General features: G+C 37.3%; 1 protein-coding gene across 1 annotated transcript; it reads right to left on the bottom strand.

The window, feature by feature from the left end:
* Positions 1–29,644: 29,644 nt before the first annotated feature.
* HCRTR2 (hypocretin receptor 2) lies at positions 29,645–121,829 on the bottom strand (the record flags this gene model as incomplete). Its single annotated transcript, XM_081094979.1, has 7 exons — positions 29,645–30,307; positions 32,353–32,474; positions 34,163–34,383; positions 44,647–44,762; positions 52,178–52,421; positions 58,907–59,085; positions 121,607–121,829. 7 exons carry the CDS (start codon positions 121,827–121,829, stop codon positions 30,078–30,080), a joined length of 1,335 nt encoding a protein of 444 aa, XP_080951105.1. The 3' UTR covers positions 29,645–30,077.
* Between the last annotated feature and the right edge of the window lie 17,039 nt (positions 121,830–138,868).

Here is a 138,868-nt window from a genome sequence, read left to right as displayed (position 1 = left end):
ACCCAAAAGAAGCAGGCCACTCCGGACTGGCAGGTGACAGGGTTACTATGCAAGGGAACTGACCTGTGATGTGGGTTGTCTTAGGTGATGGAAAGATTAGTAGATCTCTGCAGCCATCTGCCAGATTCTTCAAAGTTTATATAGAAGCCTTACTGGGTTCAGCCACATATTCAGCCCATATGGGCTCAACAATACATTATTCTCTCGTGGTTGTGTCCATGAAACAGCTTCCACTGTGGGAACAGTGAACAGGACAAACATTCCAAGGACAGGGGAGGGGGTGAGGACCCTCCAATTGCTGAGTCCAGCTTGAGGGTCAACAGGCAGTCACGTCCTCTTCTTGACCTCCTCCAATAGGCTCTGGAGCTGAAGAGTCTAGGTGTAGAATGGACTTCAGGCATGTTTTAAACCTTGTCTTTTGGGTCTGAGGGTTTTCCCTCTCCTGTCTCTGAGCAGCTTTATTCTTAGGCAGTTTCTTTTCTTCCTTTGGAAGGTAGTTGTCAAGCCCTGGGTCTGTGCCTTTCTCTCTTAGAAGCCAGAGTAAGAAATGTGACTTTTCCTATTAAAATTCCAGACTGTGTCCCATGCCCATCCATTGAAACTGATCCCAGTTGGTGCCCAGCATCACAGACATAGGTGGAGTTGAGCCTGCTCAATCCACAGGTGCCCATGGTGGGAGAAGAGTGCATCACCAAGGAAAATTATTGTATTCAAAGAAGCATGTGAATGGATCCTGGGAGGAGAAAAAAAAACATACTCAGTAAAGCATCTAAAAAAGGGTGTATTTATGTCGGGCTACCACCAGCAAAATAAGCTGATGAAACAAAAGAAAAGAATATTAAAACACAGTTTCCTGTTCAAGGAGGTGATATAGTTATGACTTTCTTGACTACAGTGATAGCAGAACCTGAACTTATGACACGGGGTGAAAGAGGCTAATCATTGCCAATAGGTAAGCTGCTGAGGTCTAGCACTGACAGGTGTAGAAAGTATCTGTGCTCTTACAGCTGCTTATCCCAAAACAATAATTATTAGCTGTGTCACCATCTAAATCAGGAAATTTTTAGCATTTCAGTGTGCCACCTGCACCCTTTCTCTCTATATATTTTTGCTAATATCCTTTTTATTTTATTCAAATTATCCATATACATATTCCAGAACATGTTTTTCCTTAAATTTCATTTTTGTTTTAACTTTTAATTTTTTTCTTTATTGCTGAAAGTGTTACATATGTCCCCTCTTTTACGCCATTGATTTTGTCCAGCCCACTTGCATATAAGTTCATTGGTTGATCTCTCTCCACCCACAAACCCTCCCCTTCTTTCCCACTGAGGTTCAACACTCTGTTTGTTGCTTCCATTGTCTCTGGATCTATTTTTGTTCATCAGTTTATTTTTTTCATTAGAGTCCACAAATGAGTGAGATCATGTGATACCTATCTTTCTCTAACTGGCCTACTTCTCTTAGCATAATGCTCTCTAAATCCTTTCTCTATATTTTTATGACTATTTTTAAGGTACAATTTTTAAGAGGATTATGAAAAAGATTAACCATATTAAAATATATTTATCAAATAAATTTCCAAGAAAGAAATATATATGGTAAGGAGTAAATATCAAGATCCAGGTGGGACTAAATAATACTGTAATTTCACTGGAGTGAGTGATGACCATAAATGCTAATTTGGGATAATTTCCACAAATTCAGTGTCATAAAAATATTTGTAATTTCTATTGGTGACAACAACAGCACAAGATGTACTGAATTTCAATTGGAGTTTAGTAAAAATAGAATACAATTTTGCTACAGGCAAATGTACAGAAACCCCAAATTAATAAACCTTATTCTAACATTAACAAAAAAAGTAATTTCAACTCAATTACCTACTTAAATGAAAATCAGCCATTGAAACAGAACATTTTTGAGGTGAGAGGAAGTGATAAAATCTTCAGTTCCAATAGTTTACAATGATCATCAGTGTGAGATTTTTAAAATATATCTGTGTTTTGAATAGCATGCTCCTAATTAATGAATAAAAGAGGAAAACAGAGTTGATTTGGCTGAAATCTATGTGAGAAGCCAATCCTCTGTTCATCTGCTTTGCCATCACCATCCTCAGCTACCACTGAGGCATCCACAGCTTCCAGAACTCCTATACAAAATTCACTGATCTCATTTGATCTAATTTTTTTTTTTACATAAAGAATCCATTCTCATAACAGATAAGTGAAATGCACAAGACCTTATACCTTGTCACTGGGCAAAAGACACTAGGGTTTTTATTCAACAAATATTTACTAAAAGCCTGCTATACCCAAACCTCTGTGCAAAAATGAGGAATGGTCCCTTGTTTCACAGATCAGATGAAACTATGCATAAGAAAGAGAAAAAAAAATTGTTGAAAAATGAAAGCAATAGTCAATCAGTGAAACACCTATTCATAGAAGACATTTTCTTTTGGAATGAACACAAGGAAACTACTTTGGTGACAATGACAGCAATTCCTTTCCAACTATCCCTGCATTGATACTATATTCTATATCCATCTACTTAAAATTCCATAAGGCACTCACTCATCTGGAGGAGAGAAATAAAATTTAATCAGCCTCAAATTTAGAGTCAACCTAAAATTGACAGCTCTAGGAAGAGAAGAAAAAAAAATTATATATATATTAGAGGGCCAGTGCGTAAAATTCGTGCGGGGGGGGGGGGGGGGGCGGGGGGCGAGGTGGGGGGAGGTCCCCTTAGCCCAGTCTACACTCTCTCCAATCCGGGACCCCTCAGGAGACTTTTGGCTGCCGGTTTAGGTCCAATCCTGGGGATCTGGCCTAAACCAGCAGTTGGCCATCCCTCTCACAATCTTGGACTACAGTTTCCTAATCGCTCACCTGCCTGCCTGCCTGGTTGCACATAACTTCCCCACCCCCCCACCCCGCCACCGGCCTGATCTCCCCTCACTGCCTCTGCGTGCTGGCCTGATCTCCCCTAACTGCCCCCTCCTTGCCAGCCTGGTTGCCCCTAACTGACCCCTTGCTGACCTGGTCGCCCCCACAAGCCTGGTCGCCCCACGCAGCCTGCTGTTCAGTCGTTTGGTCGTCCCTCACTAACCCCCCTGCCGGCCTGGTCATAGGCAGCCATTTTGTGAGGGTGTGAGGGTTAATTTGCATATTACCTCTTTATTATATAGGATATATATGTATTTATATTATATTATATAGGATATATATATATATGTATTTATGTACCTTAACTATAAGGTCTCCAAAGGTTCTAGGACAGTAATAAAGGAATACATGCAGTATTTTGGAGGGAAATAAGAGCTTCTCACTGTCTTTTACTAGAGGGCCTCACTAGAAAAGAAAAATTAGGTCAATGTGATGGTGTATGTAATCACCTCATCATGAACTGCTTACTGGTCTCCTCACTAACAAACTGATGGGAGATGGCTTTGAGTGAGGGGACAGGGCAGCCAGGATTGGAAGGAAACAAGAAACAGCATAGGGACATGACCCTGTGGCATGTTCTGGGGACTTCAGAAGGACTAATATCACTGAAACTCACGGTGGGTGGGAAAAAAGATAAATAACCACACTATGGGAAGCGTTTTATACCTCACCAAGGAGACTAGTGTTTATCCACAGAAAAAAAGGAGGATATTAGTGAGTTTTAAGATAAAATAATCAGATTGGTGTTTTGAGAAACTTCTTGAGCAATGCTATGGAAGATGGTTTGGAAACAAAGATAATTACCAGTTCTGAGTCTATTTCAGCAGTTGAGGAGAGACGTGGCAATGGCTGACCTAAGAAGTAGTGACAATGGAGAGGTTGGTAGATCCAAGATGTATACAGGATCTGGTGACCATTTGAGATACAGACAGGATGAGGAGAAGGAGGAGTTCAAAGATGCATCCTTACTTGTGGTTTGTGTAACGTGGTGTTGATTGCTGTTACTTATTGAGTCACTTGGCTCACAGTTCAATGCTCTATATACAATATAATATTATCCATTGAAGAACTTAAAAATTAGAATGAAACAGCAGTTTCTATGGTCTATCTGTCACTGGGGAAGACAGGTTGGCTATCTCCAAGAGGATCAAAACAGCTCCAGGAGATAGCACTGCTGTGGGTGATTATTGTTGTACAAGGACTGCTTGCTAGCTAATAGGATCAAGAATGGATTTGTCGCCCTAACCCTGTGGTCGGCAAACTGTGGCTCACAAGCCACATGCGGCTCTTTGGCCCCTTCAGTGTGGCTCTTCCACAAAATACCATGTGCGGGCGCGCACGTACAGTGTGATTGAAACTTTGTGGCCCATGCGCAGAAGTCGGTATTTTGTGAAAGAGCCAGTATTTTGTGGAAGAGCCACAGTGAAGGGGCCAAAGAGCCGCATGTGGCTCTCAAGCCGCGGTTTGCTGAGCTGCAGTTTGCCAACCATTGCCCTAACTGGTTTGGCTCAGTGGATAGAGTGTCGGCCTGTGGACTGAAGGGTTCCAGGTCCAATTCCGGTCAGGGGCGTGTGCCTTGGTTGCAGGCATGTCCCCAGTCGGAGGTGTGAGGGAGGCAGCTGATCAATGTTTCTCTCTGGTTGATGTTTCTGCCTCTCTATCCATCTCCCTTCATCTCTGTAAAAAATCAATAAAAGATATTTAAAAAGAAAAAAGAATGGATTTGTCCTTTAGGACCTCACTAACATTATGAAAGATCATAGAAATGGAAATATTAATGATATTGCCAATTTATTTATTCATAAGAAGAAATCTAATTCCTAGCTAGTATATTTACTGCATGTAAGCATGCCAACAGGGGAGATAGATGAAAGATTTACATTAAGGAGGATTAGTCCTGAATACTTTTTGGCTTCAGGTTAGAATAGTCCCCAGATATCACTCTTTATGACAATGGGGTATATGACACACTGTTGCTTTCTTTGGGTAAATTAATGTACTCAATCAGAGCAGCCCAAGACAATATTTCAGCTAAAATTGGACACCTCTCTATATATATTGTGGTTTATTTTGGTACATTTTCTTCCAAGCTCTTGAGAAATATTGCAACTCTAATGTGCTCATATCCTTTGCGTTGACACATAATTTAAATATTTATAGAGTAGAACATCATTTACAATTGGGCTAATTGTAAGAGTCAAATGTATGACAGAAAGTTTTGTCGATAAAATAGCTAATATTCATATCTGAAACAGCAATTCTGTATACTGGCTTGGACTTTCTCTGGAATTTCTATTAGTTGGGTCTAATTTTTAGGAATTCGTGACACCTCTAAAAACAGAATCAAAACCAACTTGTGAAAAATGTTTAATTCCTTTAAATTTTGTTTTCCTACTCTGCTGTGCTCTCTGCTTCCCATTTCATGTTAATGCTAGGGTCTACTGGACATTCTAATCATCATGGAAGGAAGATTTTATGTGTCTGCTGTTTTGTTAAGCTTATTACTAACTGGAGGCGGGACCACTTATTACCAGATAACCTCAAAGTACCATATATTTATTTTTAATTTTAACATATTTTCTTCCCTTTATTATAAGATATAGCAGCCTTTGAAATGAGGTCATCCATGCATGGTGCATTGTCCTCTAGAGAAATAAATGATTAGCTGTAGGGAAAGTTTGCTGCTGAATCACAGACTGAACTATTTTTATAAGATCAATTCTCCCAAGGGAGTATTGGAGAAAGGAGTTGTACATCCCATGGAAGAGATGTCTGACAATAACATACAGGAACATGCTATTATTTATATGTTGTCAAAGCTACTGGAAGCAGATTATACTGTTTAAATTACCTTCTTATTTTTTTCAAAGTAAATTTTGTTTCCATTGTAAAATATTTGGTACTTAAGTATAGCATTGGAAAAAACAACAAATGAAAATATGTACATCTAGTTTACTAAGAGATATCCAATATTTACTGTGGCGAAGCACAGGACTTGGTTGGAATGTCTAAAAGGTCAGGGGCCTCTGAGGGGACCTTGCTGAAGGCGGCAGGCCCTACCATGACTTTTCCAAACAAGTCCGACCCCCTGGGGTGTTTTACTAGAATCTCTATGTTTAGTCATTTAGACCAGACCTTGTAGAAGCATATACTTACTCAAGGATGCTTACCCTGCTGATGGTATCTAATAGTTAATTTTAGTTCAAGCTGTTATGACATTAAAAGCCAAAGGAGGCAGGCGAACAGGACTACTTGGCAGCGATAGCCAAGTAGTCCCTTAGCCCTCTCTTTCACAGAAACATGTTAAGAGTAACCATCCATCCGTTGCTCAGGGTCTGTTGGTCAGCCCTGGCAATTTACCTTTTGATTTATTTTCTTTAAATTGTTTTACTTAAATTTTTTTATTACTTTTAAAAGATCATTACCATATTCATATACACATTTGTTCATTAAAATGATAAAACCACCCAGCTGGCATGGCTCAGTCGTTGAGCATCAACCCAGGAACCAGAGGTCACGGTTCAATTCCCAGTCTGAGCACATGCCTGGGTTGTGGGCTCGATCCCCAGGGTGGGGCATACAAGAGGCAGCCCATCAATGATTCTCTCTCATCATTGATGTTTCTATCTCTCTCTTCTTCTCCCTTCCTCTCTGGAATCAATAAAAATATTTTTTTAAAAAATGATAAAACCATCTTTTCTTCTGATTATAAATGTGAAGGGAAAAAAATCACAATAATCCTATGACTTATGGGCAACTAATGTACATGTTTGTCTGTTTTTCTTCTAGTTCTTGTTACATATCTACACAGATATATACTCTATACACCATTTTTCAAAGCATAGATAGCACAGTATTACTCAAATTGTAGATTAAAATAATGTGAAAAAGGGTTGAAAGTTAGTATATATACTGACTTTTCAGATATTTCTATTAAAATTCTACATATAATTCTTGGATTTAAGATATTATTTTTTTAAACCAGGTTTTCTAAATCCTAAATGTTAAAATAGAAATACAAATTTCATAAAATAATATTTGTCCAGACAGTGTCTTTTTTCCCCTGATGTAAAAATTACTCATATTCATTTTGTAAATGTACAAGTAAACTTAGAATATTGTTAAAATTTTGGAAAATTCAGAAAATTATAAATCAGGAAATAAAGATACCATTTATTCAGGAAAAGACAGGGATGCCCACTTTTACCACTCCTGTTCAACATCATACTGGAAGTGCTAGCCATAGCAATCAGACAATAAGAACAAATAAAAGGCATCCAAATTGGAAAAGAAGAAGTAAAACTGTCATTATTTGTATATGACATGATATTGTACATAGAAAACCCTAAAGACTCCCAAAAATAACCTACTAGACTTAATAAATGAATTTGGCAATGTAACAGGATACGAAATTAACACCCAGAAATCTATTGCTTTTTTATACACCAATAATGAACTCACAGGAAGAGAAATAAAAAAAAAGTAATCCCATTTACCATTGCATCAAGAAAATTAAGATACCTAGGAATAAACTTAACTAAGGAGGTAAGGTACTCGGAAAACTATGGGACATTGAAAAAAGAGATAGAGGAAGACAAACAGATGGAGGAACATTCCGTGTTCATGGATTGGTAGGATCAACATCATTAAAATGTCCAAACTACCCAAAGCAATCTATAGATTCAATGCACTCCCCATTAAAATACCAATGGCATATTTCACAGACCTAGAACAAACTCTCCAAAAATTCATATGGAATATATATATATATATAAAAAAAAAGACCCTGAATAGCTGCAGAAATCCTGACAAAGAACAAAGTTGGAAGGACCATAATACCAGATATCAAGCTGTATTACAAAGCCACTGTTCTCAATGTACTGGCACAAGAACAGACATATAGACCAATGGAACAGAACAGAGAAGCCAGAAATCGACCCACGCCATTATGCTCGATTAATATTTGACAAAAGAGGCAAGAGCATACAATGGAGTCAAGGCAGTTTCTTCAATAAATGGTGTTGGGAAAATTGGACAGATACATGCAAAAATAAAACTAGACCACCAACTTACACCATACACAAAAATGAACTCAAGATGGATAAAGGACTTATATGTAAGACGGGAAAGCATAAAAATCTTAGAGGAATCCACAGGCAGCAAAATATCAGCCATATGTCATAGCAATATCTTTTTTTTTTTTAGAGATATATGCCATTTTATTGGAAATTTCCTTTTGTTCCTTCTGAAATATTACATTTGGGGTATTATTTCAGTGCTTTCGGAAGTACACATGTAGGCAGGTTATCAGTCCTGGCTCTCATTTAAGGATAATTAAGGAGGCATAACAAAGTATGCTATCAAAGGAAATGGGGATAATAAGTGAGAACCAAGGGTGTAAGGCATTAGTGAAAGGATGCTGAGTACAGCTGAGCCCTCCTTAAAGATCACAGAAGGAAACAGTTTTTCTATTCTGTGTGTTACCCTGGCCCCAGGACACACAGTTATATTTCTTCACTTAATAATTCACCTAAAATAATAATTAGCCAATGTATCTCAATAGCATTCTACTTTCTTTCAAGCATGCTTAAAAAAAAAAAAATCAGTCAATGATAACCCTTTACCTTTTCCCTGCAAGGAGAGATACTATAGATTACAAAACCTGAAGAGTAAGTTTGCACAAAAACAGAAGGTACGTAAACCAGAAGTCTCTGCTTTGCACCCAGAGAGACTCAGTCATATCACATGGAAATCGATTCAATGACCTCTTATACCCCAGCTGATAAGACATATTAGAAAACTGAAAAGAGTTTCAGATACAACTTCACAATACTGAATTGGATATTAGAAATCATGACACTCTCCATATGTCCCTAAGTTCTGCAAACTTAATATGTGCCTTTGAACAGATAAACAAAAAAGTTCATTGATTTGAGAAACAAGTGTGTGGCCATAATCAACACTATTGTGCCACCTTCTTTACCATTACTTGTTTAAATTCTGCATTTCTACCTTTAGAACAGGATGGTCAGTCTGAAGTATGACAATATCTTTTCACTACCCTTCGCAATTTAAAACAAGACATAAGAACGTGTAGAGGAGGTGGGTATATCGGTGCAGGTACAGCATTCAAAATGGCAGAAGGGCAGATGCTGAGATCTGGAGCTGTCTTCCAGCCTCTCCCGGGAGCTTGTGCTCCAAGGCAGGGGCAGAGTAGTATACAGGTAGCTGGAAAGGCTGAAGGGATTTACTGATAACAAAACCAAGGTCATGGGGCTCTCTTTGGCATATCTGCAGCCACAGCGATGCGGGGCCTTGCGGGGCTCCTTTGGGAGTCTGCAGTTCTCCGGGCAGCGAGCCCCTCCTTGCTGAAATGTTCCTGAGGAAGTGCGAACTCTGTAGCTGCTGGAGGCGCAGGCTCAGCTCCTGCCCACAGGCCTGTGGAACAGTTTCCGTTTTCTTTATGTCCCAGTGCAAAGCCACAGCCAGGGCCTTGGGGTCTTCCTTGGTGACCAACTGCGGCGAGGATAAGAGCCACTGAGAACCAGGATGTCTGCCTGCCTCTCCTGCTCCCACAGCTTCTTTAGGGGAGTGAAGTTAGGCGATTCGGGTTGGTTATGTCCCTGCAGAAATGCCAGGTCTCCTTCAAAGCAAACGGTCATGGGCCTTCTCTTGCCAGACAACACCCACAGGAAAGGCTCTTTGGGAAGAAATTTACTTGGAGCAACTACAAAGTCCTCCACTTAGAGGAAATTTAGCCAAGTGCAAGTCAATAGTTTCCTTCCCTCCTAGCTACAGTGAAGTTGTAGTTGGGACAGGGATGAAGGTGAAAGTTAAGAAGTAGCCCCCTGTGATGGGTTCTCTTCCTCAAGCTTCTAGTTCCCTGGTCTTAGAGCCAGCGCAGGGCGGCCCCTCGAGTGTGCCTTTCCCTGTGATCCTGTATGTGCCTCAACTGCCTGTGAACCTTCTCTAACCACGGACAGGCCCAGAAGCCCAGTCAGAAGCCCAGCCCCGCTGTTCCTCCCTATCAGGCTTTGTCACTTCATTACCCACTTTGTATCAGAAGATAATGTTTGCTGATCTGTGGGAGTGCATCCATTTTGTGTAAGCCATTCTGATGTAGATGTCATGTGATGTTTGCAAAGGCTCTTGCACATAATATGCAAATTTTATATGCAGGATGTGGAGAAAAAGGAGCCCTCATGCATTGCTGGTGAGAATGCAGACTGGTACAGCCACTGTGGAAAACAGTATGGATTTTCCTCAAAAAATTAAAAATGGAACTCCCATTTGACCCAGTAATCCCACTTCTAGGAATATATCCCCCCCCAAAAAAAAAACAGAAACACCAATCAGGAAGGACATATGCATCCCTATGTTCATAGCAGCACAAATTACAATAGCTAAGATTTGGAAACAGTCTAAGTGCCTGTTATCAGGTAAGTGGATTAAAAAATGGAATGGTGGTACATCTATTGCCCTAGCTGGTTTTCCTCAATGGATAGAGCATCAGCCTGTGGACTGAAGAGTCCCAGGTTTAATTCTGGCCAAGGGAACATGCCTGGGTTTTGGGCTCGATCCCCAGTGAGGGTGTGCAGGAGGTAGCTGATCAAGGATTCTCTCTCATCATTGATGTTTATCTCTCTCTCTCCTTCTTCCTTCCCCTCTTAATCAATAAAAATGTATTTTTAAAAAATGGTGGTACATCTACACAATGGAAACTGCTGTAACATAGAAAGAACTCTTACCATTCCCAACAGCATGAATGGACATGGAGAGCATTATGCTAAGCTAAATAAGCCAATCGAAGAAAGATAAATATCACATGATCTCACTAATTTGTGTAATAAAATGAACAACATAAACTGATGAACAAAATTGATCCAGAGACAGAAAAGTATTGAACAGATTGTCAAACTTCAGAGGGAAGGCAGGGGAGAGTAAGAGGTCAACCAAAGGACTTGTATGCATGCATAGAAGCATAACCAATGGATACAGACACTAGAGGGGGGTGAGGGCATGTGCTGGGGGTGGGGTGACCGGGGAGAGGTCAATGGGGGGGAAAGGAGACATATGTAATACTATATGTAATACTTTAAACAATAAAGAATCCAAAAAACAGTACTACGTTATTTTACTCCCTGAGATAAATGATGCTAAGATTCAATGCGCAACTTTCAAAATGTTTCTAGGCATATATATATCCTATGAAATAAAAGAGAAACATGTAAATTGACCATCCCTTTGCTACTCTCACCAGCCAATCAGGTTGAATATGCAAATTAACCTGACAAAGATGGTGGGTTAATTTGCATACACAGGCACTGGGAGGAGTGCAGAAGGGGGAAAGCCATCAGCTTGGAGGGACGTGGCTCCCTCAATTGCTACCTTGGTCACTCCCTTGGGGGGACTTGGCTCCCTTGGTAGCCAGGCAGAGAGCAGAGCAGGAGAGCCAAAGGCTTGAGGGGGTGAGGAGGTGGCCATGGTTCCCTTGGTAGCTCCGGGCATGGGGAGCACCAGGAATTCTGGGAATAGTAGTTCTGATGGCAGCCCCAGGACTGGAAGCAGAAGCCCAGAGCGCGGGGAGCACCAGGAATGCTGGGAATCGTAGTTCTGGTGGCAGACAGATCTTCTAGACCAGGGGTGGGCAAACTTTTTGACTCGGGGTCCACAATGGGTTCTTAAACTGGACCGGAGGGCCAGAACAAAAGCATGGATGGAGTGTTTCTGTGAACTAATATAAATTCAAAGTAAACATCATTACATAAAAGGGTACGGTCTTTTTTTTTTTTTTTTAGTTTTATTCATTTCAAATGGGCCCCGTAGTTTGCCCACGGCTGTTCTAGACACTAGAGCAAAGTGAGCCTGGAGCAAGTTACTGTTGTGGTGGGGGATGGAGGGAAAGCAAAGATGAGAGACATAAGTAAAATCAGAGTGTCTAGGAAAAATTAAAGGGAAGATATCCTAAAACTTCCAGGAAATCTCCACCAATGAAACAAAGAAAAAAAATGCCTCTATTATTCTGTGAGCAACAAACCAAACTGGGTTGGGGTCTCAGACAATTTGCTCATATGATTGCAAAGACAGACAGAAACTTCTGGATTTGAGAGGGCTCCCCTGAGGGCTCCCAGATTGGAGAGGGTACAGGTCGGGCTGAGGGAACGCCCCCTCCCCGTCCATGAATAATCGTGCAATGGGCCCCTATTTTATATATATATTTTTTAACATTATACTCCACATACTGTTTTATAATTTGATTTGTCCCCTTAACAATGTACCACAAACACCTTTCCATGTACATATGTCTATATCAAAATTATCATATTTATGTCTACCTTGTATTCTATTATGGGGATATTTTAAACATTATTAAGTATAATATTCATTTATTTATTCAAAATATATTTATTGAGCACCTACGATAGTCCAGGCACAGCTCTTGTTTTGGAGATAGGTAATAAAAGAGACATAGCTCTTGCTTTCATATATTCTACTTGGGATATACAGGCATAAACAAAATAAAAAATAAATACCATCTATACCAGATATCTGTAAGTCTAAGAAGAAAAATAAGGAAAGGTTAAAAAAAAGTGAAATGCCTGAGTTGTGGGCAAAAGAATTACTGTTTTATATAGGATAAGTGAAGAAACAAGACACTCAAGAGAACAAGTTAGGGAGAAATTCCAAGCAGGGAGGAGCAAGTATAAAACCTTGAGATAGGTAAGTTTTGGGTATGCTCCCAGATGAGCAAGTAGGCCCCTGTGGCTGGACTGACAGAGTGATAGGACATGGGGTCAAAGGGGTTCTGTGGCCAGACCATATGGGAATTTGTAGGTTTAGGATTTTTTTTTTTTTACTTAAATAACATTGCAGAGTAGTAATAGGATTGATTATAGTTTTTACAAATGGATCACAATCCTGCTGTGTGGAGAACAGAGTACAGGAGCTAAGGTGAAAGCAGGAAGCCTAGTTAAGTGCCATGGGAGGGGGCACCAAAATACGGGGTCAGGAAGGTGACAAGAAACTGGGAAGAAATGGCCAATGAAGTGAAAGTAGTCCATGAACACGAAGCATTCTAGAAGCCAAGTAGAAGTGTTTCAAGGAGAAGGTGGGTAACCAGGTACTAATAACTCAAATACAATGAGAACGGAGTATTAAGTTAGCAACGTGGAGGTCATTGGTGATAATAATAAAGCATTTGTGAAACCTGGGGTGCAAAAACCTAGATAGAGTAGATTGAGGATAAAATAGAAGCAGAAGAATTTCTGACAGTGGGGCGGATATGAGGTCAAGGGAGAGATATTCAATTATATTTGTTCTATACCTAACACACTTTTCCTGACTGCAGATATAATTGAAGTGAATTTTTGAGTCGCTTCTGTACTGCAACTGTGGCTCTTTCCTGCAGGCCCATGTCTCTCAGTTAGAAGCACCCACCTGAGATTAGTTTTCCTCACCCCCATTGTGGTGTCATTTCACATGTTTTTCTTTCCTCCATATTCTACATCTGTCTGCTGCTTTACGGAAACTATTAATACGTTATTAATATGTTATAGCATGTTAAGCAGGTCATCATATTTTCACTCCCCTGCAATCCCCTCCTGAAAAGGCCTTTGTCTCTTTAATGGAATTATCATAAAAACTTTTCCAACAGCTTTTGTTCTTCCCCTCCTATTATAGATTTCTAAACAAATTCAACATCTCTGTTGATGTAATGTTCATTTTCAAATCATATTTTCCTAACAGTTCAATTATTACAAATAGGGCCTGAGATTAATGGTACTTGAGCCATGTAATCTTGACTATTCATTAAGATTCTCAGAGCACACTTTTCCATTTGAAAGCCATTCCATTGCCTTTTTCTGCAGAGTGCTTTTATCTCCCCCCCATTTTCTCTTTATCTCCCCCCCCCATTTTCTCCTACTTTGCATGTTTTTCCATGTCTCCAATTTATTAGGTTTTTTTTTCTATTGCAATGTAAAAATTATGCCAAAGCGTAGTGTCTTGAAACAATAATAACAATTTACTATAGCTTACTCTTTCTGTGGGTCTGGAATTGGGAGTGGTTTGGTTGTGTGGTCTGGGTTAAATCTCTATATTGAAGAGTTATTTCAGAGGGATGATCTCAAAAGTCTCTTCACCATGTGTCTGGTGCCTGACTTGTGAAAACTGGAGTATCTGGTACTCCTTGGACATAGGTTTTGTCTCTATGTAGTTTCTCCACATGCTTCGCTCTGTACATGTCAGTTCAGGGCTCCCATGACACATGGCCCAAGAGAAAGCCAGGTGGAAGCCAGCGTTGCCTTTTGTGAGTTAACCTCTAAAACATTGCAACATCACTTCCACGGCATTATTTTGGTCCAGGGAATGACAAAAAGGTATTTATTTCAAGAGAAAGAGACACAGACCTCCACCTCCTAATGGAGGAATGTCACGGTAGCATTGTAAGAACAGCATATGGAACTGGGTATCTATTGGTGCAGCAATATTTGAAAGATTATAGTCTGCCACACCTCCCAAGCATACCAACCTCCTTCCTTTTCAAATCTTCTTTCTTCTTGTAATTATGTTCTTATACTTCCACCTATAGCTCCAGTTCTGCATGATTTTCTTATTCTCTCATTACTCTCCTAATTTCACTCCCTTGCTTCCCATCGTGAAGCCTATAGTAAGGAATTTCTTAACGTTCTTTAATATCCTAGGATGCCTTCTACTTGTGATCCCTAAATACACTAAATATGCAAATCCCCAAATCAAATGATCTCTGTTTCTGCACTGATGAATCATAATAAAGAAAATTTCATTACTGTTTGTTGGCATTATTATTTTGTTAATTTCTATCCTCAACCAGAGTATGTGACCCTACCAAGCAGTACTCTTTGTTAACTAGTTAAAAATATTCCCATTCTCTGCATTTTTATGCTCCAATAATGAACTATCAGAAAGAAAAACTAAGAAAACAATGTAATTTACAATTGCATAAAAAAATACCAAAGAATAAGTTTAACCAAGGAGATAAAAGATCTGTATTCAGAAAATTATATGACCTTGCAAAAAGAAATTGAAGAAGATAAAAATAAAATGGATGCATATACTGTGCCCATGTATATGAAGAATTAACATCATTAAAATACTGTCCATACTACCCAAAACAATCTATAGATTCAATGCAATTTATATCAAAATACCAATGGCATTTTCACAAAATTAGAACAAATAATCCAAAAATTCATATGAAACCTAAAATGTCCTGAATAGCCACAATAATCTTGAGAAAGATGAACATAGTTCATCTCAAGGCCATAGTAAAAAAATAAATAAAACAAAAGCACAGCATGGTACTGGCATAAAAATAGACAAATGGATAAATGGAACAGAATAGAGACCCCAGAAATAAATCCATGCCTTTGTGGTGAATTAATATCGAATAAAGAAGGCAACATACAATGGGGTAAAGTGTGTTTCAATAAATAGTGTTGAAAAATTAGACAGATACTTGCAAAAAAAAAAAATGAAAGTAGAGCAGCTTCTTACACCATACACAAGAATAAACTCAAAATGGATTATAGACTTAAATGTTAGACTTAAACCTATAAAATTCCTAAAAGAAAACACGTAGTAAACTCTCTGATATTTCTCATAGCAATGTATTTTTTTTTCTGATATTATCTCCTCAGGCAAGAAAAGCAAAAGAAAACATAAACAAATGGGACTATATTAAACTAAAATGTTTTTGCATAGCAAAGAAAATCATCAACAACACTAGAGGCCTGGTGCATGAAATTCATGCATGGTGGAGGGGTCCCCTCAGCCCAGCCTGCATCCTCTCCAATCCAGGACCCCTTGGGGGATGTCTGACTGCCAGTTTAGGCCCAATCCTGCAGATCAGGTCTAAACCGGCAGTCAGACATCCCTCTCACAATCCAGGACCGCTGGCTCCTAACTGCTCACCTGCCTGCCTGCCTGATCAGCCCTAACTGACCCCCGCTGACCTGGAGGCCCCAACTGCCCCACCCTGCCAGCCTGGTCACCCCCAACTGCTCTCCCGCCAGCCTGGTCGCCCCTTACTGCCCCCCCTGCCAGCATGTTCACCCCCAACTGCCCCCCTCTGCTGACCTGGTCACCCCACACAGCCTGCTGCTCAGTCATTTGGTCATCCCTCACTAACCCCCCTGCCAGCCTGGTTGCCCCACTCAGCCTGTTCAGTCCTCCATTCGGTTGTTTTGGTTGTGATGGCCCCTGGCTCTTTATATATATGGATGAAAGACAGCCTACGGAATGGGGGAGAATATGTGTTAATAATGCATCCCATAATGAGTTAATATCTAAAATTTACAAAGAACTTATGCACCTCAACACCAAAAAAATAAACAATCCAATTAAAAATGAAACTCCTATTTGACCCAGTAATCCCACTTCTAGGAATATATCCTAAGAAATCAGAAACACCAATCAGAAAGGATATATGCGCCCCTATGTTCATAGCAGTGGAATTTACAATAGCTAAGATTTAGAAACAGCCAGGTGCCCATCAGCAGATGAGTGGATAAAAAGTTGTGGTACATCTACACAATGGAATACTACACAGCTATAAAAAAGAAAGAGCTCTTACCCTTTGCAACAGCATGGATGGACTTGTAGAGTGTTAGGCTAAGCGAAATAAGCCAGTCAGAGAAAGATAAGCACCACATGATCTCATTCATATGTGGAATCTAATGAACAAAATAAATTGATGAATAAATAGAACCAGAGATATAGAAGCATGTAACAGACTGCCAAATTTCAGAAGAAAGGCAGGGGTAGGTGGGGAGACCAAATAATATAGGCATGCCCTTTATACAGCTTTGCAAAAAGTTGCATTTAACATTCTCCAAGTCTATTCCCCACTGATTAATGAGGGAAGGACCTAGACAAAGGCAGTAAGGTCTGAGTGATGATGTGGGAAAATGCTTGCCCATCAATCACACCTGGAAATAGGCAATTGGCCAGGATGGGCGTGACCACTGCAAGCACACTTGCACAATCTAAATACTTAAACTTCTAGACAAAGGAGCCACTCGCTCTTGGCTCCAGGACAACTGGCTCCTGGGACTTCTATGTCAGAGGCATGCTCCCCTGCGGCCACATGGCTCATGGCCATGTTGAACTCCACACGTAGACTAATGGACTTTAATCTGATCTGAATACTGAACTACACTCAACTACAGCATGGAAGGGAAAGTCTGGACACTGGCCCTGTTTCTGGCTTTGCTGAACTCCCTACTGCCCCTCTTTCAGGACTGGCTTGGGGAAAATGGGACATTGGAATCCAAGAAATGTAACTACGCCAAAAAAAATGCTTCCACCTCTAATCCTCCCCTGGGGCTTCTGAAAATGCTTCTTTCAGAGGTGCCCCAAAGACCCCATTTTTACTCCTGTCTGGGAAATCTGTCTCATTAATTTCTCCAGCATCACTGTGCAAAATAATGAGAACTGGGATGTCCATCAGGATTTGAAACCCATCTAAAATTGGGAAAGCATTTAAATGGAGTTGACATTTCAAGAAATCCTTTCTGGGAGATATTTTTTTTTAATAAAAATGATTCTAAAGTCCTCATGGTGTAGAGGATTACCAAATTCCACCTTGGGAGGCCTGAGATATATAAACCAGACAAGTTCACTCTTCAGTTGTGACATGGGCAGGATCAGCTTATCCAATCAGCTGTGGAATTTTGAGCCAGCACAATCTCTTCCACAGAAGCCGCAGTCAGGGAGACTGGGACTCAAAATCTGCATTTGTACCTTATTCATATATTTTATAAGTTCAAGTCCTCCCTCTCTGTTACAGATTATTAATTTTTTGTAAAGAAGTAGTTTGATAAAATATATGAAGTTATATGTAGCTTTATAGCTAATTTTAGGTTTGCTTAACATTAATATCTTACATTTTTCTAGGTATGTTTATCTTTTGTGTTCTCAGACACATTTATTTGTATTTATTTGTTTCAAAAATAATTTAAGGACAGTATAAAAATTAAAATGCCAGGGAATGGAGGCAAACAGGAAGGGAGGTAAACAAAGTGAAGCTACATGAGGATTAGTCCGTACAATGCTGGCCACACTTGTTCAGGTGTGAGTGGACACGGGGAAGATTTGTCTCTAATCCTTCTAGCAGGTAATTTGAAGGTTGTGCAATGACCTTAAGATGAAAGCAAGTATTCCTGGACTAAATATATATTTTTTTATATGCTCCTTGATAAGATACCTTGGAATGCCATGAACAATGTCCTCAACACTTTTAAGTAAACATAATGACACGTCGTTAGTGTTCTATCTTGCAATGCTTCTCAATGAAGGATGCTATCATCATATCAAAGTACAATAGGACATGAAATGGCTGTATTATTCTGTGTGTATCTGTTTACTGTACTATCCTATATAATAAAAGCCTAATATGCTAAGTGTCTGGTCATCTGGTTGGCCGTTCAACCAATCAAAGCGTAATATGCTAATGATACACTAAGGCTGCTAAACTGCTCCCTATGACGTGCACTGACCACCAGGGGGCAGAGAGTCAACTGGTTGACCAGTCGCTATGACATGCACTGACCACCACCAGGGGGAAGATGCTTCAATAGGTAGGTGAGCTTGCTGCTGGGGTCTGGCCCATCTGGACTGAGCGAGATGGGCAGGACACACCCTGGATCCCTCCTGTGGTCTCTCCCTGGCTGGCCAAACTCCTGCGTCCCATCTGGGCCCCGATCATGCAATGGTGGGGCCCTTGACCTGGCCTGTGCGGTCTTGCAATCTGGGACCCCTCAGGGGATGTTGGAGAGATGGTTTCGGCCTGATCTCACAGGCCAGTCACATAGAATTCGTGCACTGGGCCTGTAGTAAAAGGAATAAAAAGACTTGAGGATATGATGATGAATTTTAAAGTAACTGGAGGGGGAAAAGCCTGCATACCCTACAGAAATTCTCCAAAGGTATTGTTTCTTAGATTAGGTTTAGATATGCAAATAACAATAGTGTGTTCTATAAGTTCTAATTATCTCCAGTTAGTTTCTGAAAAGCCATTTGGAAGTCTATTTAAAGGTAAGTCCAAAGTGCTACTATTTGGTTGTGGTAAAGTTTTGCTTTGGCTTACAACTTCTTTGGTTATCAAATATTGTTAGTTGAAAATTTGTAACTGGGAGAATACCCATGAATCTTGACAAGAGCCTGGAATAAATACAGTTATATTAACCAGAAAAAAGCAGAGGCATATAATTTAGCTCTCATGAAACTGGTGTTCGGTTGAAATTTTCTGAAAATAAGAAACCAACAAGGACAATGTCTTAAATGAAATGCTGCTTATTCTGGTCAGAAGTGGACAGAAAGGCCCATAGACTATAAATATTCTTTAAAGGTATGATGGAGTTAGTTCTAAAATACAAAAGTGGGCAGTTGAAGCCCTGGAGTCCCAGGGAATATATCAGTAGTCAAGCCTAGACTGGCTAAATCAGAATCCTTGAATTTCACCCTAGACCAACTGAAGTGGGCATTGGAGGTGGTGTCCAGGGGGATCTGCATTTTTAACAAGAATCTCAAGGGGATTCTGAGACAGCAATGGGTTGGTAGTCCCTGCTATGAAAACCTGGCCACAATAATTTGAGTTTGGATATAGAGTATAATCAAACACTGTGGCCATTTTTTAAATGTTCTATTAAATCACTCACACAATGTCAGCTTTAAGCTTCACTATGCTGATATACCCTCCAAGTTCATCTAATTGAATATATATATATATATATATATATATATATATATATATAGAGAGAGAGAGAGAGAGAGAGAGAGAGAGAGAGTTAATATGCCAATTGGTCCTAATGTTTTCCCAGTCATGACCGGTCAACAGGCTGCACGTGCACAGGGGCTGGTGGGTAGGGACGGGGGCAGGGACTTCCGCCCCCAGTGGAGGCGCACACAGGTCTGCCCAGCGCTAACATCACGCTGCCTTGGAGGTGGAGACCCTCCTGACAGAGGCACGTGCAGGCAGGAGTTGGTGGGCTGGGACACAGACAGGGGGGTCCTGCCCGAGCGCAGTTTGAGCAGGCCTGGAGCGACACAGACATTTTTTTGTAGTGAAGGGACTGGAATCTGTGTTCATGAAAACACCTTGGTGGCTGTGGTGGCCGGCAGTGGCAGCAGCAGCGGGGTGATGGGGGTGGCTCCTTCCCCTCATCAGCCCGGTCGCCTCCCACAGAGGACACCACATGAGGGCTCCCGCACTGTGAGAGGGGTCAGGCTGGGCTGAGGGACACCCGCCCCCCTGCATGAATTTCGTGCACCAGGCCCCTAGTACAAACATAATTGGATAAGGTGTCTTATTTGGGTGACCATGATTTACACTAGAATTTTATGTCAAGAGCATCAAATTGTACAATTCTTGGTTGGTGGTGTTATTGGGGCATATATACAGTATACAAAATAATGTTTATTTCAAATATTTTATTTAAGGCTCTTTTATGGTAATAATTAGAAAGCTGTTTTAGTGGTCTATTTGGAATTCTTCTATCAGCAATGTGATTTTTGTCACATATATATAAAATATTGACTATCATTCTGTATTATGTAACAGAGAGAGGGATCATGTATCTGCGTAGTATTCCTTTGTACAAATATTTAAACATAAACAAATATTTAAACAAATATTTAAAAATTAAACCAAATTTTTCAAATATCTTAATGTGTAATCCTATTAGAAAACCTTGTAAATCTTGTCAGGGGGACATCTCAACAGCTCCTGCCTCTTGAGAAAATACTGTGCTTCAGAACCAGTATGAGCCTCTCTCTCAGGGCTAACCTGCACTCTTTGAAAAGGCGATAGGGGGATGGTTTTGGTTTCCTGAACAAGTTGCATTCAGGATTGGCTTTCACCTGCACGCAACTTGTTGATGAGTAATAAGCATGAAAGAATCTCCCACCACAAATATGTAGTGTGTTATCTACTTTTGAACCATGAATTTTGGCTAATGGAATAAGGGAAATATTTTTGTCTTTCTCAATCTTCTGAACTCCATAATCATACTCCATTCTAGTTATGTGCAAAATAAACCATTATAAGAGCACAATTTAGGGTCAAGAAGATAAAAAGAAGACCCCTTTTAACAACAGGAGTGTAAAAACCATGGAGAATCATTTAAAGTTAACTATTCAGCCCTAACTGGCTTGGCTCAGTGGATAGAGCATCAGCCTACAGACTCAAGGGTCCCAGGTTCGATTCCGGTCAAGGGCATGTACCTTAGTTGCGGGCACATCCCCAGTAGAGAGTGTGCCAGAAGCAGCTGATTGATGTTTCTCTCTCATTGATGTTTCTAACTCTCTATCCCTCTCCCTTCCTCTCTGTAAAAAATCAATAAAATATATTTAAAAAAATAAATAAAGTTAACTATTCAGATTCTATTGATGAAACAAAACAAATGAACAAAACATGGTTTATAAATGCTTCTTTATAATAATATATCCTTAAGGCCCATAGACTAGGTTTTCATGTTTGGAAAGTGGGCGTTTAGAATTGGTAGACTATAGATATAAGGAGGGATACATACTTTGTGAAGAGAAATATACAATTTTCTAATATTTTAATTAAGTCAATTATTAAAAGCCAAAATGTTTGTCAGAGCACATGGAGACTCCTCCTTTTAGAGTAGGGAAAATGCACTAGTATTAGCTTCATAATCAAATGAACGGAGCTCTGCCATCTTTTCATGATGGCAGAGGACAGGAAGGTCTATTACAACAGCTCTCAACAGAAGGAATTAAGGCCACAGGGTGTACAAAGTAAATGAGCCCCAGCTGCAGATGGATTTGAAATGGGTGCTTTACTATTTTAAAAAGATGAATACATCAGAAAATTATTTAAAAAACAAAGAAAAGAAAATTATTAATAGCTAGTCAAGAAAAAAATGAGATGACTTTCTTCTGCTCCCAAACACACACAGTTAAAAGCCAAGATTAGACAATAAGAAGAGCTGTAGCAGATTTGCAAAATCAAATTAGGCAAATGTATCTGGTTTTAAAGAGAAATGAAATTATTTTCAAACCAGCTTCTGACGTAGGAGAAAGAATAAGAAGGGCTGACAATAGCGGCGATATAGTAAAGGAAAGGCTGTAATTAAAGCCACAGCAGACTTTCCACCTAGAGATGAGTCTCTGGAGTGCAATCCCATATAAAAGGAGAGTGGCTGGCCTCGCATCTAACTCAGGAAGACCTTCACGGCTTGCTCAAAGCATTGATCTCCAACACTATAGGACAGCAGGCTCTTGGTTGTATAAGAACTGCCATGATCTCTTCATCAGGGCGAAAATAATTTTTTTAAAGTAAATAATGTATGGGAATGAGCGTAATACTACCCGATGGTCTTATTTTTCTCTGACTGGGGAAGAAGGCAAGCCCAGGATGGGACTAGTGAACTGGAATAAAATAAAATGGTTAACAGTGATTCTATCGGGGATGGGAACATAAGCATGATATTAAGGGATGGGGAAGTGACTGTTGGCTCACAATAGACTGAGAGTTTGCATGTCAGAAGAGGATCTGTTGTCATAAGAGATAAGGTATAGGGTGCGGCCTATGAGCTGCTTTATGTAAAACTGCCTTATGAGAGTGGTTTCATGAAGAACAGTGAGTCGAAGTCTTTCACATTCAGACCAAGGGAATGTAAGGCTGGATTCCAGGTGCATAATTCAGGCTGGAGAGTCCGCCTTCAAGCCAGGCGCTGGTGTGTGTGAGTGAAAGGAAGAGAGATCAAGAGGCTGGCAATGCCAGCAACAGAGAGAGGTCAGCAATGGTAAAGCCCCATGAAGAGGCCAACTTTCCCTTAGGAAGGGAAGAGTAGTCATCTGGGTTTAGGAGTGACGAAAAGGAGAACACTCATGCAATATCCCAGTTTGATGTTGTTGGAGAATGGGAATTAGTGTTCTCAACGTACAGCTTAATTTTGGTAAAGAAAAATGTATGAGTGTTATAGACTCTCAGAATATAGGATGTTTTTCTCTCAGTGGACAGGAAGTTACAGAGGGAACATGGGAAAAATTTGGAAAAAAAGTAACAAAAGAATGATTATTAATTCATTAATTCAAGAAATATGTATCAAGTGACTTCCATCTGCCAGGTACCATTCTAGAAACCAGTGATACAGCAGCAAACAACACACAGAAGGTCTGTGGCATCAGGCAGCTTAGACTCTTATTGACCACTTACATGAAATTTTGGAGGACATAGAGTTTATAGATTTCTCCTTTTCATTTGTTCCAGATTGTTATAACCATAGGATTGCTAAATAAATAAATAAATAAATAAATAAATAAATAAATAAATATAAAGGAAGGGAGAAAATTGTCTTAGAGAAAAGGCTGTCCAAAATAGCAGAAATATGGAACCTAGATATTTGTAAACATTGAGGAAAACTAGCCACCAAACTAAAATACATAATTTAAGAGGGGAGTAAAGTAGATGAGGAAGGGAAATCTTTAAAAGGTTGGGATATTAACTTAATTTATATTGTGGGATATTCTCAGACTAAGTAACTGAGTGATATCTATTTATCTATCTATCTATCTATCTATCTATCTATCTATCTATCTATCTATCTATCTATCATCTATCTATCTACCTACCTACAGCCATCACTCAGTTACCTATAACTCAGTTATACACACAAATGCATACACATGTATATGACTTGGTAATACTTTAAAATGATCATGTTTCCCATTCTTTAATGGGTTTTTCTGCATGATCTAGACACACCTTTATAAATAAGTTCTCTACTTCATTACCTGGAATATCTAAGTAGCGGTTCTCAACCTGTGGGTCGCGAACAATGAAAATACATCCTGCATATCAGATATTTACATTACGATTTATAACAGTAGCAAAATTACAGTTATGAAGTAGCAATGAAAATAATTTTATGGTTGGGGGTCACCACAACATGAGGAACTGTATTAAAGGGTCGCGGCATTAGGAAGGTTGAGAATCACTGAAAGAGCTTTTATATCTGTGCACCTATGGAAAGGAGCATCACTTCCTCTGGAGACACACTTGTTAATACATCTGCAATAAATTAAGCTTCATGTTGCCATGCAATGTTACGGAAACATTTCCCAGTCCCACAAGCATCATGTTTGCACCAGTCTCCCTTTGGGAATTATATTAACTCAAATGTTGTGAAATTAATTAGAAATTGCATAATAGCAACAGTTTGTGTATTTTACAAATTGAGTATTATCTTTCTGTTATTGCCTAGAGGCTGGGACTCTGGATGGGATAGATGTTTGTTTCCAAAAGCAGCACAACCAGTGCTTCTTTAGGAATATGTCCCTAGTGACCTGCTGTGACCTTGGCCTAAGAAACCCAAAATTCAGATCCCTTCCAAGTGGAGGCAACCAACTTAGCTGGAGCTCGGAAAGGGAGCTGACAGCTCCAGAGGCCACTGATAAACACAGATATTCTGGGAAGAAAATAAACTGCTTGTGTTTGGATGTACAATTGTAAACTTTTGAATTTTAAAATGTAAAGTTTTTTTCCTTGAACTCCGCTTCATTTGTTCTCAAATTAGCCACTTGCTGTCAGTTTACCACAGGAGATTAACAACAACCTGAGGCAATGAATGACTCATGCCTATTGTCTGGGATTGGGTCAAGGGAGGTCCAGGAACTGTAGGGCAAGGCGGGCTGTGGAGGGAGGTTAGACCATGCTTAGCCTAGGGGTAGGAATAGGGGTAACAACTGCAGCTGGAGGGGGAGAAACAGTGCCAACCAGGCCAAGGCCAGAGAGGGGCTTCAAGAAAGTTTTCTTCAATACCCTCCTTCCCATTCATGGCCACTGGTCTAGATGACAGTTAAGATGGCTGTCTCTTCAGGGCTGACTAGGAGGACCAGAGGCAACTATCTAACCAGTGGTTCTCAACCTTCTGGCCCTTTAAATACAGTTCCTCATGTTGTGACCCAACCATGAAATTATTTTCGTTGCTACTTCATAACTGTAATGTTGGTACTGTTATGACTCGTAATGTAAATATCTGATATGCAGGATGGTCTTAGGCGACCCCTGTGAAAGGGTCGTTCAACCGCCAAAGGGGTCGAGACCCACAGGTTGAGAACCGCTGAATCTGTGCTAATGGATTCTTCAAATCAAATATCCTCAACCAGCTGGTGTTGCTCAGTGGTTGAACATCGACCTATGAACCAAGAGGTCACCAGTTCCATTCCCAGTCAGGGCACATGACTGGGTTGCCAGCTTGATCCCCAGTAGGAGGCGTGCAGGAGGCAGCCTATAGATGATGTTTATCTCTCATGGATGTTTGGGTGTTTCTGTCTCTCTATCCCTCTCACTTCCTCTCTCTCTAAAGATCAATAAAAACATGTTAACAAAACAATATCCTCACCACTGAGATAGCTAGTCCTTCTTGGGATTTTACTGAGAGCTTCACTTTGTCTTTAGAAACCACCCCACCCTCAAATAATATTCCTTAGAAGGAGTCAAGTGTTTACCTTGCCCAGATATTTTAGTTCTATTTTTGATACCAGTTAAAATAAATACTGCGGAATAAACATGAATTTAAATCAAATTCCTTGGTAGTTGCGTCTGTCATGTCTCAGAAGCATTTAGGTAAATAAAAAGAAGAAAATACACATTTTCTTCTTTTAAAATTTATCATTAAACTTAAAATAATGCTAAAAGTTTTTTATATAATGACCAAGAAAAATAAATTACTTAATTATGTAAATGCTATACTTACTATTCTAATAATAAATTAAAAATCACAAGGTCATCATTTTCTCTAAGTCTCTTGACTCAGATAAAAGGTCCAAAATTTAATGATCTATATACATATGTGGATTTACATAATTTTTATGAAGTAATTCTATATTAATCTTAACCATCTTTATTACAGTTCCTGCTCTTAAAACAGCATTAAAAACCTTTTATATCATGATTATCCCTGGTTATATAACCTTATTGAGAAAAATATTTGGTTATTAAGTACTGTACCAGAGGGCTTAATTTAATCCTTAACTGCAAAGATTTGACACTAGTTATGAGTGAATATCCAACTTATCAAATCAACCACAAGATTTTTCATACAATACAGAGGACAGTGTGAATGTGATTATTGAATTCTCAATATGGTTTTTACTTAAAAATTACATAACAAGCATCCTTCACAGTAGTTGGTGTGCTATCACATTGGATTTAATAAAAAAAATTCTTCATGAAGACACAGGAAATCAGGCATAAAGAACTTTAAGTGTATAAGATAATTATTAAACAAGTGACGTTACACACATGGGATACAACAACTAGAGAAATACATTTCATGGAAAACTTAAAGACACTCTAACTCCAAAGCTTGTAAAGAAAATGTAAGATAATAGAAATACGTGGCTTTTTGCCCCCTCTTTAATTGCAATAGTCTCTAGAAAACAATCCCTTTGAATTTTGGGAGATGACAGTGTTTTTCATGCCATGGCAGTTTGTTTTCTGTGGTACATAAAGTAATAGAGGAGACTTTCTAGTATATTACTAGTATTTCCTTTGTTTACATACGGTCTTTTAAAAAAATCTATTATTTTGCTTCATGCCATTCGAAAACTAATTTTGTGCATGACCTAATTGAATGTACTCTTCTTTTGACTTGAAACTTATAGGAAGTAGAAAAGTCATCTGTTATAAAATTAACTAGAATTGAAAAGCTTTCTAAATTGTAATGACTATTCAGATTTTTTGAAATGCAAGTGATTACTGTTATGCTTTATATCAAGTGAAACATTCTATTATTACACTAGTATTAAAATAACAATAGCCCTCCTCATGAATTGTGACCAGTAAGTATCTTCGGATTTTGTCATTCTGATATTTCAGGTTTATGTATATCCAAATTATGTTTATAGGCATATTTACCTGTATCTTTATTAAAACAATGTACACTGAGAATGAAATTCAATATAATTGTGCGTAACACATTTGCAATTAACCCATCAATGATTTCTAACAGTTATTTAATATCCAAGAAATGCCCCAAGTCCTATTTTGCCAAGAATAAATTCACCTATTAAACTTTTCATGGGTTTGCAGGAATTCAGAAACAATAAAAATCAAATGGATTCATACTAGATAAAATTGTCTCATCCTATTGATAACAAATTTCAGTAACATTAATGACATTTTACATTAAACCTTTGAAATATAAAAAAGATACATATTTTATGTATAGCATAAAACAGTCACAACACATTCTTTTTATAAGACATCTTCTCATTTGTGTTATTAGCACATAATGAGGTAAGGAGTTGACCCTTTGTTCCATAAATTGGCAGGTTTGGGGAACACCTATTTCTTTAATTTGCTCCATTAAGGTAACCACTAAGATAAGAGGATTTAAATCCAGACCTCTTAGAAGGATTTGTATATGAATGTATTGAGAGCAATGTGCACAGTCTATTATTCTACTCCCTCAGTTTCTCATAAAAATTGATGTTTGATTGCTTTTCTTCCCAGGTAATATATATTCTTAGAAACTACTTCTAAAATGTAGCCTTAATAACTTAGTGTAAAAAAGTTGGAAATGGGAAGTGTTTTTATTAGAAACTCGCCATCCAGGTAGCCATAAAGCACACATGGGCTATAAAATCAGTCTTCTTTCACACTGCACTTGTAGCTCAGGGACAATTGTTTCATAAACCGTAATCTCTTGAACTGAGATGACATTGGGTGACATTCAACACTGGTACTCAGCCTCTTCTTTCAGACCTCCAGCAGGCTGACAGTGGTCCCTACTGTAGATAGCTGTGCAGTAAAACACTTTATATCACATGGGATGACAAATAGGTGCCAGGTAGTATTATTTGGAGCAGTGATTTGGTTCTCAGATTTTAGGATGCTTCAGAATCACCTGTAGGGCTTGTTAACACACAGATTTCTGATACCACCCTCAAAAGTTTATGATTCAGCAGATCTAGGATAGGGTGGAAATTTGCATGTCTAATAAAATCTCAGGTGATGCTGACGCTGATATTTCAGGAACCACACATGGAGAATCACTGATTTAGAGCAAAGGAATTCTGACTTCTGAGTCTGTCCTTGGCACACATCCACAGAACTATGATATCTCTCTCTCTCTCTCTCTCTCTCTCTCTCTCTCTCTCTCTCTCTCTCTCTCTCTCATTTCTCTCATTCTTAAATGATAAACAACAAAAAACTAGATATATTAGGGTCTAAAGATTTAGCTCTTACTCTGAGATTTTACGTAGCTATTAAGGCATGTTATCAATAGTATCTGAAGTTATCTTCAAACTATTTAAAGTGCTAACTTCTTTCACAATCTGAAAATTACAACTCCTCCTTTCATGCAGCATAAATAAGAAAAAGGTTCTCAAATGTACAAAGGGGGAGAAAGAAGAGTTACAATACTTTGATTTTATTGATAATGTTTTGCTAACTAGTAATATAATTTCAATAAACCTCACGTGAGAGTAGTTTTGCTTTAAGTAGTAAAAAGCCCAAGGTAGTCCCAGATTCTAAAATTTGAAAACGACTCGAGTATAATTTGGTTGTATTACTTCTTTCGAAAAGTGATGGGTTGGGTAAAAGCAAGAAAAGGAGAGGATAATTTCTATCTTGTATGGAAATCTTAAATATTATTGTCCATATTTTTGTTTCAACAAATAAGAACACCCGCTCTTATATGAGAAGAGCAAGTTTTTACGAAAAGGTTTTTTACTTTCCATTTAATTTTGAAGTGGATTTTGAATCAGAAACATTCTGCAGAAAAACAAATTTGAACTATTCAGTGCTTTGAACCCCAGAGCTCACATTTGTACAAAACATACTGCGCTCCTATCCACCTGTGTGTGGGTTAAGGGCAAGCCCCTCCTTTAGTCTAATCACCGGGCTTTCAGCCGCAGGCCTAGAGGCATTCACTGACATCAACAATGTCGCTGTAATTAAATAGAAACAAACACAGTGCCAACCTTGGTAGGAACAGCGTCCTGGGTGTCGCTGCTCTGTTGGTGTGGGGACCTGTCCTCCAGGACGCTTCGCTGCCCTGCGGACTGGACCAGCCTGCTCCCTCAGGAGACCTGAGCGCTTTTAAAGGCACATTTATACCCACCCCCACCTCATTCCCTAGCACACAGCGCAGCTGGTGCTTTCTGGTAGGTGTTTGATCAATGTTTACGGGATTTAAACAAAGGCAAATGTTTACCATCAATTCTTCATGGTATTAACCTGTGCGATAGGGAAGCCAGCTGGGATGTAGTGGTCCACAGCTTTTCTTTGCAAATTGCATTCCTTATGGAACCCACCAAGGCCGACTACATCATTTTCACTGGTTAGAACAGTACAATGATGTGGCTTTACCTTACCCTTCAATGCTGAAGTCTTAGAGATGGAAATTACTATGTATTCATCGTTACTCCAAAATCTTTATTCTTACACTGTGTCTTACTGGCCATTACGTTGAGATGAGAAATGTTAGCAATGGTAAAGTTACAAACCTGAGAAAATTGTTACTGAGTGATAGAATTCATGAAACATAAAGTTTAATACTATTACTTTTATGTAGTTTTGGAAGGTAGCTTTTGAGTTGTCTAATATAATATGCTATTCTGTAAATAAATATTCTCTCAGATGTCACATCAGAATGACAGTCCCTTGTGATTTTTTTTTTTTTGAAACAATGAAGTCAACTACCATGTCTTTAATTCAGTTAGTCATTGCTACTTCTTTTAGTTGCCGAAAGGAAATTACAGGAGAACTTTGGGTCATTTTTAGCAACCAGTTTGAATGTGAAATTGAAATAATACGGATTGGAAATACTTAAACATTTAATTCACACAAAGCATAATACAGGAAACTAAAAGTGAAATAGCCTGAAATTAATTCAGTTGAAAGTTCAACGTCTAACATATTTAAATCAATCGTTGAGAACTTGGTTTAAACTGGCCTTTATTTCCAAAGAGCAATAGGTTTTTCTTTTGCAAAAACATGGCTCCACAAAGTAATTTTAGCTTTAGATGGGTCAGATCATAAAATTTCCGTGAACAGAGATTTCAAAAAAAAAGGAATCATTTTACTCAGGCATCCTTGTAATGTAAATCAATATTCTACCAGTTTTGAAGCAGCCCGGCCCCATTGGCTGCTGGGAGTGTGCTTATGCTGGTGAGCACTACTTGCTCTGAGAGTTTTGATATGTTATCAAAGTTGCTGATCTGGGTGGTCAGAGACTTTCTGCTCTCTGTGCTGGTCCGCCCCCTGGCGAGCCGATCCTCCTGGCGATGGTGAACGCCCAGGCAACAGCATGAAAATGCAGCTTTAAATTCCTCTCGAAATTTTCCTGGCAAACGGGGGAGAATGAAAGGAAAAAGAATTGTGTGTAAATATGTCTTAACAAATCTTGAGTAGGGTACAACTGAGTGGCTCCCTTGAGCCAAACTAACAATGAGGTGCCACATTTTGCAAAGATGGGGAAAATAGGAAAAGGAAATTGCGTTATGGGAAGCTTGGTAGACTCTTGAAACAATGAGGTATTTTCATAAAATAATGAGACTGCTTTTCATGCTTGTATTTGGGGTCTGTCTCATTCCTTGTATATTTGTGAGTGTGTGTTATTTTTAAGTAGTTAACTATAATAAAAGTGATCATCAGTAGAAGAATGTCCAGAAATACTTAATAATTTCAAAAATGATAAAACTTATGCTGCACACAGCCGAAACTACACAGACTTACCCCTTTTACTCAGAAGAAACTGTTCTACTGAAACAATCAATTGAACAAAATATCTAGAAAAATATCTCAAAAGATCTATAAAGTCTAAAGTTTTATAATCTGCAGAGGCAGACAACACTTAAAAACACACACATGTCAACTTTAGAAGTTATTCCTTGTCTTTAAATTACTGACACAGAATTGGAGAGGTAGGAAAGTGAAACAATAACCTTTTTCAGGGTAAATGGCAGTGTTGGGAATTATACTTTATTTTTTCTGAGCCTCAATTACCAAATTGGGTTATTGAGTGATTAAATGTGAAGATGAAGGTTAAGGGATAATACAACAGCAGGAACATAAGTCCCCAGTGATTATCAGCTCACCCTTAACCACATAATGGCATTTTGACTTGTTCTGTGGCTTCTGTTTCAAACATTTCCCCTTACAACCTCCTAATAGGTTTTACCTGCTTAGTGCAAGGCTCAGCGCTTTAGGCATCCCTAACCCCTTGCCAACTGCTTCCTCACTGCTTTCTAAGGCACAGTTCCACTCTCCCCTTCTCCCTTCGGACAGCACGGAGCAGTCTTATCTGGCTGTCTCAGACCGAATGTAGTTTTTGTTTTGGAAACTGGGATTGGGTGTGGCAGGGAAGGCAAATGAAAAGGGGCACCTGGACACAAAACAAGCCTCCCACACATACCACCTGATTTTCTGAAAGCTGAACTAAAACAGATAATACATATATAGGGTATGTGCAATGTTTGAATAAAAAGTTATTTTTAAAGAATCTTATTGACTGCTTTTTTAAAATTTTTATAACCCAGAAGGCCAAATATGAAGTTACAAAATGCAAATACTTTATTAAGTGTGCAATAAAGTAAATTGCTTATCGCTCCATATATAATTATCAGATACTTGGAAGTAGAAATGAAAAAGAAATAGCCAACCAGTTATAGAATAAGACAATGTAAAGACGTAGCTAATTAGAACACAGTTCTAAAAGTCAGTCAGACAAAATGTTTCTAAATAAAACAATAATTAGCTAAATAATTTTAATCATTCTATGGATTCATAAACAGGTTAAATAAGTTACAGATATTTGTGTGTGTGTGTGTGTGTGTGTGTGTGTGTACACCACTTAGCTTAGGTGTTATTTGGGAGGAATATCATTTTTTGTGGTCAGTGAGGAATCTTGAGAAAACCCCAAGAGATGTTACACACAAGATTAATGTGAATAGAAAAGTTCCTAAAAGTGGAAGGGTTCCAATTCAGTCTCAATTAGGCTACAAATGTTGGGCAAGGAGATAATGTAACATGGCTATTCTATTTTCAGATAAACTTATTTTACATTTTTAGAAATTAACGTTTAATGTAGGACAAGCAATATTCTGTGGTGTTCAGTTCTCACGATTTTCACTTTCTTCCTATTTCAACATTTCTCCTAATTTTATGGAGGGGGGGATCCCTTAGATAATTTTTTTCTGTTCATCTAGGTAATGTGTTCCTGCTCATAAGGAGAAAACCTCAAGACAAATCACATCAGTAAAAAAACATTCTCACTGTATAGCACCTAAGCTCTTCATCTAGTTCAAGAGTGTTCACAACCTCCGGTCATTGGTCCCTCACCCTTGGTTAGAACTATGGCTTATATAGAAGAAACAGTTGAAAACTTACCACTGAGAAAATTATAAATAATTGGGTTCACAGCACTATTGGCATATACAAGCCAGTGTGAAAATGTAAACCAGGCATACACAGTCTCTCTGTCTTCTGCGTGGGTAAACATCCCAAATACTCTGTAAGCAAAGAAAGGACAACAGGAAATCTAGTGTGATTCTGGTGAGTATCTTTTCAATAATTACATTATGCAAGAGCAAACAGATACACATTTGAAGAAAATGTGTGTGGTAAAGAGAACAATGATTTTTGAGCTTATTTATTTATTTATTTATTTATTATGTGGAAGAGAGCAGAATGCTCAAAAATTGAAAATATTTTAAATTAAACATGGACTTTCTCCTTAGAAAGCAATTTCCTTTCCTTGAAAAGGAAGGTATTTAAGTTGGAAGAATAAGAGAAATATTGTGGACGTGTAGGTATTTGGAAGTAGCTTAAGGAAAGTACAAGCGCTGAGATGCAGGAAATCCAAATGAGCATTCCAGAGAGCAGTAAATCTAATTTTCATTGAATTTAGATGGACTAAAATAAAAGTACAAAAAAAAAAAAAAGAAAGCAAGCAAGAAAGAAAAAAGCAAGGAGAAAATTCATCCAGTTTCACAGCATATTCACAAAGTTCTTAGGGGCTGAAAACGTCATTTGGCAAAAGATCACAATAAATGTGTATAGGATTGCTGTGGGCAAGAAAAAATAAGAAGGAAAATGTGGAAAGATATGGAGAGTCAAGTTGCTCATTTATTTGTGAGCCAGTATATGTCTCAAGGACCCAGGCGGCTGAAATCTTTTACATTTAACACTGTGCCTGCAGTAAATAATGTTACTAAACAAAAGTGCATTTTCCACTTTTCTGCCATTGAAAAAGCCACAAAGCAATCAATAAAAGGGCCAAAGAGAATGAGAAATCTTTGCAGCTGATTCTACCACCTTTTGTCTGTGCGACTCCAGCCAAAGCTCTCTCCAGAGTCCCCAGCTGCGAGGAACATGATATTGACCCTGAATCAGGGAAAAGTGAGAGCAGCAAACCTAGTTGTAGTTCTAAGTCTATTATAAACAGAATTAGAATTACTTTGGGACCAGTCTACGTGCAACGGTTCTGATGATTCCCAATAAAGTTGGCTGGCCATGAAGTTCAAGTGTACCATTCATTGCTCCTGCATCGGCTGTGTTTGCGTTGATCAATTGTGTTAACTCAAATGCGTCTGCAGTGTAACACATGACAGACTTTCCCTGGCTGAAAAATTTTGAACTGATTTTTTAAAAATTAATATTCACCTTGAGCTTGATTCAATGACTTTAGGAAATGGATTTTCTTTCTTTCTGTTTAAACATTCAAACACAGTATGTGTCATAAGTTCATTTTTTTGCGCATGTGCTCACAAATATACTTTTAAGCATAACTAGAATGCTAACAAAACATTCTTATCTCTTTTTTAGCCTTGAGATGGAATTCTGTCACAATTCCCCATGTCTTTGAAAACTGGAAAATCCATTTGTTCTGATCAAAAGAGAACCCCCCGCTGTAAATGAGTTCTTTTGCATTAGAACTTTTTTTCTGCAATTAGATTGAAGAGATCAGGGAACATCTGCTTTGTGTCTGCCATTCAACAGAGAATTTGCATGGACAAGAGCATTTACAGTCTGAGCACTCCAAATGGACGTTTGCCTTACCTGCTGGTAACAACAATACAGTTATCAAGCCTGACAAGCTATCTAGGCAGAGGGCTTCAGTTTTTCTCTTTAAAAAAGAAATTCTTAAGAAGCAAGAAATGACAGGTCACTTTATTTTCAAATAATAGGTAAACTTTACCTCTTTAACATGTTGAGGATGCTAATTGGTAGATAGCAAATTGCAAATACCAAAAGCACCACCATCAGCATCCGGGCTGTTTTTCGTCTGGCTCGGATCTGCTTTATTTCAGCAGCCACGGCGCTAATCCTGGACTTGGTCTGCTGTCCTGACCCTCGAGGCTGTGAAACAGGCTGCAGGGGCTTCCATTTCCTCTGAACCACAGATGATGTGCCAGGGATCTGAAAGAAGCGGAGACCCTCTATTGCTATCTGACTTCGGAAAGTTCCACTTTGGAGAAGTAATTATACGACACAGTAAGGAGCGTGTCCCAGACACCCGTGGTCTGAGAGGTTCAAGAGCCTGTTTCCCTACAATGTTTGAATGGAGCATGTTCTTGAATAATGCGTCCAAGTGCCAAATAGGAGTTTGAATGGGGAAAAAAAATGTGGAAACACCACACATTTGTCAAGGTCTAAAGAGAGCTACAAATGGAAAAGCTATCTCTTTATTAAAAGAGAAGTCATATATCCAGACAATGGAATGTTATTCAGTGCTATAAAGAAATCAGCTATCGCCCTAGCTGGTTTGACTCAGTGGATAGAGCATCGGCTTGCAGACTGAAGGGTCCCAGGTTCGATTCGGGCCCGGGGGCACATGCTCGGGTTGCAGGCTTGAACCCCTCCCCCGCGCCCCCCCCCCCCCCCGTAGGGGGCGAGCAGAAGGCTGCCAATCAATGATTCTCTCTCATCATTGAGGTTTCTATCTCTCCCTCTCCCTTCCTCTCTGAAGTCAATACAAATATATTTTTAAAAAAGGAAATCAGCTATCAAGCTATAAAAAAGAGAAACGTTAAATGCATATTACTTAAAGAAACCAATCTAAAATTGCTACATATATGATTCAATTACAATACACCTTGGAAAAGATAAAACTATGAATACACTAAAAAAGTCAGTGATTGGCTAAAGGGGGAAGGGATGAATAGGCAAGTATAGAGGATTTTTAAGACAGTGAAAATACTCTGTATGATACCATAATAATGGATACATGTCATTATATATTATACAATGTATTTGGATACGGTGTCCAAACCTATAGAATGTACATCAAGAGTGATCCATAGGTAAACTATAGACTTTGGGTGGTTATGATGTGCCAGCGTAGGTTCATCAATTGTAACCACTCCTCTGAAGTGTTGATAATGTGGAAGCTGTGCCTGAGTGGAACTGGGACAAATAGGAATTCCCAGTATCTTCTACTCAACTTGGCTGTGAGCCAAAATGGCTCTAAATCAGCGGTTCTCAACCTATGGGTCGCGCCCCCTGAAAATTACATCCTGCATATCAGATATTTACATTACGATTCATAACAGTAGCAACATTACCGTTATGAAGTAGCAACGAAAATAATTTTATGGTTGGGAGTCACCACAACATGAGGAACTGTATTAAAGAGTCACGGCGTTAGGAAGGTTGAGAACCACTGCGACAAAATAAAAACAAACTCTTTAATTTTTTTTAAAAAAAGAGGGAAATGAAAACTGGCTAAAACTGTAAAGGGATGACAACCCCATTATCTTCTTAGGAATCCTGGTTCAGCTCAGATACCGAAGTTTAAAGAGAAGGAAAAACGCAGGTAACTGCAAGCCACCTGAATGGATTTTTCATGTATCACTACTGCCATCTGCTGCCAGCTGGAGAGATAGGACTTAGCTACCTTTTGCTTTTTATTAGGTTTTTTTGGCTTCTCAAGTTTGGCCCCTGCAAACCTTTGAATGAAGGGAGGAAAAAAAATTCTTTGTTGCTAACTATGTATTGTTATGAAATTGCTTGAAACCAGTTTTATGGTCTGGCACTTTAACACGCACACAAAAACACTGAGAATCCCCTGTGGTCTTACATGAACATTTCAGATACCTGGAATTTGTAAAGACAGTTATACAACTTGTACTTTTCCATTTCTTTTCAAAGTTACTTGATAAAAGCAGGGAGTCCCTCCAAGTATAATATTTTCTTAATTATAAGCTCATGGAGATTGATAGGGTTTAGTGAGCAAAACAATAAAATTCAGCATGTGTAATTTTTTTAGAAAGGAAAATGTGCCAGCAAGCACACCATACGGCCATCTTAGTTCTATTAAGATCATTCAGCTGTTGCTTTTATGTCTGTGCTGCAAACCCCGACAGATCAATGTGTCCCTGTGGCCTCTCCGAATGGATGTTGGATGGGTTTTGTTGCTTTATACATCACAAGATCCAAGTGTGTTAGATAATTTCTAATTTGAGAAGAGACTTTTACTTTGATGCTCACACAGATGAATGAACATGATGCTCCTTTTGGCCATAACTATTCTCTCTCAAAAAGAAGCAAAAGAAGTTAATAGAAACCTGCCCTCAATTAGAAAAACAAAATAGATAATGATTTATCTTCTGATTCTACCTATCCTGTCATGAAGACTAACCTTTTCATATAGGCCCCCTCAAAATTCTTACCATTGGTTGGCAGGAGGCAGGAGCTGAGAATCTTACCTATTTTGTGAGTCTCTTTTTAAATAGACATTTAAAAATATAATGGCAATGGAAAGTTCCAGAAGACCTTTAGTATGAATAACTCTATAAATGTCTGCTAAATGGCCTTGAACTGTTTTCTAAATGATCTCTGAGAGATCACTTGAACCTTAGCAGTTGTATTATTGAGTGTTCCCTTGAAGGAAAGATTCAACAGTCTGCATCTGATGACTTCTGCAACCATCAGAAACAGTCCCCGTGAAGTGGCTCTGTCCCAGGGAGTATGGCTGTGGTCCCTGTCACCAGGAAAAAATACAAAAAAGACGTGATGATATCTCCTCTTGTTTCTTGGCTAATTTAGTTAAAGGTTTGTCATTATCTCTGATCTTTTAAAAGAACTTTCCGTTTTATTGAACGTTTTGTTTTTATTTTTAATAAAGTCTGCTTAGTTATTTATTTAGGTGCAGTTGTTATACAATATTGTATCAGTCTCAGGTGCACAACATAGTGATTCAGCATTTATAGACCTTACCATGTGATCACCACAGTAAGTCTAGTAACCAGCTGTTACCGTGTAGCTATCACAGTATTGCTGACTATACTCGTATTCCCCTCCAGCTTTTTCACCCATCCCTCCTCCCCACTCCCCTCTGGCAACCATCGGTTTTATTTTTTAAAATGTTCATTTCCTTTCTATTGACTTTATTGCGGTGACATTGGTTAATAACATTAGGTAGGTTTCAGATGTACACTTCTATAATACATCATCTGTACATTGTATTGTATGCTCATCACCCCAAGTCAAGTCTCCTTCCATCACAATTTATCCCTATACCTTCCACCACCTCCATAATCACCACACTGTTGTCTGTGCCACTTTGAATGTTTCATTGTTTTATTATACTTTATTTGCACTCTAATCTTTATCATTTACTGCCTGCTATTGGCTTTCGTTTTTAATATTTTTTTCTATTTATAATCTCTGAAGGTAGAATTTGAGATTTGAGATTTTTTTTTTATTATTATTATAGCTGTAAATTTCCTTCCAAACACTTCTTTGGCTGCATTTCATAAATTTTGGTGTATTGTTTTTATTTTCATTCATTTCAAAGTATTTTCTAATTTCTCTTGTGATTTCTTCTTTTACTGATTGGTTATTTTAAAATGTAATGTTTAATTTCCATATATTTTTGAATTTCCTAATTTTATTTCTATGGTTTATTTTTTGTATAAATCCATGGTAATAGAATAATGTACTTTTTATTATTTCAATCATTTCATTAATGTACATTTTTATTATTTTAACCACTTTAAGTGACTGTAGGCTCACTTTATGGCCTATCATATGGTCTGACCTGGAGCGGATTCTATGTGCTCTTGGGATTCCATGCGCTATTGGGATGAATGTGTATTCTGATTTTTGAACAATTTTTTGCAGATATTTCTAGGTCCATTAGGTTGGTAGTTTTGTTTAAGTCTTCTGTTTCCTTATGGGATCTTCAGACTAGTGTTTCTACCTACTGCTGAAAAAGGGGGATTAACTTTTTTAACTATTACTGTTGAATTGTCAGTTTCTCCCTCCAGTTCTGTAGTGTTTGCTTCATGTGCTGTGGGTTTCAGTTGTTATGTGCAGAGAAGTTTAAAATTTTTATATTTTACTGATGGACTGACTTGTCATTATGAAATGTCCCTCTTTATCACAATTATTTTTGTTAAAGTCTCTTTTGTCTCATTAATATTATGGCTACTCCAGTTTTCTTTTTGGTTACAATATTTTACATGTAATCTATTTGTCTTTGAACATGAGCTGTGTCCCTTATAGATAGCATAGAGTTGGATCATGGTTTTTTGCTTGTTTCACATATCCTACCAATCTCTGGAGTGTTTTATTCATTTATATTTAATGTAATTACTAAGAAGGTATAATTTATATCTGTCATTTTGCTATTTGTTCTCTCTATATATTATGTCTATTTTGGTCCTCTATTTTCCCATTGCTGCTTTATTTGTGTTAGGTAGACATTTTCTAGTATAGCAATTTAATTATCTTACTGAGTCTGTTTAGATTAATGCCAACATTTTTTCATCTACTTTTCTTATTATTGCGGTTAAACCTATATAACAAAACTTAAAATTTTACCATTTTTAAAATAAGACTTAAAATATTATTCTTCAATTACAGTTGAAATACAACATTATTTAATTCTCAGGTGTATGATGTGTGATTTACGTTTACATATCTTTACCAAATGATCATTGCAATAAGTAGTTATTACAATATTATTGACTATATTTCCTGTGCTGTATGTCCTCATTTATATTTTTATAACGGACAATCTGTACTTCTTAATCGCTTTCACCATTTTCACTCATTCCCAAAACTGTCCTCCCATCTGGAGTCAATCAATTTGTTCTCTGTGTCTATGAGTTTACTTTTGTTTATTTATTTTGTTTTTTTAGATTTTAGTTAACATTGATCTTAGTAATATTGTGTTGGATATGTCTCCTAGGGCAAACTCAACAGTAGCAAAAATAAACAAATGGGACTACATCAAACTAAAAAGCTTTTGCAACAAAAAATAAACTATCAATAAAACAAAAAAGCAACCCACTAAATGGAAAAATATATTTGTAAATGATATAACTGATAAGTGATTAATACCCAAAATATATAAATAACTCGTACAGCTCAACATCAAAAATACAAGCAAACAAGTGATTTAAAAATGGACCGAAGACATGAATCGGCATATCTCCAAAGAGGACATACAGACAGCCAACAGACATCTGAAAAGATGCTCAACATCACTAATCATCAGAAAAATGCAAATCAAAACCACAGTGAGATATCACCTCACACCTGTCTGAATGGTTATCACTAATAATCAATAAACAAGTGTTAGGGAGGATAAGAATCCTAGTGCATTGTTTGTGAGATGGTAAATTGGTGCAGCCACTAAGGAAAACAGTACGGAGGTTCCTCAAAAAATTAAAAATGAAACTATCTTATGACCCAGAAATTCCACTTGGTTATTTATCTGAAGAAATCCAAAACACTAATTCAAAAAGATATATGCACCCCTATGTTCCTTGAAACATTATTTACAATAGCTAAGATATGGAAGCAATCTAGGTGTTCATCAATAGACACATGGATAAAGAAAACTGGGTACATATGGACAATAGAATATAATTTAGTCATAAAAAAAGAATGAAATCTTGCCATTTGCAACAACATGGATGGACCTAGAGTATATTATGCTAAATATACTCTACAGAGAAGGAGAAATACCACAGATTAATTCTAACTTACTTTCAATAATTTGCAAAAACTTTTCTCAAATATAGTTTCATTCTTTCTCTTCTTTGAATTACAACTTTTTAAAATACATTTTTATTGATTTCTGAGAGAAAGGGAGAGAGGGAGAAAGAGAGAGAGAGAGAGAGAGAGAGAGAGAGAGAGAGAGAGAGAGAGACATCAATGTGAGGGAGAATCATTGATTGGCTGTCTCCTGCATGCCCCGGGCATGTGCCCTCACCTGGAATTGAACCCTGACCTCCTCTAGGTCAAACCACTGAGCAACACCAGCTGGGCTGAATTACATCTTTATACACTGTAAGCTGAATCTTCAGAGTTTTATAATTATTGCTTCATGCTATTGTCTTTTAAAGTCAAATAGGAGAAAATAAATACAAAAAAATACATTTATACTCTCTTCTATATTTACATACATAGTTACCAGTACTGGTGCTCTTTTTTCTATGTGTGGACTTGAGTTAGTGTCTTTTCATTATGCCTCTGCAATTACAATTTTCTGTCTATTTCTTCATACTAGATTGCCTTGACATCACCTAATATTAATTAAGTTCTCTTAGAAGAGTGTTGAGGAATAAAGGGAAGTAGAAGAGACTGATAAAAGTTGAGCAGGGAAGGTCTTTCATAATTGGAAGGAACTTTGAATGTTCAAATTTAGTGTCAGACTCAAATATTTATCATATTTCATCTCCATTTCCATACAGAGTACCAGACACATATTAGGTGCTTTTTAAATATTTGCAGAATAAATGAACATGAGTCCACATGTTGATTAAGATCAAAGCATTATAATAGGTGAGGGCTAGAACTGGAAAGAATGCTTATATGCACACAGGGCCAAGTAAACTAAGACTTACACTTATTAATTCCAAAGTATGTAACAGAGTCCATGCATCTTTGTAATATGAGTAAATAGGACAGGCATTCATTAATGGTCCACTTGTTTAGCCTATGGCACTCCATGCCTTGCCACTCTGTTTATAAACATTAACAGTTGGACATTGAGAGCTGCTCAAGCAGAATTCCATATAGTCACTCACTTGGGGTTAATTTACTTTATTTTAGCTGCTAAAGTGAACTCAGCTGGACTTGCCATATTCTATTCCGATATATTTTGTAAATGTCTTTAGTTCCACAGCCCAGGAGTTTTACTGTGAACCTTCTGAATCATGTGGCTTGTACTAACCAGGACAATCCATCAAAAGAATGTAGATTATTTCTAAACTTGTAATCCAATTTTGAACTTATTTTAGAGCTTGAGAAATAGAGCACTATAAATTTAAACAACCAAGAAGTAAATTGGCTGGGTTTGGTAGTTATCTAATTATTCAACAGACATTTTTTGAATACGTTCTTTAGGCAAGGTACCATGTTAACTGTTGGGGTTGCAACTATGAACAAGATAGATTCAGGTATCCCCAAGTAGTTTTAAAGTTAGGTCAATCTGTAAATAAATGAATAAACCATAAGCACTTATTATGTGTAATGCACATTAACCAGTAAAAAGATAGAACTAGAAAATGCTCTTCACACTGAATATCTAAATCTCAGTCTAAATCTAAAATATGTTTATTCTTACATGCTCAATAAAATTTTTTCTTCTTCAAGAATATTTTCAAATTCTAATTTTCCTCTGAACTTTTTCTTTTAATGAATAACTAGGCAATGGATTCCCCTTGTTTTCCTGTATCTAACCATTTTCTTTTAGCATATATTCTTTTACTCACTTTTTTTCTCATAAACTATTTACTGAGCAACTGATATGTACTAATGGAAGGATATAAGATGAAGGTGAAAGTGCACTGTCTTCAACTTAGTAGAGTAAGGAAGATAGACAAATAAAAAAGTCATAATGTTAGTGAAAAGTGCTGTAAAAAGAAATCTAGTGAAGAAAGTAGTCATATAGTACATTAATTCAACCTATGCTTGTTATTTTAGAAATACACACAAAATTAGTTAAAAGTCTGCATAATAGCATATACTATTTAAGTATTTTATTTATTGAACACTTTCCATATAGTAGGCACTTGAATTAATTAATCTATTAAATATAACATCACTGTGATGTAGATGCTATATAACTGCACTTTAAAGATGATTAAAGAGAGGCACAGAAGTGGAAGTCTGTAGTTAACAAAAATCATCTATCGATTAAGTTGTAGAGTCAGGATTGAAACTCATATAGTCTGGGCCTTGAGTCTATGTTTATGACTTGTTGATCATTTCCAGTTATTCACTCCCCAGCTTCTGAGACGATCCCCATTGCCCTTTGTGAGTAAAGGGCACTCCCTTCTTCATGGTCAAGCTTAACCACATGACTTGTTTTGACTACTGAAAACTGGGGAGACATAACATATGCCAGTTCAAAGCAGAATTTTAAGAGACATTACATATTTCTTCCAGCTTTCTAGCCCTTTCCCTCAGTCCCAGAATGGCATGTTCCAGGAAGTGATGGTCCTTCAGATTGTGTGGACAAGTGGAGCATAGTTTCTGCCCATTCTCACCACTGGCGTGGAACATGAGTGAGACTAACTACTACTACAAGCCACATACTTGGAGTTGTTATTCTATAGCTGAATAACCTAGCAAAAACTGACTAATATGCCCCGGCTGGGCTGCTCACTTGGTTAGAACATCGTCTCATACGCCAAAAAGGTTTCGGGTTTGATTCCTGGTCAGGGCACGTAGCTAGGTTGTAGGTCCCATCCTGGTTGGGGGGCCTATGGGAGGCAATCAATTTATGTTTCTCTCTCATGTTGATGCTTCTTTCTCTCTCCCTCCTCCCACCCCTTCCTTTATCTCTAAAATCAATGAAAAAATATCCTTGGATGAGGATTAAAATAAAGAAAAGAATCCTTATACTTTGTGGTGATGGGTCTCTTAAAAAACAAATAAAAACTGACTAGTATAATAGCTATCAAGAAGTGGGGTATGCCCTAACCAGGGTCCTCAAACTTTTTAAACAGGGGGCCAGTTCACTGTCCCTCAGACCGCTGGAGGGCTGGGCTATAGTTTAAAAAAAACTATGAACAAATTCCTATGCACACTGCACATATCTTATTTTGAAGTAAAAAACCAAAACGGGAACAAATACAATATTTATATTTGCATGTGGCCCGCGGGCCGTAGTTTGAGGACCCCTGCAACCGGTTTGGCTCAGTGGATAGAGCGTCGGCCTGCGGACTGAAGGGTCCGGGGTTCATTCCGGTCAAGGGCATGTACCTTAGTTGCGGGCACATCCCCAGTGGGGGGCGTGCAGGAGGCAGCTGATCGATGTTTCTCTCTCATCGATGTTTCTAACTCTCTATCCCTCTCCCTTCCTCTCTGTAAAAAATCAATAAAATATTTTTTTTAAAAAAGAAGTGGGTATCACAGTAACAAACAGCCTAAAATATGTGGCACTGGCTTTGTGGTCAGCAGAGAGTGTTGGGGAAACCATCATTAGGATCTGGAAAATCGCCGCCTATGTTTTACAGTGGCATGCATTTGTTCCTTTAGTTAAAAAGGTCGGCGAACAGAATGCTAATACGTGTTGATACTGGTTGCATTTATGAGATCATAAAAGAAAGGACTTCTTTGCAAACATAGAGGAACAGAACATTCGGAATTATGAGACATACAGGGCTGACAAATGCAGCTGTTGCTCATATCCAACCACTAAAAGATGAACTTGAAAATTGCTTTGAATAACAGAGGATGAAGAAGATTCAAATTAAGACTTATCCTCAGACAAACACCAAATAAGAGGTTTGTGAAATTATTTTAATGAATTAAAGTGGCCCAACAAATTCTTTCAGTTGGGTAAAATGTGTCAGAGGAAACAGACTGAAGGAATGGCTTTTCACAAGCCAGGTAAGCTCAAAGTACTGGCAATTAATTTAGAGGCAGAGATATTGTAAGTAAAGTCACTTAAATATACAATTTACAAATAGAAGAGGCTGAGCTTTACCCTTTGTCTGTGCCTTGATAAACCACTACATGTGTTGTTTGGTGATATCCTACAAATCAAGGTGTAGCCTAAATGCTGCCTGCTTTGACGCAGAGTCCCCTCCACTAAGTCTTCCTCTGATTCCCTGCGCTTACATTTATTACGGTAATTTTCATTCTGTATCTGCCTGTCTCCCTTCTGTAGGCTAGGAATTCATCAATGACATAGACATTTAGCTTTTAATCAGATATGCATACAAAAAATACATTAAATGTTTGATGAATGATGATTTACTACATAAACTGGAAAAAGCAACATTACCTAACAAATTTTAGTATTCCCAAATCAGCACTACCAACAGTTTCTAAAACACTGAATTCTGCTTGAATCTTCTATTGTTCTAAAAAAAAAAATCTTTGAAGTTGGATATTTAACCCATATAATAAAAAATGCATCAGGAAAGTTTAATGGAATTTTAATTTGTTATTCCTCATCAAAAGTAAAATTTATAATATCAGTCCTAGACAAAAATCAAATCAATTAATCACAGAGGTTTAAATTTAAAGTCATTAAGGCAGTTCATAAAATACACTCCATAACTATCACTCTAAAAAATGCCTGGACACATTGCCAGGGCCAGCAAGCCTCAGTGTTTTAGGAAAATGCACAGTCCTTTGCTAAGCATCCTCTCTTAAATTTTGTTTTTAAGCACATCCTGAAGAAAACACAAGGACATTGTTTGAAATACATACCTGTCGGCACCAGAGTTTACGAAATATCTGCAGATAGGCCAACACCATGAGACACAGAGGTGCCATGTATGTCACCAGAAAGAAACAGATGTGATACATCTTGGGGTAAATTTCACCTGGAATGAAAGTCAAAATAATAAAATCTTACAATTCATAGATATTTTTAAAGGTAACTTTGTTATCGTTGCAATTTACCTTCTATATAGTTTCACTGGCACATCGATACACAAAGGGGAACAATAATTTACATTAACTACTCACATTCATTCAGTCTGTGTATGTACAAAATGTGAAGTCTTAATTTCATTTAATGACCCAGAGAGGAATAACAATTAGCTATTTCTTAATTTGTGCTGTCAGAGTCTATCCAGTCAAGTGTTCATTTATCGAAAGCCCTTATTTGTTTTGATTACATGGGGTTAATTAATAAAAATTACATTGGATTGTCCTACACTCACATTAATAAGAAGGGACATGACTCAATCAAAACCTAATTACCAATGCTTTTGTTAAAATAGCAAGAGAATATAAACTCAGTTGATTCCTCCTTATTAAAATATAAACTGTACCTTCAAATGTGGAAAAAATTGGAAAAATAAATACAGCAAACATTTGATAATTCTTTTTGTTAATTTACTAGAACATATACAAAATTAATTAAGTATGCTGTGTATATATGTATGTATGTATGTATGCATGTACTTTTAATAAAAATGAGATTTTTAAGGGATTTTTAAAGTTAGTATTTTTTATAAGTTTTTAAAAAATATATTTTATTGCTTTCAGACAGGAAGGGAGAGGGAGAGAGAGATAGAAACATCAATGATCAGAGAGAATCATCCATACGCTGCCTCCTGCATTACCCCCCCTCTCCCCCCCCAGGTACCTTGGCCTTAAATTGAACTGTGACCTCCTGGTTCATAGGTCAACACTCCACCCCTGAGCCATGCTGGCCAGGCCAAGTTAGTTTTTAAAACGACGTGAGTATTGTCTTTTTTACATCCATCTCACTTATTAGTCATAAGCATCTGTAGAAGTATAACTATTTCTTATTTATCATTAATTCTATGAACACAAGTAAATCTTATCACAAATTAGGCATTTATTAAACAAACAGTTAATAAATTAATGACTGTCATTATGGCTTAACATCATCATCATCATTATTATTATTATTATTATTATTATTATTGTTATTACTAGAGGCCCAGTGCACAAAATTCATGCATGGGTAGGGTCCCTAGTGGCTGCTGGCTGGGGCCTTCCTTTGTTTAACGCCGCCCCCTGGTGGTCAGTACACATCATAGTGAGTGATCGAACTCCTGTTTGGTCGAACTCCTGAGGGGACACTTTGCATATTAGGCTTTTATATAGAGAGATTATTTTGCTTTCCTAAAATAAATATATTACTGATTTTTTAAATGCTTTAAAGGATATTTTTCTTACAGTAGTATTTGAATATATTATAGTGATCCAGTCACTTTTACTTAAATTTAAAACAAAAAACCAGAAAAATATCCTGCATAGATTCCATAGATATTAAGTGCAAAAATTAGAAATAATTCTAACTAAAAGCTAACAAAACAAAGGTCTTTTTCTTTTTAATTCATTTCTAAAAATTACACAAGTCACTTTGTCTTTGATATTGACAATGGGGTTGGTTCCATACTATCATTGAGGGATAATTCTCTATCACCTCCGTGCATTTTTTAAAATTTTCATTACTTCAAAATGGGCATATTGTATAGAAGCATGAAGAATCAGGTACACCATCAAATGTGGTAAGGGCAATTTATAGTCAGGATCAACAAATAATAATTGTGATGATCACCATCCTAATGATAACATTTACTGAACAATCATTCAATTCTTACTGAATATATTTTAGACATATCTTTGAGTTGAATATCCTCCACTTGATTTCATAGCCTTATCTTCTAGAGTTGGTTGAGTTTAATATTCTCCTTATTCTTCCTTCTAAATCTCGGTCTTTTTTCTCTGATAGAAATATTTCCCTACCATAATCTTCAGAGGAGACAGCAGGGGGTGTGTGCGGTTAAGGAGTCTAAGAGTCCAATGAGTCATTTTTAGCTTCTCTGTGGCCCAAGTGGCTGACACCTAGCTCATCAGTTTCTAGTTCCCTTTCAAGCTTATCCTGTAAAACAGGCCAGTTCCATAAAAAGTGATAGAACCCAAGCAGCTGGACTGGAGGAATAACAAACAGCCATTCCCTTTGAAGCGCCACAGCCCCAGCAGCATTTGGTGAGCCAGTTTCAAAGAACAGTGACCTCAGCACTTTCCAGGCACCTAAGTGGCTTTGAACTTTTGTTTGTTTTAAAGACGGTGCCCCATGAGCTCCCCACATAAAGATATAGCTTTGAAGCTTGCATACCTGAGAGGCCTTGAGGTCTGCATCAGACTAAATGAATTGAGTAAGTGGAGGAAGGTAGATTTTAATAGGCTTTTTTTTTTTTTTTTTTTTTTTTTTTTTTTTACTATAGCTATGGTTCCCATCACTGTGATAACAGTCTGAAGTTTTAAACAGATGGGAGAGAAAGCTTATTCAGAGGTCGGTATATTTATATAAATACTCGGGAAAAGATGTAATTGGCTGGTAAATGCATATTATGCTAATGAACACCCACACAGAAAAGTTGATCAAGCAAAATTATACTTTCAGGCTGGGATAGTTTGTTTTAATAAAGATATTATTATACATAATTGGGGTAACATGATAATCTTAAATTCCTCATTTCATGCTTAGAGTCTAAGCTGATCGGAAACCCAGAAATACCATGGAAATGTTAAGTTGTCTGTGTTGAAATTGTCTTTGTAGTCTCTCTGCACTTGACGAGCAATGTCTTAAATATATTTTAAAACATTTATATATAACCTAGAATGTAGCTACATGGAACTTGTCCAACTAAAGAATAATCTAAGTTAGAAAACAGCATTTTGAAGATTGACAGCCATTAAAAATTGGCGTTTCTACTTAACTGATGAATAGGCATATCTGAATAAATTCTTGCATACATATTAAACCAATAAATAAGGAACAAATGTGGATATTTATTTCAGCTTTAAAATCAGAGATTAAAGAATAATATCATATATTAGACAAAACTTATTTTTTTTTTTTAGAGAGAGACTGGAAAGGGAGGGGGAGAGACAGAAACATTGATTGGTTGCAATCAAGAATTGAACCTGGGACCCGGTAGTCTGGGGGTGGACACTCTAACCACTGAGCCAGACTGGCTAAGGAGAACTTAATTTCTTTCAGATGAGTTAAGGTCCATTTGTGAGCCAACATGTTAATCTAATTATCTAAAAACTAAAAACGTTTTCTACTTCATAGTACTCCTATCAGGGATTTAATGGCAAGTAAATTAAAAATAATTTCCCAAATATTTAATTTGAACCACCTTATCAAAGTTTATGGATCCATTAAAGTTTACCTGAATCTTTAATATATTTTAGTATCCTCTCCCTAATAAATATTTTGATAAATGTTCCTATTAATACATATACATACATATTTATAGATTTTCAAAATCTCATAAAAGCCAGATGCCATCATGGATTTGGCTGTAAAGAAAAGATCCACTATTATGTTTCTTCAGACCATTAAAGAGCAATTTGGCAATAAAATCCAAAAGGAGAGAATTATATATTTCTAGGGTCTAGAACTATGTTTGACAAATAGTGCCTGCTCATTAAACACTGGATGATTGAATAATGAGACAATTATATCACTGAGTACAAAAAGAAAGTTGCTTTCCTCCCAATAGATTCATCCTGTGAAACGATGCATTTATAAACCAATCAATCAAAAACGTATGGGTATAATTCTGGAAGAATTTTTAAGTTTTAGAAATGTGAATTGATGTTACTGAAGCAAACAATGAACATATACAAATACATATTCTAAGATCATTAAAATAAATATTAATACATTTTGTTTGTTTTTGAGTGTCAAGTGTGCCTACCAAAAGTTCCAGCTTTTGGTCGTTTTTTCTTCTTCTCATCAAGGCACAGGAAATGATGACTATAATGGCCTCCATAAAATATCACATCTTTCCGGTAATATTTTCAGTATGACAGAGTTCTCAGTTATTTTGCACAATGAATGAGACAGCATTTTCCAGACTTTTCCAAAGGTTATTTGATAGATATGAATCAAGAGACCACATTGTTTATTTTCTCTTTTCACATTGCAATATTGGTTGTAAAACAATTATGATATCACTGTCTGCTTTTATAACTACATTACTGATATAACTTAGGATAAAGAGAAAAAACACAGTTCACAACACATTTTTTAAAATTGTGCAAAATGGCCTTCAGATTTTTAAAATGTTTAAACTTTAGAGAGCTGACAATGTAAAATATAATTCCTATGATGTTTTTAAGGTTGTAAGTATCATACATATATCTGAGTTATAACATTTTAAGTTGAATATGGACTTATAAATAGCCTAAATTAGCAAAGCTCATGATATGTAAAAATTATCATAAACTAAATGTCTAGTGAGCAAAATAAAAATCTACTTTGGATTCTTTCAGATTCTTCTTGAAAAATTGTGATTAATAATTTCATTTAATACTGTCTGTCTCATTCATTGTGCAAAATAACTGAGAACTCTGTCATACTGAAAATATTACCAAATTCGTGGACCAGTCCCTGGGCCTGGCCTGCGGGATTGGGCCGAAACCATCTTTCCGACATCCCCTGAGGGGTCCTGGATTGCATGAGGGCGCAGGCCAGGCTGAGAGACTCCACTGGTGCATGATCAGGGCTGGGGAGGGACACGGGAGGTTGGCCAGCTGGGGAGGGACTATGGGAGGGCTCCAGGGTGTATCTGGTCCATCTTGCTCTGTTCCAATCAGCTGGACCCCAGCAGCTAGCTAACCTACCGCTTGGAGCATGTGCCCCCTGGTGGTCAGTGCATGTCATACCAAGCGTTTGAGCAGCCTTAGCATATCATTAGCATATTATGCTTGATTGGTTGAATGGCCAACTGGACGATCGGACACTTAGCACATTAGGCTTTTATTATATAGGATTTGAAATAGCTAATTTTTTAGATTTTACTATTTGCTTTTAAAGATGATCAAATTCAATTTGGAGCCACTTAATTTTAGCCTTTATAATAATTTTAAGTAATTATGGGCTTATATAAAATCACTTTTTAAAAAAATATATTTTATTGATTTTTACAGAGAGGAAGGGAGAGGGATAGAGAATCAGAAACACCGATGAGAGAGAAACATTGATCAGCTGTCTCCTGCACACCCCCCACTGGGGATGTTCCCACAACCAAGGTACAAGCCCTTGACTGGAATCGAACCTGGGACCCTTCAGTCTGCAGACTGACACTCTATCCACTGAGCCAAACCAGTTAGGGCTATAAAATAACCAGTTAGGGCTTTTAAGTAATTTTCCTAAATGACTTCTGAAGGCTGATTTTAGATTTTTAGGAACTCAACAATAATTGCTCTTTAAAAAAATATTTTTGAAAATGTCCTTGCTAGAGCTAGATAATAAAAATACTCAAGGTTGAAATGAGTTTTATATATGTATTGCTCAAACATAGTTAGAAGATGATGTGGCTATTTACTTAATTGTGACAACTGTCAAAATTCACTGCCTTTGCATACTGTTTGTTAATGGGAATTAACATTACCTGATTGTTCAGGGCAATATACATAAGGAAAAGTTTATAAAAACTGCCAATTAACTTATAAATGAAACTCCTAAAATACTTTAGTAAAAATACTATTAAATATTTGAATAGTAAGTGGGTGTTTTATCTAATTGACACATAATGAATAGTGAGTGGGTGTTTTATCTAATTACCATTTCCATAAAATTAAAAAATATCAACTTTGAACTGAAAGCTTAGATTTACATTTATTTGTTTGCTTCATAATACTGACCAAAGAATATATGGTTCAGTTTCATCATGAATTAATTAATGAATTCTGACCAAGAGATTTTTAGGATGTTTGCAAATGTAACTCATTATAAAGCAATTGCATAAGAGACACATAACAAGGGGCCCCAACCCACTTTCTATCCAAATACAATTCATTCATAAATCTACATAGCCCTACATTCCTGAAACTGTCAGTTGGGACCCTCTTCCTTTCTTCTGCCCATTGTGTAGGTTTTCTTGCTTCCTGGGACATCCTTTACCTCTTCCCTGTCTGAAGAAATCCTGCTCAACTTTAACACATTGCTGAAATGTTAGCCCCTCTGTAAATTTTGTCCAAATGTTAGAAGAGTAAATCTCAGCAACAAAAATGATATTTAATATTTGGGGTAATAGAAAGAGCAAATTGTGAAATATAGCTATCATAGGACTTTAGAAAATGTACAACATAATCGTAGCGACTTTTAAACTTTATCTTGCAAGAGGGAAAGCATATGCCTAATTTCTCAGTTGTTGACTTTTTCTCTTTTCAGTGTTCCAATAAAGTACCCGGGTAGGAATTAACATAAATTAATTCAAATACTTGAAAATATCATATTCATAAGCTATCTCATGGGTGCACTGCTTGTTTTGGGGTACATCTTTCTAATAGGCATACATGTATAGCTTTCTAATAAACAGTGTTTTCCTAATGTTTAAATTCCGTAATTACAAGCCATTGTTATACACTTATTCAGAAGAGGACAGATTTTTCCCCCCTCAAATTTCATGCAATAATTTTGGAACTAGTGCATGCTATGCTAAAATGCAGGATTTTTGTAATTCCCAGTCATTCTTTGCTGGGTTCAGATTTGTTTCACCACCCGGCACTGATTAAAGTGTTTCCACTGTTACAGGGAAGCCTTATACTGTCACTGAGAGTTTTGGACCAAGGACCATAAACCTCTAGGCTTCTGCTTATTTAAAATGAAATACCTTATATATCAGATAGGAGGGAAAAGGATTCATATTTCATATAATTCCTAAATTATGTCATAATTGTGCCAGAGATAAATTGCATTGGTTTAATATGTTATGAACAGAGAAAGCAAACTTAGATATTTTGACACAGAGAACAGCATTGGTCCACGTACTCAACTCCAGTCGGGTGTCCAGTTAGCACATGGTTTTCAAATGAAAAATCCAGTCGTCTTTGAGGCCCATTGGGGAACTTGACACTTGAGGCCAGATAATCCTGTGCCATCTTATAAAATACGAATCATTCCAGAATGCATATTTCACTTCATGTAAATGAGTCCTTTTCATTTTAGAGAATTTAAGAAAAGGTAACATAGCCAGATCTGAATTGCGGAATAAACTCCCCCTTCCATGTCCCATCTGAAAACTAGGTAACCATACATAGCATTTCTAAAGGACCAGGACAGGGGCAGTTATTCTGTGAAACTACTTTAGGTTTCCACTTGATTTTCATGCTTTTACAAAACTATGAACAAATGGCCATAAAATACACAAGGCCAGCTTTCCAGTGGCTCTGCAAATGACATTGCCAGCGTGCAGCTGTAACAGACATGTCAGCTTGTGGGCCGTGGTACACTTACCTGCCCACCGCTCTTCGCACACTGTGAAGAGCGTGGTTTTATTGGCCAATGCGGGGACCATGGCCCTGCACTCCATGACAATGGCCTGAGGGATCATTATGATGCAGGAGACAATCCAGATGATGATGATGCTGTTCCGGGCCCGCTTGGCTGTGCTCTTAAACATCAAAGGATGACAGATCGCATACCATCGATCCAGGGCAATGCAGCTCAGTGTGAGGACAGACACAGACACGGACACGGTCTAGAGAAAGGACAGAGTAAAAGAGAGAGAGGCACCCGGTATTACATGGCTCACTCTGAATATTTTTACCTTATTAGAAAGGCAGTCACAACAAATAACCATACCTAAAATTGTCCAAAAAACATTCCATGCAGTGCTTTCCAATTAAAAAAAAATATCTGCCAAAAATAATATTAAACATGTTTTAGGAAAAAAATCATATTTCTTATTAAGCATAAAAAAGGTACAATGAAAACATTGCAAACTTTTTTTCAGGCAAAATGTTTTAATTTATAATCTGGCAGTCTTTGAGTGATTATTATCCTTATATTGTCTTGAAACTTTCCACTGACAGAGAAAATCATATCCTCAACTGGAAAAAATAACACATATGTTTAATTTGAACTGGAAAATTCTCTATTTTCACTTTATAACCATAATCTTAAAGGGCTAAACTCTATCAGAGTAGGCTTAGATTAGTTGATAACTCCTGGGAATTTCCTTGGTGTTACTTAGAGTGTATACAAACCTCTTTCCCAAACCAATCCCTTTCTTTTACCAGCCTCCATTACTTTCCTGCCAATATGCCAAGCACCCAAGGCCCCTCAATACTATTGCTAAATTGGGGGTAGAATTGTTATGGTCTTGATCTGCACAGTTGACCTTTCACAACTGCTGTGCCAGGGCTATATTTAGCCAATCAAGAAATTAGAAGTGTAAAATGTTCAACAAGGTTTAGTGATTTATTATTCATGAATTCTAATCAATGTGGGTGAAAGAGCTAGACATAATATGGTTCAAATTACAGAGTCATTGCTAGTGTTTCTCTCTACTTTTAGATAGTAATAATCTATTCAAAACAATTCACTGAAAGACTGCCACCCGGTGCCTACAGCTAGCCATGGGCAGGCAGTGCCTCCTCTGTTACGGGCACTGTGTGAGAGGCTATGCTGCTACTAGGAGTATGTCTGATCCAGCAGTAGAAGCCCCTGAATGGACCCTTGACAATCAGTGATTTAATATGCGCTGTTTGATGACTATATTTATTGGTGTATTATACACACTAGCATTCAATTTACTTGATTTTCTTGGGGGGATATAAAATTTCTTCATATCATAAGAGATTATAAATGAAGAGTTTTGTTGCTGCTTTTCACTTCCAGGAGTGCTCTTCTGGGTGCCTTTTCCATTTAGATTTTGATATTAGTTCAAATTAACCAGATTGTTAATCATTTGAAAAATGAACCTAGGGTGGCTATGAATGTTGAGAGTGAAGTAAAGTGAGATGATGTGAATTTCTTCTGTTGTCAGGTGCTTGGTCATTCACTCTTCCTGTGGGCTTCCTGTGGTCAGGGTGATGCTGGAAGCTTTCTTTGGTAGAGAATGAGTCTGTTTTATATTTGCACATAGAAATGACAAAAGGACCTCAGAGATCCATGACAGGTAGAAGTGGAAATTTTGCCACATCACAGATTTGGATGACAGGCGCTAATAGATTGGAAGGTGGGGATGTGTGACTGTGAGTGAAGGAGCCTGTCTGACCATCAAGCACCCACAACCCACATCTCTATTGGCTTCTGTTTTTTTCCTGGCATTTCCTGTGCAGAACCTTTTCTGTGCTCATAAAAAATAATCACTCGGACTTGGGGGGATGGGAGGGACTTGGAAGAGGGTGGAAAAAAGGGGGGATTGGAGATATCTGTAATACTATCAACAATAAAAAAATATATTAAAAAATAATCACTCAGAAAAAGAAACTGTAAGTGCAAGAAAAAAATAAATTATATATATAATTTTTAAAAATCATGATAATTATTCAGGAACTAGCCTAATAAATGTTAATGGTCTTATATTTGTATAATTATTAAAGATATAAAAATGTCATTTTAATTATTCATCTAAGACTCGTTATATTTGTGAGATTTTAAAGATTTTTGAGCATTTGCGAAAGTGTTATAGTACATCATTCATATATCTAAGGGTTGCATTGTATTATATTTAGAAGAAAAGGAACCTATATATTATAGAGAATTAGCAAATGTCCAAAGAATCTTAAACGTAACAAAATAACCTTAAAAACTGGCTGGGCATTCTGTAATATATTTTAAAATATTCAGTAGGACAAAAGTATCCTCTTAGGCGCAAAAGCCATCAGTTTCAGAATATTATAATTAAAGAAAAAAACTACTTAAATTTAAGTTATTGGCTTATTGACCATTGACACTGTTTATTCCATTTGGGAAAATGCTACAGAAAGTGAGTAATAAATAATGTGAGAATTTGGAGATACTAGTTTTACCAGTGTGTCAATATTTTTTTGGATTTGCAACTTTCCATAAACAAGTAATATTGAGCCCTAGCTGGTTTGGCTCAGCGGATAGAGCATTGGCCTGCAGACTGAAGGGTCCCAGGTTTGATTCTGGTCAAGAGCACATGCCTGGGTTGCGGGCTCGATCCCCAGTAGGAGGCGTGCAGGAGGCAGCTGATCAATGATTCTCTCTCATCATTGATGTTTCTGTCTCTCTTGCCCTCTCCTTTCTTCTCTGAAGTCAATAAAAATATATTAAAAAAAACAACAAACAAACAGGTAATATTGAAATGAGGTAATGAATAGATCTGGTCTTTTCCATCTGACTCAGATCTTGTGGTTACTCCTTAGTTGTCTCCTATGGAGAAGAGGATCAACTGAGGAGTTGATTAGATTGGACACTGTTTATAGAGAAGCAGAATCTATTAGGAGGTGACTATTCCTTCAACTGTAGGACTTGGTAAGTTGTGCTGTGTAGAAGATTATTGTCCATGACTTTCAGAGAGACAGATACCCGGCATCACTCACTGTTTCCCACTGCTTCCAGTCAGTCCTCGAGTGTTAGCAGTAGAATCTGGAATACCTAGTCTGCAACAAGGGGCCATTGTGTATCAGAGCAGGACTGCACCTATTACCGCATGATACACACCTCACGCATCACCTCACCCTTAACAAGCGACTGTTCTGTTTCATAAAGAGGGCTTGGAATCATCTCTCCCAGCAAAGAGAAGATTCTGGGCAACTAAAGCCATCTTGAAACTTAATAGGATTCCCCAAATTTCCCCCCGGATAGTTACTGGAATCAAGAGAAATACAAAGCTTGCTGGAAGTACCACAGCAATGGTGAAATATTAGAATTCTCTGCTAGTATGATTTCCCCTGTGTTTCCACGAAAACACCAAAAGACCCCTTTCTTACTGATTTTTTCTTATGTTGCTCAATATAGTATTTCTCTGAAATATTTTTTCTGCAGTGTATTTTTGTAACCCTTTCATGGTTTTCAGCCAACTGACACAAACTAATCCTATCAAACTTAATGCCTGCCATGAAGCTTATAATTTCCACTTACTATTTCCCACTTACTATTCTATCAAGAATCTGACCTAAAAAATGATCACTTCTCTGTATAAGAGGTCATTGAAAACTACTGGGTTGCAAATATTTTTGTAGCATTTCAGATCCAGATTAGTATCATTTCTACTAATGAGCTATTTGTAGTCTCCCCCAACTTTTGTTTTTATCAAGACTTTATTTTTTTTGGAATATTTTTAAGATCACATCAAAATTTTGGAGAAGGTACAGAGATTTCCAATATACCTTGCCCCCACATATCCATATCCTGTCTGTTATTAACACCCCCACCAGTGTGATACATCTGTCATAACTGATGAAACAACATTGCACATCCTAATCATCCAAAGTTCTTAGTTTACATTGTGGTTCACTCTTGATGTTGTATATTCCATGGTTTTAAATAAATGTATAAGAACATGTATCCACCATTATATATTATCACGAATTCGTGCACGATGGGGTCCAGCTGGCCTGGCTCCAATTGGTGGATTAGGGCCAGGCCTGTCAGGAGGAGGAAATAGCGGGAGGTTTCCGGTGAGCTCACCCCAATCAGGGCCCAATCAGGGCCGGGCTGGCTGGGGGGAGGGGCCACGGGCGATTGGCCAGTGGGCCCTGCCCCCAATTGAGATGGGGGGCTTATTGGGAGTGGGGCTGGGTGTGGGGTGGGGCTGGGGGCAGGCTGGCCCCACCCCATTCTGGGGTGGGGGAGCCGATTGGGGGTCAGCCGCTGGGGAAGGGGCTTTGGGAGTTTGGAAGGCTGCCCTGCCCTCAATGGGGTGGGAGAGGCCAATCAGGGGTGGGGCTGGCTGGGGGGAGGGGCTGTGGACCGATTGGGGTGGTGGGAGCCCATTGCAGGCAGGACTGGCCAGGGGAGGGGTTGCAGGAGGTTGGCTGGCCAGCCCTACCCTCAGATCAGGCCAGTTCGCTGGCCACAGTGAGCGTCATAGCGACTGGTCATTCCAGTCATTCTGGCGTACGGTCGCTGGCTTTTTATATATATAGATTGCACTGCCTTAAAAATCCTGTGTTCTGCCTATTCCACCTTTCCCATCCTTGACAACTTCAGATCTTTTTACTTTCTCCATAATGGCCTTTTTCAGAATGCCATAGTATTGGAATTATACAGAATATAGTTAGTCTCCTTAGACTGTCTTCTTTCATTTAGTAATAAGGATTATCTTTATATTTTCATGGCTTGGTAGTTCATTTCTTTTTAGTGCTGAATGACATTCTAGTGTCTGTATGCACCACAGTTTGTTTATTCATTCATCTACTGAAGGACAGACACCTCGGTGGCTTCCAAGTCTTGATAATTATAAATAAAGCTGCTGTACAAGTTTGTGTGCAAGTTTTTGCATGGGCGTACGTTTTCAATTCCTTTGGGAAATACCAAGGAGTTCAATTGCTGGATAAGATGGTGAGACTAGGTTTAACTGTGCAACAAAACACCAAACCATCTTCCAAAGTGGCCGTACCATTCTGCATTCCCAGCAGCAGCAATGGATAAGAGTTAGTATTACTCCACACTGCCACCAGCATTTGGTGTTGCCAGCGTTCCAGACTCTGTCCATTGTAACAGTTGTGTAGTGATATTTCCTTGTTGTTTTAATTTGCATTTTGCTGATGACATATGAAGACGAGCATCTGTATAACTGCCCTCTGTATGACTTCTTTGGTGTGCTGTTCATTAAGGTCTTTGGCCTGTTTTTCATTGGAGTGTTTATTTCCTTATTCATTAGTTTTAAGAGTTCCCTTAACTTGACATAGCAGTACTTTATTATGTTTATCTTTTTGCAAACATTTTCTCTATCTGTAGCTTGTCTTTTCATTGTCTTTTACAAAGCAGAAGTTTTAAATTTTGAAAAAGTCAGCTTATCAGTTGTTTCTTTCAAATATAATGCTTTTGCTGTTATATCTAAAAAAATCATCAACATACTGAAGGTCATTTAAGTTTTCTTTTATATTATCTTCTAGGGGTTTTATGGTTTTGTATTTTACATTCAGATCTATGATACATCTTGAATTACTTTTTCTGACGGGTGTAAGGTCTGTGTCTACATTAATATTTTTGCTTGTTCTGCTTATGAGAATTTTTTTTTATAATTAGGAGCACATTTTTGTTTTCTCCAAATACTATGATCACCCTCTGGGAGACTGGATGGAGTACGAACTGAGATGGTGGAGGGTGGATATGGGTATGGGGTTTGGGAACACAAGAGAATGGCCTGCATTTTACTCACAGCCCAATTGCTAAAGGGCATCCATGTCTTTGAGTATTATGGCTGTGGCCCCTAGCTTAGGAATTTTTTTTGTTAAAGATTTAGAGCTATCAGAATATCATTTAAAATGTACTCTCTGAAAGTATTTGTTCTTATCTTCTTGTAGGGCAATTAATTGTGGGAAAGCTGCTTTTACTACTGAACAATAAAGCATCTAATGATGATGATGATGATGATGATGACTGATGGTTACTGAGAACATACTAAGTCTTTATAATATCCTCCAGAAGGTAATCACTATGCCAAGTGATTTATATAAATTTATGTAAGTAGACTAACAACAACCATAGACTATAGTTATCATTAAAATTATTATCCTTTTTAAATCAGTGAATCACAAAGAGCTTATGTATTTGGCTTGATAGCATACAGTCGGTGAATGGCAGAACAGATATTCCAAACCTGGTGGTTTTATTCAGAACCTACACTAAAACCTGTTTACTGTACTGCTTTGATCACATGGTTCCTAATTTCTCAGCATGAAATGCAACCACTTACGAAAACAAATATCTGTCTATTATTTGGACGGGGAGAATTTCAATCATTACTTTGCTCATATTCCTCATTTTATCATCAGAAAATTAGAGGTGAAAGAAGTAAAAGTTTATGCAGCATCTACTCATTCTGTTGCTTTATTTTAACTCAGAGCTTAACTTGTTTACATAGAAAGTCTCAAGTATTTCTTTCCTTAAGTTTGCTGATTCCTTTGTTTTCCTTATTTGTCAATTCCTTGGGCAAGTATCTTACTTTCTTAGCTAACTAGTCAATAGAGCACTGTGACTATAATTGAAAGTAATTTTTCCGTAGCTCTGTGTTTGAACCAAAAATGTATCAGAAACAATTACCTGTAAGTAAGGAATCACTTTACAGAGGGAATTTCCGAAGAACCAGGTCTCAGTGATGTCCACAACCAGTGTGGCTGGAAGGCAGGTGATGGTCACGAGCACGTCAGCCAGAGAAAGGTTGACTATGAAGTAGTTGGTCACCGTCCTCATGTGGTGGTTCTTCCACACTGCCACACACACTAATTTGGAAAGAAAAAGGAATAGTGACTATGACTATTACGGACTGAATGCTTGTGTCCTCCCAGAATTCATGTGTTTACGTCCTAACCCTCGACATCATGGTATTAGGAGGTGGGCCTGTGGGTGGTGATTATGTCGTAAGCATGGAGCCCTCGTGAATGGCATTAGTGTCCTTATCTCTGACTACTTGTAAGGACTCAGCAGAAAGTCTATTGTCTATAGACTAGGAAGTGGATGTTCACCAGGCCCGAATGTGCCAACACTTTGATCTTGGATTTCCCAGCCTCTGGAACTGTGAGAAATAAATTTCTATCATTTGTAAACCATCCAGATTATGGTATTCTGCTATAGTAGCCCAGCGAGAATAAGACAGTAAACTAAACAAAGAAACAAAATAGATACTCATGAAGAAACACTGTCAAGCTAATTAATATTCTTATAAAGTCCACAAATAAATATTGCAAAGGAAAGATAATTTGAGGTTGTGCTGAATTTTCATTGAATTCATCAATCTGTGTGAATGCTGAATATATACTTAAAATCAATTCACTTGCCTTGCAAGACAACCCTCAATGGATCAAAGAGCTGTGTTAACTTTTACTTCATGTTGAATTATGATTCCCAGAAGTTATACAACAACCTTTGACTTTTTTTGATGTTCCCTCAGTGCTCAACATGTAGTAGATATTCAAGGAATATTTGCTGAATTGAGCTGAATTAGGAGCTAGCTATTTCCAGTGAACTGCGCATTTGCCTCATCCGTGACGTTTCCCCTTATCTGATCCTCAAACGCTGTGTCTGGAACTTCAATAGATGAAGAGGCTCCAAAAACAAAAGTCAACAAATATTTAGCTCCTGTTACTGCCAAACACTGAGCGAGATGGCTTGTGTGCTGAGGTCATTGAATTTGGATAACAATCCCAAAGAGAGGACATCATGACCAACATGAGGTAATTGAGACACAGCGAATTCACGGAACTTGTCTAAGGACAGATGGTTCATAAAGCAGAAGAACTGGAATTAAACACCAAGCGAAGAGCTGACCTTTCACCACACTGGTCACCTTCTTTGGGAAAAATGAAGGAGTTATAACAAAGCCCATATAAATTCTAGAAATGCAATCCTTCTTTCTATTACTCTTCATGGCCCCTAAACATCACCTTAACTCAAACATACTTTTCAGGCTTTCACAGCTGAGCCTGCCTCATTGCCTTTCAGTATACACGGATGTATAAGAGCTGCGCTATTTCACCGACTTGCTCTTTATGGAAGGAACAACCAGTCCTTGATCCTCTGCCCTCCCTCTGTCTGTATATCCAACAGTTACATAATCACCGACTTCAGAATTATATAGTTGCAAGCACTGCTACCACATTTATTGATGGTTTGTTTCACGGAAAGTAACTGTGGATTTGCCTGGGGTATCATTAACCTGCCAGAACTGTCTCCGATGCACCCAAATGATGCAGTGATTAGTAACCTTATACAGCGAAGAAACAAAAGCACATTTCGTTAAATTTAAGGCACTGAGTGATGATTTCTTTTTGACAATTATGTATCATTTATTAAGAGTGTCATATACTGAAAAATGCTTTCGCTAGCTCCTGAAGCTGAAATTACCCTTCAGTCACCAACAGATGCTAATTTAATAGGGTTACTTTTCCCAGGGTTTAATTTTGCAAAAAAACTTCACATCTTTATCTAACTCCATCACCCTAGGACCCACAAACTCAAGTGAACTTCATTAGGGGGAACTGTAGTTTTTTATTATCTGAAAATGATGCTGCAGAATTATTTGTTTCTCAGAAACACTTGAATCTCTCTCTCTCTCTCTCTCTCTCTCTCTCTCTCTCTCTCTCTCTCTCTCTCCCCCCCCCCCCCCCGCCTCTTGCACAAGCCCATCCTAGCATGGACTAACACATTATCAAGCCTTGTTATAAGGAAATTGTCAAAAGCATCATGCCACTGATACTTGGTTAATAAATGGTCCAAGTGGTACAATTTTAAATCGACCAAAAACCCAACCCCCCCCCAAAAGAAACCCAAACCCCACAATATTTTAAAAGAAAGCAATTCTAGTTCTTTCTTTTTTATTTTTTTATTGTTTAAAGTATTAAATATGTCTCCTTTTCCCTGATTGACCTCCCTCCCCCCAAGTTCTCTTAATTCTCCATATTTTGGAGGTGAGAAATAGCAGTGATGGAAAGAAAGTGTTAATGGATTCTGTTTAACCAATATGAAAGCAAATGTGTTTTTTTTTTCCCAACCAACACTTTTATATTACTTTCTATTGCCATGTACTCTTCTAAGCAGTTTAAGTTACTAACTAGTTTAAACCTCATAATAACACTATGAAGTGATGACTATTAATATTTAACTGAGGCTAGAGAAGTTCTGAAACCTAGCTAAGGATATATAGCTATAAGTGCTAAAGATTAGGTTTAACTCGTGTCTGCCATGCTATGCCATTATATGATGCCCTCTATTGAAGTAGAAGATGAAAAGGAAGTGGCCAACATCTATTTGACAAGACTTCAACAGAGACCATTCAATATAACTTGCCATTTGATGGATAAGTCACCTCAGTTATCTGCCTGATCTATCCGGCTTGAACATTTTTAATAGTGGGAAACTGGTTTTTTTGCTATGTCATAACTCTACTAGCTTCCTAGGGCTGCCATAACAGAGTACAATATATGGGGTCTCTTAAAACAATAGAAGTGCATTGTCTCACAGCTCTGAAGGCTAGAAGCCCAAAATCAAGGCGTCAATGGGGCATGCTCCCTCTGAAACCTGTAGAGAAATGCTTGGACTGTCTCCTAGCCTCTGGTTGTTTGCTGGCAAGCTTTGGCATTGCTCGGCATGCGGCTGCATAACCCCGATCTCTACCTTCACCATCACATGGCATTCTTCTGTGTCTCCACCTTCACACGGCTGTCTTCTTATCAGGACACCAGTCCTATTGGATTAGGGACACACTCCACTCCAGTAGGATTTCATCGGAACTAATTTCATCTGCAGTGACTCTATTTCCAAATAAGGAGCCACTGCTCTAGAGTAAGTTTGCAACTCATCAGGTCAGGGCCACTGCCCTGCTGGGCTAGGAGAACAGAGCACCAAGCCTCAGAGAATTATTCCTAAACCTTAAAACTAATGAGTACATTTACCCATTTCTCTGCTTTAAAGGGAGAGAAAAGCCCACTAGCTGAAGAAAGCATTTATATTCTTCATTCCTCTTTGAGTGAACTCTGACAGCTGACATAATGTAGTTGAATGGCTATTATTCTCTTGGCTCACAACTCTCCATACACTACATTCTGATGAGCTTTGGTAGGTCCCAAGACATGAACTTGGCATTACTTTTAAAACCAGTTTTCTGAATGATCATGATCCATCAATATTCCAGTCCATTTGTAGTGAGTTTGAACTGAAAAGGCTGCCCTCATTAACCACGAACAAAAGAGGAATAGTTGAGAACACAGGGATGAAAGGCCACTGTTGAAGGCAAGAATGCAATCAATGACACTCCAGCTCTAGCACAGACTTTATTACAGTAGAGATTTTTTGAGATGCAGAGGTGCCAAGAAGATAAAAATCTGTTCATTCCCCCCTCTCTTGCCCTTCGGTAAGGTTACCTTCTCTCCTTCTGTAAGAATCTGATTGTATATATATCGCCCATCTTTTCTCCACAGACTAACAGAGGGAAAGGTGGCTCAAGATGTATGGGAGCATCTGCAGCTTGTGATGCAAAGAGGGATTTTAAAAATTATATATATATTTATATAGATAGATATAGATATATATAGATATAGATATAGATATAGATATAGATATAGATATAGATATAGATATATAGATATGTAGATATATAGATATATAGATATATAGATATGTAGATATATGATATAACCTTAATCATTGTATGGGTCAAAGGTTTAATTGACTTGCAAATAGTAAAAGAAAATATTAGTTTAAAAACACCGTTGCCATTTTATTCTGCATTTATAATAAACTGTTTCCTTGTAGTTTAATATCTATCAGACCCAGATATGGAAAATGTTTCTCTCTCAAATTGACATTTGTACTTGGAAAAATTTAAACTCATACTATGTAAAGTCACATACTGTCAATCTGCTGGTGATATGACAATTAAAAACATGTAAACTTCAGAGGTGAGATTGCAACTCTTATTAAACATACACATATGTCTTGAAATGTCAAATAATAATCGATTTTGTGATATCAAGAGGTAATTAAGCATGGTATAGTGTGTGTTACTGAGCATCTTGGAAAGATCTGTATTAAGTATATCAATTTTTTTAAGCATTTTCAAATTTATTTAATATTGTAACATTAAAACAAGGTTTAGATGTGATACTACGTGAAATAAGCCAGACACAAAAGGGTAATGATTGTTTAGTTCTACTTCTGTTATGCACTGAGTCAAATTAATTACTATAGAAAGAAGAATGGTGGTTGCCAGGGGCTGGGAGGAAGAGAGGTTAAGGTATTATTGTTTAAGGTGACCAAAGGTTCAGTTTTACAAGATGAAAAAAGTTCTGGAAATGTATAGTGGGGATGGTTGTCCAACAATTTGAATATACTTAGTATCATGGAACTGTACCATTAGAAATAGTGAAAGTGGCAAATTTTCAGTTATGTATAATTTATCAAAATTTAAAAATCAACTTCAATTAAAAATGATGCTATAAAACTGAAAAGAAAATTTTTAACTACAATGATGTCTCTCAATAATCTTAAACACAGAATGGAAATGCCGAGGAACAATCTTAATTACTCATTTTATGAATTTTTAAAATTCACAAACAGCTAAAAGTGTTAATGAAAACACAATGTTTCAAAAATACTGTAGTTCCACAATATTAATGGCAGTGTTAAAAAAGTAACTGCAAAAAAAGTAACTGCATGATTTTTATGTATAATTTTAATTATTTGTAGGTTATGCTATAATTTAGATATGCTAATAAAAGATTGTCCAGTTTCTCGGGTTTTTAAAACTTAGCCTATAAATACATGCATATAGATATGTAAGATAAGTCCTTGATTGATATTTGTTATATTACATACATATAAAATGATAAATAAACCTGTCAGGAAATATCTTTAGAAAAATACTGTAGTTCCACACTTTGCCACACCGTGTCAGTGAAAGCCTTTGAAACTGCTTACTTTGTCACTTCAGGGATGAGTTCTAAACATCAAGTAAATTGTAATATTCTTTATAACGAGGAAATGAATATATTTTTTCCCAGTGAGATTTTTTAGACCAAAAATAAATTTTTACAAAGGATAAAATGGGCACCATCTTCTCAAGTAAATACAAATGAAGGAGGTAAGGTGAAATAAAACAGTTTTCCTTACTGAAAAATAACAAATAAAGCAATTGAATACACATGGAAAATAGCCTAAACTTCACTCCCATAAGAGAGCAGGTAGAGATAAAGTCATCCAGAAACACTACAGAATGTAGACTTTAGAAACAGGGAAGTTGACTCGGAGTCCTAAAAAAGTATTACAAACTCTGCATGAAATCCTAAGATACCCCCCCCCTGCCCCGTCCCCGTCCCCCCCCCCCCGCCGCTTTTCTCACTCTCTTTGCACCCCACACTGTGGCACTGGCCCTCCGTCCTAATTTTAGTATTGTGTCCTTCTCTTCCTGGGCCAATATGCCTTTCTCCACCTCCACACCTTGGCAAGGCTATCTATAAATCTCTCTGTCTGCACTCAGAAGAACAGCAGGCAAATGTGCCACTTCTTTTTTTTTGTTTGTTTCGTTTTCAAAAGTCTGACAGATGGGCTACTGCCAAGAATCACATCTGTAGAGTGAAATATGCCACCCAAAAGGTTATCTAATAGCAACAGAAAGCAAACTTTTGGAAAAGTGATTATAAATGCATACACAACAATATGTTTAAAATGCATTTCAGTTTTTGTTTCCCCGAGAAAATACGAAAGTCTATAATTTGACAAATATGTTTTCATCGGCACCTGCTCATTATGTTAATGTGGGTGGGAAATCGCATGGAGACTAGCTGATGTCACCGTGGTGTTGATATCAGCGAAGCAGTGTGGGGAATAATTAAGACACCACAATTAACAATTCATCTGGAAAGGGATTTAGGAAAACAGTCTCTTCACACACACAGATGGGCAGGGAGACACTGTGCATAGAAGAACGTTATAAAACGGAAACACAGAGGAGATAATTTATGGAAATCAAATCCAAAAAATATTTTTTTCAGAGAGGAAAACAACAGTGGGGAAAGTGGAAAACTAGGGGTGACCCTTCACCTGTCTGAGAGTGGCATGATTCCTCCCAGGGAGGGGCTCAACCTCCTTGGCACCGAGGCTTCTGTACAGGAAGGAGCTCTCAAAGACCAACACGGTGCTGTTACTAATAGGCATTCCTATTTAAGGCGGGTCTGCAGAGAAGTTTAGGGGAGTGGAAGGCCCCGGGGTCTTAGAATCTGCAGTTCTATTGATGGCTCCATCTAGTAGCTGTAATTTCACTTCAGTAGGATTTGTTGACGGAGGAATTTCCCGTTACCCTGGTATTTTTATTCTCTACAGGTACTTGTTCCCAGTGCAGCCTCTCAGAGCTGCTTCTGGGTCTCTCCCCGTCCTCAGAGCCGCTCAGAGACATATGGTCAGTCCTCATCCTTGGCCCCTTTGTACCAATTAACAAAATGCAGCCTATCCTAGGACATCTGACTTCTGTTTTTCTTCCTGTTGGGTGGTTGCCTGCACGCATACCGACCTGGGCTGGGGATCAAACCTCCAACCGTGGTATGCGCCCTTGACTGGGAATCGAACCTGCAACCCTTCGGTGTGTGAGGCCCACATTCTAACCACTGAGCAACACTGGTCAGGACACAATGTACTTATTTTTGTTCTTCCTTAAGGAAATGAATTACCTCTCTCACCTCTTACCTTTTTTCTTCTAGGCGCTCTTTTCTCTATTATTTACTCTCACAACTTCAATTCTTATCTCTAGGAGACTAATTTCCAAAATGGTAAGTCTGTATTGTGTTCTCTCTTCCTCTCCATATCAAAATTTCTAACTACATGTTTTTTTTAACCTTCTAGAGGTTCAATCTTTATTTCACATTCAACTCATGAATCATGAAATGTATTTATACGATGTTTACCCACTTGAGCATTGTCCTGCAGGTTATGAAGAATCACTGAAGGCTTTTAAGCAAGGGAGTTGCAAGATCCTAATTTTAATTTTCAAAGATAACTTATGGGGAATGTGAATATTATACATACTATTGAACTGGAAACAGGGGGGGTCAATTTTTAGAGTGTTTTATAATTCCAAGGAAACAAAGTGCTGACAAAAAAAAAAAAGGCAGAAAATTAATGAATTCAAGAAATAATAATGAGGTTGCAATATGAGGCCTCAATGAGGAACTACATGTGAGGGTAAAGGGACATGAAGAACTGAGGGTGGTTACCAGGTATATTGCTTGGCATTTGGGGAGAAGATCATGTTGCTCACTGACCTATGGAGCAAAGGAGAATGAGGTGGCTTCCTTTGTAAACAGGAGTAGAAGATGAGGAATTCCATTTTGTATACATGAGTTTGAAACACTTGTGAGTTATCCTACTGTCAGTATCAATTTGGCATTTGGATTTATGGATCTATATTTCAGGAGATACATTTCAGATATAGATAAATATTGGGGGTTCATCAGAATAAAGATAGCAATTAAAGCCAGTTTAGTGGATAAGAATAGAATTTCAGTTAGAAGAGAAAAATTTATATTTATAGAACTCTGCAATTTCAGTCACATATATTCTTAGTTGGCAAATATTCAAGAAGGGCTAATTTTTCCCGGAAGTACTAAATATTATAGCACTGAAGGGTACATTGATTTTATGATTACAAAGTGTTTGCATTTCTTGTAATGGCAGATAACCTTGCTGCAGCAGAGCAAACCTTCCACCTAAAACAACCAGAAGTGCCACACATCTCTTCAGGGCATTGGAAAGCTGCCGAGGCTGTGAGGACTTGAGGGGCAATATCCTGGAGAAAAGGACAGCCAGCACCCCTTCTCTTCTCAAAGCTGTTGGCAATTTGCAAGCAGCAGCTAAGGACCGAGAAGGAAAAGCAACAGGAACGGAGGAGCTGAGTTGGAACTTGAGTAGTCTTGCTGAACAGAGGCAACACTGGAGATAAGTCAGCCACCTTGGCCTTCTGCTAAATCGAGTAGGAATAAACCTGAAGGAGACAAGTTCTCCTAGAGAATGAAGCCTGGCTTCGAATGCCTTCATTTACTGACTGGACTGAGGTTTTCTGTCCCAGAACTACCTGCCAAAGCAAAGGCAAATCGTCTATGGAAGAAGGTAACTATCAAGAGCATGAAATGATTTCTACAGATTTTCATACAAAATGTCACTCATTTAATAAAAAATCATCAGGCATACAAGATGGCAATAGCACATGACAAAAAGTCTATATAAAAAAAGAAGAAGAAAGCTTTCTGAAATTTTTTAAGTAATAAGACTAAGTTCAAGTATTTGCATAATATTATGTAAAATATTAATAAGAATTGGAAAAATGTTCAAGGGAAATTGTAGAACTTAAAATATTTTGACTAGAAACACAGCAGACAGATTTAACAGCAATAAGGCCACCTAATAAAACTAACTAATCAAAAGTATTTAAAATAAAAATATATGCCACAGAGTGAGAGAAGATAGTTCCAAGGTATTTATTTTTAAAAGGTCAGTTTGCATAATTGTCTCTTATAGTTAATGGGTTTTATTGTTGCTACTATTGTTCTTGTTTCTTTTAATATACTTTTTATTGAAGTATCACATGTAGAAAAGTATAAAAACCATAAATATATTACTAGACAAATTATACAGACACTGGTTTGTAGACCAAGAAATAAAATGTTATTAGAATACTCACCATTATGTTTGTGAGATCATCCATGTTGTATGTGTAGATACAGTTCCATAATTTTCATTGCTGTACAGTATTTTGATATAGATTAGATTACCATTTATCTACTATTGATGGACATTTTGGTTGGTTCTAATTCAGGACTATTGTAAGCAAGGCTGTTATTAACATTCTTCTATATGCCTTTGACAGATATACTAGTATGTGTAGGTCTCTGTTAGTTGTATATCTTAGACTGAAATTGCTATCATAGACTGTGTATATGACCACCATTATGACATAATTGCCAAAGAGTTCCAAAATACTGTTGCAGTGCCAGTTTGTACTCTCATAAACAAAGGTGAGTGTCTCCGTCACTCTATATGTTTGCCAACACTAGTCTCTTTTCATGTTAGATTCAAATTTAACATTCTTATTTTTATTGGCTACTTGGAAATGGAAGAGCCCATTACTCTCCAGGGCTTTGTTATTTTAAAGAATTTTTATTCAAAATTTTATAGGGCATTTGATGGCTACTGTAGATATAATTTATTTTCAAATTAACATGATGGTTCCTTGATTTAAATCTGAACTTGTTTTAAAACTTGGTATTAAATCTGGACTTGTTTTAAACTTGGTATCCCTCAGATTGTTCTAGCCATTTCTCTCCCCTCTTCCTATAGTACTTTGTCAACTTTTATATTTTTACCATCTAATATAGTTTATCTTTCCTAAAATTGTGTCATCTTAAAGAACCTATATTTTACTTTTTATTTTCCAAAGGCAGGGCCTCTATTCTGAATATAGTAAGTGTCCAATAAATGGTTGCTGAGTGATATCTTGATTGCATAACATTTGAATAATTCAGATTTTGTTTTTTACATTAGAGAATTTATCCTGATTATTTAATCCTGGAGAGAAAAAAAGAATTCAATATATGTAAATCAGAGTACTTCCTTCCACTGTGGGACTTCATGTCATTCTGCTCGCACACATCCCTGATAGAGTTAGTGTCTGAGAGTGTCTTGAATGAAGACTGTAAACAACCGAATGACCTTTTAGATAATAGAATGGACCACATTAAATGTGTTTGCACCTCAGTTAGAGACTAAAGGAAAACCTTTCTGCTAGGGCATAGGTACATTATAATTAGGAAAACTCCAATTATAGAGTTTTCTGCTACAAACCATATTGATTTCTATTTTATACCATTTATATTTAACTAGAGGCCTGGTGCATGAATTTGTGCACAGGTGGGGTCTGGCCACCTGCCCCGATGGGGGCCGTTCAGAGGCGGAGCCAAAGGGGGAGCACGGGAGGTTGGCTGGCTGGCCCCACCCCAGATTGGGGTTGGGGGGGCCAATTGGGGGGAGCAATAGGGGTGGGCCGGCTGCGGGGTTAGGACCACAGGAGGTTAGAGGGGCTGATAGGGGCCCCGTCTGGGCCAGTTGGCCACCACAGTGCATGTCATAGCGACCGGTTGCTCTGGTCACTTGGCTTTTATGTATATAGATGAACATAAGTGAATCTGCTACATGCTTAACCTTACTAAAAAATGTTAAATCAGTATTTCACTTATTAGCTCTGACTATAGTTACAATAACTGAATAAGTGGAAGGAAAGACTATTTGTATCTTCTCCCATTATTACTAATTTTAGACTTGTCCAGGATTATGACTCAAATAAATTTTGATAATACTGTATAGTAATCTTTTATTTAAAAAGTAGCTAATTAATTTTTTAAAATGCACCTTTGTCTATAAAATAATCTCACTTTTCTTAGATCACAAAACATTAAATTCTTTAACTCACTGCTAAAAGTATGGAATGGTATAAAATATTGTTCCCTGAAAGGAATTTAGAAAAAAAGCCTGGTTCTTAAATGATCAAGCTATTTGTATTATAAATTTCTCTTCAAACAAAAATAGATTTTATGGAGGTAAAAATCATATATTTTGGAGTTTAAAAACCTAACTAAAATTCCAGCTTCAATAACCTTTAACCTTGGGAAAGTTACGTAACCTCTCTGTGCTTCAGATTTGACATGTATCAGGTTGTGATACCTGTCAGTACCTATCTCCTAGAACTGTCTTAATGAACATAATAGTACTTGGTATAGAGCTTACAACATAAATCAGCTAAAAAAAATTATACTTTTAACAGAGTAAAACTCAATAAAATTCTCTGTCATCCAACAACAAAACTATAACACTGGCTATTTTAAAACTTTCACTGAAGATTCTGATCTTTATTCCATACTTATAATTTGACTCGCAATCAGTGATGGATAAACATATCATAGTTTTTGAGCTCCCATTGAGTAAGGTAAGATGACATCCTTTTGGACAGCATGTCAGAGAAAGTGAGATTTTTAAAATTTCAACTCAAGGCAAGGAGAGAAAACAAAAAATGAACGTCCACCTGGCACTTCTGTGCAACAAGAGCAATGGCATAAATGGCTGCAGCTGTTCAAAATCCACACCCCACGGCTTCAGTGAGAACTCCCAAGGAAATAGGCATTGCGCAGTGCATTTTAATAAGTGAATATGTAAAGACTGTATTAATTAATTGCCCAGTGGACTAAGTAATATTCATACCCCAGTGAATGGGTATGAAAGTGAATTGCATGCAAATGAATGTAAATAGCTGCACATTGACAAAGAGGGGATGTTTTTTGAAGCAACTATTAGTATTGTTAAGCTTTTAATTATATGCTGAGGCCAAATGTTTCTGTTAGAATAGATCTTGGAAATAAAAAAAGGAGATAATTTGATATACCAAATTGTGTTCAGGAAAATGGGCTAGGACACATCTGTTCTGTGGAAGATGTTGGAAAATTAACAGAGATGAAGAAATTAATCACAGCAGGAGGGGCAGGGCGGAGGTGAGAAGATTATGAGTTTTATTGTAGACATTTAAATTTGATGTGCCTAAGCAACTTATATCAGGAAATATTCTGTGGTGTACCGAAATGTAGAGCAACAACAGAATGTATGATTAAAGATAGATACGTGTCTAGAATGATGGAGCATTTATTAAAGGGATGGCTTGTCAATATAGACTATGTTGGCTTGTTTTTAGGTTGTCATTTCACCAGCTAATAATTTTGCAAGCCTTGACAATTTTTCCCTTTAATAGACATGTTCCTTGCTTTTCCTTCTTTTCCTTTCATATTTTTTGGTTAAATAATATTTTTTAATAACTGAGCCTGCCATACTAGAGTCATACATTTCTACTTTGAAATTACACAAAATAGACAATTGTTGTTGTTTTTTACAAATTTTTGCTTCCTTTCCTTAAAAAAATGCAAATATCATAGTTTAACAACTATGAAATCAACAACCCTGGCACTTTTAGTTGTTAAAGTGGGTGTTGCTTTTCATTCTGTTCTCCATTATAACACAAAATATGATCCATTGTATAATGTTATATAGATATTTCATTTTGGTTCTCTTCTTAAAAGAGAGTATTTGCTTCATGCATGTCTAACTTTGCTCCAGCAACTTAAAAATTAATAAAAATGAATATTAAAATTTTTGCTGGTCAAAGATTAAGAAGTACCCCAATAGAATATTCAAGTTCATGTCTATTATTAAAAAACTAGAGGCCGGGTGCACAGCCTGGCCTGCACCCTCCTTCAATCTGGAACCCCTCAGGGGATGTTGGACTGCTGGTTTCGGTCTGATCCCCTCAGGCCAGGCTGAGGGACCCCACCGGTGCATAAATCCATTCACACGCCGGTTTCAGCCCAATCCCCACAGACCAGGCCAGGGACCCCCCTGGTGCATGAATCCACGCACTGGGCCTCTAGTATGCATATAAGATCTTTGGTTAATCTCTTTCTGCCCTCCTCCATCCCCCTTTCCCTCTGAGATTCATCAGTCTGTTCCATGTTTCCATGCCTATGCATTGAGTGTCTGCCCCCTGGTGGTCAGTGCACATCATAGCTACTGGTCAAAGGGTAGGTTAGTTGAACTGTCACTTAGGCTTTTATATATATATATATATATATATATATATATATATATATATATATATATATATATATATATATATATACTAGAGGCCCAGTGCATGAAATTCATGCGGTGGGGGGGGGGGGGTCCCTCAGCCCGGCCTGTACCCTTTCCAATCTGGGACCCCTCGGGGGATGTCTGACTGCTGGTTTAGGCCCCATCCCGCTAAACCAGCAGTCGGACATCCTTATTGCAATCCAGGAATGCTGGCTCCTAACCACTTGCCTGTCTACCAGGTTGATCGCCGTCTAACCGCTCCCCTGCTGGCCTGATGGCCCCCAACCACCCTCCCTTGCTGGCCTCATGGCCCCCAACTGCCCTCCCCTGCTGGCCTGATTGCCCCTAATTGCCTCTACCTCGGCCCCCACCACCATGGCTTTGTCTGGAAGGAAGTCAGACGGTAGGAAGATGTCTGATCTCCTGGTCTAATTAGCATATTACCCTTTTATTAGTATAGATATAGATAAAAAATTGTATCTATAAATTTTATGCACTTTTGCTTAGTTACTGAAATGTGTGTAAATGAGTAGTATAATTACAATATTGATTGGAATATGATTTTGAGGGGAAAAAAAGTATCTTTTTCTTGGAGCTTACTCATACTACATCTCTGAATGACACCTTAGTCTGAGAGTGGTATGGGAAAGAGCCTAAGAACATAAAGGTTATGGAAAGCAGCAATTAGCTGGGTTAATTATGGAAAACATTAAAATACCTAATTTTTCTCACTGAGTCACAGCTCTCAATAAGGAATTTTATACAGAGGTGAAGTAAATTCTCTGTCACTCCAGACATATATGCAGAATTTAGAGAAAAGGGTGAATGGGTGGTTCTGAAGACAGGAAAGTACCACACATGTTTCAACATATGAGTGTTCATTCTGTGTGAAACACAAAACTGTATACAGTGGTTTGGATTTTAAAAATCTGCTTTCAAGTATCCATGTATCCATTCATACAAAGTTGGAATTTATATAGTAACTAAAATATGCTATTATGCTATGCATCACCATGCTAGGTGATGGTGAAAAATGTGCTGATGCTATCTTTTCAATAATTCTGCCTCCACATCATTGCATATATATTCAGAAAAAAATAATGTCTTTTCTATAACTCATTATTCTGTTAATTCATATCATACATTTTAAAATTTACTTTCATTCATTTAAATGAATTTCATTTAAATTAATGCATAAATTCAACTTTTCTTTAATTCATATTATACATTTTGAAGAAATTCTCGAAGTTTCTGAATTAGGAAATAATTGTTATTGGTCTATGAACTATATATTTTGAATAAGGTGGCTCTAAAGACCCTGTCATCTCAAGATCTTTCTTGTTGCTTTATTAGTATTACTAGAGATATTAGTGTAAGTAGCACCCATAAAAACAAACCATTATTAAATAATGGTCAAATAATTCTAGTTTATTATATCTAGACTAGAGATACACAAAATTCATGCATGGGTAGGGTCCCTAGGCCTGGCCTGCAATCAGGGCCGATTTTCCCTGGCTGCCGGCAACTGGCCCCGCCCCCTGCCACCACTGCTGCAGGTCACCCTCTGTGTGTGGGATGACTGGCAGGGCAATCGGGGCCTTGGCTCCGCCCACATCAGCCATCAACCACCCCTGGTTCCTGGTTCCTCATTGGGCTATCAAAGCCTGCTGGCTGGGGGTAAGGACTGAGAGGTTGGCCGGCAGGTCCCAATTAGGTGATCAGGGCCTGTGGGCTGGGGGCAGCTCCTGTGCTGAGCATCTGCCCCCTGGTTGTCAGTGCATGTCATAGCCGACCAGTCGTTCTGCTGTCTGGTTGATTTGCATATTACACTTTTATATAGAGAGATATATACTACAGAATTTATAAAGGAAATGGAAGCCCTTAGAAATGTTTCAGTTGTTATGATATTAAAGAAAGTCATTTTAGAAAAAAAGATACAAACATTGAATTAAACAATCTACAAAGGTTTAAGAATACAAATAAACTTATTGTTTTAGAAAGTTGCTTCCACTTGATCCAGCAATTTGAATGAGACCTCAGCAGACATATGGAATATAGACGAGATTTCAGGAGGTATCTGTTTGACTGCTGCAAACAACTGGGACCTGTTATTGTGAAAAATTTTTGGTTCACTTAGAATGTCTATCAACATTACAACTAGTAGTTTCCTGAAGAAAGCTCATGTGGTTCCAATGAGAAAAAATGAATATTATGGCCTTGACTTCTCAATAGTTACAGGCTGTAAGATACAGAAAGTCTTATATTTCAATCTACATTTCAAGCTAAAGATGCTATGAAACAGTGTCATAAACTGAATTCATGTGCTCAGAGTGTCCAAATCCTACAATGTCACATATCAAACTTTTGCATTTTGATTTTGCTTACTAAAATTTCTTCTTTCCAAATTGGAAGTTAACATTATTTGTTCTCCAGGTTTTAACTTCCTTTTCTGAATTTCTGCATACAAGTTGCAAACCTTTTTCTTCCCATTCTGGTTGACTTATTTTCCCCTGGCCCTATCATTATTCATGTTATGATATAAGTCCACATATTCTTTCTGCTGTGATTCTGTTATTCATCACTGTCCTGGTAATCCTCTTACTACTTCATCCATGACTTCTGCATTTGTTCTGAGTCTTAACTGTCTCCTCCCTTACTGTCTGTTTTCACCAAAGTGCCTTCGGCCCAAACAAACTCACCTACCGAATCATCTTTCAGACTCTAACCAGTGTCTAAGTAATCTCCTGTCTGCCAACTGTCAAGTTACTACTTATTTGGATAAATAATAACTGTTATGACCATCTTTATGTATCTTCTCTGAACTCTCTGGCCAGGATATTGATATCTTCATTATACAGATTTATCTATACTTCTAAATCACAATTTCACTTTTGTTCATTTCCATTTATCTTTCCTTTTTCTCCTTTTGTTGTTCACAATGGAAATTGACTGATCATTTTTTATACTGCCACCACCATTTTCCTCACCAAGCGTAAACAAGACCATCTACTTTTAAAAAATGAATTCATTGGGGTGACACTGGTTAAGAAAATCCTATAGGTTTCATGTGTACACATCTATAACATATCACCTGTATATTATATTGTGTGTTCACTGCACCAAGTCAAGTCTCCTTATATCACCACTTATCCCCCCCTTAACCCTCTGGTAATCAATATATGGTTGTGTGTGTGTATGAGGGTTTTTGTTTGTTTGTTTGTATTGCATAATCCCTTCACTTTTTTTTTTTTTTTTTTGCCTAGTCCTGCAACCTCCTCCCCTAAGAGCATCTACTTAGAATTATGTACTGTGCACCGTGGGGAAACTAGAGATGATGAAGTACCTGGCCCCAGAATAGTGTGGTTTTCATGGGAATAGGAACGTACTGTAGAAACACACAAGGACAAGGACAGTTAATAGTCAAATGATAGTTCTGTGTGATTGGCTAGGTATACTCTTCAAGATAGCTTTTTATGCAATACCAAATTCCCCTCTCAAACCCATATCTGAAAACATTAATGAGTTTTGTGTTGGAATGGTTTTTTTTATGTTGTACTCACACACACACACATACACACACACACACACACACACTCACATACACACACACACATTTAAGAAATGGGGGAGAGAAAATGGAGCCAGACAGAACTGGATTCTAATTCAGGTTCCAATATGCAATAGCTCTGTGACTTTAGTAAACCTATTTTAATGGCCTAAAACTAATAGAGACACTACTTTCTACCCCCACAGAATTAACGTAAAAATTAATTGAATAATACATGTTCATGTTGATATCTCCATGCCTGACTCCTAGTAAACAATCAATAAATACTTGCCAACTGGGTGTGTATCAAGGATATTACTAGGGTATCAACTTGGCTAGTCACTTAAAACTCTCTAGGAATGATCTGTAACACCTGGATAAAAACAGTATTGACATCATAGAATGCTCTAAAGGCTAAGTGATGAAATCAAAATATCAGAACAATCCCTGGCACCTAATGAAATACTCAGTAAACATCAATTATAATTATTACTGGATTTTTCTGTTTTTCTCTTGTTTTACATTACCCAAATTTTAACATTTAAATTCTATCCCCTTTGTAAAAGACACATTAAATTTGAAATAGAAAAAATTACATTTTTAATGTAAAAAAAGTTTCAATAATCTACATCCTGTTTTCATGAGCTCTTTTATATTGCACAGAATCCTCTGGGATTTGATGTTAGTCCACAACTCATAAAGCTCAGAGATTGAACATAACTACAGTGAGTTTAGGTGTCCTTATACTTTATTAATACCATAAGGATCATTGTTTTTTTTCTTTTGGAGTCCATCCTGATCAAATAGAAAGTACTTTAGGGCACTTGAATTCATCTTACATTGTAATATAGATTTAATGAGGCCCATAAAGCCACAGAGGGGAAAAGAAAAAGGAGGGGAATCAGAAAGGAGAAAATCAAGAAATAAGCCAAAGAGCATATATGTACAATCCATAGATGCAGACAATAATGTTGTGATGACAAGAGGGGGAGTAGGGAGCAGGGGCTGGATGGAGGTGGATAAGGAGGCGGAAAGTGAGGACATCTATAATGGTGCCAATAATAAAAATAAAGTTTAAAAAGAAAATAAATGGGTGTTAAAAAAAGAACAATGGAGAAGGCATGAGGATCACCACATTCTATACATGCATTGGTAATATTTGATAATTATTGCTCTTATAAATCTCCCAAGGATTCCATAACCCAATGTCCCTCACCTTAAAATCATATTATTTACCCGCTCCCATTATACATTGACTAGAGGCCCAGTGCACGAAATTTGTGCACTCCGGGTTTGGGAGTCCCTCAGCTGGTCTGCGCCCTCTTGCAGTCCTGGAACCTTGGAGGGTGTCTGACTGATGGGGAGCGAGCCTAAGCTATCAGTCAGACATTCTTAGCACTGCTGCAGAGGCGGGAGTGGCTCCTGCCACCGCCACTGCGCTCACCAGATGTGAGCCCGACTTCTGGCTGAGCAGTGCTCCCCCTGTGGGAGTGCACTGACCACCAGGGGGCAGCTCCTGTGTTGAGCAGAATTGGACCGAAACTGGCTCTCTGACATCCCCCAAGGGGTCCTGGATTGTGAGAGGGCACAGGCCAGGTGGAGGAACCCCACTGGTGCACAGTCGGGGTTGGGGAGGGATGGGAGAGGTTGGCCAGCTGGGGAGGGACTGTGGGAGGGCTCCAGGGCATGTCCTGCCCGTCTCACTCAGTCCCAATCAGCCGGACCCCAGCAGCAAGCTAACCTACTGGTTGGAGCGTCTGCCCCCTGGTGGTCAGTGCACTTCATAGCAAGTGGTTGAGCAGCCTTAGCATATCATTAGCATACTATGCTTTGAATGGATGACTGGACACTTAGCATATTAGGCTTTTATTATATAGGATGCTTAATTAGGGAAGAAGCACAAAACAGCCTAGCCTGTCTTTCTTTCAGTGTCATCATGGGGACTATATAAAACTAATTTTTTCAATGATAAGCATATGAAGTAGGACTTACCAAACATTTCAAGTATGTAGACCCTTCTATACGGCAAAGAATGTCAAAGGAATTTAATAAAGCTATACTTAAAAGAAGTTATACTTAACAGACATTATACTTTTAGTTATTTCTGTTGATAAAAAAACTATTATAATTTGATTATAGTGAAATCTTTAAATGCATTTATAATTTATTAATTACAATATCATTCTTTGTACATCTAAAAAATATAAGTATAGTATATGGAATTAAAATATATCACATTGGCATTTCCAGGTACTGGAACATGGTGAATGAACAAATAGGAGTGACTGTTCACATTTTTATTCTCTGTGCTTGTGCAGGTTTTGGAACATATCATAGTAGAATCTTTCAAGAAGCATTTGCTGAGTTATTTATTTTGCCTACAGAGACCATGCTTACAACAACTCATGCCTCTGGCTCACCATTTATAGTGCAGCACTACACTGCTACTCTGGATTATGGTCAATAATTCATCTCATAGGAGGTTGGGAGGGAGAATTAGAACATGTTTTATTTAAGTTAAAAAAAGGATTCAAGATTAAAAAAATAATAATAACTGTGGTGATAAGTGACAATAGGCATCATTTTGTAAAGTCATGTTTCCGTTTGCATCCTATATAATAAAAGGCTAATATGTAAATTGTCCCCTCAGGGGTTCATCCAACGGGGAGTTCGACTGCTCGCTATGGCATGTGCTGACCACCAGGGGTTGGCGTGGAATGAAGGAAGATCCCGGCCGACAGCCAGAAGGCTGTAGAGACACCTATGTGAACATAGACTAATAGCATACAATATATAATTTTCACATTGTAATTTCTAACTTTTTCATTTATCAATATTAGTGTTTAGAAACGAAAATTATGTGAGAAAAATAGAACATTATAAATTAACTTTAAATCAAGACTAAAGAATACAAGATAACACTAAATCTGAAAAAAAACTCATCATCTAAATAGAGGATAAGATTACACATCTGGGAAAGTGTCCGCAACTGTCTCTAAAATGTGAGTTACAGAAAATGCACCCACTTGTATTTGTTCAAAAATTACTTATGCTCAGCGGGTAGAGATCTGGCTTACAAGCTTACTGCTTATTGATGAAGCTAAATGAGCAATTTCTTCCTTATTCATAATGAACAAAATTATTCTAAAATGATCAATTAAGTAAAAGTGAATGGGTGATGTATATGAATTAAGTATGATTACATTTTATGCAAGGTGAACTGTCAGATTTTTTCTTCAACTCTCTTAATGAGAACTAGAATTTTAATTGAATCTGCAGTTTACCCTAAATATGAAGAAGTTGCACATCATATAGAAATTTGACAAACTATCACATGAAAAGTATATTGAAGCAATAAAAGATCAACAAACCTAAAGCTAAGTATAAAACCCATTGTTAACATAAGTAACAGCAGTAATGACAAATAGATAGTCAAAAAAGACCCCTCCTGAACTCAGTGAGCTAATAGTGATTTTTGCAAACATACTTTGGTTCTAAAAGTTAATTAGGATCAAAGAACACCAAACAGAGGGAACTTATCTCATTTACTGGTATAAAAGTCCCTTCAGGAAGTTTCATAATAATGCTGTATTTTTAACTCATGCTCACAGGGTAATCATGATTCTGGGAAGACATAAAAGAGAATTGAGTAAGGACCTATTCACCAAAGTAACCAGATGGACTGTTGTCACAAATTAACCAAATCTACTAGCTGCTTGGCATCACATAAATGTAGCTGAAAGGGTTCCAGCTGCTAATGGAGAATTTAACAAAATGTCAAATATGGTGTCAATAATTTAGGTAAATTAACTAGCAGTTCAAAAAAATGAGAAATAAACTAGAAAAAATGAGTCATCAGAACGAAAAGATACTTTATACATTCTGCTTCAGTAAAAATCCCCTAAAATAACAAGATATATATTGACAAAGTAAGTAGACTCCACTATTTACTTTTTCTTTTGTTTTTTTTTAGCAGCATCTTATGTAAACTCAAATTAGTGCAAGTACATTTAGCAACTGGTTTTTTTAAAAATTACAGTAAAAACACAAACAGCATAAAATCCATGATCTTAATAAAAATTTAATGTAGAGTCTGAAACATTGGACGCACACTCTAACTCATTCCTTTCTCAGGAAGAAACTGGGTGTTGGGGTTTTTCTCTAGTTCCCGGGGGAGGGACTACAGTGAGTGACTAAATGATACTCCAGACACTGCCACTGTTCTCAGAGACCTCCACCCATTCCCTTCCCCATCAGTGCTTAGATTCAGGCAAGACAGAAACAATTCCCGTGCGCAGCCCCCTGAAATGTGAATGTCATGTGCATGTTTCAGCTTTCTCTCTCTCTCTCTCTCTCTCTCTCTCTCTCTCTCTCTCTCTCTCTCTCTCTCTCTCTCGTCTCTCTCCTCTTTTTTTTTTTCCCAGAGAGCAATCAAAACTAGGGAATTTCCTTCCAATTGCTCTGTGGTGTACCAACAGGGTGAACTATGGTGAGTAAATACCACAAACTTTCCTACCAGTTCCGATATGGCTCGCTTCATGTTTGCCTGGGATGCAGGAGCCTCTTAATTGGTTTCTAAAGTTCTCTCGAAAGGGATTGGTCCATGTACTGTGGTTGAGTTGGTGCAGAAGAGTCTGAGGCTTCCTATTCTGGTTTCCAGCTGATGGCACCATCCGGTTGCTGGCTCGTTTTTAATTCTCCCCCCAAATTTCACTAGGTGGCAAGACCCACTAAAACTCATGTAAATAATTGTAGTTTGCTTTACATGCCAAGAACTTTAAGATGTCACAAGATTGTCCGTCGCCTTACTGAAACCTGGCATTTACTAACCCACCCAGCACCCTCTGCACTCCACAGGGCTCCACATGCTGCTGTTTCACGCTCTTTTCTCTCATTCCATTCAACCTTCCCAAGTTCCCCAACACCCCAGGTCTTTACAGTCCACACTGATTTTTGTCTTCCCTCTCTCCTCCTGCCTCTCTTTCCTTTCATGTACTTTAATTTTCTACCCTCCCCCGCTCCCGAAAGTAATCTAGCCACAATCTGATTCACACTGAATGGAAACTAAGAGTTATAGTCACAATGCCAGTGACATATCATAGGAAGATATCCCCTAGAACACAGGAGCACCTTGGTAGTATCTTTTCTGAGGCTTTAAAACTAGGTGGCCCCTTGTCAGGTACATTTTGGTTAGATCAAAGGATTGTATCATTCATGATGTGTTGATTTGTAGAGAGCAGCTTAAACTACAAGGACACATTATTTTTAACAAGAATCACAATAAATTCTGTCTCAGGTTCAGGTCAGCAGTTCATGAAGTAAAAAGAACCCAATTTCCTGCTTTTCTTCACTCTGACATTTCAGCATATGATTCTTTCTTTTCAAGTTAGTCGTTAGATAATTGAAACATATCTATCTCAAATCTTGGTATCAGATTTTCTCCACACATTGACGCCAGGAAGAGGAAAATGGTCTTAAGAAAGGATTTTTTCCTGATGCTGCTTTTGTTTTTCATTAATGAGTAAAGTGTTTTATTTATTGATTGGTTTTAGAGAATGGGGAAGGGAGAGAGAGAGAGAAAAACATTGATTTATTCTTACACAGATTGATACATTCATTGGTTGATTGTGCCCTGACCAGAGATCAAACCTGCAACCAGGATGACCTCTAACAAAGGAGCTATCTGGCCAGGATGAGAAGAGCAAATTCTTTATCCAAATGTCCCAAACTGAACTCCTGTTATATTTCATAGGCTAGAAGTTATTGGTATACCCAACCCATACCATTCTTTGGGAAAAGGAAAGAGGACTCATCTGGTCGCTTTGGAAAAATCATGATTCATCACTGAAGCTGCACATATTGCCACTTGAACAAAGTTGAGATGCCTATAAGGAAAAGGTGAAATGACATGGGAAGGTATCTAACCATGATGATCTCAGTGTCATTTCCAAATATGTGTAGTCTTGGGGGATCCAAATTCCTCCAATCGCACTAGAAGCAAACCTCACACTCAGGATAGAATTTCAGCCATGATGAGGTTCTACGGAGATGTCATTTTCATCTTTCATCCTCAATACTGGCCTAGGGATATATGAACAAATGCTGGACATTCAGCATATTCATGTGATGTCAGTAAAGACAGGTATTTATTCTGTCTGTTAATGTTAATTAATTTAACATTTGTTGTTTTGTTGTTGTTTCCTTATAGAGAGACCCTGTGCTAAACAGGGCACCGGACAGTGTTATTTCTGCTCTCACGGCACTCATGGCCTAGCTGGGAGACACTGAATAAATAATAACAATAACACAAGGTGGTACTGTGATATATAGCCCAGCAAACTATGGGAGTGTATGTCCCAGTGCCTTGGAAATCACAGAAAGCTTCCCAGGTGCAGTGATATTCAAACTGTGCCCTGAAGGAGTAGAAACTGGCCAAGAAGCTCTACATTGGGAACATTATATGTGCACAGGCTCGAAGTTTAGGGAGACATGTTGTATTAAACAATCTGAGAGATATCCATAGGGTGGAGAACAGAGTTGGAAAGGAAAGTCATAAAAGATAGACTAGACCATGAAAGGCTTTTAAACATGCCAAGACATTGGGAATGTGTCTCCACTCAAGAGCAGATAGGGACAGGCAACACATAGCCCCTAAATTAAACGAAGTACTGAACAAAATGAAGGGATAGGGGGAAAACTCCAGCTTCTCCTATAAACATTTAGGCAACATGCCTTTTCCAGAACCAAGCAGAGCATCAGTTGCAGGTATTTTAGCAAGCATATGAAGTATAATCATTTTATACTTTGCAAAATACATGTGAGATTGATGGTCCAGGTCATTCACTGTTGAAAATTTACTGTAAGTTTAAAAATTGTATTTATTTTTAATGACCTCATGAGCAAATGAAATGCTATAAAATAAAAGACTTCATAATACTCTTAAGAAGTAAAAACAATGCCAATCGATGTCCAAAAGGGCTTTTAAATCCAGGACATTGTGGCAAAGTCAGGTTGTACTGGTCAAGGTCTTTTTGTTGCATTAAAGAAACCAACTCCAACATATGAAAATAAGTAGAAAAGCTTATAAAGATACAAGCATGCCTTTCGGAGCCCTGAGACCTGTTTATATCTGGCCACAGGAAGGGACTGTGATCAGAATATAGAAAACCATTGGGGCCATCCATTTCCTTTCTTGCTTAACTATTTTCTTCTCTTCTTTTGCAGTCCTGTGGGCTGGGTTCTCAGATCCTCCCTGAAAAAGTAGAATATGAGTGCTGGTCTTAGTCTAATGAAAGTGATGGAAGAGATAGCTACAGCCTCTCAGTTCACACCATAAATTTAAAGAATAAACCATCTGAGGGCCCCAGGGCAGATGTCCACCCCTGAGCTATTCATCAAGGGTCAGAATTACAGGGTTACAGGGTATGTCTGCAGGCCACTCAGTCCTATGGTTTTGGAGAGCAGGTTCCCCCAAAAGGTGTTATTTTGAGCTAGGAATACAACCCAAAGTTTCATCACAGCACTAACGAAGACTTCTCCTATTCTAATAGTTGTGTGACTAATGGTATTTAGTAATTTAAGGTATGTAGCCAACAATATCTATTATCATATCAGCTTAAAATATAACGCATTTCTGCCTCAGTTGTGGCTCAGTTGGTTGAGCATTGTCCCATGCACCAGGAGATCACCCGTTGGAGGTTTGATTCCAGGTCAGGGCACATGGCTGGATTGCCGGTTTGATCACCAGTAGGGGGCGTGCATGAGGCAGCTGCTTGATGTTTCTTTCTCATGGATGTTTCTATTTCTCTCTCCCTTTCCCATGCTCTCTCTGAAATCAATAAAAACATTTTAAAAAATAACATACCTTTGTAATAATTCTTATCTACAACATTTTATTTAACAACAAAGAAGCTATGCTGAGTTAGATAGTTTTCAATGGAATCATTCTAAAAAAGAAACCAAAGGACATTTTCTGGAAAAACTGTTGAATTCAATGAGGTATTCTATAATCTTTTTCTAGGTAAATATTCTTGATCAACAAACACTTTCAATGACACTTAAATAGCATGATTAAGCCTCTTTTAATATATTATTCTTTAGTATGTGATTTCAGGTAGCCTAGAGATTAAATTGTATCTCATGAGGCATACCAATAACATATGGGAGAATTGTTTATAACTCCCTTAGAGGCCTCTAATTTAATGGATTTAAAAGACAGTGCGGATTATTTTATCATTATGTTAACATAGCACAAATGTTAATATGTAAAGAGTTAACTTAGAAAATACATTTATAAAAAAAAGATACATGGTAAGTAAAATAAAAATAATTTTAAACTTGCAAATATTTTTCAGTACTTCACATCTCTCTTCTGAGTGCGGCCTTGGCAACAGTACCCACATTCGGGCCTTGAGTTTGGGCCAGAGACATGATTGAAATGACAATGTAATTCAAGATTGTTCTAAGTACTCTTCTTAGCTCCATGTGAACTTCAGTAAGTAATACTTTTGCATGAATGTCAACAACTTCCATTTACATAGTTCATCTAAGACTGATGTTGATTGAAACATAGCACATCACTGAGTCCATCTATAGACAGCTATAAATGTTTGTTATTGCCAGATTCTATTACAGATTTAACTTGGAGGTCCTGAAATGCACATATCACACACACACACACACACACAGGAAGAATGACACCAGCTCAAAATGTGAGGTGCACATTTATCCATATGTATCAGAGCAGAAAGCGATAGCTGGAAATCAATAACAGATAGAAAAACAATCTCAAATAACTTTCCTGCTCCCATCAAAATGATAAGGGTTAGCTAGCTAGCTTAATCAGGGAGACAGGAAGGGAGGAGGTCCAGAGAGGACAGAGGCATCTTGGCCTGAGCAATTAAAGCATCCATAAGTGAAATCAAAAGCAGCCCTGACCTGAGTAGCTGGGAGAGCCATAAGGGCAATGAAACATCTCAGACCAGGACAAATAGCCAGCCATAAGGTAAATCAAAAGCAACTCCAACCTGAACAGGTAAGATGGATAGGTGGAGGACAGAGAAATGCCACAGGATAAGCAGGGGAGGAAGATACACGTTCATAGAGGATAAAGAAAAGTCACAGGATATAGGGAAGAAGGAAACATATTTTCACAGAGGATAGAGGAATGTTGCAAGATAAGGGAGAGAAAAGGGGGGCCACCATGTGGACTTTGAGCTTTTAAACTAATACTATGTAGCAGAATGACCAACACGGAAACACAGGGGCCCCAAATTAAGGAAAGGGGCCAATTAGAAAAGCTCTTTGTTCATACAAAGAGCTACAGCCTTTATAAACCGAAGAAAAAGAGACTCGGAAGATTCAGATTATTTAGATATTTACCACTGGAGAGAGAGAGCAGGACTTTACCATTTGGGATCCCTTCCCAGGGAGTCCCCTTCCGGGACACCCCTGCCCAGATGGAATTTGTATATGCTTCCACTAAACTTCTACATTTGTATTAAAGAAATCTGTTAGTCCATGAGTTCATTCTTCAAACTTTGTTGGGCAAGAATCCATGAGAAGAAGTCTGCACCCTAAACCCCACGTTTCAAAAATATATATACCTAATGGTTTAGAACTAATCAGCAATTAGGCAAATTTATGAGTAATGCATTCTTAAGTGGAAGTTTATAGATAAAATTCAGAATTCTGCCTCTTTTGGTAAAGAAAAAAAAATAGCTCTTGTTAAAAAGATCAAATGTCCTGCCTCATTAAGGTAGCAATCATGGTTGTTCAAAGCTTTTCCAAATAAAAATCTCTAGCCATAATCCATGATGATGTCATTAAAGCTCAACTAGATCCAAAAAAGGTATATTAAAACAAGAAAGATTGGCATGGTTTTAGAGCTAAATTTGTTCTAGTATTACAAATATTAAAAAATGTGTGCTTTTTCCAATATCTGGAGTTGTAGCAGAATTTTTTCATAAAAAAAACAGATGATTGACATTTCAGCAATCGTCTATTGCATGGGGGGTAATGCAGGGATAAGAACACATATGTAATAACTTAATCAATAAAGAAATTATAAAAATAGTTTATTGCATGAATACTCTTGATATTAGATATTTTTAGAGGATAAAACACAGTGAGCAATACTATGTTACTGTTAGAAGAAACTTTATGGGTCACCATTTTGATCTCGTAGTCAAGGCAAAAATCTTTAGTAAAATACCCCCGTTATAGTGAATTGTTTAAACATTTAAAGCATTTAGGAACTGAAGACATTATTTCAGCCTTCTTACATTATTTGCAATAATTCTTAGGAGTTATTCCCTAAATTAATTTAAAATTTTTTCCCTATTGTTTCCATCCTTTTCCCCTAAAACAACACTATGAAAGTATCAATTTGGTCCTTATCTCCTACATATTCATAATCTAACTGGACTTTTAGTATTTTTCAAATGGCAAGTCTAAAAGAAATAACATCCATATTTTTCAGACTTGATATGGAAACCATTGAAAAGAGAAAAAATCATTAAACTCATGAAAAACTCAAATCCTTAACTTACTGACTTCTACATATAACTGAGTTCAAAAGAAAGAAAACATTCTCTTTTATATATTACACTAGAGGCCCAGTGCACGGAATTCGTGCATGGGGGAGGGAGGCCCTCAGCCCAGCCTGCACCCTCTCCAATCTGGGACCCCTTGGAAGATGTCTGACTGCCGGTTTAAACCAGCAGTCGGACATCCCTCTCACAATCCTGGACCGCTGGTTCCTAATCTCTCACCTGCCTGCATGCCTGGTCGCCTCTAACTGCCTCTCTCTGCTGGCCTGATCTCCCCTAACTGCCCCCTCCCCATTGGCCTGATTGCCCCTAACTGCCCCCTGCTGCTGGCCAGGTCACCCCCCAACTGCCCCCTCCATGCCATCCTGGACACTCCTAACTACTCCCCACTGGCCTGGTCACCCCCAACTGTCCCCCCACCAGCCTAGTCACTCCTCACTGCCCCCCCCTGACAGCATAATCGCCCCCAACTGCACCCCCCCCAACCAGCCTGGTTGCCCCTAATTGCCCCTCCTGCTGGCCTGGTCGCCTCTTCCTGCCCTCCTGCCAGCCTGGTCACCCCCTACTGCCCCCCTCTGCTGGCTTGGTCACCCCTAACTGCCCCCACTGCCAGCCTGGTCACCCCCAGCTGCCCCCCTGTTAGCCTGGTCACCTCCAACTGCCCACCCCCCCCCCCTGCTGGCCTGGTTGCCCCTCATGGCCCCCTGCTGGACTAGTAGCCTCACGCAGTCTGCTTGTTCAGTCGTTTGGTCATCCCTCACTAACCCCCCTGCCGGCCTGGTAGTAGGCAGCTATCTTGTGAGGGTTAATTTGCATATTACCTCTTTATTATATAGGATATTTCATTTGAAATGTCAAAAAAATGCTTTCATAATTAAGTGTTTTTATTTTACAAGTTAGGAACACACATGTGTAAAATAAATTTCCCTTACTCTTTCAGTAAAATGTGTTTATTTATTGATTAATATAAATTTACATACCTAAGTAAAAGAGTTTCTTGAGTTATAATTTGGACATTTTCCTGAATCCTCCCATTTTATAGAAAACAAACCAAGGCCAAGAAAGTTAGCATACTTTATATGTTCATACATCAATTAGTTTTAAAGACAGGAATATAATGAAACTCCTGTCTTCTGGATTATTTTTCATTGCATGATAAATCCTGAACTTGGAAATTGCCCCTATGTTGATAACACTCACAAAAAATTATCCCATTCTAATCATTCAATTATTTTTCCCTTTTCTGATGTGATCTTTATAAGAGGAACAAGTCATGTTAAATTTTTTGAAATTAATTAAATGGTAAAATCTTGCTGATATGTAATAATGCATATAAAACCTTTCTTATTTTCAATAAATGTCACATATCTTATTATTGCAGCCATTATTTTTATCTAGTTAGAATGAGCCAAGGACATGAACCTGAATTCTTGGTAATTGACATTTTCAAAAGTAATGCTGGCTTTAAAATTCTGATATGTACATATCATTTTCACCATATACCTTGTAATCACTTTTCTTTTCAAATAAACCAAATACTTATTAATTCTTATTAGCCTCACATAGTTTCCATTTCTTCCAGTTTCTGTTTGAAAATGTATATCTTTTCTCATGCTTTATCTTAGTTTATTGTTTGAACACATAAATAGTTCCATAAAAGAAATACAAATAGGAGGTTAAATATTGTTCTTTAAAAGAAGGTGAAGAAAATTCCCAGGTGTAATCTCAGTCATGAGATCATTTCGTGTTTATAAGTATCTTACAATATTACATTTTTATAGTTGTAGCTAGAAGTTCTCTAATTTTCAAATTGTTTCAATGATTATAAATTCAAATAAATATTTTAATTTTTATAAAAAATTAATTGATAATTTGTATAACTATTCCCACATACTTTTATTTAAACAGGTTGAGCCATAACTTAGCCCTTTCTACTATTAAAATATCTGAAATTTTCTTCAATCAATACTTGGCCTTCCTTTAGTCTTATTAAATGTTTCTCAGAGCCATATTAAATTCTTATCTAGGTCTCAGTCTTCCCCCAAAAAGAGAATGGTTTCAATAAGTGATAAAGTTAATAGGTATTATTAACAAACATAAAAATATTACAAAAAGTTTTTAAAAAGACAGTGCAAACATAAAAGTGCATGAGAAAATCTAGGCTAGGTAAACTGTAAAAGATTAACAATAAATATGCATGTGCTATCGCAAGCAGCCAGAGCAAGAATAAAAGCATGGATATGAATATGAATGATGATATTTCTCCCACCTAAAAAGCAAAGCTATGAACCAACCAACAAAAAATTTCCAGAAATCATTCAAGACTATTCTGCTATTTAAGCACTTCCGATTTCTTGTTTCTTACTTTAATTGTAAACCTCATTGAAGTTATTGCCTATGTCAGCAATTTTCAACCTTTTTCATCTCATGGCACACATAAACTAATTACTAAAGTTCTGTAGTACACCAAAAATATATATTCTTGCCTATCTGACAAAAATTGTTATAATTTTGATTTATTCACGTTGGATGGCTATTGTGCTGGCTGTTACTATTTTATACTTGATAAGCTAAGAGAAAAGAGGTCAGCACCTTTGACTAAATAGTCAATAATTGTATGACTTAAAATTCTTGTAACCCGGCCATTGTCGCTCGGTTGGTTGGCATTGTCCTGTTCACCAAAAGGTTGCCAGTTCAATTCCTGGTCAGGGCACATGCCTGGGTTGTGGGCTTGATCCCTAGAAGGGGGTATGCATGAGGCAGCAACTGATATTTCACTCTCACATCAATGTTTCTCTCTCCGCGACTCCCTTCCTCTCTCTCTAAGCATTAATTTAAAAAATTATTAAGGCACACAGCTTAAAAATCACTGATCTATATCAATGTCTCTAATTCCTCTCCTATTTTCTCTTGAAACCACTCTACGTATTGTTCCCCCATCTCCTTATAACAAAAAGCATTCTCCTAAGGTTATTAATGATTCCTAAGTGCTAAACCTCATGGTCTATTCTCATTCCACATCTCACTTAGTAACATGTGATACAGCTAAATATCTTGGCTCTTAAAACAGTTAATACCTTGGCTCCCTTGGATTTCTTTTCCACTGGTCATTCTTTTCAGTCTCCTCTCATGTTTTGCTGTTTTCCTAACATTTATTAAAATACTCTACATCTCAGCCCTTGGATGTTTTCTCTTCTTTATCTATATTCATTTACCTAGTGATCTCATCTGGGCTCTTCACTAAATATCAAGTAGTTGTTGACACTTTCCAAATATATAACTTCAACCTGGACTTCTCTACCAAATTCCACTTTCATAAGGACCTACTTGGCCTCTGCACTTAATATCTAATAGACATCTCTAATTCAAATGGCTGAAAGTAAAATTTTGGTATTCTTGAATTTGAACATTTGAATCTCCAAATTCAGGCTTCCACTTGCTTAGGGCAACAGCTTTAATGATGTTCTCTCTCTCTCTCTCTCTCTCTCTCTCTCTCTCTCTCTCTCTCTCTCTCCCTCTCTCTCCCTCTCTCCCTCTCTCCCTCTCTCCCTCTCTCCCTCTCTCTCTCTGCCTGGCCTCAGCCTCAGCTCAGGTTTCCTGAGGAAAAAAAATTCTAAAAAAATGATTCAAGAAAATGTAATTTATTTGAAAAGTGTTCCCCAGAAATACTGTTGAGAAATAGAGAAGTGAGGTTGGAAGGAGAGAAAATTAATAAAAATAATGTCATGGGACAAGATACTGATGTCAGTAAGTTGAGCTTAATTAAGAGGGGGGCCTCATGGTGATACTGTAGTAAACACATCTCAGGTTTTTCTCACCCAGGAGGGAGAGAAAGTTGAGGTATTTATCCACCAACTACTATGAATCATATGTTGAGAGTGCTTCTGGCGTGTGGTCCATGGTACTTCCACTCTATTGGGAATTGAGAGACAATGAACAAAAGCAGTAAGAAAAAATATGCACAACCCTTAAGAGAAAGCACAGAAAAAGCATTTATGCAAAATGTCACACAAATTGGAAGTCAAACTGGAGAGCTAGACATTGAGATATAATTGAGGACTGTATGGAACATCTGATAAGAACTTATAAGCAATCATAAGAACTTATGGTTCCTTCTCAATGAGCACTTCTCTAACTATCCAATTGTAAGGTGAACCTATATCCATCAGGCATTCCCTAACTCCTCTCCCATTTTTTTTCATAGCACTTAATTTCATCTAAAAATGTAATTTATAGATTTACTTACTGCTTTTGTTCATTGTCTCTCAATTCCCAATAAAATGAACTCCACAAGGACTGGGATTGTGTCTGCTTGTTCATGTCTCCGCCCCCTGTACTTCTAACACAAACAGGCACAAGTTAGGCCCACAAGAGAAAAGCAAAAAACAGAAACCCCAAACCATGACTACAGTATTGAATACCAGTGTTTAATTAGAGATAGCAAGTAATAAAAACAAACAAACACTATTTCTCAAGCTTTGAGCTATGCATGATATTTGTCAAATGAGTTTTTATATATAGGACAAAGGACATATTTCTATCCTGAGGGGAATTTTATTTTATACACTCATCCACAGAGAGAATGTAAAGTTTAGGGCACAGTTTCTCTCTTTATAGAGGCAATTTTAGAGAGGGGGTTTTTAGGGTATCTTGATCTAATTATGTTGGTGCTTCCAATTCTAATTTTGACATATCAATAATACTTGGAGAACTCTGAATAATGGAAGGTGACTTTTTCTCCTAAACCACTTGTTTTTACTTTATGAAAGGAATAGAAATACATTTAAAACAACTTTTATGTTGAACCAAATATTACATTAATAAACTTTGAGCCTCTGAAGTTTAAATCTGGTGTGTGTATAAGGGGTGTTGCACCTCATACCATTTGTTCCTGTCATACTTTTGGCAGAGCTTTATCCAGAGAAAAGCCATTTCATGAAATCAGCTCTTAAAGTCAAACATGTATGTTAAGGTCAAGATAATGAAGGCTAGGATTTAGATGGACTCTTCCTTTAATGGAGCTATCACATCCACAAATACTATATTCCATAAATACTATCCAATGAGATTAAATTCTGTGAATGGGCAAAAAAGGAGTTAGCAAGAATTGGTGGTGGAAAGAAAAAAAAAACAGATCTATGTAGTTAGAAAGTATTATTTTCTGCTGGAATAGCAAAAATAGAAATGAAAGAAATTTTATTTTATTCAGATTATCAAAGCTTTGCTTTAAAATTTAATTACCATATAATTTTATTTGAAATATTTTCTCTACCCTTATTCTCAAATCTGAGAGGCTATGGGCTCTCATATAGCCTTTATCTTATCTTCACTGTGAATGAAGAAACTTCTGTTTAATTTTTAATATTTTTTACCTCTAGTTCTTTTCTTATATTAGCTTAAGATTGTTTCTGAAATAAATTTAATATTTATGTCTATGGTCAAAATTATTTCAAAAATGGTAACCATATCATGAATCTGAGCAATATAAGTAGATGTTAATAGATGTTTCTGGCTTAATTTTCTAGATATTTTACTATAAAACTTCAGTTTGTGTATCTAGATAATCTAGTAAAACTAAATATGCCCCAAATTTTCTTGAAGTATAGAATATTAAATTAACCTCCAGGTAGGTAGGAGGTGAAATATAGCTCTCAAATTTATGTAAAGTTCTCCTACACATTCTATATATAATTTATGGATTCATTTATACCCTGACAAATTATTTTTGCTTGGGATTTTCTTTTACTACTAATCAATCAATGCTACTAAGCAAGGAAAATAATTGTTTATGTATGACTTCTACTATTTAATAAGATATTTATAAATGCACACAAATCATCTCATTTTTCTCATTATAAGTTAGAATTGTGTCATTAAAATTTACTTTTAGAATTTCACACGTGTTTTTGAGGTGAACATGTGTATTGTTATGTATGTTCTCTAAGCTCACGATTGTCTGAATAGTTAGCATGACCGAAACACAGAGAAAAGGGAACAGCGAAGTTCTAAGTCTGAATGGAATTTTGCTAAATGCATCACTGATGCAGCGGGATGGGAATTCCTGGGCTACACATGCTTCCCTGCCTAAAGAACAACAGGACAAATGGCAGTAAGGAAGACAGAGAAAGTCTGATACATCTGCTCTGTCTGCACCCAATGCCAAGATATAAAAAGCTTCAATGACCAAGAAAGGAAGATGGCCATCCTCTAAAATTTTAGAGAACTTACCAAATATGTCTACCTTTATTGCTGCTCTCATCAGATCCACTCTGTCTGTACCTACGCAAGCACACAACATGGAGGCAAACAGGAGGGAATGAAAAGAAATTTTTATTTATCCAAGTCAAAAAATACAAGTGGTACTCAAGAAAGTGAGAGTGAGGTGGGGTCGATGTTGCTGAATGATTCAATCCTCTAGACTCAACTTTATATTAAGAATTCAAAACCACAGCTAATTCTAGTTGGGTTCGAGTATCACATAATTTGTAGAGAAAATACTTCAATACTACCCCAGAAAGCCCGCCTTATGAATTTCATACATTTAGGTAGGTTCTGTACTCATCAACTTGATATTGTGGATTGAATCTGAGGAGGAAAAGTTGAAGCACTAAAGTGACCAGGAAGGAAAGGTAAAACTCCTCTGAAAAAAATAATTAGGGGTAGGGGGCTGTATATCACTCTGTAAATATAAAAATGAATTGCAGGATGAGGGAAGAAAGATACACGACTAAAACCAAAACATTGACAGATGACTCACAAACAAGGCAAAGTTAAAAATTATTCTAAGAAACAGGTGAAAATTTTGGGAAACATTTTGTTTGAGTTTTTCCAAAAATGAAGGAATATGGTGACTCCTCTGGAAGAAGAGTAAGGATTCATGGATGAGCTACGATGGAAACAGAGAACAAAATGTATGAATTAAAAGATGAACAAAAGATGAATTAAAAATAGTATAATGAGAGGAAGTTCAAGGGAAGGATTTATACACACTCTAGGGGCACTATAATCTAGAATCAACACTGTGAAGAGAAACCTCCCAGAATTCAGCAGAAAAAGAGAATGAGATCAAACTATGTAAGAGAAGATAATAGAACAGACTCTGATACAGTTTAAGAATTATATGCACTATTACAAAAATAAGAAAAGAATAGAAATATTTTCTAAACATGAGATTCAGATCAGATGGCATATATTCATACAATTTCATATAATATGAATGATTACCAGGGAGAGAGAAAAACATGTTACTTCTGAGAGAGAAAAATGAGCAGGTTTGACTAAAATTATTTCTTCACAGCACTAAAGTGCAAAGACATTTGGACAAATGTGTATAGAATCAGACATTAAAACTTTATTACTAAAGAATTTCATGTCTAATCAATCTTATGTTCACTTACAAAGCTAATAAAATTATACTGTCTGCCAGGAGAGAGGAATTTGGATCCACAAAACCAATAAGTATATCAAAATCAAGACATCAACCCTGGAAAACAAAGTATGAATAACTATAGTTGAATAGTGTAACCAATTATAATATATTATTAAAAACAACAAATAATTTGTCAATATGTAATCAGAATTCAAAGGAAATGCTGAAAATTATTATACCGAATAAGATTTATAGAATATATAATATTACGTAAAATGTACTGAGCCTGTAATTGTAGATAAGAAGAGCCAAAATTATACTAAATATCTTCTCATGAATGGCAAAAATAAAAATTACTCCATAGATTTTTAATTTTGAGAACAGAATCAGGAAAACTAGAAATAGATACAAGGAATCATGAAAAATTATAAGCAGGGCAGAGTGAGAAAGAGCAATGGATGCCTTTATTAAACAATTGATATATTTTAAAACAACCATTGTAGAATTAAGCTTGCAAGTTCCACTTTGAAAAATCACTAATAAAGATTTTAGGAAACAAGAGAACAAACAGGCACAAAAAATAAAGTACTATTGAATGTTTTAAAAAAGAACATTATAAGGATAGAGAATACATATAGTAAAAGTGCATCTAGATTCACCTAAAAGTTTTTACGAAAGGATCATAAATGATAAACATTTTCCTCTTGATTGCTGCAATCAGAGTGGATCTTCCAGGTGGAGAAAGCAGATGGATGGGAATGTTCACCTGGGGCAGCGAGTGACAGGCCCAGGTTCCTCAGGCACCAAGAACACCCATTAACCACTGCTGTTCTCATTCACGTTCATAGCACAGTGCAGATTTTTAAAATGCATTCATTCAAGTCCGGAACACACTGAGAGTGTGCAGTGAATGAATAATGTTATGATGGATTTAGATTGTTGATAGACTGATTAGATCTTTCCCTTATGAATTTTTCATTTCATTCACAGAAACATGAATGGAATTTTAATGTAATATTTTTCTCACATCATCAATGATAGTGAATGGTTTTTTCACTAGCTTTAAATTATCCCCAGTTACATCTTCTTGTTAATTCTTTTTAAATTAAAAAAAGGTAAATTTTTCAAGTGCACAAGGGAGACATTGAAAACTATTATCCTTAAATTCATGATTTTATTTTGCATAGACTTTCCCGTTGCTTTTTTAAAATAATGTTCTTCACAGACAACAGGGGGGTGAGGGCATGAGTTGGCGGGGGGTGGGGGGGGTGGGGGGGGATAGGGGGTAATGTGGGGATAAGGACATATATATAATAATTTAATTAATAAAAATTGTTAAAAAATAAAATAAAATAATGTTCTTACTAGAAAAATCAATCTAATGCATAAATTTGGCTATGCATACTTGGGATAGATAAATTAGCAAAAGAAAGGAAATAAATTTATACACAAAAAAAGTAGTGTTCAGATTTATAGAGGCTGACAGTGTGTCCAGTGGTTGAGCATCCATCCATAAACCAGGAGGTCACGGTGGATTCTCAGTCAGGGCACATACCCAGGTTTCGGACTCGAGCCCCATAGGGGGCATGCAGGAGGTGGCCTGTCAGTGATTTTTTTCTCATCATTGGTGTTTCTGTCTCTCCCTCTCCCTTCTTCTCTGAAATCAATAAAAATATTTTTAAAATCTTAGAAAGAAAATGAAGTCATGAGTCATTGACTTTTCCTAGCAAACACTTATATTACCCAAGATAGGACACTGTTTACATTCCTGAAACTTCAATTCTTTTCTGTCTAAGCATTTTTAGTTAAGTAGTCTCCAAATTTTCAAGATGCCAATCCATCCCTAGATTTATAAAATGTTGTATTAAAATAATGGTCAAATCTACAATCTCCTCTTAAAATGACAAAGTTGGGGTAGACATAATGAAGAAAAATCCTTCTTCAAAATTTGTAGTGGACATTAGTGGGTTTTGCCATCCAGCATCTGTTTCTCTTTCTCCTATTAGCAGTATCCTTCTTGTTCTTTCGGGGAACCCCCAAGCCTCCCACTTTTCATATAAATACCTCCAATGGCATTACTCCTCTCGATTCCTGTCTCTGAGAGTGGGCATTATTTATATCAAATTGATTGGGGTGATATTGGTCAACATGAACATATAGGTTTCAGGAATGGGTTTCTATGCTGCAAGATCTATATATTGCACCCTGTGTCCACCACCCAAAGTCAAATCTTCTCCTGTCACCTCATATTAGGACCCTCTTCTTCCCCCACCCCTTCCCTATGGCAACCACCACACTGCTGTTCGTGTTCACGAGTTTCAGTTTTATATCCCACATATGCGTGAAATCATATGGTTCTTAGCTTTTACTGACTGACTTATTTCAGTTAGCATAATGTTCTCAAGGTCCATCCTGTTGTTGCAAATGGCGCTATTTCATCTTTTCTATGCCTGAGTAATATACCATTGTGTATATGTACCACATCTTCTTTATCCAGTCCTCTTATCATGGGACACTTTAGTTGTTTCCATGCCTTAGTACCTTAAATAATGCTGCAATGAACATAGGGGTGCATATATTTTTGTGAATATATGATTTTGAGTTTTTGGGTTATATACCTAGGAGTGGGATTGCTGTGTCTTATGGTATGTCTATTCTTAATTTTTTGAGAAATTGCCAGACTGCTTTCCATAGTGGTATACCAGTCTACATTCCCACCACCAGTGCATGAGGGTTCCCTTTTCTCTTCAACCTCTTCAACACTTGTTGTTTGACTTGCCAATAATGGCCACTCTAACAGGTATGAGGTGGTATCTCATTGTAGTTTTGATTTGCATTTCCCTAATTGCCAGTAAGGTTGAGCATCTTTTCATATATCTATTGCTTGTTTATATGTCTTCTTGGGAGAAATGTATTTTTAGGTCCTCTGCCCATTTTTTAATTGTTAATTGGTTTTTTGTTTGTTTGTTTAGTGTTGAGTTTTATGAGTTCTTTATATATTTTGGAAATTAAACCTTTGTCTGTTTGCACATATCATCTCCCATCTGGTTGGCTGCCATAGAGAACATTTTATGAACTTGACTCCAAAGGCAAGGAAAGTAAAGGCAGAAATAAATAAATGGGACTATATCAAACTAAAAAGCTTCTGTACAACAAAAGAAACAGACAACAAAACAAAAAGTTGGTATCACTTACAGCTGGCCAAGCAGATCATAATTTCAATGTAGTCATGATTAGTTATGAATGGCAATTTGACACAAGCAAAATCAACTAGATTCCATTTAAACTTATCCTGGGATTCACATTTGAAAAACCAGAAAAAAAGGATTCTTTTAAAAAAAATTTTTTTTGAGAGAGACAGACAGACATCAATTTATTGTTCCACTTATTCATGCATTCACTGGTTGATTCTTGAATGGTGGTCTAACCCAAGGCCTAGGTGTGCAAGGACAAGGGATGGAACTCTAACCAATTGAGCAACCCAGCCAGGGCCAAAAGGAGTACTCTTAACCACAGGAGTTGGTCCAGGTAAGTCATAGTCCCAGAGTTATCGGCAGCCATGTTGTCACAGGAAACTTGAAAATGAAGCCAATAGCCAGAAGAGTATGGAGTTGGAGATAGACCAGAGCCTGATGGCAAGTATTGGGACCTTCAAATCCACGTAACTGTGAATCCAGGCCATCAGGATGTTTCACTTCCTGAGCCAATTACTCTGCCCCTTGCCCTCCCTCAAAACATGCACACTTACTTACAGTTGTGAGGCTAGTTTTCGTGTTTTATCACTTGCAGCAAAACAAATTCTGGATAATGCCGTAGTTCTAAGACCCTGACTCCATAGTGATATTTTTTTATTCATTATCAAAATTAAGTGAGAGAAGTTGGAAGAGAATAAAACAAAGCAGTGATCCCCAGAACACTAATGGATGCTAAGATAAATTATGGGTCAGGTTCGGAATTATGGTTGGGATTAGGGCAGGATTTGGGTTCGTTAGAGGTAGGTTTGAGGTTAATGTTAGGATTAGAGTTAGAGATAATGTTGGGGTGAATTTTAAGGTTAGGATAAGAATTAGGTTTGGGCCGAAACCGGTTTGGCTCAGTGGATAGAGCGTCGGCCTGCGGACTGAAAGGTCCCGGGTTCGATTCCGGTCAAGGGCATGTACCTGGGTTGCAGGCACATCCCCAGTAGGAGATGTGCAGGAGGCAGCTAATCGATGTTTCTCTCTCATCGATATTTCTAACTCTCTATCTCTCTCCCTTCCTCTCTGTAAAAAATCAATAAAATGTGTTTAAAAAAAAAAAGAATTAGGTTTGGACTTTGTTTTAGAGTTAGACATAGAGCTAAAAATAGGGGTTAATGTTAGGGTTAGGATTAGAGATAGGTTTGGAGTTACTTTGAAATTTAAGGTTAGTATTAAAAACAGGGTCATGGATAGAGATTAGAGTTGGGGTTAGTTTTAGGGTTAGATTTATTGGTAGATATGGGATTAGGTTAATAGGTAGGATTTGGGTCATGGTTAAGGCTACATTTTGAGGTAAATTTTGTATTAGGTATATAGTTAGCATGGTACCAGAGGTAGGCCTGAGTTTTTTGAAAGGGTTAAAGATAAATAGATCATGGGTTACTCATGGGATAGGTTTATAATTGTAATTAGAAATAGATTTAGTGTTAGCATTAGCATAAAAATGGGTTAGGATTACTTTTAGTAGTGTAGTTTGAGGAAGAATTAGATTATAATTAAAATTAGAGTTATGTTTGAGATTAGTTTATTGTTAGGGTTATAGATAGTGTTACAGATATCTTTGGTGCCAATATTTGAGTTAGGATTACAGGTAGAATTGAGGTTAATAAAGGAGTTGGAGCTCAAGATAGGGTTGTGTTTAGTTTTAGATTATCAACTAGAGATATATTTGGACTATCAATTAGATATGCATGTAGTGTCAGAGTTAGGATTAGGGGTAGGATTGAAATTTATATTATGGTTGGGGTCTGAGGTAGGTTTGGGCGTAACAGTTAGTGTTGGGGCAGGTTGGAGTTTAGTTATAACTGAAGAAGAGGTAAACTTGAGGTTAGGATTATGATTAGGTTAGTCAGTGAAAAATAGGTTTTGGGTAAATGTTTGGGTTATGGTTAGAGGCAGGATTAAAAACAGGTTTGGGGTTAGTGCTAAGGCTTGAGTTAGAGCTATGGCTGGGGTTAGTTTTAAGATTAGATATAGAGATAAGATTGTGGTTAGTTTTAGGAATAAGTTTTAAAGGAAAGATTGGGTTTAGCTTTACAGTTGATTCTCAGGTCAAAGTTGGGGGACAATAAGATTATGCCTATAATTGGAATCAGCGTTAGTTTGGGGGTTACTGTTAGCTTAGGGTTAGTTAGGATGTTTAGTGTTAGGGTGCAGTTAGCGTTATAGGAAGGATCAGGTTTCTTGTTAGTGTTACAGTAAGGTTAGCCTTAAAGGTAGATTTAAGGCTCTTGAGGGAACAGTGTACTCATTCAGCCAGGGCTCTCTGGAGGACCACCCAGGCCGTAAGCATCTGCATCATCTTCATCCTTTTACATAACCCTCGCTGAGGAGTGTAAACTCTGTCAAAGAATAAAGCTGGTCAGTTTCCCACGCTCCTTCTCCATGTTTCCCTTTGTTTTATTCTTCCACTCTCATTTTCTGACTTCTTCCTTCTCACTACCTGTATCACACAGGTGGGTTCCTGTTTTAGTCAGTACTTTGCAGAAATACCATCCAAAGCTAATGAAAGTAAACAAATAAAAGCTCATATACCTGGAAAAGGATGGGCTAACTAGATATAGGGATTCCAGAAATATCATGAGGGTTCTCTCCATCTCTTGGTCTATGTCTCTGGAAACTGGTTTAATTCTCCCACAGGAGATGATTTTCTTCTCTGTGGCAAAGGGGAAGATCTTAGGCATCTCTTAGGTCTAATAATCCCAAGTGCAAAAAATAAACAAGCTTGTTATCTCTATTTGGATCAGATTATCATCCCTTTGCCAAGCACTATGGTTGGGGAGTGGGTGATGCTGTGATTGATATTTTCTTTCCTCCACCACATTTACATGGAATAACAAGGGGGCAATTTCCTAAAGGAAGAGGTAATGCTGATATGTGAAGATGGGGAGATGTGGTAGTTGGGAAGACTAAAGGCAACTGGTATCTATAACAGATCCCTATGCTATTGATATTTAGGCGTTTGGGGGATACACGGAATTGTGTTCCTTTTTATCTTCTGTACTCTTTCTTTTTCTTTTATTTTTTTTTTAGCTATTATAGTTCTCTCTGATTTTAAATTAAGCCATTTCCTTTTTTTTTTTTATCTTGAGTTTGTGCCCAGAGCACCTTGATAAAACATTTTCCCCATGAAACTTTACCCAAATACATTTCAAAAGTTTTAAGTCAGGCCCTAGCCAGTTTGGCTATGGATAGAGCGCTGGCATGTGGTCTGTCCGAGTTTGATTCCGGTCAAGGACACGTACCTGGATTTCAGTGTCTCTCTCACATAAACGTTTCTCTCTCTCTTCCCCTCCCTTCCACTCTCTCTAAAAATTAATAGAAAAATATCATTGGGTGAGGATTAACAACAAAAAAAGTTTTAAATCAGTGTTCAGATCATTTTGGCATGCTTTTCCTCTCGTTTTATTAATCTGGGTCTGTGTGTGCGTGTGTGTGTTTGTGTGTGTGTGTGTGTGTGTGTGTGTGTGTGTGTGTAATGTTCCCCTCCTGAGGAGTTTTATATTGTGATGTTTCTGTCTTTTAAAAATGTCAATATCCTATTGAATTTTTATTTTATCTTCATTTACGCTTTTGTTCTATATTATTACTGGGTACCTTCTTCATTTATTTCTTTCTAGTCCTGCCCTTTATTCTGAAAGTTAATGACTTCATAATTATTATTTTCACAGTGTTTTTGGTGAGACATTTACTGGAAAACATGACTAGAGGAAACATTGTGTCTCTGTCCAAATTATTAGATTTTAAATATTTTATGACTCATTTCACGTTTGTTTGTAATCTAATATTTTCTTCTCATATGATTATATTTTAATTAAAAGTCACAATTTCTTCATAGAAATTCAAGAGGCCAATAGCTCTTTCATTGAGAAAGCATCAGATTTAAAGATAAAGAATTATCAATATCTCATTGATTTGGTGTTTCAATGGTCATACATACCAAATTTATGGAATTAAATATTATGATGCTGAACAGAACAGAATTTCCCAAAATAAATCTCAAGTTTATTTCTGACTTTGTTCATCAGGTTTATTTTAAAATCAGACCCTAATATTAATATTTTAAGACCTATCATGTTAGTGAAGTAGAAATAACACATAATTTGCCTATTAGTTAGCATCTCCGATATATTTTCTAATCCTATCTAATAATAGACAAACATGGTAATTAACCATACCTCCACTATGCTTCCCATTGGCTAATCAGGGTGATATGCAAACTAACTGCCAACCAAGATGGCGGCCAACAGCTATGTAGCCGAAGCGAACATGAGGTTTGGTTGCCCCGGTGATGGAGGAAGCCAAGGTTCCCCGCCTGCCCCGGCCCAGCTCTGACATCCGGATGCAACAATGTTGCAATTATAGAAGCTAAACAAGCCCCAGATACCAGCTTTCAGCCAGCCGGCCTCAGGAGCTGGAGCCACAATGAAGTTTCAATTACAGAAGGTAAATAAATCCCGGAATAAAAAAAAGAAAGAAAAAAGGAGAGAGTGGGAGCTTCAGTTGCAGGCTTGGCCTGCCTGAAAACAGCCCTCCACCCCTCATCCAGACTGGCCAGGCACCCCAGTGGGGACCCCCACCCTGATCCAGGACATCCTTCAGGACAAACCAGCCAGCCCCCACCCATGCACCAGGCCTCTATCCTATATAGTAAAAGGGTAATATGCAAACTGACCCTAACAGCAGAAAGACTGGAATGACTGGTCACTATGACACACATTGACCAACAGGGGGCAGACGTTCAATTCAGGAGCTGCCTTCTGGTGGTCAGTGAGCTCCCACATGGAGGAGCTCTGCTCAGCCACAAGCCAGGCTGATGGCTGCCAGTACAGCGGTGGTGGTGGGAGCCTCTCCTGTCTCCTCAGCAGCGATAAGGATGTCCGACTGCAGCTTAGGTCTGCTCCCCGCTGGCAAGTGGACATCCCCCGAGGGCTCCCGGACTGCCAGAGGGATGTGTGATTGCCAGCTTAGGCCCATTCCCCTGGGGAGCAGGCCTCAGCTAGCACATGGTCATCCCCTGAGGGGTCCCAGACTGTGAGAGGGCACAGGCTGGGCTGAGGGACCCCCCTGAGTGCACAAATTTTTGTGCACCGGGCCTCTAGTTTGAAAATAAACATCCATGTTTAATTATATATTATTTTCTAAATTTTACTAAGTGATCAGTGTTTCTAGATGACATACTTGTTATTTTAAAAAAGAGAATGGGTTGTAATATTAAGAACATGTTTAAAATGAATTCTATTTCATTTACTATTGTTGTTAAAAAATAAAGCATTATTCTCTTTTAAAAGGAAGTCACATAGATAATTAACATAAATCAGACTTGGGTAACAGTAGGTTTACAGTTGTTCTTATGGAAAAAAGACATGCAGGTTATGATTATAATAACACAAGAATACACTCTGTGTTTCATGTATTCACAACAGTAAACTTACTTTTGCCTACCCCTATATATTCTCCTATTAGAATTTTAAGTAAATGAACTTGCAAATAACCAATGGTTCCCGTAATAGTATATTCATCCCAAAGCTAAGCAAAACCTAAGCCTTTACCATAGCAATAGGAACAACATTCTAAGATTTATAACTTTCTATTACCTTTCCTAATAATGTTAAGTTAGTAATAGAAATTAGGAGACACTGTCCTTGTAACACAACTATCTATGACCATGGAAAATAAAGGGAACTTAGACAAAGGAAACAAAACATTTTTAGGTCACTATTTTTAAACATGTTTTGAAAAATAAATAAAACTTTGCCTAAAGTTATTGGGACAGACAACCAACTTAAGAATTTTACCCATTTATGTCTCATTGCTGAGGAGGTAAAAGTTGAGAAGCAGTCTTAAGGCAGCAACAGAAGAAGAAAAGACATGCACAAGTCAGAAAGCAAAGGATATAAGCATTCCTTCATGGAACTAACTCTGCAGTATTGTAGTCCTACATTGATAAAATTAATGATGTTAACTCTAAATGACTTTATTTTTTAAAATATCACTTAAAAGAAAATAATAATAAAAAAACAAACTATTTCATTTGATGAGAAATTTGGAGATAATGATACTTTGATCAAGTCTCACAGGTAGCCCTAGCCATTTTAGCTCAGTGGTTAGAGCATCAGCCCAAGGATTGAAGAGCCCCAGGTTTGATTCTGGACAAGGACATGTACCTCGGTTGCAGGCTCAATCCTGGCCCCAGTCGGGGCATGTGCAGGAGGCAGCCAGTCCATGTGTCTCACATTGATGTCTCTCTCTCTCTGTCTTTCCCCCTCCGTTCAACTCTCTGCAAATCAATGGATAAAAGATTATCCTCCGGTGAGGATTAACAACAACAAAAAGTATCACAGGTAAACAGGAGTTTCGGGTGAAGACAGTGGGAATTCCTCCATAAATTGTGGTTTGCCAGAGAGGTGAATAAACTCCAGGGTTTTCTGCATGTAGAGAAAGGGGAAAGCAATTCTCAAGGACACAGCCTTTTTTTTTTTTTTTTTTTGTCTTTCTGAGAATACTAAAAGCTGGAAGTAGCAAACATTTGGCTTGCTTGTACCCTGCCTCAGCAGCATTTTTTTGTTTCATCTTTTGTTCCTCCTGCCATTTATTTCCTTGAAGCTCATGGCTCCAGTGTTAATGTTTTCTTCTCATTTGTTAAGTTAATTTTATACATTAAATCTTACATTTCACTACACTATTCATATCTATTTAATAGTAGATATATAACATTGTGGAGTTGTTTTTTAATATATTACATTTCTGTCCTTTCTGGGACAGTGCTAACAACTTGAAGAAAATGGTATCTTTCTTATATTTGTTTTTTTCTGGTATCAAGGAGAGTGCCTGGCAATAAATAGATGCCTAATAATTGTTTCAAGTATGAATGAATGAATGAATGAATGAATGAATGAATGCTTTTCATGTCTTAGATTTCATTTATACCTGTTCAACAGCAGCAGACCACCCACATTAGATCTCTGGAGAACATCAGGATTCAGGCTGCATAGGCTGACATTTTCCCTCAAGAAAATGGCAGTCCATGACCTTCCGAATGAATCAGTCCCTATGACCTTGTATCATTATTCAGAAACCCTCAGTAAATTTTCTTTACTTTTTAAATCTGAGCACAGATCATGTTTTCTTATGCTGATACAATGCTAAAAATAGAACTTTAAGCATTTAATTAGAATGTTGAATAGAAAGATGCTCATAAAACTACAACTTGTATCCTGTTCAGAAGATATATTCAGGGTATTCAGATTAACACATAATACTTAGCAATTGCTTGCAAAGAGGAAGACAATTAGATTTAGTAGAGAATGTGTTTAATATGTTTTTATCAATCAATACTTCATCAGTACTCTTAGTCAATAAAAAATAATAATAACCTGGGATCCAGTTGCAGAATTGAAGATAATGGCTTTCTTCATAAAAGCCAAGATAGATCCTAAATATTTTTCTTGAAATGCAAATGAAAAATTTAAATTTGAATAGCTTCAACTGAATATAAAGGGGAAGTAAATTATCTATGACTAATGCCACTAACTCCTTAAAGTACATGGGAGTATGCCCAAGTTTTTATGTTTATATGCAACATATATGTAATGTATAGACAAACATTTAGACTTACATATTCCAAATCTGAACTGTTATTGTCCATAATAAAAATGTCTCTTCTCTAACCAACTGTAACCAAATGTGTCTCAAGTCTTATCAACTTTCACAATATTTTTGTAACACCTATTTTTTGGAAGCAGAATATTTGCCAACTTCAATATATTGAAGAAAAAGGTAGGCAACCATCTGTCTGCAGTGGATTTAGATGGAGCTGCCCAGAGGCTTATGTTTCCTCCTTGTTTATATCTGGAGGATTAAGCCTATTTCAGTGAAAAACTGAATTTCTCAACCCTTAGTGTGGACAAGCCCTTGGAGGAAAGTTTTTATTCCTTGTCTTCATCCGCATCCATCCAGTATTTCCATATCTTCAATATTATGGCCAAAAAGTTGTTGAGGTTCTTAGAATTTCACATAATCCTAGTTTCTATTCTGTGACTAACAACTCCTCACATTTATTAAATGATAATTTAATAAATCAGAATCACTGGACCTAAATCAAAGCCAGGCTTTCATGTGTTTTTGTGCTGTCAAACACCTTTTCATAGCAAACCTCAGATGCCTTCCATGATATAACCGATTAACTACGTTTATTAGGCATAAAATATATGTGTAGACTTTATTTCAAGGTTCCAGGGACACAGGAATAGGAAGTAAATTTCATTTCCAATCTGAAAGAATGACTTCACATAGAAAGTCATAGATTAAAAAATGCAGAAGAAAGAAAAAGCTTTGCACTACTAATTCTATTTTTCTCTAGAATTTTTCTCAATCATTGCATTACTAATTCTGCTTGCAGTGAATTCTGCTCATCATGCCAGACTTCTGAAATGTCCTTTTTTGGTAAAGTTGGATAACAAACAATGTGTACTGACTATAACAATGATAAATTGAGTCAGTGTGCCCACTGCTACTTCTGCTCAAAATGTTAAGTAACTATCACTTCAAAGTGATCACTGGACTTTTGGGACTCCCACACTCGCAATGCTTTGTTTTTTTCTCATTTAACGCCTCCTTGCTGCATTTTCTGTCTAATCCCATTTCAAGTCAAGTCTTTTCATCTTCTCTCTTCTGATAGCTCTTTATGGGCACTCTTTAATTTGTGTCAAATGTAAAATTACCTGGCTCTCAAGCTCATCTCTAAATATAGGAATCCTCATGTAACGGGACGCTGACTTTATCTTTTCCCATGGCAGGGATTCTCATCTCAGTGTACTGGGGCTCTTTTGAAAATGTCCATTCTAGCCCTAGCTGGTTTGGCTCAGTGGATAGAGTGTTGGCCTGAGGACTGAAGGGTACCGGGTTCGATTCTGGTCAAGGGCACATGCCCAGGTTGCAGGCTCGATCCCCAGGAGGGGACGTGTAGGAGGCAGCCAGTCAATAATATTCTCTCATCATTGATGTTTCTATCTCTCTCTCCCTCTCCATTCCTCTCTGAAATCAATAAAAATATATTTTAAAAAAGAAAGAAAATGTTGATTTTTGATTTACCACCCCATAAACCTGACTCAATAAGTCTGGCATAGGCCCTGAAACAAAATTTTTACTATGCACCCTAATTTTTTGTTTCTTCATACATGTCTCAAGGTGATCCTTTTCCCAATTTAAGGAAACATATTTGTGATAATATCACACAGGAGAAAGCCAAGAATAAAATAACATGTAAGAAAAATGTTTGTATTCACTACCCAGTTCATTCTATAGTCTTTGATATCTATGGGGGTATGTAAAAAAACATGAACATAAAAGATGACTGATTATAAATCACAGGTTTACTTCATCTGACTTAATGCTTAAACTCCTGATTTTATATTCAAACTAGAGGCCTGGTGCACAAAGATTCATTCAAGAATGGGCCTTCCTTCCCCTGGCTGCTGGCACTGCCTTTGCTCCACCCAGAGCCACCTTCCTGCCTTCCCACACTACCCAGAGTCCTGGAGCAGCTGGGTGGTGTGGAAAGCCTGCATTGCCGCCATGGCCATGACACAAGCGTCCCACCCCACCCCCCGCCGCTTGGAGCCTGTGTATGCAAATTGACCCACCATCTTTGATGGGTTAATTTGCATACTCACTCCTGATTGGCTGGTTGGCATCGCGAAGGTACGGTCAATTTGCATCTTTCTCTTTTGTTAGTGTGGATGAACTATCTCAAAATGTATATTCTTTTGATTTTTTCCCTTTCCCTACTTCAAACCTGCTCCTCCCCAGCATCCCACATCTCAATAAATTGAACCAACATCCATTTACTTGTCATGATCATGTTGACTCCTCTCTTTTTCTCACACCCATATGCAATCCATTAGCAAATCCTATTGGCCTTACTGTCAAAATATATCTTAAATGACACACTAGAATATAAGTGTCCTGAGGGAAGAAGTTTTGCCTATTTCATTTAGCTGCTAAGTATACATAATAGCTGCTGGTGGGAATGCAGACTGGTACAGCCACTGTGGAGAACAGTATGGAGTTTCCTTAAAAAACTAAAATTGGAACTTCCATTTGACCCAGTGATCCCACTTCTAGCACTATATCCCAAGAAACTAGAAACACCAATCAGAAAGGATAAATGCACCCCTATGTTCATAGCAGCACAATTTTACCATAGCTTAAGATTTGGAAACAGCCTAAGTGCCCATCAGCAGATGAGTGGATTAGAAAACTGTGGTACACCTACACAATGGAATACTACACTGCGGTAAAAAGGAAGGAACTCCTACCATTTGCAACAGCATGGATGAAGCTGGAGAGCATTAAGCTAAGTGAAGTAAGTCAGTCAGAGAAAGATAAATACCACATGATCTCACTCATTTGTGGAATATAATGAACAACATAAACTGATGAACAAAAACAGATCCAGAGACAGAAAAGCATCAATCAGACCGTCAAACCTCAGAGGGAAGGTAAGGGAGGGTGGGGGTAAGGGGGAGAGATCAACCAAAGGACTTGTATACATACATATAAGCATAACCAATGGACACAGACAACAGGGGGTGAGGGTGAGGGCATGATTGGGGGGTGGGGGGCAATGTGGGGATAAGGACACATATGTAATACCTTAATCAATAATAAATAAATAAATAAATAAATAAATACATTTTAGTGTTGCAAAAAAGAACTTGCCACTTGATTCACCTATTAACAAATGTATACTTCCTAGCATGCTTTTAATTACCCCAGAAGACATTGCCTAAGTAATTCTCACAAAAACTGTGTAGATTACTTGCTTATCCTTCTCTGAGTAGCAAACTAATTGTGAGTGGCATGTGGCAAAGCAAGTCCTACTTCCTAGTGAACAGCTACACATATATATTCCTCTAGTAATTCTAACTCAACCTGCCTTGGCCAAATTCATGATTACCCCTCTCCTCACACTTGATTTTCTTTCTATAATTTCTATGTTAAGAAAAAGACAAATGAGATGATCAATATTCTTCCTTTTGGCAAAAATATCTATTACTCAGAAGATTATTTTCTGTTCCCAACAAATCCTTACATTTGATGGGTTACCAGTATCTATCCCCAGAGTGTCCGATGTATATGTTTCATTGTTTCTCCTATTCAACTCCACTGCTTTGGTTTTACCCTTATAATCACTTTTGTGAAAGTCTCAACAGGCTCTGAACTGGCTTCCCAATATGTTTATCTCACATAACTTTCACTTCTTTCTATTGCCCTAGACCCGTGGTCGGCAAACTGTGGCTCGCGAGCCACATGTGGTTCTTTGGCCCCTTGAGTGTGGCTCTTCCTAAGCCTTAGGAGTACCCTAATTAAGTTAATAACAATGTACCTACCTATATAGTTAAGGTTTAAAAAATTTGGCTCTCAAAAGAAATATCAATCGTTGTACTGTTGATATTTGGCTCTGTTGACTAATGAGTTTGCCAACCACTACCCTAAATTATCTTCCTTTGGGCACTCTGATATATCAGAACTTGTTTTCAAATAACTCCAGGATTTTAAACTTTTTACATTAAATCTACCATGATGTAACATAACAGGTATCTGTGTGGCAGATTCCCACAGAATAAAGAAGGCTAGAAAAGCAATACAAAGTGTCAGAGGAGATTACCTGAAGTCTCCGTTACTTGAAATTACCTAGAAACATTCATGAAAGCCTGTGTCTTACTGGAATTCCCTGAATGACCAGCATAATTATTTCTATATTTGCAAGCAACCATAAATTTACTCTGGTGACTTCATCAAATTAGTATAATTTCTTTTCATCCTTTGGAACTTTTCAAAATTATACTCACATGCCAACAATACCTCAAATGCTACCTACTAAGCGAAAGAGTACTTCCTACCCCAAGTCAGATCCAATTTTTATGTTTCCATGTTCTGACACTTAGCATGCATGCCTCTTCAGTAACCCTCATACTGTCATCTATTGTTTACATGCTAGTCTCTCCCACAAGATTAGAAATTCCTTGTAGGTAAGCAGCATGTCTCATTCACTACTGTGCTTCCTCCACAGAATGTAATAGAACACATTACATGTTGTGGGTGTTCAATAAATATTTGCTGAATGAAATAAAAAAAAGAAAATAGCTCCAAATTAGATAAGCCCTAGAAAACCTGGGTGTTGATTCAGGTTGCTTTATTTGTGTGTGTGCTGCTACATTTTGCTGCTACAGTTGGACGGAATCCTTTGCTTTTCTATGTTGCTTTTACCTCCTTTTGGATGATAAAGATCTATTTTCATGACTTCAAACCAACAATCTGTAGATACTGCCATAGTTGCTGATTGTGACTGGGCACTCAGAGAAGTCTTATGCACTCCTGTTTACCAGGAGAGAAAATCTATGCCAGGCTTGACTTTTGCGGCCACTCCTCTTCCCTTCTCTGTGGCCAGGTACCTAAAATGAGTTACAGATTCCCGGAACAGTGGTGAATAGTCGCTGAAACTCCAGACCCTTTCAGCTGAGTTTACAAAAATGCACAGGAATATTTGTGGGTTTTTTAATTACCCACTGTATATTTTTATTACGCACACGAGAATAGTTTCACTATCCAAGGAGAAATGGAAATGGGGAACAAAACACAGTATTTATTTAGTGTTCTCATCCTTTGGGGAAGCAAAGTGATAATATGGGAAACTGTTCCAACAGCACAATAGCAGCTCTCTAATATTAAATGGGAATGTTTACTATTACTTACTACCTGGGAAAAAGAGTGACTAATAGCTAAATCACATAGGTGGTTGTAGGACTGACTAAAACGTTGAAGCGTTATGTAATTAGAGCAATATAACACCTCCAAAAAGCTTAATGTGTAAATTCTACTGTAATTTATTTGACTTACAATGATGAGAAAAATTAATAAAATTGGTTTAATTGGTTAAGTGTCTGCCAAAATTAGCAATGCCACCCTTCTCCAGGCAAGACAGCACTTTGACTGTTAATATTTTATAAATTGATGAATATTTCAGGAAACTGAGGTCCAGAGTTAGTAAAAATTGTTCATTGTTTTTCTTGTTCCTTATTAAATAAAGTGTCTAGAACTATTTAGCTATTCCCAACACTGCTCTTGTGCTCCATCTCAAGGTAACCAGAATTGTTGTCACTGGCAATGGGCAGAATGACAAAGGATTCCTAATGCTGAGGTGCTGTGCGCATTCCTGAAACATCCTGGGCTCAGATGAGGGTATGTTTGGCCCTTTTTATTGCAGAAAGTGCAGATTCCTGGTAACTTTCAGTCTCAGCTCCCTTACTGCATCTGGATCACAAATGTTTCCTTAGACTTTCAAAACAACAACAACAAATAAGAATTACTTTGAAACAAAGAGCAAAGAGGGCTTAAGTAAGAATTTTGTACATTACATATTCTCCTCAGTTATTACAGAAATATATCATGTTATTTGGAAGGATCTTGATATAACTTTCTTGAGGGGGAAAAGAAAAACCTGCATTGTTTGTAAATCCCACTTGTTTTTCATGACAAGAGCCAAACAGTTTCATGTTAATGTCCAGGGGATTTCAGTGCTGGCGAGAGATTTGCAAATGTTCTCCAGAATCATTAGTTTAGTCATTATATAATATTCATTTTAAAGTGTGTGTTCCTTAAGATATTGACCAAAATTATCACACACATAATTCAAATTACTGAATTTTTATTTTAAATGTTTATATCAAAGACATTTCAAGCCCGAAATGCCTTTTTTTTAAAAAAATGTACTCATCACTAAAGTATTTCTCCTGGTGGAAGTCTAATTCAGTTGGTAGCTAACAATTGCTGCACACCTAGCACAGTTCTAGACACTGAGGATGCACCTGCCAGAAAGAAAAAATAAAGGATCTCTCCTGATGGAACTTACATGATACTTAAGGGATAAACAGAACAATGAACAAGTAAATCAAGAGTATAATTTCAAATAATAATACATTCAATGCCAAATATAAAAAGGGATGGTATCATAGTACAAGGGAGGGGGTGATGATTCTGACTGGGCCTTCATAGAGACCTTGTCTGAAGGTGTGACATGTGACTTGAGAAGGAGGCAGCCATGAGAGGGTCATAGGGGTTAGAGATTGTGAGCAGGAATATAGTGAGTCTGTCCAAGGGAATTAACTTATGCTACAATGATCAAGGGATCAAGATGCTCCTTGTGCGAATGTTAATTCAAGGACTTACTCATCTCTACTGTATTAATCTTTTTTGCTTCCCTAAAAGCTAGATATTTTACTCAGAGAATAATTGAAAATATATTTTGACTTTGGAAAAGTCAAGGCCAGTTTTGGCATTTTTAAAGTTCAGAGGGTACCTTCTTACACCTGCATGAAAAAAAACTAAGGTGTATTAAAATCCTATTAGCTATTTACTATAATCCCCAAATGTGTCTCTGTGTATGTGTGTGCATGCACGTTTTTATTTATGAGTTTCTAAGTTATTAAATTATTTCTCTTTTCCACTGAGATAGTTTGACTTCCTTTCACTGATTAGTTGCAAAGTCCATTACGCCCAGGAAAAATAAACCATATAAGTCTATGAACTAGGGTTACTGACTTTCAGGAATCTATGAGTCACCATCACCATCTCTGCTGACTTTATAGAAGAAAGTCATTCTAGGCTTGGATTGTCTGAAATATATATCAAGACCAAGCATGTAACTGTCCCAATAATTATGAAGTCCTTTCTTATACCAGCTAGTGAGATTTGTTAATGTATTTTCTTAAAGCTTTCTAAAATTGGAGAACATTTACATGAAGTATTCTCATTGAAGTGATTGAGTTTTAAGATATTTTATCATAATGAAAAGTTGACTCAGTTTCACCCAATATCAAAATGGTTTCATAAGCACTTAACCATATCTTCGTACTTCTATCCAAAAAGATTAGCACAATCTGCACATTTGAAAAAAGATGAATTGGCTTCAAAATGGTATTTATAAGCAATGTAGTTCTCTAACAAAGTGGATGACTCATCAAATTTACTCTAAACTGATGAAATGAATTCTTACAGACAGTGCCTTTTTGACTCCATTTCTAGCAATGTACTGATAAAATCAAGGCCACACATGGTTATAAACCCTGTCCTTTATAAATTCATTTTAGAGTCACTCAGTAGGTATAAAAAAACTTACTAAAAATCTAGAAAAGAACATTGCAGCCCTGCTAAGTGGTTAGAGCATTGGACTGTACATCAAAGGGTTGCAGATTCAATCCCTGGCCCTGGTTGGGACTCCTGAGGAGGTAACCAATCAATGTGTCTCTCTCACATTGATGTTTCTCTCTCTCTATTTCTCTCTATTTCTCTCTCACACTCCCTCTACACTCTCTAAAAATCAATGGAAAAAATATCTTTGGGTGAGGATTAACAAAGCAAAGAAAAACAGTATATTACAATATTTAATCCCACCACTGTATTCCCAATGAGAACTAAAAATAGCAAATAAAAGTGTTTTTAAAATATATTTATTTGTTTCCAGTTTTAAAATTTTGTATATATATTTTAATTTTTAAAAATAAATTTATTGGGTTTAACATTGGTTAATAATATTATATAAATTTCAGGTGCTAACTTTATAAAACAACATCTCTATACTCTACTGTGTAAAATTTTTAAACTAACCACAGTTTCAGAAATTTTGAAGTGTTACCATGTCAACTTGTAGAGAAATGTTCCCTGTAATTCCCTTAGGAATGACCTGGGGTCAATGTGATATCTCCTTTCATTATTTGAATGATAAAAATGCCATTTAGAATAAATTTTCAAATGAGCATTAGAAAATTGCAATTAAATTGGAGCAAAAATTGGGGATTTCATTGGAATATATAAAAAATGCTTATTAGAGCTCAAATTTTTCATTTCTGGGGTCTCAATATGAGGATATAAAAGATCTAAAGGTCAAGTTGGCTAGGAGTACAGTAACTTTTTAAAATCCCCACAATAAGTTACTATAAAAATGATTTTAGTGAAAACTGTATAGAATATTGGAAAATATTAATAAATCCATGACATGTAATATTCATACATACATCTTTCAGGAAAATAATATGAAAAATTATGTAAACAGAAATTTCTCAAATTTAAATATTCAGCAAAGCAAAAATAGGAACAGTTTTTCCTATATTTAGTCTTCTTCCTTTTCCCTTCTTTTATTTTTTCTCTATTTTCTCCCTTTCTTCTTTTCTCATTTCCTTCCTTATATAGCATGTAGAAAACCTTAAAGAAATAATTACTTAGATAATTTTGATTGTCTTTTATTATATATTTTTTTTTTTTATTGAAGTAGACTTCATTTAATGAGCCCCAAACAGGACTCAAACTCTGGTGTAAAACCTTTACAAGTCTTCCTCTTTTGGGGTTTATTCTTTACATTAAGCCCAGAATGCTCTCATGAAAAAATGCAAACCAATGGCAGCCCTCTCCTTAAAAACTTTTAAGGCTCCCTTTAAATTACAGTATCAAAGCCAGCCAAGATCCTCAGTCTGGTACACAGGCCTTTCATAACCCCACCCTTATCTAATGCTCCAGCCTTACCTCTAGACTCTCCTCATCTGCAGTTACACTTGAGTTACCCAATTGCTTAACACTCTCTTCATAGCCCATGCTATTTCACGCATCTTTGATTTTGCTCATGTTGTTTCCTCTGCTTAGAACATCCTTACCCAATTTTCTTCACCTGTATAACTTGAATTTATGCATTAGGACTCAGTGTAGGTGTCATCTCCTCCTGGGTCTTTCTCTAATCCCCCAATTGGAATGGAGTGCCCTTCTTATAGGCTTTCACTATATCCTATAACCATCTGTCAGAACACTTGCCACATTATATTGAAATAATCTATTGATATGTTTCTCTCTCCAACTGGAGTATAGGTTCCTTGGCTCCTAATACCTTTGTACCCTAGATTTTTAGCATACTAATTAATTTAGCAAAGTTTCCCAATATTTTAAGTTACTTTTATTGGCAGAGATTCAAAATGTGAAGTGGATATATTTATCAGCTTATTTTAGCCATATGCCATTAAGTACAATTCCTTTAAATTTCCTTGTTCTGAATCTATTCAAGTTAAAAATTATTTTAACTATTGTATGGTTTCCATGACAGATATGAGGTTCCTTTACACTTTTCAGCTACTCTGGCAATTAGGGTGATAGCATGTGATTGGTTTTGGCCAAGTGATCATGGGTAAAATTGACATGTGTAGCTTCTGGGCGAAAGTAGTTAGAAGCCAGTATATTTTTTCTAGTTCACACTCTACCATGACAATTTAAGACACTATATGACAACTTACCTCCAAATTTAAAAAATCCTATGGAATAAAAGGCTAATATGCAAATTGTCCCTTCAGGAGTTTGACTGACTGGGAGTTTGACTTCTCGCTATGATGTGTGCTGACCACCAGGGATGGAGTGGAATAAAGGAAGGCCCCAGCTGGCAGCCAGCAGCTGGGGGAAGGAAGGCCCCGGTTGGCAGCTGGAAGGTCCCAATCAGTCCTGATCGCTAGCTAGTCCTAGGGACCCTACCCATGCACGAATTTCGTGCACTGGGCCTCTAGTAATAATAATAATAAAACAATAAATGTATTATTTTACATACCCTTCTAAAGGGTCAGGAACCTGCAAAAAACTTAGCCAGACTGTTCTGTCTCAGAGCCTGTTAAATTTCAGTCAATGTGCAATCACAGATATCTCAAGACTCAATCTGGCTGAAGGATTTGCTTTCAAGATCATACATGTGGCTGTTAGAAGCCATATTTCCTCTATGGATATTGGATGGATATTTCCATTTCTTATTATATAGGTAACTCTCAATGAAGCATCTTACTTTCTCCAGGGCAAGAAACCCAAGAGCAAGAGAGAGAGTGGGAACTCAAGGCAGAAGCTGTAATCGCTTATAAAGCTCTAATTTTAAAAGGTACATACTATCAATTGTGCTGTATGTTGTTGGTTACCCAGAGCAATCCTGGCACAATGTGGAAAAGGACTCCACAAGGATGTGAAGGCCAGAAAATGAAGGAATGTCAGGAGCTATCCTGGAGGCTGGTTACCAAGGAGGCCACCTGTTAAAATGGTATATAAAACACGAGAGCACCTGGACCACCAGTTATTGGATGGAACAGACTCTCCAACCCACATTAGATGTTAAATAAGCAAGACATAAACTTGTGTGATGCTAAGCCAATGAGAATTCAGGGTCTAGTATGGCATTTCCCAGCTATTCAGACCAACAAAGCTCTCATAAAGATTCCTTTACAGAAAGAGTCCGTGATGATTAAAAGGACTTCAAGTATTCTAGGACTTGCAAGAGTGACTTCTTATTGTATACTTAAACATTGGAACTCAATTTTATTTTATTTTTGCCAGGTGTGTGAATTTGGTTAATGTACATCTGAACACAGAATGTTGCCAAAATCAGGTACAAAGACATCACAGCTGAAGGCCAGGCAAAGGTAGTTAGCATCCCTCATCCTGTTATCTTCTATTATAGGAAAATGGCAAACTTTCCCAAGGTGACACAAAGCCCCTTGGTATTTCCATGTACTCAAACTTTTCTTTTAAGGTGATTTTCAATCACTTCAAGTACTTGATTTCTTTCCCCCACTAAATAAGACCTACTCAATACGATTGTTGTGAAGAGTAAATGAGATAAGTAACAATGTCTTCTGAAGAGTGAAATACTATATAAATATTAAACATCATTTATATGTATTTCATATTGAAAGCAAATTACTGGAAAAGACTTAATGTTAATAATCCCAAAATGTTTTAAAGAATAAAGTACATATTTATTCTAAACAGTTTTTTGTTATTGTTTATTAGAAAACAGTTCTATTGGCAATAAATATTTTAAATATGTATGAAATCTATTTACTTGGTTAAGAAATCATCTCTCTTTGAGAACAAAGGTAAAATTAACAAATTCAGTCCTATGAGTCATCTATTAAAATACTGGTCATATATGTCATGTATTTCACCTCAAAATGTTCTATTGTTAATGTCTAAAGGTCATTTCATATCCCGTGTGATGGATTATGCCTCTTTGGTCATATGTAACACCATTATGGTCTAGGAAAAATATTGTGCGATATAAAGATTGACCTATTCAGTTAAATCAAAATAAATTTATAATTTTAAAGTTAACATTAATTATAACATAGGATGAAAAAATAAAATAAAATGCATGTGTAGGTTTGAAACCTTAAAAAGAAAGAAAAGATCTTTAGGTCATGTGAGATATTGAATGATAGAACCTCAGTCTTAACTTATGCTTAAACCCAGCACCTTCAATAACAAAACAATACATTGGAGCCGAAACCGGTTTGGCTCAGTGGATAGAGCGTCGGCCTGTGGACTGAGGGGTCCCAGGTTCGATTCCAGTCGAGGGCATGTACCTGGGTTGCGGGCATGTCCCCGGTGGGGGGTGTGTAGGAGGCAGCTGATCGATGTTTCTCTCTCATCGATGTTTCTAGCTCTCTATCTCTCTCCCTTCCTCTCTGTAAAAAATCAATGAAATATATTTTTTAAAAAACACACAAAAAAAACACACAATACATTGGATACAGGTTAGGCCACAATTACCTAACCTGTATCCAATGAATCACCCCTGACCAGGCAAAAGTATTTTTGGCAGCACCTATATTACCTTGAATTTTTCTCTTGTGAAGTAACTGTAGCCTGACCTTGATTAGCTTATCAGATGAGCTCACAGCTATAGCCTGTCAGAGAAATGCCATGGCAACATGCCAGAACAACTCTGTAAATTGTCTAGAGGGCACACCTAAGTATCATTTCCACTCTCCTTTCTTCTGTGTTTCTTAATCAGAATTAGAAGCAAAGGAGAGAGACAGGATGAAGTAATGGAACACAAGTGAGCCATGGAACCTGATAGATCCTTATTTGCAACCTAATGCTGCTACTTACTGTAGGACTAAACTTTGGAACACATTAAAATAGCTTTTTGAATTTTATTTATCTCATTTATAAAACAAAGCTATTAAATTCCTCAGTAAAAGCTTGTTATGAGGCATCAATGAAATACATTCATTGTGGAGCCTGGCATATAGTACACAATAAATATTCTTCCTTTCTCTTTGCAGTGAGGAAAGGAACTAGAGATGAATGCCCTCAGCTTCGTCCATCACATGACATTGACTGAACCTTACTAGTGAGCCACCACTTAATGGAGCCAGCAGCACTAAGGATGTGGGAATGTCAGGGTGCATTTTGCATTCTAAAAACATACACGTTCAAAGCTTAATGACCATATTAATATTACCTTTCACAGTCACTAGTCATGACTTCTATGGAGTCCTGGAGGAGATGAATAAGGTATTATCTCTAACCTCTTTCTGCTTCCTGTGGAGGAAAGGCTGGGCTTACGCACACCCACAGAGCTGAAGTGGGCATCAGAAGGAGCATCAAAGAAATGTCTCTTAGTCTGAGGGATAGTGAGAACTTGTAACTCTGCCATTTCCACATCTGGGACATAAAGATTTGCCTTGTAAGAAGCACCCCTATGACAGATATTCTTCCCATCCCACCCACCCAATTAGCTTACCTGCTACTGGGTAAACCCTTAATGAGCAGTGTGCTTTAACTCAGTTAAACCAACATATTATTGCCGTTTTGTGTGTGTGTGTGTCTGTGTGTACATGGGTTCTATTTAAAAAGTAACAGTGATAGACCAACCAGCTAACAATTTAAAAATTCTGTGAATGGACCCAGTGCAGGCAAATTGAAACCATGAAAGAGAGAGGAAAAATTATCATGATAGGAATGACTTTCACAGAGAGGTGGGAAGGCAATGCAAATCACTCAGTATAAAGGCACTAAGCACCTGTTAGGGGATGGGTGGGTGGAACTGGGATGGAAAAGGAGAGTAACATGTGCCAACTCCATTTTATGAATAGCTGATAGCAAAATTCTCAATTGAGAAAAAGGCCAGATCCATTTTACTAATACCTTTCAGTAAAATACTCAATTCCGAAGAAGGCTAGAGCAGAGGCCATTAAGAGTTACAGAACTACAGACTGCCCATGGAGGCAGAAAACAGTTGCAAACCACACTGGGGAGGGACTTCAATAGTGGGAATGAAGGGATAGAACTTGGCATTTAGTGTTTACTATGTATTGATGAATATATATGTATATTCTATATCTATATATTACATCCTCATCAGCCTTCTATAAGTCAGGCATTACCACCCTTAATTTACAATTGGAAAAACCAGACTTGAAGAGCTTACTAATAATAACTTGTTAATGGTCACACAAGAAGCAAGAAACACAGCTTCTTGTCATGTCATTTGTTGAATGTTCTCCTTGTTTTTCATATGGCAACACCAACAGGAAAATAGACACAATCCAGGTAAAAAATAGATATCTTTAAATGCAGAAGAAAGGCAGAGAATTGCTCACTTCCTCCTAATGCTGAATGTTTAAACTGACTAGAACCCATCTCTCAGTTTCAACTACAAAGATAACATGTAGGAATTACATTAAAGAGTTTCCTTTGAGTTGTCCCCAAGAGCCCTCTCCCCCAAAATACATAATTTTAAAAAAAAACACGTAATATTGCGCAAAATGTACTAGTCAAATAATTGGCTATAGTACAAGATATACACAGGAATAGGTTTTATGGGGCATAATTTAATGCTGGCAAACACTGCTTTCAAAAAGAACACTGTCCCACCTTCACCCCTCGGACTTAAATTATATAATGAAATGTGTGTGCCTTATATTAGAATGATTATACTTATGAAACTCCATGTATAGTAATATTTGTCTTATTTTTTATGAATTTGTCACATTTTTTCCCAGGAAACTGCTTTCCATCTCTGGAAAGTATCACCTGATAGTGGAGAGGGCATATAATGAGAGAGGAACTGTGGACTAAAGAAAATAAGGTGGGGATGATGAAGACTTCATCATCCTGTTACATCACTTCACAAAAGGGCATTGTGGTCGAAATGCCTTCTAACTGATACATTATTTTTGTAAGTTCAACAAGGTTGATATTTTCCAAGTAGTCAGTTACATGCAAGTGCAAATGGTGAATGGACTCAAAGGGTCAGTGATTACATCTGCTACCTACATTGTGGTATTTCACCTTCAAACCTAAGGTTGCCTCTTTATCTTGAAGAATAATATGATTTTTTGTCCTGCCAATCTCTGAATAAAATAACTTATGCCAGAGGGGCAAATAAGCAGTTCTCAATCTAATCTGTTTTGCAAATTTGACAGTGACATCAAAGAGCAGGAAGTTGTCTGTGAGTAATGACACTGCTCATTTGTTTAAATGTCAAACTTAACCGCATCAACTTTCAGAATATGTCAGTAAAGAATGAATTTCAGTTCAGCCAGAGAGGATTTCAGTGTCATTCAGTGCTGAACAAAATAGCTGTCAGTATCTTGAAAGCAGAGGGCTTTGATTAAAGCTTTCTTTGTAAGCTAAATGGAAATGGCCATTTCAGCACTTGGAGCTATGGACAGTACTCTCTTCCTTAGGTAATGAAACAAGTTGTCGTACTTCTTGAGATTAAAACATTCCCCAGATTAGCAAGCATTTGCCCCTAAACTATTCAATTAGGATATAAAGAGGATGCATCACAGGTCTGTGCAAAGCCAGGATGAAATAACAGCAAAGAGGAGCAAATTTTATCACAGAGATTAAGCCTGAAATAAAATTAGAGAGGGGAAATATGATTTGTAGCTATCCCTTCAAGACATGTCAAAATTTTACTGCAATGCAATAACATTTCCCTATGGATAGGTTTTTGTTGGAGAGAATAATAGAATAATAGAATTAACCCCCTGTAGTAATTTACTAGCATTGGACATAGGTGCAGAAGAGAACAGGAAGTATATTTAATAGACTTGCAGACAATCAGGAGTAAAAAATTCATTCTCTATATGCTTTCTAGATCGATCTAGAGTGGAACATTCTTGAAGCATTCTGGATATGAGGTCAGAAAAAAAAAGTGGAACTGAATCTGCAGCATGTTCCTTAATGAGTAATTTCATTTCTCTAAGTCAAAATTCTTAAGTCAAATATAGGCTACTTTGAGGTTTAAGTGAGAGAGTGTATATGAAGGGGTCTGGCACACATTAGGTCCTCAACAGATTTTCAATTGGGATTATTCACTTATATTAAGTGTTGGTATAACGCAGTGCAGTGTTGCTATAGTGGTGGCCATGAGTCTGAATAGTTGTAACACTAAGGATGGACACAAGAAGAAGGAAAACAAGAAAGGCATTGTTATTAATAGATGTGTTCTTATATCCAAGGGCCCTAATCATGTGCATCTGCACCTTCATCCACCTTGTCGGCATCCCCGAAATATTCCCTTATGTTTATATTTTTAAAAACCAACAAAATAAAAAAAAAGTCTAAAATAATACAGGAAGAGCAAACTAAAGTTCTCAGAGGTGTCTTATTTCTCTTACCAAATACTAAGTATACCAACTTTCTCCAGAACACCTCTCAGTCATATACTGCCAACGACTCTCACTACCTGCTACTTTGAGTGCTCCTGCGCAGCCTGGCGCACGTGGAGAGAGCAGGTAAGACTGAGCTGAATGCTGAAAGCCTGGGAAGTTCCTTATCACCCTGCATTGAAGCTACAGACTACTTGCTTTGGACTTCAAAGCCTCCCAGCCTATTTCACATCACTCCTCTTCTTCCCTTTTCATAACCATCACTGAGAGAGCATCTTCACCCAGCCTCCCCACTCTCCTCCTGTTCTTTTCAACAGAGATTCCCTCCACACTGCCCTCTACATATGAACTGCCTCCCACTCTCCATTCATCAAGGCACATGCTCCGTCCATTCACAATTCATGTTAAGTCCTCAAGGCCCTCCTAAAGCTCTTTTTAAGTGGATTCCCCAGCTGCTCTAATCAACTCCACCACCACAGCCATCATATCACCATTATGCCCACTCCCCAACCCTCAGAAATTGTACAGAGATGGAGAATGGGCTGGTTTTGCATGCAAATCTGGACAGGGACAAATTTAGCATTAAAATTGATCTTGTTTGGGGGGAACACACACACACACACACACACACACACACACACACACAAAACAACCAGTTACAAATCTTTCTGAAGCGTGGCAACAAGCATGTTGGGGGGGGGGGGAATATTGGTTGAGTGTATGAATGAATGAATGAGGAATGAATGGATGGATGATTGGGATCTCTTTGGCACTTTTCTCAGATGCCCCTCCTTGCTTGCTCCCAGCATGGTTCCTCTATAATTAAGCCCTCAGTGCCTGAGTACACCTCGCTGCTTCTCCTGGGTCTCCACACCCTGCCCTTTCATGCCCACCTCCAGACAGAGCCTACGCCTCCTCGCCAAGGGGCACTCCACCTCGCCCACAAATCCTTAGTGACTTCAAAAGCCGAAGCAAGCTTGCTCCTTGTAGGCAACAGCTTTTCATTCTGCCAGCTCTACTTCTCCCCAAAGCCCCTGAAACCGCCAGCCAGGCCACACAAAAGGATGGCTCATTTCCCCACTCCCGCAATCCACCTGGCGGTGGCCCTCGCTGCCCCTCTGCTGGCACTTGTAACCCAGGTGCTCGCAAGAGAAACGCGGTTCCCCGCTTCTCTCTGCAGAAAAAAACCCCAAAACAAAACAAAAAAAAGAATCACTATTTCAAGGCTCGGTCCTGGTTCTGAAAATCAGAAAACTTTTTTTTTTTTTTTTTAAATAGAAAACCCCACCCGGAGGGCAGGGACCTCTTTGTTTGCATCCCAGGGGGAGGGAGGGGTCTCCGAGCTTTTGCAGCCCGGGGCGAAGGGTACGTGACAGCCCTCTGGAGGGCTGCCGGGGACAGCACTCACCCAGGATGTTCCCGATGAGAGCCACCACGAACACGATGATGTAGCCCGCGATCAGGACCCACTCGTATTCTTTCGGGTGGAGGTATTCCTTCCACAGGTACCGCAGGAATTCCTCGTCGTCATAGTCGGTGGGGCTTAGAAAGGGCTCTTGAGTTTCATTCAGCTCCGAGGCGGATGTCCAGTTGCGACACGGGGGTGAGTCCTCCAGTTTGGTGCAGGACATCACGGGGCTCGAGTCCGGTTCGGCTCAGTGCTGCAAGCGGCTCTTGCCCTGCCCCATGAGCACCGGGCACTCGCGGTGGGAACGGCTGCGCCGAGCGGCGAGAAGGGGCTCCGAGCAGCAAATGACGTGAAAAGTTCAGGAGCCAATGCCTCCTCCGGAGTCCTGTGCCCCGCAACTTCGGCGGCGCCGGGGCTGCGTGTGCCGGGCGCTTGGGCACCGGGGAGCCAGGCGGCTGAGGACCTCGGGACCCGGCGCTGGAGGCTGCAGCAATGACCCCGGGAGGAGACGCTACCTCGGCTCGGCTCGGGCTCAATTACTCCTCATTCCAGCACTGGGTCCGCAGCCCGCAGCCTCCTCCCGCGCGGATGGAGAGCTGGAGTGGGAGGGGAGACAGTAACGAAGATGATTTTAACCGGTGTCTCTCTCTGTGGGTCCCATCTCCCGTCTTTCCTACTTTCCATTTCCTGCTCCATGTCTCACCTGCAGCTTCTCTAAGCCGTACGTGTGTAGGTCTGTGCACATGGCAAGCATGTCAGGGCAGGGTGAACTCGGGAGGTATCGGCGCCTTGGTCTCTGTGATGTCAACGTAAAGGGCACGAGGAGGAGCCGCTGTGTTTCTCCAGCAGGACTCGGCAAAAGTCATCTCAGGCAAATAGGTGAACATTTGTGGGGCTTTTCCAATGTAGCCCTTGCTGAATCTTTCAGGCATCTCCCCCTCGGAATTGGGAAATGAGACCCCCTTCTTAAGACCTATTTAGTTAGAATTTGTATTTGCAACAGCAAGTGTCATGTGAAATAGAGCAGCAGATTCTTAAAGGACACCGAGGGTCATAAACGCGCTCACAGTTAAATGTTCCCAAGCGGAGGAGCCATACCAAACAGCACGAAGGGGATTCCCAGCTGGATGGGGTGGGTGAAGCAGGAGAGCTCTCTCTCTGGTGATTACCACACCCACGGGTCTCCCTTCTCATGGACTCAGGATTGATATCACCTGTCATTCTCTCATTAATTGATTGGGTCTCTAAGAAAAGTATTTTGGGATGTGTCTGAGTCTGAGTTCAAAGTCCTTTCGTTCTCAGTAAGCATGATAGGAATATTGCATTTGATGGATTATAATTGGACTTGGGAAGGACCTTGGAATCATCTAGGCTAGACTCCAGCGTAATATGAGAAGCCTGATGTGTCCCTAGTTTGGACGTGACACCATAATTTATTACATCCACCATTATGGGACTGCTCTAAAGTTTGGAAAACTGTGCCACACATTGAAACAAGGTCTTTAACCAACATTTGTCTTTCTCAGTCTTTTGTATCAAATTCCTAGTTGGCATCTTAGTGCTACATGGAATCAGTCTTCCACATGACAATTCTTCACATATTCAAAATAAGCATCACAACCAAAGGACTTGTATGCATGCATATTAAGCCTAACCAATGGACACAGACACCAGGGGGTGAGGGCATGAGTGGGGGGAGGGACAATGGGAGGATAAGGACACATATGTGATACCATAATCAATAAAGAAAAAAATACAGAATATTGAAAAAAATAAGCACCACAGTCCCCTCCCCTTCCCATGCTCCTTACGATCACTTTTCCCCTAATTATTTCCAATGTTTTACAAATGACATTATTTCTACAACCTATATTTGCTTGGTCTTCCTTTAGACATTTGTCAATATTTTAGATAACATGAAAGTAAGAGGAAATACAATTATCTGGATTGGGTCTTGCCAGTACAAAATGTATACTATTATTTCCAATGTTTGTATCTTATTATGTTTTCAAAAGTCACAAGACACTGAGGGTTCATATTGAGCATTTACTCAACCCCCTACCCGGATCCCCAATCATAATTCTTCACTTTTGTTTTGTACATTATAGTTTATAAAGTTATTTTATACACATTATTATAAAACCTCTGAGGGGCTATTATCAGCCTTGTTCACAGATGAGTAAACTGTTCCAGAAGAAATTACATGATTGACCAAAGGTCAAATGACTACTCAGTGACAAAACCACCCAGTACTTAGTGCTTCTACTATTCTACAGATGCCCTATTTCTTAAGAAATACTGTTGTTGACTTACCCATTCTTCCCTTGTCAAATTTCTTTTTAAGAGAAGAGAAAAAAAAAATAGGCATTTTATTTTTTGACATATGTTTACTTAGTGCTTCTGTTTCACTCTCAGTGATACAAGTTATTCAAGGTTACAGTACTACTCCATGCATTTTACTTTCCAGTGAAGTTAGAAAGAAAACAAACTAATAAGCACGTAAGGAAGGTATTAGGAAAAGATACGTGCTATGTTGAAAACTAAATAGAGTGAAGTAATGGTGAGTGGCGAATACCAAAGGCCATATTAGAAATAGATGGTCAAACGAGGACTGTGTGAAAAGGTGGCATACTAGTATAAGTAGAATATCCAAATGAGATACACATGCATTAATTTACTTTTGTTAATTTGAGGTTTAACCAGATTTTCTTAAATGCCGATCCTGTTATCTGAAGCATTAGTCAGGCCCTGGCTGGTTTGGCTCAGTGGATAGAGCATTGGCCTGTGGACTGAAGGGTCCCAGGTTCATTTCTGGTCAAGGGCATATACCTTGGTTGTGGGCACATCCCCAGCAGGGGGTGTGCAGGAGGCAGCTATTCGATGTTTCTCTCTCATCGATGTTTCTAACTCTATCCCTCTCCCTTCCTCTCTGTAAAAATAAATAAAATATATTAAAGCATTAGTCATTTCTCGAGACCTCTTGTTATCAGTAAATTTGACAAACAGGCCTTCTATAGTTTCATTCAAGTTTATTGATACAACTCTGCTAACTTTATCCAGTCGTATATGTGTCCCTCTGACTTATTAATATCTGTGTTTTCCTTCTCCATGTACTATTCTTTTCAAAATAGGAAAGGTTGTTGCAACTTTAGTACCAATCTATACTCATTAATGTGTGCAAATTCCTTGTCATTGACAGTTGGCTCATAAATATGGACCAGTATGCTATTTACTAAGGACTCAGTGCCCTTAGCTTTCATTTCATAGCACTTCAACTTGTCTATACTTCAGTCTGCTCTCTTTACGTCTTCTATCTGCAATTAATCACTCTTGACTAAAAGTGTAAATAAGAAGAAGACTATTTTCAAGATTTTGTTCTGTTATCTGCTTTATGTTGTGACGAGTCTGGATTTATCTTGATCCTACGAGTATTCTATTGCCTTCTGTCCATTATTTATCAGGTGATTTACTTTTAATATGTGGTATTCCAAGGTCATACAAAAATTTCACTCAAAACTCCGATTTATTATTTGTTTCCCCTTTTGCAAGAACATTAGAGATGATAATTATTGCAGTACTCATTTTGATGTGCTCTCTTCCTTAGATCTTTTGATACCCTTTAGGACATTTGAAAAGAATTTTTAGTTTTGTAGATACTATTATTCTCTTCAATTTAAAGTCTTTCTGTTGGATGCTGGGAAAAGGAGTCAGCTTATTATCACAAGTCTGTAAAGAAAGTCCCAAATTGGTCCTGTGATGACATCTTAAGGCTGTTATGAGAATTAAATGAATTGATATTTTTAGAACTGTGTCTGTTATATAGAAAGTGATCTGAAAAGCATTTGTTGGGGAAAAAATGTAAAACTATATGCTCTCATGGTGTGAATATTATTTGCTACACATTTCAATTACTCTAAGTGTTAAAATATTTTTAAATGTAGCTCACAATAGTCTGAGTACTTCTGTTTGTCTGCCACTTTTAGCTCTCTCACTTGCCTGAATATATTAAAAATGACAAATAAAAGGAAAATAATACTCAACACCGATTTTTTTTCTCTCTAGTAGTGGTTAGAGTTAGGTTGCTTAGAGATCTCAGATTACCAGGTATATGGGCTGTCCTAGGTTTTACATTCTTAACCCGGATGTGAGATGAGACCACATTTTTTGCAGCTCTATAATCATTTGATAGATCCATTTCAATAAATGTTTTGGAGTATGTTCTAAGTGCCCAGGAGTTTCACTAAGAGCTGGGGGCATGAAGATCAATAAGATATAACCCAGCCTCAGTTATATCACAGCCCACTGATGAATTATATGAGAGAATCACTGTGCATTTCTAGGGTAGAGGGATGCAGTGTCATGAGAACATGAAAAAAACACCTAATTCAGCCTGAGAATACAAAAAAATTGATGGCTCCCCTAGAGGGAAAGTCACTCTTGAGCTTACCTCCTTGAAGCAAAGGAAGAGATTACTAAGTGGTGAAGGCTGGCTGGTGTCAAAGCAGAGGAGGCAGCATTTCCTAGGGACTGGGAAGCAGGAGAAAACATGCAGTGGAGGGACAAAAGCAAGGTAAGCGAGCAAGGTCAGGCTATTGCAACAACCTCACACAGTGATGCGGAGGCTAGATTAGGGAAGGGCGAGACAAAAGATAAGGGTTCTAGGTAGTAGGTTAATATAATGATCCTGTCAGAAGGAAGGTAGCTGTGTGGGAATTAAGGGAATTGAGTATTATTAAAAAATGTAACAGTTTGAATGGACATCATTCAGTATGCAGGCATCTTGTGACAGTCTGCAATTTAGGACTGCGATGAAACTTGTTATCTTTTTCTACTCTTTATTATTATTTTTCCCATTTTCACCACTTGCCATTATAAAAAATAACATTTATGGAAAGAACATAGAGCTCTCTCAATGACCCCAAGACCAAAGGGGAAAGTAAGATCTCACGGGGCCAGGCACTGATGTTGAGACAGGCAGGTATTGCACTTGCACTCTCCTTCTTGGGAGACTATTCTTCAAGGTGGCTGAGGGGAATGGACAGATCTCAGATTGGCTTCTTTTACTTAGGACTATGGCCTTAAGGTTCCTCCATGTCTTTTCATGGTTGATAGCTCATTTCCCTTGTTAGCACTAGATAATATTCTATTATCTGGCTGAATCGCAGTTTATTTAGCCATTTGCTTTATGAAGAACATCTTAGTTACTTCCAAGTTTGGGCAATTTTGAAAAAAAAAAAAAAAGCTGATAGAAACATCCATATGCAGTTGTTTGTGTGAACATACATTTTCAACTCCTTTGAGAAAATGCCAAGCATCAGGGTTGCTGGATCATATAGTGGAAGTTTTAGAAGAAATCACAAAACTGTCTTCCAAAGTGTCTGTACCATTTAGTATTCCCACCAGTAGTGAGTGAGAGTTTTGTTGTTCCACATCCTTGCAAGCATTAGAGGTTAGCAGTGCTCCAGAATTTAGCCATTCTATTAGGTGTGTACATTCACTGAGAACTTATGATGCAGAGCATCTCTGCATGTGCTTCTTTGCCGCCTGTATATCTTCTTTGGTATGATGTCTGTTAAGGTCTTTGGCCCTTTTGGTGTATGTTGTCTCATTATTGAGTTTTAAGAGGTTTATTTGTGTATGTTTTGAATAGCATTTCTTTACCAGATGCGTCTTTTGAAACTATTTAACCCCAGTCTGTGGCTTGTCTTCTCTTGAAATTGCCTTTCACAGAGCTGAAGTAATCAATTTTAATAATGTCCAGTCTATCAATGACTTTGTTCATAGATCATGCATTTGGTATTGTACCTAAGAAGTCATAGACATACCTAGGGTCATCTGCTAGATTTTCTGCTATGTTGTCTTCTAGAAGTGTTATGGTTCTGCATTTTATATTTAAGTCTGTGAAATATTTGAGTTAATTTTTGTAAAGGTTGTAAGGCCTTGACTATATTCATGGTTTTTGCCTTTGAATGTCCAGTTATTCCAGCATCATTTGTCAAAGAGAGTCTCTTTGCACAATTGTATTATTTTCCCCCCTTTGCAAAGATCAGTTGACAATATTTATGGGGTTCTATTTCTGAGTTTCTGGTCTGTCCCATGGAATTATTTTTTGTCTACTTTTTTAGCAACACCACACTGACTTTGTTACTGTAGTTTTATAGTGAGTTTATAACCATTTAAAAACCCTTGTTTTCCCATTAAATGATCTTAGCACCCTCGTTGAAAATAAGTTAGCCATAGATACATGGGTTAATTTTGAAGCTCCCAATTCTATTTTATTTATCTATATTTCTATTCTTATTTCAGTATAACAATGTTCGATTATTGTAGCTTTGTGGTATATTTTAAAATTAAGAAGTGCGAGTCCATACATTTTGTTCTTATTTTTAAATATTATTTTTGGCTGTTCAGGGTTTCTTGAAGTTCCATGTGAATTTTAGAATCTACTTGTCCATTTCTGAAAAAAAGTGGGGGGATGTGGTTGGAATTTTGAAAAAGATTGCATTGAATTGGTAGATCAGCTTGCACTGTATTGCAATATTGAGAGTATTAAGTCTTGCAATTCCAAAACATGAAATGTCTTTCAATTTATTTAGGTCTTCTTTAATTACTTTCAACAATATTTTACATTTTTGCATCTGTAAAATGTATGTGTCACTGGTTACATTTATTTCTAAGCATTTTGTTATTTCAGATGATATTGTAAATGGGATTTTTTGATAATTCCACTTCCAGGTTATTCATTGCCAGTGTATAGAAATACAACTAATTTTTTCATATTGATCTTATAGCCAGCAACTTTGCAGAACTCATTATTAGCTGTAGTACTTTTGTGTGTGTGGAATCTTTGGTGTTTTCTTTTTTGTAAAACCTGTGAAATAGATACTTTGTATTTTCTGCTTTATAGAGTGGAGTTTTCTGTATTTAAGTTTATGTCATCTGCCTGAGATAGACTTACTTCTGCATTTCCAAACTTGATGCCTCTTATTTCCTTTTCTTGCCTAATTTGATAGAACTTCTGTACAATGTTGAATAGAATAAGTAGACCCCCACTTCCTCTTCCTGATCTTAGGGAGGGGGGGCAGTTTTCAGCCTTTCACCATTAAGTACTATGTTAGCTGTGGATTTTCACAGATGCTCTTTGTGAAACTGAGGAAGAACCTTTCTATTTCTAGTTTGTTGTGAATTTTCATAATGCAAACATTTTGGATTTTGTCAACTATTTTTCTACATCTGTTGAGATGATAATGGGTGGTCACCCCTTTTGTGCTATCACTATGGTGTATTATAATGATCAAGTTTAACTAATCTTGTATTCTGGGGATAAATCCCATTTGCCCATGATATATAATCCCTTTAATATACTTCTGGTCTCAGTTTGGTAATACTTTGTTCAAAATTTTTGCATCTATATTCTTAAGAGACATGGGTCTGTCATTTTCTTTCTTGTTATATCTTTGTATGGCTTTGATATCCAAGTGATACCAGACTCATAGAGGGACTCTTGGTTTGATTTCAGTTTTATTAGTCACCAGCTCTCTGAAACAGAGGTGAAAACTCAATAACTTAATGTTTTAGACTCACCTCTGAATAATAACTCCATACACATTTTTGGGAGGAGATTATTATGTGTGATTTGTAAAATGCCAATCACAATATTTATATCAAATAATAAGAAGTATCAGTGTCAGTGTTAAGAATGATGGCAGCCAGTGGAGGGATAGAATGACCAACATATGTATCTGCACAGGGCTAATGACACTTTATTCCTCTTGGTCTTCATCACAGCATGTATGAAAATGAGTCACAATCATTCTAGTTTTGTTACAATAACCACATTAATAGCAATAACATAACTATAAGGTGGGCAAAAGTAGGTTTCTAGTCTTTTGTATAGAAAACAATAAAATATTAATAAATAATAGTATAAGAATAAACTGTTTTATATACTCACAATGAGAAACCTACCTTTGTTGCCGGAAGCCGGTCCATCCTTGCTGCTTAACACAGTCGCTGCAGGATAGAAACATCTGCACAGCATATGTTTCAAGGGACCTGGCGTATATAGCATACTGTTCTTAGTATGTTTGCTCACCTTCTTGGCACTATGTGTTTTGGCCAGGGTCTCCTCTCTGAAAAAGGTTGTTTCCCCAGGTAGGGATTTTCCCCTGAAGTTAGGGAGGGGATGAAACTCCTTAACTAAGTGCCAGGCGGGTAGTTAATCACTTTAACTACAAACAATCATGCTTAAGCTACATAATCTTTACTCCCTGGAATGGAGATAAGAAACGCCCTAACCTTTGTAATAGAAATTGACAGGATTAAAATCAACTGGTATAAATACGGATGTAACAAGACAATAAACAGCAGAACCTCTCTGGAGATCCAGACCAGAACTTGGTTGGAGATCCTGGCTAGGCTGCTGATCAACTGAACACTGTCTCCATGTCCTTCCTTCTTCGCAGACTCCGTCTACGCCTTTGGGAACCCCTGGACCTGCTGGGGTTGGACCCCAGCACTTTGTCCCACCCTGTAGAATGATAAAGCAATAACAGATTACTAATTCTATATACATTGAGTATATAACACCCCAAGACCTTGACATATATTATTTCACCCTCAGGACACCATAATGAAGCTGCTGTTATCTTTCCTTATTTTCTGAGATGGTACTTGAAGTTTGGATAAATTTTCCAAGATAATATAGATCAGAAGTCATAGAAAATCAGTTATATCTGTGACAGAGTATTACCCATAAAATTCATCATTTTTCACTCTCATCCAGGAGTTGCTCTCATGTTTATATGAATAAGAATAAAATGTTATTTAAATATTATTTCAAAACTTCATGGATTTCCTGAAATTCCTGGGTTGAAATTAAAATAAGAATGAGTCAATTTAATTTTTCTATCACCTTGAAAACTCACTTTTTTAAAAACTGTTTTCTATACAGCTGGAATGAATTAACATTATGCATGTAAAAATGTCTAACTACACCCTCGCACACCTATTCAATAAATAGTTCTTAGGCCTTGGCAATTCAAACAAGTGTTTCTAAAATAAAACACTTGTATAGAAAACATTTAATACCAATGGTTGACTATCTTCCCTAAAAACAACAAAGCCATTATTTATTTATTTAATTTTTTTTTTTAGATTTCTAGCCATGATGTGAATTGGGGTTGATTTAGACATCATTGACTGTTTTGTGCTAACATGTAAGACATTATTTAAATACCAATTTGGCAACTAAAAGAGACTCGATTCTAAGATATTTTTGTTTTTAACTGTTTTTATTTTATTTATTTAGTATTTCATAAAAATTGGGGAACTGACTTTTAAATTTGATAAAGGCAAGTCATTAAAATAAAACACAACATGTGTGACAGTAAAACCACAGACTAGTTTAATCCCGTTAAGTATATGGCATTCAATGTATGTGGTCAGTATGTTCCCAGTGCAATACAGGTGGGTTTACTTATTCTTTTACAAAAGTGTGTTGGGGGTTGCACCCTGCGCACTGACAGTGACTTGAGTGAGACATCATCACTGGTAAGGTTCCTTGGTGCCTCTATCGAAGGCAGAGGCCTTAATAATTGCAATCACTATTTTTATTTGACAGTGTTCAGAATTAAGAAATTAAAGTTTAGCAGAGTACAGCATTGAAGTGCTCCAATCTTATCAAGTGTTCTAAGTGACTTTCAATCAGAAGTCCTGAGAGCCAAGTGCATTTACTTTGCTTAAATAATGTATTCCAAACAATTTCTGAAAATATGCATATTTTATATAGATATAATTAAAGATTGACAGGGATCCAGGACAGGTAAATACTCTCCTCTCTTAGAACATACTTTAAATCTTTTAAATTTCTTTTCATCATTTTTTTTAAAATTGCTTATATATTTGAGACATTGATATCAACAATATCAAAGTGTGAGTGATGGTTGGCACACTTTTTTAAAACTTGTGTTTAAAGAATTTATGTTTAATTTCTAATTTGTTGTTCATTTAATGATGGCTTGTTTGGCTTTGTCAAGATGTTTTGATGTCCTCACTTGACTTTTCTTGTATCTATGCTTGATGAAAAAGAGCATAAGCACAGTTAAAATTAATCATAATAGCAATTTCCCTGCCTCACTTCCTACTCTCAGTTGAGTCCACTTACATTTGTTGGTAAGATGCTGAAAAAATAGTGGCCACATCTGCACTATATTAGAGAAAAGCCCTTCTGTGTAATATGAAAGCCTGTTGGGTACCTTCACTAGTCTAAAAATTAGATGCATTGATGACCTCTTTTGAAATAAAATATAAATTATGAGCAATCAGATTTGGACTTTTAACATTAAAGTATTTTTTTCCTACAAAATAAATTTAGTATTTGGTTGAAAGAAAATAAACCAGAACTTTAGAAGAATTACAAACATAAGAAATGACAGGAAACAAAAAGACTTGAAGGTCTCTAAGACAGGAAGGTTTTCTTTGTATAAGGTCCTCTAGTTATGTTCACACCAGAGTAATCAATTAGATAATTGTCCTTAGGTGTCAAGTACTCATGCAAATATTTTTGAATAAAAATATTAACTTTCCACAATCCTGACAATATCTAAATTTACAAATAAAAAAATAAAGTAGGTAAAAAAAAAATGTTTCTACCAGAAAAGGGCATTTTGTTTTCTTATACTTCAAATTCCCTCTTTATAAAATGGCATTTGAATGAAGTTATTTCTCTAAGTGGTAGTTCTTAAAATTGGTGATTCCCATACACATTTAAGTATTTAATGAAATACAGTGGATCCTATTCCCATTGAAATGTTCATGTACCTGAAATCCACCTATGAACTTTCAAATCCAGAACCTAGCCCTGTAAAGTCTTTGCAATTGGAAGCATTTCAGAGACAGACCATTTTTTTGCCATAAGTTAAGGAACATCCATAAACTAAAATTACATAGGCATAAGGAAGTGGCTTCCCATCACAACTCAGAGTTAGGTTTCCCTAGCAACCATCCTGGGGGCTACTCTAGCCCCCTGCTTCTGAAACAATTGCTTCACTCAAGTTTTATGTAAATACCTGGAGAAGAGGATGGTAGGCGGTAAGAAGATAAACTATCAATGCCTGAAAGTTACTTTATATAAGAATAAATAATTCCTTTTCCTATAATTTCCAATCAACAACTATTTGTGTGTGCATGTGCATGTGCAGACTTAATGTAATATTTTTAGCAAGCCAACAACTTTCATTATTAGTCAAATGAACATATATTTCCCCACATACTTACTGTAAGAGAACCATGTAATCATATTTATTTTAATCAATTATCTAGATTTGGGGGGAAATGTCATGAATTAATTCATATTTTATACTTTAGTCACAATATTGGTTCATAGGTATACTACAAATATAATAAATGAAAATAACCAAAATAAAGAATTAACTTATTTTGTGAGAAAAATAAGTATGCAATAGTTTTAAATATCTTCTAAACTGGTGGTTTCACAAATTTACTGCCTATTAGAAACCTGGGAATTTAAAAAATCACAATGACCAGGTATATCCCATGTAAATAAAATGTCTTACAATTAAAGCCAGACTCTAGTATTTTTTTAAAAAAAAATCAGTAAATATTTTATTTAGGATCTGTATATGTTTATAATTGAAATGAATCCATCTTTTTATTGACTACATTTGAAATATATTGTGTAAATTTAAAATGTATGTGTTAATTTGATACATTTAAATATTATAATATGATTGCCATTGTAGTGATATTTAGCACTGCTATCACATTATATAACTATACTTTCTTTTTCGTGGTTGAGAAAATTAAGCTTTAGTCTCCCAGCAAGTTCTATGATTGTAGAAGAACATTGTTGTCCACATTCATATACTGTACATTATATCTCTATGGCTTATTTACTACTTAATGCAGGTTTACACACTGAAACAATATCAATATTATTCTCCCCCCATCCCTTAGTAACCACCATTTTTTAAGAGTGACTTTTTTAGATTCCAGTTATGTGATATAATATAGTACTATCATTCTCTGACTTACCTCACTTAACCTAATGCTCTCAAGGTCTATTTGTGTTCTTGCAAATGGCAGTCTAACCTCCTTTCTCGTGGCTAAATAATATTCCATCATATCTTTTTTATCTACTCATCGGTTGATGGGCATTTAGGTTGTTTCCATATCTTGGCTATTGTGAATAATGTTGTAATTGACATGAGAGTCCACATATATTTTCAAAATCCAGTTTTCATATCCTTTGGGTCTATACCCAGAAGTGTGATTGCTGGTCCATATGGTAGATCTATTTTTAATTTTTTGAGAAATCTTTATATTGTTTTTCATAGTGGTTGGACCAATTTACATTCCCACCACCAATGTATCTGTGTTTCCTTTTGACTACATTCTCAACAACTACTGTTATCTGTTGTCTTCTTAATGATAGCCATTATAGGTATGAGGTGATATCTCATTATGGTTTTGATTTGCATTTTCCAATGATTAGTAATGTTGAATGTTTTTTCATGTTGGCCATCTGCAGTCCTCTTTGGAAAAATGTCAATTTAGTTCTTCTGTCCATTTTTAATTGGATTGTTTCTTTTCTTGCTATTGACTTGTACCAGTTTCTTATATATGTTGTATCTCAACCCTTTCTCAGATATGCGGTTTACAAATATTTTCTCCATCCAGTAATTGTTTCTCTTGCTGTGCAGAAGCTTTTGAATTGATGTAGTCCCAATTTGTTGATTTTTGCTTTTATAGTTTGGCACCAGTCATTTTTAAAGATTCTCTAGTTATACCAATGTGCAACAGAAGCCAGAACCACAGTCCTACATCCTCTCCAATGCAACTGTCTTCAGACCAGCAGCATTGGGATGACCTGGCAGCTGAAACATGTGCCCTACCTTAGACCTACTAAATCAGAGTCTATATTATTAGCAATATCTCCATGTGATTAATATACATGCTGAAGTTAAAAAAACAGACAGAAATTTGAAAGATAAACTAACCAAAGTTCCTCAGTAGAATAACATACACAGAAAATAGTTTGAGAAAAATATTGGCATCAAAAGTGTCTGTAACAGTAATCTTAAAGAGAAAAGAAATATTTAATTATTTTTTCACTAACCTTTACCCTAAACTGATATTCTGATTTTATTAATCCGTCAGGTACTTTATCTGGAAGATTAATTATTCCGACTTCTTTTCAATAAGGCATCTTGCATTTGCCCAAGATTCAATTAGCATATCTGACCTTAAAATGTCAGTTTTGTTATAGATCTGTATTGTGAAAATTAATGTCTGCAAGTCTTTTCGGCGTAGTAATAAGAATTTTATAACAATGTAGAGTTCTTTGCTATTATGTGAATAAATTATTGCCTTTGCATTGATGCAAGTGTCCTTTTCTCAGGTTTTATGGCATCTAAAACTAGATATCTTATATTGTATTTTGTTGTTTCCTGAGATAAATATTAAATATATGCCAACTTCATGCAAATCATAATTATTATCTTCTATTCAATCATTTTTAACTTGGTAATATTTGCTGCTTGTCTACTATGTACCAAAAAATAATTTTACAGGGAAGTTTTCACAAAGTCTGAACTATTATTACCATATACTCTTTATCTTAAAACTTAGTTTTATATAAAGCAAGCATTAACAGACCAAAAGGAAGAAATAGACAGAAATATAATAATGTTAAAGCCTTTAAATTCTGTACTTTCATCAATGGATAGTTCTTCCAGACAAAAAATTAGTAAGAAAATACTGGACTTAAACAACATGTTAGACCAGATAGATTTAGTGAACATTCCATCTAAAAACAGCAGAATTCATGTATTTTTCAAGTGCATATGGAACTTTCTCCAGGCGAGGTCATAGGTTAAGTCATAAAACAAGTCTTAATAAATTAAAGAAATTAAAAATAATTTCAAACACCTTTTCCAAACACAGCAGTATGAAATCAATTACAAGAAACTGAAATAATTCACAAATACGTGAAGACTAAACAACATTCCACTAAACAATGGGTTAAAGAAGAAATCAAACAGAGCTTTCAAAATAACTTGATACAAATGAAAATAAAAATACAACATACCAAAACTTCGGGGCACACAAAAGCAGTTCTAAGAGGATAGTTCATAGCAATAAATGCCCACAGTAAGAATAAGAATGGTCTCAGGTAAACAACATAATCTTACACCTCAAGAACTAGAAAAAGAACACACTAAGCCCAAAGTTAGAAGAAAAGAAATAACAAAAAGTGAAAATAAAACAGAGATTAAAAAGACAATAGGAAAGATCAATAAAACTGAGTTGTTTTTAAGATAACAGAAACAGAGATCCCTATAGCTAGACTCACCGAGAGAGAGAGAGAGAGAAAGAGAGAGAGAGAGAGAGAGAGAGAGAGAGAGAGAGAGAGAGAGAGAACTCAAATAAATGAAATTAGTTCTAAAAGAGATGTTACAACTTATACCACAGAAATACAAAGCATCATAAGAAATAAAAAGGATCATCTCTAGAATCATATGCCAACAAATTGAACAGCTACAAGAAATAAATTTCTAGAAACATGCAACCTATAAAGACTGAATCACGAAGAAAAGAGAATATCTGAACAGACCAATTACAAGTAAGAACACTGAATCAGTAACCAAATAAGTCCCAATAAACAAAAGTCCAATACCAGATGGTTTCACAGGTGAATCATATAAAAATTTTAAGGATAAATAATATCAAATCTTCTTATACTCTTAAAAAAAAAAAAAAAAGGAGATATTGGAACACTTCCAAACTCACTTTAGGAGGCTAACATTGCTGTGATACTAAACCAGAGGAGGACTCTGCAAGAAAAGAAAATTATAAGCCATGCTGTCGTTTGTGTCCATGAGCTATGCATTCCTTTTAGAAGGGCCTAGTAATGACATAAAACCAATACAACAGCCTAGATATAACAAACACTGTTAGTGACTAAGTCAGCGCTGCCCACCTTGGCTTTAACCCATACATATCACAGAACAGTTAGAGTGAGGCTGCTAGGCAAGAAGATCAGCGCCAGGCTACCTGGGTTCATAGCTTGGCTCTAGCCACTGCATGTAGTGGTCCTGTGTACAGGACTCACCCTCTAAGTCGAGTTTGCCCTTGTATTAAGTGGATATCATTGTTACCAACCCCCATACAATTACTGTGGATCAAATGAGATGCTAAAGGTCAAGCATTTAGAAAGAGCTGGCCCAAAACACATGCATTATTATTGTAAACAAAACGTTTCTGCCAGAACTGGTTTGGCTCAGTGGATAGAGCGTCGGCCTGCGGACTGAAAAGTCCCAGGTTCGATTCCCTTCAAGGCCATGTACCTGGGTTGCGGGCGCATCCCCAGTGGGAGATGTGCAGGAGGCAGCTGATCGATGTTTCTCTCTCATCGATGTTTCTAACTCTCTATCTCTCTCCCTTCCTCTCTGTAAAAAATCAATAAAATATATTAAAAACAAACAAACAAACAAAAAAAACACCACAAAAAACATTTCTTTGGCTTGGATAGGATTCTCCAAGGTTATATCAGTCTCACAATTCCAAATAACAAACACCAAAAAGAAATAGAAAACATTTTTTAAGCAAGTCAGTTAAGTTTCTGGAAAACCTCTCTTGTTAACTATGTTTATTTATTTATTTTTATTTATTTATTTTAATCCTCATCCGAGGATATTTTCCCATTGATTTTTAGAGGGAGTGTAAGAGAAAAGGAAAGACAGAGGGAAATATCGATGTGAGAGAAACACATGGATTGGTTCTCTACTGCAGGAGCCCCAACCAGGGCCTAAGCCAGGGAGGAGCCTGCAAACCAAGATATGTGCCTTTGACCGGAATTGAACCCTGAACCCTTTGGTCCTTCTGCAGTCCAATATTCTACCCACTGAGCCAAACTGGCTAAGGCTATTTTTATTTTTAAGCTGGCATTTGGAAATACAGTCACATTTAAGATGAAAGTATCAATAGCAGGACCCAAATGGTGGGTCTGTGGGCTCCACTTTATTGAAATAATTACAGAAATTGGAGGAAAGCATTTTATTCTGTCTTCTAAGGAAAAATACAAAATAAGACAGGGTAGGTAAGGATAGCAGAGTTCCTAAACTACAAATTTACATTTCTAGAACATATTATGTGAAGTTAAGAGACCCAAACTCATAAAATTATTTACATTAAAAATGTATACAGTTCTTTTTATGTCATATCTCAATAAAGCTGTTGCATTAAAAAAAAGAATTTGATGGATGACCTTTCAAGCTATTTAGAACATTGTTTACTTAGACGGTAATTGAAAAATGCTGAAAACTGCTATACTACTAACTTTAAAAAAAAAAGTATTTTTAAAGTGGCACATTTTGCTCAATAGTTTTAAACTCCAAGTGATTATCTAGAAATAAATTTTTACACAATGTTTTTCTACAATGCAAGGGCCTCTTTACCTATCTGTGTATCTATCTATGTATCCATCTACCTATCTACCCACCTACCTACCACCTGCCTCTATCTATTTATTTGTAGATTGAGCAGAGGTTATGAGATGTTATGGGCATAGAAGTCTGTGCATTTCAAAAATGTTATCTTCTTACTTCAAAATATTATCTCTGTAGGCCAGTTTTAATGGGCTTGAATCATAGGTATTTACTTAATTTGGAATAATGTGAATGACTCAGAATTACTGGCCTGGTAATACACACAGCTGGAAAAGTATACTTTATTATTAAATTTTGATGTGCCCATTTTAGTTTGATGCTACTACTTTAATTTAAAAAATGGAAAATCAAACACTTGGAGAATTATGCCAAAAAAAACAAAAATTCATATTTTTCTTCTACCAACTACCTATATTTTGAGGTTTGCAAAAGTCCTTGACACCCAGATTTTTGTACAAGCAAATAAACGTGCCACTAATGTCTCCTTTAGAAAATTAAATGGTTAGATGAAATGTACTTTCCTAGATGCTAACATTTTTCTTAAAGATTCCTTAATTTCCTTTATTAACATTTTTAAGATTTGCTGAAGATAAATCCCACTATGTAATTCACTCTGTGTACTGTTTGATATACGGCACATCCTACTTTTACTCCTTAATTAACTACATTGGACTTTTCTGTCCTTCAATGATTAAAATGTAAAACATTTATCTGACACAATTTTACAATATATTTTCCATTTCTTTGTTTTCTGTCATATAAGCTATGAAGAAAAATTATTGGATGTATTTTA

The sequence above is a fragment of the Myotis nattereri genome (genome assembly GCF_964212035.1).
Source record: "Myotis nattereri genome assembly, chromosome: 6".
Taxonomy (NCBI): Eukaryota; Metazoa; Chordata; class Mammalia; order Chiroptera; family Vespertilionidae; genus Myotis; species Myotis nattereri.
The sequence above is the reverse complement of the archived record's forward strand: the minus strand, read 5'-3'. Positions and strand labels throughout refer to the sequence as shown.